This window comes from Mixophyes fleayi, chromosome 1 (assembly GCF_038048845.1).
Source record: "Mixophyes fleayi isolate aMixFle1 chromosome 1, aMixFle1.hap1, whole genome shotgun sequence".
NCBI classification, from domain to species: Eukaryota; Metazoa; Chordata; class Amphibia; order Anura; family Limnodynastidae; genus Mixophyes; species Mixophyes fleayi.
Window position 1 is genome coordinate 60,325,013 of NC_134402.1, and position 128,123 is coordinate 60,453,135.

At 40.1% G+C, this 128,123-nt stretch overlaps 2 protein-coding genes across 3 annotated transcripts; one reads left to right on the plus strand and one right to left on the minus strand.

The window, feature by feature from the left end:
- Window positions 1–6,766: 6,766 nt before the first annotated feature.
- On the minus strand, window positions 6,767–86,012 carry YIPF7 (Yip1 domain family member 7). 2 transcript variants are annotated; one of them, XM_075189160.1, is made up of 6 exons: window positions 85,942–86,012; window positions 80,625–80,763; window positions 78,494–78,639; window positions 74,642–74,787; window positions 62,080–62,261; window positions 7,050–7,298 (listed from the first exon to the last, which is right to left on the minus strand). In XM_075189160.1, exons 2-6 carry the CDS (start codon window positions 80,726–80,728, stop codon window positions 7,136–7,138), a joined length of 741 nt encoding a protein of 246 aa, XP_075045261.1. In that variant the 5' UTR covers window positions 80,729–80,763; window positions 85,942–86,012; the 3' UTR covers window positions 7,050–7,135. The 2 variants fall into 2 exon arrangements, with proteins under 2 accessions (XP_075045253.1, XP_075045261.1); XM_075189152.1 differs by lacking the exon at window positions 74,642–74,787 and having other exon boundaries at window positions 6,767–7,298.
- A 9,026-nt stretch (window positions 86,013–95,038) lies between these two features.
- On the plus strand, window positions 95,039–110,069 carry GNPDA2 (glucosamine-6-phosphate deaminase 2). The gene is made up of 7 exons (XM_075195159.1): window positions 95,039–95,145; window positions 101,309–101,478; window positions 102,846–102,947; window positions 105,485–105,667; window positions 106,076–106,260; window positions 107,669–107,843; window positions 109,450–110,069. Exons 2-7 carry the CDS (start codon window positions 101,355–101,357, stop codon window positions 109,506–109,508), a joined length of 828 nt encoding a protein of 275 aa, XP_075051260.1. The 5' UTR covers window positions 95,039–95,145; window positions 101,309–101,354; the 3' UTR covers window positions 109,509–110,069.
- The last annotated feature ends 18,054 nt before the right edge of the window (window positions 110,070–128,123 follow it).

Below are 128,123 nucleotides of genomic sequence, written 5' to 3' on the forward strand. Positions count from 1 at the left end.
GTATGATGGGACAAGTTGAATAGGGAGTAAAACACAGATTCAGACCAGTGAAAGTCAAGCCCTCTCAGGGCCAAGGTGTTCCAGTTGAATCCTGGCCAGGATCCAACTGGAACACCTTGCATTGGTTTCATCCCAATCGGAACACAGGTGTCCGAATGCATAACCGGACAGTCAAACAAACCAAATCCATCTAGTAAAAGTCCCAGAACAGGCTCCACAGATCCAAGCTCTGGCCAACATACACCAACGGGAGGTCCGACCAGTACCTCAGCTTGCTAGTATGTCTTCTGGGATCCAGTGTTACCAGTCTGTGAAGTCGTGGTCAAAATCTATCCAGTGGAAGGATCAGCACAGGCTCTCCGAGTCAAATTTCTGCCCAGCGTACACCAACAGGAGTTCAGACGGGACACTAACCACCCTAAAACCTGGACAGGATCCAACTGGACCACTTTGCATTGATTTTATCCCAAATGGTGAAGCGGTTTCCGAATGCATAACCAGACAGACAAGCAAACCGAATACATTCAGAGGAAGGCCTAGAACAGACTCCTCACATCAAATATCTTGTCAGAGTACACTAATGGGAGGTCCGACCAGAACCTCAACACCCTTGCATGTCCTCTGGGATCCAATGTTACCAGTCTGTGAAAGTTTTGTCCAAATCAATCCAGTGGAGGCTCAGAACAGGCTACCTGAGTCAAAGCTCAACGTACACCAACGGGAAATCCGAAATAGACTCTAACCCCCTTAATACCTGACCAGGATCCAACTGGACCACCTTGTGTTGGCTTCATCACAATCAGTGCATGGGTGTCAAAGATATTCACCTTACAAACAAACAAAGAAACAAACTTCTTATTATATAGATAGATATATATATATATATATATATATATATATATTCCAAATCCATTCAGTGAAAGGTAAAGAAAAGGCTCCTGGGTCAAGGTTCTGGCCAGTGTACACCAATGGAAGGGCTGACGGGGTCATTAAACCCCTTAATATCTGCCCGGGATCCAACTGGACCAGCTCACGTTGGTTTCATCCGAATCGAATGAACAAACAAACTTTTTCTTTTATATATATAGATACAGTAGGTGAACAAAGAGAAAAGAGCAGCCCAGGTCCAAGCTAGGATTGACGGTGTGCAACCATTCAGTCATATTCCCAAATATCTGTGGTTTTGGAGCGATTTGCACAGCAATCACTTGGCAATATAATCCATCTGCCTATCAAACCAAGGCCAAAGCATACCCTGAAAGGTCACGTATGGGGTGCTATCTCTTGAGCTGTACCCCTGTACCACACCATATGAACACCCAAAGAGATAAGGAAAGGAGGGAATGGTAAATCACAATTCACCACTCCACACTATAATTCAAACAGCACCCTGTTTTTGGCTGCTTACTAGTAATAATGTCACTGATACTGCCCCTCACACAATAGCATTTACATTGAAATACTTTGGATTTTAAAGACAAGAAAAGTATGTGTTTTTTGGGGGTATTCTGCTCAGAATCAAAGAGCACCATGTTTTTTCTCCAGTAAATATTACAGAAGTCACTGATATGGACCCTTGCACTACTGCCTTCAGATTGAAAGACTTTGATTTTTTAAAATGAAGAAATAATATTTTTGTCCACTCCTAATAAGTTTACTAATATACTATTACAACCAGTAACCACTGCTTGTCTACTCTTCACTCTCTCACACCCAATTTATGAGCACACATTTCCAGCAGGCTGATCTGTAAATAAATTTTTAAGATTTCTGCAGTAAATTCATATCTATATTAATATAAATTACCTTGTTCACTCTGTCTAACCCTCTACAAGCAATTTTCTGAGCACAGAATTGCAGAAAATGTCCTGCCCACATGCTATTACTTCCAAAATTGTAGGTGAGAATAGGGGGGAGGGCTATATATAGAAGATATTGGTCCAAAACTCATGGGATCCCACATTGGACCGGAAATTAAATTTTGCCTCATTTTCAGATCCACATTTTTGCAAGAAAACAAGTCATGACTCTGTTTAACTTGGTATCCCAAAATTCGGACCTGTCGGATTTCGAACAGCTCATCACCACTAATAACACATGACAGTTTGTGTGGAATGCCCGCTAATGTCAATACTAGCTGATAAGTTTTTGACTTTGAAATACATATTGAATATATTAAAACATCACCTCAACTTGGTCTTCGCATTCATAGGCCGAACATTAACTTGTATTTCTATCAATCTTCTTATTTATTCCCTTATGTTTTCTTGTCATAATGGTTGTTTAAATTTCTCCTTTGTAACATAAATGACTGCAGTTTGTGGTATCATTGAATAAACATTAACATACTTTACAATCTTACACACACATATCATGTTAATGGGTTATAGAGTAAAATCAAGGCTTCAGTAAGAATTTGATGGACTTGTGTCTTTTTAACACATAGGTTAATCACGGTATCTTGTGCCCTCATAGGTTACAGACAGAAAGGAAAGATCAAGACTGTCTACACTGCATCTTTATGTGTAAAAAAAATTACATATATTTCTGCTACTATTTAGTTCATATCCGATTTTACTTTCAATTTAGTTTCTTTCGATTGACCTTTTCAACTGACTGCATAAGATTTTTACTGTTTTTTTTAAAGGTTTTTGTGAGATCTGGTTGAAATTTTAATGGATTTATAACAATAAAACTAGATTTTACTAGTACTTATTACTTAGCACACAGTGTACTTTTTATGTAAAGAAAATCGACTCTTCCTCCGCTTTAGTCGTGGCTCGTACCTCTGTATATAAACTGTAAATTATGACTCAAATTTAACGCAGTCCTGAATTTTTTTACGTTTTTCTGACATAATAATTTGTGAATAAATCTGAACTCAATTTAGTATTAGAGGCTTTATAAGACATTGCAATGTCACAATATCACCTTATTCTTTTCAAGAGGGTACGTACTTTAATAGACTATGGACATACTCGCGGCAGGTCTGTGGTGACAAAAAACTTTCCAAAAGGAGATTGTAAGTTTGTTAAACATAAGGATTGACACCAAGTAGACTGTCTAGTGCACAGCACATGTATGTCAGATGCAAACAGGGTAAATGGGCAACAATTGCTTTAGTGCTAACGCTTTTGCCTGAAACATTGATGGCTAGGATTCAAGGCACAGAAGTCTATAACAACTGTAAATGTGATGTTAATTCTTTAGGGTCATGGGTCAGATTTGACTAAAAGATCTTCAAGTGTATGGATACCTTATACCTGCTATCCCTAGCTTCTAGTCCGTGATATGGTTGTGGGAACCAGATGTCGTGCCACTAAGGCTGCTACTCAAGACTTAGCTCATTATCTGACTAAGGACAGTAAGCACTTACAACAGTACTTGTTTCAGTCATATGCTTCTCTTAATATTGCCTGCCAAAGAGAAGAAAATCTCTCAGCCTCATTGGCCCTAAACCACCAATAAGATGCAAACCATTATGTCAACCTGCAGTTAGAGCCATGAGCACATTCATGATATCCAAAACATACTAGTAGGTTAATTGTCTGCTATCAAATTGACCGTAGTCTCTATCTGTGTTTATTTCTGTCTATGTGTGTATGTTAGGGAATTTAGACTGTAAGCTCCAATAGGGCAGGGACTGATGGGAGTGAGTTCTCTGTACAGCGCTGCGGAATTAGTGGCGCTATATAAATAGCTGCTGCTGCTGATGATGATATCAAAACCCAACCAGTAGGAATCGCACCACAGTTATCTAACTTAATACCATCATAAGATCATACCTGCAGCCTAAAGGTTAAATGATATAAAGCCTAGCAGCAGGATAGCTAATATAACAATGATATTATAAAAAAAGTTACAAAAGCAGACTGAAAAGAACACATCATGGTCCATTGCTGTCCAGCTTTTAGCCTTTATGAAGTGACGATCACCCGTTCACCTTTAGGAGTTTTTCATTGAAGACGCATTGCAGTATTTATTCTTTTTCCTCTCTGCAATATTTGTGCGCAAGGAACTTTGAAGTAGTTAAGGCTAGGACTAACCTGTAACCAGTAAGAGTATTAGAACTTTTAAAGAACTACCAAAAAGCAGTACAAGGTATCATCAGATATAATTATTGGCAAATAGACGCAAAACGTTATTGTATATGTGACAAAGTTTGCGTATCCAATTTGTTTATATTAAGATTATAATTGCACACATCAATAAGAAAGAATCACAAACATGTAAGCACACCCAAGAAGTAATGGAATAAAAGATACATGAACATAATCTTAAAAAATAGCATCACTAGTAGTTTAACAATACTGGGGGTAAATGTATCAAGCTGAGAGTTTTCTGATGGGTTTGAAAAACCAATCAGATTCTAGCTATCATTTATTTAGTACATTCTACAAAATGATAGCTAGAATCTGATTGGTTGCTATAGGCAACATCTCCACTTTTCAAGAACGCAGGAAAACTCTCAGCTTGATACATTTACCCCCTGGTCTTAAAACCACTTCCAGATATAATGGACAACAAATGACAAATATTATTTCATTAACGTCAAATAACGTCCAAATTTTATTCCGCTACATTTTTTTTATTGTACATCTACAACATACCTCAATAATAATCTATGTTATAAATACTAGAATTAACTCTATTATGAATGCTTCATGTGTGCAAAGCACACTATTGTAGTATTTGAATGCAAATATATACGGTCTTGACTTGAAAAACAATAAACAAAATATATACATAATATATAAATCAATAATTAATAATAATAATAATAATAATAATCATAGTGCAAATTGAAAGTTTTCAATGTTGCTTTGCATTATTTAACTATAATTTCAGTTTAAATATGTGTAGTCTAAATATTACTTACTGTTTGCATGTTGAAAATTGGAACTTTATCTTTCAAATGCAGACAAATGCCAAAAGTTATACGCATGCTCATACTCAAAACACATCTACGTCTGTGACAGTGTGACTTTCTTATCTGGATGTTACTAGTCAAAAGACAATGTCTGACAATGAAGTGATACTATTTTATGGATCATTTGTAAAAGGGGTGAAACGCCAATTTTCGCCAGTGATAAAGCTTATATTCGCTTTGCCCAATCCATCCAAGGTAAGATTTGTCAGTTTTCGTGCCTTAATTGTTCTGTTATTACTTTAGTCTTTAAAAAAATAAAATCGACTTATTGACGCTGCCCAGGGACATTTTGATAAATATGCACATAGGTGATGAAACAGGTATTGGAAAGAAAACTTGCACTTGCCACTTGTGTATAGTAAGTACGCTCTGTAATTAAATCTGTATACATTTTATGATTTTTTTTATTTCCTAAAGATTAGATCACCTTTGTGGACATTTCTTCTTTTATTTAAATGTGAATAATTAAAGCAGTAATCCTATTAAAAAAAAATCAGATGTTAGAAGAATGTTTGTATTTACCATATGCCCTCCTTTTTTTATTACTTCAGGCTGCAATTAATGATTTATGATTCTGGACTACCATGGCAACCACAGTCACATGGCACACAATGTAGTGAGCAAAGAGGCTTTGGAACGACCCTCTAAACTCTTTCTACATTGTGATATCCTCCTTCTCCCCCCTTTGCCATCACAAGATATGCTGATAACTGTGAGCCTGTGTCTCTGTAGCAGACTGGCTGTGTCTGGCAGCCATTTTTTGTTTGTGAAGAGAGAACTTTTGAAAAGATGTAATGATTATGATAGCATAATAATTTGCAATGATTTGAAGCAGGATAGTCTTTTACCTTTAGTCATTGATTAGATATATTCTCTAGAACAATCTAGCAGAGCATATGTAACTGGTTTATGTTAGTGGAGGGTCTTATCTTTGTGGACCTGGGTTAATGTAAATCCTTTGCATATATCCACCCCCTCATAGCTGGTGTCCCCCTGTGGCACTATATTTTCATATGCCATATACATTGTTGGCTACAATTGATAACATACATATGGAATATGTTTGTGAACATTTTTATTTTATCTGTGGCCAAATATGTGAACCATTAAAAATGGTAAATAATTTGTAATATCTGCCCAAGAAATGAGTTTTTCTCTTAACATTGTGAACCCAGAAATAACTTTTTTAGGAGCTTTTGTGAATATTAGTCACATTTTTAATGATTTCAAACTGTAGTCCTGGTGGGGCAATAGTGCCTGCCTTGACATCACAGCAGTGTGTGCAATAATTTTGGAAATTACTACAACTTCCATACATCCATTAGCAATATTTATTGCCCGCCTATAATATTATCATCAAGATGACTGTAGCATGGTTGAAATAACTGGTGTGTTTTAGATTTTGAAATGGAAGAGGCTGGGCTGGAAAGTCCTAAGGCTGCATTACAGTATCTGTTAGCCAGAGCAACTAAACCAAGCTGGAATATTCCAAAGGAGTCCAAGCATTGTTATTGTTATAAAGTAAAGCTCACATGTACCGTTTTGTACTGGCAAATATATATGTTTGGGCCTAAAATACTTAATGGAAGCTATCTGTTTAAAATATAAATGCCTTTAAAAAGAACAATTCCATCACACTAACAATTAAATAATTGTTGTAAAAACAACACAAAATCCAATCCAAATGAAAACTAAATGAGAAACACAAAATCAAGTTATTTATATCATACTTGCCTACTCCTGGAAACCTTTTTCCGGGAGAGGGGGCGTGACTGGAGGGTGGGAGGGGCGGGGCAAGGCTAATCGCATCAAAATGACGCTATTGGCCTTGCCCCGCCCCCTCCCACCCTCCAAAATGACGTTATTCACCGATTCTCGGTGAGTTCCGGGAGGCGGGAGAAATGCCAGCTCTCGCGGGAGTCCGGGAGACTGACCTGAATTTCAGGAGTCTCCCGCTTTCCGGGAGAGTTGGCAAGTATGATTTATATTATACATCTGTATCTTTATATATATTCCTATAAAATAGCCTATATATTGCCTTTAGACACACTTTTGCACGGCTATGGTAAAAGCATTTAATGCCAAAGACAGATGAAGATAAGCAAAAGGTTTAGCCTGTGTGTGTCTTGTAACATAGGATGACACTGTCAGACAGAAAGACAGAGACCGATGCTGACTTTTTGTGGTCTGTTGAACATAAACATTTCAAAACACAGTTAACAATGCAAAAAGTCCATAGAGCAATGCACAGGGATATGCTACAAGAAGCTGCTGTCCTTCCATTGCCAACGTAGTGATGAATATTTTTGAAGCTGAGAAACTGCACCATCCGATTACAGAAGCTGCTAAGATTGTCCCAACGATTCCCCTAAAAACAAAGAACACAGACTTTGATGTAAGATCAGCCTGAAAAACAAGTTTTTATGCTAAACAATAATTCTATGCAATAACAATTCCATATGATTATATATATATATATATATATATATATATACATATACATACATACATACACACACACACATATATATATATATATATATATATATATATATATACACAGTATACACATGTATATATATATCTATAATATAAATGCTTAGTGGCGTGTGTTAGTCTGTCTGTGTGTGTGTGTGTGTGTGGAAAAAATAAAACCAAGCTGCAGCGCCACCTGCTGGGCGGAGTTATACACTGACCTACTAAATTCTTAGTGTGTGTGGGAAAAAAAATTCAGAAAGGGCTGAAATTTGGTATACTAAGATGTTTTTAATTTGTTAATTTAATTTGTTAATTGTTAAAAGTGTTTATAAAGATTTTAAAAAAAAATATATATATATTTCTTGAAGGAGAAGTGACAGTTGGAAGTGGTTGGTGATTTCCGGGGGTGACAGTGGGGAGTGGTTGGTGGTTGCCGGGGGTGACAGAGTGAGAGGAGTGTGATACTCAGGACCGCTGAGAGAGATCCCTGTGTCTGGATAGACATCTGGATAGATGTGGCGATGAAAATGAAGGATGAGGTGATGGAGAAGAATGATGAGGTGGTGACATGTGGACAAAACCACGTTAAAAAAGGGCGCTTACGTCGGGAAGTAACGCTCTTCCTCTGAGGAGGCCTGGGCTAGGCCCAAATGCATGACAAGAACCTTTTCAACACCTTAAGTAGCTTGATCTGACTAGAATGCATGAGTATCATGCACGGGTTAACTTGTATGTATATATGTGTGTATATCTACATGTATATATATATATAGTCTGTATTTTTACATACAGTATTATGCTATGTGGCGCCCCCTCTCGCTTATTTTTGTTCTAGATTTTATCCAGTACACCATCTGGCCTTGTGAGGATTTGGCAGCCGCCTGAACATAGGACTTTCGTTTATCTAAAGAGACATTATCTCCATTCTCAATTGTCTACCTAGAGTTACGCGCTGTATTATCTATTGTATTTTGTTATTTGTATTGCGCTATTGGTGATCTAGATATTTAGCTGCATACTCTGTCTAGACAGTATTACACACCCAATATGTGGAAAACAGGAAACAGGGTGAACCAAAGATTTGAAAATTGTCAAAAAATTTTTGAGGATAATATTATTCCACAAGAGCCACAAAATGATATTGATAATCTTTTCTGGGACCTTGAAAAGGCCTTGATTAAAGAAACAAAAGCTTGGTGGGATGTAAATACCTTGGAAAACTATATCAAGGTTGATCGCATACCAAGAGGCTTGAGAATTAACAAATCACCCACTTTCTCTTCTGATGATTCTCATTTCAATAAGGAATGGGACTCAATTCTACATGATTGTTCTAGGAAACTCATAAAATTGATTATATGTGAAAAAAAGAAATTTCTTCACAATTTAGAAAATGAGATTACTGAAAAAGAAAAAATCTTAGAAACTCATAAAGAGAAAGTTTTTTTCTCTGAAAATGAGGCGGTTCTTAGCAAAAAACTAGAACGAGTAGAAACTGATGTTATTAAGATCAAACAAAGGAAATTTGCACGAGACAAACACGATTATGAGAATAACAACATAAAAACCTGGAATAGATCCCAGAATGAGGTATTAAGGAAATATCAATCCCGTGATAAAGCAGGTTGGAATACCGTCCCATATAAAAAATTTAAGGTCTCTCAAACTCCTAATTATGAGACTAGAAAATTTCCCAAATCTAAAGATGGTACTAATAGGTTCTCTGCCCTAGAAGGCGTTGATAGTGACAACGAGAGTTTTTTATCCCCAGACCTAACCCCAAGAGAAAGGTGGAAACGACCTCTCAGAGAAAATATAAAATTAGCATCCCCTCTAAAACGCAGATACAACGAAGGAGAGGCAAACGGGGAGGCCTCAAGACCTCAAAAGAGGAGATTTCTGTAACAAATCATGAAAGTCTTAAACGTGAAGGAATCTTTAATTTATCTAGCCATGTACTAAATAAATCTGAGATATCAGTACTAAGCAAAGGATTGTCCTTTGCTCCAATAAAAAGACCCAATAAATTCCAAATCTATATTGACATTAACAAATTTGTTAGAAAATTAACCTTGAAAAGGCATTTTGCTAAGAAAGATCAAGCTGTTATAACAAATTACAATACTCAGTCTAAATCTGGCCTTAAACCTTCCTCAAAATACTTTCCACTTGAATCGAAAAGTAGACATATAGAAATCTTCCAAGAATTAATCACATCAGATTTGTGTGACTCAGATATTAATTCTCATACTAATAACAATCTTAGTTTTCAAGAAAATAAAGCCTTAAAAAACCTCCAGAAAAACATGGACGTCATAATCAAACAGGCTGACAAAGGAGGAGGTATTGTCATACAAAATCGTTGTGACTACATTAATGAAGCTATGAGACTTTTAAATGACGAAGCTTCCTATACCCGTCTCACCAAAGACCCTACTAATGATTATGTTGATTCGCTCAGAGAATTACTCACTAAAGCTCTACATGATGACATTATTATTAAGGACGAGTTTCAATTCCTAATGATGAGCAACCCTATCATACCTATTTTTTATCATATGCCTAAAATTCACAAAAATCTAGTTGATCCACCTGGGAGACTGATTATAGCAGGAATCGAGTCTCTGACGTCAAAAATCTCAAAGTATGTGGACATATTTCTTAACAAATATGTTTTGAAATTAAAATCTTATATAAAAGATACTGCACATGTGCTACAAACATTTGAAAATTTCAAGTGGTGCAGTGATTATTTGTGGGTAACGATTGACGTACAGTCATTATATACGTCCATTGAGCACAAAAAAGGCATTGAAACAGCAAAACACTTTTTGGATTTAGATGTTTCTCTATCCAACTCACATAAGGCATTTATTTGCCATTTAATCGAATTTATCTTAACTCACAATTATTTTAAATTTCTTGAGCATTTTTATTTACAATTGTGCGGAACCGCAATGGGTACAACGTTTGCGCCTAGTTTCGCGAATTTATTAATGGGCGTTTGGGAAGAACAGTATATATATAGGGCCAATTCTTATTCGGATAATATCATTGTATTTAAAAGATATATAGACGATATTCTAATAGTTTGGCAAGGAGATATCGAATCTCTGAGTGAATTTTTTCAATATATTGGGGAGAACAATTTTAATTTGAAGTTTACAATGAAATACGATCCAATCAGTATTGAATACCTCGACCTGATACTTATAGCACAGGACGAGGGGGTTATTACTAAGAACTTTATCAAACCTGTCGATACTAACAGTTATTTACATTTTAAGAGTTGCCACGCTAAGAAGTGGAAGACTAACATTCCTTATTCTCAATTTTACCGTATTAAAAGGAACTGTAGTAACAACACACACTGCAAAGAACAACTCAATATCTATTCGGAAAGATTCTTAAAGAGAGGCTATCCCCAAAAACTACTGGATAACGCGATGGAGAAAACAGAACAACTTAATAGACAAGAAATCTTGTCCTATTCAAAAAAGACTGACAGTAAAAATGAGGATGTCTCATTTGTTACCACCTTTTGCAGTAACGATAACAGATTTAAATCAGTGTTATCTAAACATTGGAATGTCTTAAAAAAAGACCCTATCCTACATGATATTCTTCCGGATTCTCCAAAGATTATCTTCAAAAAGAATCTTAGTTTGAAAGATATGCTGACCCCCAGTCATTTGAAATGTATCACTTCTACTAAGAACCCCTCTACTTTTCTAGATATCAAAGGGAGCATTAGATGCAACCAATGTAATATTTGCAAATATACAGCTCCCATAAATAAAGAGTTTTTTAGTCATGACAAAAAGAAGAAGTTCATGGTCAAACAACTAATGAATTGTCTAACTACATCAGTTATATATTTTTTAGAATGCCCATGTGGCTATAAATATGTAGGTAAAACTAAAAGACAGCTAAAAATCCGAATACAGGAACATGTGAGAAACATAAAAAACCAAGTAACCAGCCACTTAGTTTCTCAACACTTCAAGGAGTTCCATCAATCGGATCCTAAATATCTTAAGTTTATGGCCATAGAGAATGTAAAATTAGGAGACAGAGGGGGAGATTTACAAAAACTGTTATCCCAGAGGGAGATGTTCTGGATTTATTCATTGGGCACCCTCACACCATCAGGGTTTAATGATAATTACGAAATAGCTCCCTTCTTGTAGGTTTATCTGAGTAATAGCCTATCATATGAGGGTGTTCCAATACTTATTTAGGTTAATTTGTTATGTATGTGTATACCTTGTTGTATGTACGCACATATATGTTTATATGATGCTCGAGAGAGGTATATTTATATAATTTTACATTTTTATATCCATTAGGGTTTTATATATACTTTAGGTCTGGTGATATTGGCACATACTGCAGGTGTTCATTTTTGGGGTTAATGCATACTGCAAGTGTCATCATTTCCTTTTAACATATAGCTGTAACTTATGCTATATCACTGTTAATTTGTATCAGATAGCTTTTTAATCTGTTTAAATTGATGTACCATTTATTGGGGCTTGATTGTCATTATACATCTAGATGGCTTACCTAATGTTATTCTTTATCTATACTTATAAATACTACTAACCAATAGTTTATATATTGGGCATCTAGTCTATAGCGCTATTGCCTCTTAGCAACTACAGTGTTCCTGCTTGCCATATCTATAGGGTGTTGATAAAGCTAGTTGATTGACATATATATAAAAAAACTGTCTAGTTTAGATGTCTGTGACGTCCCCACGCATAACGCTGGGAGACGTCGCTTGTGCGCATGCGCAGGATGGCGCTGCGCACACTACTTATACCTATAACATTAGTATGTCACATATGTATAAAGTTGGGTGACTGTTATACAACAAAAAAACTGTCCATTCTAGACGTTTTCGACGTCCCCACGCAAAGCGCCGGGAGACGCCGCTTGTGCGCATGCGCAAAATGGCGCGGCGCATACTATTTATATCTGTGACATTAGAGAGTCACATACTTGCATTTCCTCCTGATGAAGTCTTTATTACTTGAGACGAAACGCGTTGAGGACTATTTCTGATGTGATTACTGAGTCCAGCTGTACGTTGGTGAGCCTGAATCCAGGAATATGTTGGTGAGCCTTCATTGATGTTCTCAGTGTTTAGGCTGTATACAAAGATACCCAGATAAGATCTTTTTAAAGTGTTTTTATGTAAGTTTACACCTATATTGTTTTACAAAATAAATGTATGGATATACAATATCACACTATGTGAGTCTCCTCTATTTTATAATTGGTTACTGTGGACATATGAAGTGCCAGCTCTGTACCCCTATCGCTGTGTGAGACAACACCGACTTGTGAGAAAAATCTGAGCTCCTGATGACACAGGATACTAACAGATAAGCCTTAAAGATTTTATATCTGGTACGCATATTACATTTGTACGGTGCCGGTACCCCTGAGTGCACTTATTCGTTGATTCACCTCAACCTGTGTGTCTGTACCCACGTGGTGATCCTTATTTCTACTATTTGGTACATCAGTCTGTATTTTTACATACAGTATTATGCTATGTGGCGCCCCCTCTCGCTTATTTTTGTTCTAGATTTTATCCAGTACACCATCTGGCCTTGTGAGGATTTGGCAGCCGCCTGAACATAGGACTTTCGTTTATCTAAAGAGACATTATCTCCATTCTCAATTGTCTACCTAGAGTTACGCGCTGTATTATCTATTGTATTTTGTTATATATATATATATATATATATATATATATATATATATATATATATATATACCGTTACAGAAGCTCTGGGCAAGCGTTAATGTCAAGTACATAAGTCCTAGGTTCCTGCCATTTGTATTTTAAACACCAGGGAGATTGCTTGTTTCTGAGAAAAAGCTTCTCATTTGGGGGCTCTCAGCTTCAGGAGTAGCTGGTAATGGGTTCCTGGTGTTTTGTATGGAGAGAGTAGGGTGGGCTCCATACAAAAGGCCCCGTCCAGGTCTTTGTCTCTGCAGACTCCCAGCAGAGTAATAAGGACATATACCTGTGTGGGCGCTTAAAAAAGGCTCCAGCCTTGGTCTCTCAGACACACACTGTCTGGGGAGGAGGCCAGGGGTCTTCTGAGAGAAGCTGCAATGTATGCTGTAAGTTCCACTTGTTTGATTTAAAGAGAGGGACATTAGGCTCCTCACTCTAGAGAGTGTACTACACTGTGTTAACTAGTAGCCAGACGGGTAGGATTTTGTTTATGGTTTGTTATGTGTTGCAAGCTGGGGAATAAAACTAGCTGAGGCTATTAACCTGAAACGTTGGACCTATGTGATTTCTCTGGCTGAAGAGCAACCGTCCACCCCAGAGGACGGTGACCAAGATATAATTATACTATATGTGTATATATATATATATATATATATATATATATAATCATCTATTTATATGACGCCGCAAGGTTTCCAATGCGCGATACAAAATGTAATACAAACCGTAGACCGCAAAGGCTAAAACAGTACAGAACAAGACGAGTAAAACCAAGGCTCCAATAGCTCCAAATATAGCAAGTACAGTGATGTTGGAGAAGGAGAAATGGAATTGAGACAGAAGGAAAGACGGCCGTGCTCATAACAGCTTACATACTAAAGGGAGGGGAAACAGACAGCAGGCACAAGAGGAGTCAGTGGAGGTGATCAAGAACAAGAGGAGCGCAAACAGGAAAGAGGGAGGAGGAAAAGAAGGATGGAGAAGGTTAGGTGAATGACTGGTAGGCTTTGAGGATAGATGGGTTTTGAGTGCCAGTTTGAAGGTGCTCAGATTAGGGGACAGACGGATGGTGTGAGGGAGCTCGTTCCGGTGGAGGGAGACACCACAGGAGAAATCTTGGATTCTGGAGTGGGATGATGTGATCAGTGCGGAGGAGAGGCGACGGCCATTGGCCGAGCGCAGGGAACAGGCAGGAGTGTGAATGGAGAGAAGGTTAGAGATATAAGGGGCAGTGGAGTGGGAGAGGGCCTTATAGGTGAGGGTGAGGAGTTTAAAAAGGATTCTGTAGGTGATAAGGAGCCAGTGCAAGACAAGGCAGAGGAGAGAGTCAGGGGAAGAGTGGCATGAAAGGAAGATAAGTCTCACAGCCACGTTGAGCATAGAGCGAAGGGGGGAGAGGTGGGAGAGGGGGAGGCCGGTGAGGATAATGTTACAGTAATCAAGATGGGAAATGATGAGAGCATGGATAATGGTTTTAGTGGCATCCTGAGATAGGAAGGGCCGGATGCAGGCAATGTTACCTAGTTGGATATGCAGTATATGTGCCAACTGTCGTTTATATGTTGAATTGGACGTATCACAAGTCATGTCCAAATACAAGACAATAGTATTTACACCAGACATACATAAAGCGTATAAGTGTGAATACTTACACCTAAAAATAGCATAGAAAGAAAGTTTGACCCTGTTAGTAAATGCTAAAGTCACATTACTCTATTTGTACACAACAGAATCATGTAATTAAGTATGATGTACACAAGACAGAAAAGTGACTATTATTAAGTGCAAAAGTCTCATTTTCCATATGAAATGTAATTAAATACAAACACCTCCAGATGCATAATATCTGCTGTAGATCCCATGGAATCTACAAATAAGTAATGTAAATCGATGGCTATGGCTTGATATAATACAGGCACAATGCAAATGAATTAAGTGCTATCAGCTGAAAAGGTCAATACAATGTTAATCATAAGCAGCAAGCTAGTTTCTGCTGATGTTCACCATCAGCATCAGCAGCCATCCAGTGCCTGCATGAGATAACCAAAAACAGAAAGGAAATATCAGGAGCTCTATATAAATTAATACAAAAGTGAATATCAGATCCATGTGCTGCTGTACATAGAGAAATTTCAAGATCCCTATAAAATTGAAACATTCAAAGAAAAGAAAATGAACAGCACCGGAGATGAATTTTCAACCAATAATAAACAGTTCTTAATTCTTAAATATTCTTAATTATTATAGCAAAGTCTAAACAAGGAAAAGGTTCAGATTAATAAGTATCAATCACTTAAATCAAATAACAAAATGAATAAACAAATAAAGTATTTTCTCACTATTTTTCTTAAGTGAAGTAAATGCGTATGCTCATTCACTAACATTTATTTATATGAACCTAGTATCCAAATATCAGGCTGGACACAGTGAATATTGCATGAACAGGTAAAGTGAGTGGTGAGCAACACACACACACACACACACACACACATTCCACTACTGTAAAATATATTATAAACATTCCATTAATCCTCTCACTGTTAGTAAACGGGTAACCCTTTAACTGCCATCTGACCAAACACCAGGTACATACAGAAAGAAGAATTCACAGGATGGCACGCAGGTTACTAAAAACAGCCCTACCTCTATCTGAATATTGGAATAGCCTGTCACAGATTCCACGAGGAGCTATTTGTGAATCAATGATACAAGAAAACATCCAGATATGCAGATACATTTTAAGATGTATTATGATTCACAATGTTTTCATAAGGTCACCTAAGTTAAAATTAATTATTACATTATTATCATATCAGTAAAAGTATTTGCTAGTATGGAGGGATCTTAGTAGACATACTTTGTGTACTGTAGAGGCACTATGTTCTGTGCTTAAATGACCCAATCCCTTGTTACAAACGCATGCAGTACTGTCACAGGCTGTCTGGACATTTTGTGCTACTTCTATCAATGTCTGTGATTTCTTTATTTGGACTGAAGCAGACTTGTCCAGTTGAATCCCATATTGAACTATCATTCGTTATCTGTGTGAATTAGTAACCAATACACATCCTTTTATTTTATTCCAAACATGTGGTCTCTCTATGACCCTCGAGGCCTGAAGCATGACATTCTCATTAGTTAAGAATCAAGATGAATTATGTCTTAAAACAATGTTATTTATGGTAACTATACCGAACATTTATTATAATGAATACATCTATGGTAATGCCTTTTGGAATGCATTTTCAGTTTAATGACTGAACATTATATTCTCTGCAGCTAAAATTACCATATTAAAATGCTGTGTTTATATGTCTCATCAAAGTTCTTATTTCCATATTCCATATGATCATACTGCTAGGGAGATATTCAGGCAAATAAATTAGGTGACTGATATAGTGTAGCTCTACCACTTACTGCTGCTATATGGCTGACATTTATAGTTGTGTTGCTGCAATCATTGAATGAGTGCAAAGAGCTCTAGTAGGGCCCCAAATTAGATAATATATAATACTTATAAATATGTTTGTTTCTCACATCGACTCTATATCTAAATCATGTTATGTACATCTAGAAAACATTTGCAGAATACGCACATATCTTACACAAGACACTGCAAAAACCGTAATTCATGCACTTATCAAGTCCCGCATTGACTATTCAATTCCCTCCTTACTGGTCTTTCCCAAAACAGACTCAAACCCCTACAGTCTATTTTGCACGCAGCGGCAAGATTGATTTTCCATGCAAATTGTTATTCCTCTGCTGAATCGCTCTGTATGTCTCTACACTGGTTGCCTGTTTTCTATTGAATCCAATATAAAATACTTTTACTAACCTACAAGGCCATCAACAAAGCTGCACCAACATACATCTCCGCTCTTGTCTCAAAATATCTCCCAACTCGGCAACTCTGTTCTGCACAAGATCTGCGTCTCTCATCCACCCTCATTACATCCTCCCATTCACGGCTACAGGACTTTTTTCGGGCTGCACCTACTTTGTGGAATTCACTCCCTCGCACAATAAGACTCTCCACTGGTCTACAAACTTTCAAGCGTTCTCTGAAAACCCACCTCTTCAGACTAGCTTATAATATTCCTCAACCATCCTATTATCCTCACTAGATTACCCTATTACCACCCGTTACACAATTTCACACAAAAAAACCACCCCCTGACCAACATTGTTGTGTGACGGGATAATTTAGCTTACGAATCACTTTAACCTTTGCAGTCTGGCTGGACCACAATGCAAAATGTAGACTTAACCTCATGTATCAAACTCCCATTGTCCCCTTCTCACCTCTTTGTCTGTTTTACCCAGTTTGTTTCTTACTGTATTTGTCCCCAATTGTAAAGCACTGTGGAATATGTTGGTGCTATATAAATGATGATGATGTTATACATATAGGGCCTGAGTCATTAAGGCAAAAAAGGAGTAAATGTTCTCTAGGACAAACCATGTTACAATGCAAGGGGTGAACATTAGTTTATTATTTTGTACATAAGTTAAATACTGGCTGTTTTTTCATCTACCACACAAATACTTGATAGCTTTACTATTACACTGAAATTTAAAGTTGATCTAGGACACGCCCTACCCCAACTACAAATCTGTCCCCACATTGTAAATTTACCTCCCCTCCAATGCAACATGGTTTTGCCCAGGTATAAAGTTACTAATTTTTTTATGCTTTGCTCTGCTTAATGACACAGCCCCATAGTGGTTTCCCAGTATATACTATATACAGGAATATGTCAAAAAGATTGATCCGGGTTTATCATGCAGGTCTGAAGAATGGCCATACCTTTGGCCATTATATATTAAACTGACCACTCCTAATGCAAATATAGGAAACTAAGATCATAGGAATTTATTAAAAATAAAGACCATATATATAGTATGCAGCTGAGTTAATGAACACATTTTCACACTGCAGAAACTTTTAAATGTAGAAACAGTACAGAAAGAAAACAGCCGTGCCATTGGAAATCTAGAATATACTGTATATCTTTCCAGAAAACAAAGCACATCTGAAATAGTTTTATTAAAGAGACTATCAGTCATCCCTAATATTGCAAGTTGACATGAGTTATACTTTTTGCTAGTTCTTGTGTTTCTTTGGATTTGGGCTGCTTTAGGAGGATTTCAGAGCCAGCATGGGCTATATTATGATGTAAGTGGACCAATAGGAATAGGAATAGGAATGTAGGAAAAAATTACATGTTCACATATATTAAGAAATTATTGTTTCCCCCTAAAGAAATGCTCCTAATAATTCACTCCTCTACCAATGCTGCCATCTTTCTCTGTGTACATTAGCAGCAATTTATTTTGCACAGTGTGTTGGACCTTTGGCATTTAGTAGATAACCTTCAAGTATTTAATTTAAGCAGCATTTGGTACATAAGTCTAATCATTTCCAACACATTCACTTTTTTCAAATAAGTTGTTGTTCTTTTAGTTTGCCATTTCGAGAAAGTCTGCACGGTCAGAGAGGAGGTGACACAGACTGGGAATGAAAGTTTTAAATGGGAACGGTGACCATGGGCTGGCTGGGCACAGTTTTTGTCATATAACTAGAATATTCTCTGTAGTATACATTGTTTATATAAATACTCTCTGTTTTCAGTCACTAGAAATTTGTCTGCATGATTTAAAGGTCACAAAAATGCCCTTTGTACTGTATAGGGTTCACTATAGCCCTATCTTTATCGAATAGAGTTCACTAGCATGCTCTATGTATTATATATAGATCACTAGTATGATTTTGTAATGTATGCAGGTCATTAGAATGCTCTCTGTACTGCATATTGTTGATAAAGATGCTGTGTGTATTTTATATCGGTTATTAAGATTCTCTGTTTATTGTATATCGGTCATTAAGATGCTCTCTCTGTTGTGTATCAGTCACTAGGATGTTCTCTATATTGTAAACATGTAAATAGAATACTCTCTGTGTTGTATATTGATCAGTAAGATGCTCTATGTGTTGTGTATCGGTCATTAACTTGCTGTCTGTCTCGGTCTTTGTATGACAGATACTGATTGGTGGATTTCAAGCCCAGAGGTAGTCGTCCAAAAGCCAGAAGTCAAACACATGAAGGCAGCCAGGAAGGTACAAGATAAAGAGTGCTGGTGCAGAGAGGCAAGCTCAATAAACTGGCAATGTGCTGTTCACAATAAACTACTTACATAGCATGAAACTGTGGTAATAAGCCTCAAGTGCCATTCCCTGAAGTAGGTATGCACAGATGAAGTGATGATCAAAATAGTGAAGTTATTTGTTAACTGAGCCTGTGGCTCACTGTGCAGAGGCTGCAGTACTGCAACCCACAGTTCATTCTTCAAGTGCAGCAGCGACATTTTCCTCCTGGACATTAGTGGTATCAAGTGCCATGAAAAACTCTGTGCCTGCAGCAGTTGAGCAACCACACCATGACAGTAAAGAGGTGTGTCACTGTACTAGCACAGAACTAGAAACTCTCCGTATTGTATAGAGGTCACTACAATGTCCTCTGTTTTGTATAGAGGTCACTAGAATGCTCTTTGTATAGTATAAACATCACAAGAATCTTCTCTGTATAGTACATTGGTCAGTAAGAAGCTCACTGTTTACTAGATTGGTCATTAAAATAGCCTTGGCACTGAAAAATAGTCAGATGGGGTTGTGTTGTATTAGATTACAGCACTCAGATATAAACAACATTAATGTACATTATTTGGACATAAACATTATTCATATATTTTAGTGGCAATTTAAAACCACACCCACATTAGGCAAACCATGCCGTTGCAGGTTCTATCGCAACCATTATTCTGCTGCGGTGCACTGATAGAAGAGCCTGGGCTATATGCTTTTATTTGTCCCCAGGTCAAAAGTACCAGCCTCCCCTGACTGTGTTTAATTGGAGCCATCATTAGTAACAGTGATTTTATATCATTCTGCCATACTATTCCTAAAGCTCTCAATTTGACAGCAAAGGGGGTGATGGATTGCAAATGTTTGATCTAAGATTGAAAAGTGCATTTCTACAAAAGTGAGAACAATTCAAAGAACTGCCCACTATCATATTTTGGCTGCCCTCTTTATTAATGTAACATTTAATATTGGTATCAACTTATTTTAAAAATGGTACAGTAATAACAAATGCTCTACTATAAATTAAACTGTTCACTTCTCACATATGTAAAACCCCTTTCCCTAGCACTCTGAAAGGGGTGGTGAAATGTTGTCTCTGTCCACTTCAGTGCGTCCACCTGAGTCTTCTACACAGTATGGTGAGCTGTGGACTGTGTCACGACTAGTATAGCGTACCTGCTATCGTTGGCACTACTCGGAAGAAGGCGCGGAGTCTAACGTGCCCCTGGTGTTCACCAGGGACCCCCGCAAGGAGGTATGGGCTTAGCTGCAGGAAACACGCAGGTCGCGGTCCTTCCACGAGTCAGATAGCGAAGTACGGGAGAATTGTCAGACAGGCAGGTTCGGCAACGGTGCGAGCAATGTAGGTACACAAGGAGAATCCGAGCGGGGTGTGAATAAAGCCGGGTCAATAACGTTCTGACAGCGAGGTACAAACGGGAGATCCAAAAGGGGTAGTCAAGGCAATCCGGGTCACAATGGTCACAGGCAAACGGCAATAAACTAGAGGAAAGCAAGGGTCAGGAAACAGATAGACTCAGGAATACTGGAACGCTGGAGGACAGGAAAGGACCTGAAACTCTGGCACAGGAGGTGAGGTCAGAGGGCCTTAAATAGTGCTGCTAGCCAATGCCCTCAGTGCTGGTAGTGCTGTCATAGCAGTAGCGCCGTAGCGCTAGTCATACTGTAGCGCCGTAGCGCTTCCTTCAAGCAGCGTCCCGTTGCCTAGCAACGGGGACGCTTCTGGTTCTGAGCTGGCCGGCCGGGCGGAAGGGGAAGTGATGCGTCTGGTTGCTAGGCAACCAGACGTTCTGTGTGGAGGGGCGGGCGGCCGCCGAGCGGCGCCTGACAGACTGTAATTGAATCCACCAGGGGGTGACTCTAGAAGGCAATCAACTGGGTGTTTATTTTGGGGGAAGTAAATGGGTAAGGCAGATTTAAATAAGGGAAGACTCTGGATTGGGTAAGTGGGAAAAAGGGGAAGGTGAAAATCAAAGGTAACAGTATGGTGAACAGAAATGACAAACAAAGATGGCCACCACCACACATGCATTCACTGGCGCCCAAACTCTCCCACAACTCACTAACACACAGTGTGCAAACAATGATGGAGTAACATAGGTGTATCTTGCATTAGATCTCTGAAACATGGAATCAGGGAATGCTGGGCTGGCAGACAGGAGGGCATCTTGCCTCTGGGCCGGTCCCATAGTGGGCATCCTTGGGCTGGGTCACTGGGCCACCTGCATTTTTTTCCTTTAAAATGTTCCTAGCAACCAGACGTTCTGTGTGGAGGGGCGGGCGGCCGCCGAGCGGCGCCTGACAGTATGCCCTCCTCCTTCTCCCCTTGTTTGGAGGAATCTCTTGAGTAACTGAGGAGCGTGAAGGTCCGGTTTATTCACCCAAGATCTTTCTTCCGGGCCAAATCCCTTCCAGTGCACAAGGAACTGTTGTTGCCCGTAGCGAATGCGGACATCCAGAATCCGGCTGATCTCAAACTCTGTTCCAGAGGCGGTCTGAATAGGAGGAGGTCGAGATGGGGGTACAAAGAACCTGTTAAGCACCAATGGCCGGAGTAGGGACACATGAAAAGTATTATGACATCGTAAAGAAGCCGGTAGTTTTAGTTTCACACACACTGGATTAATAACTTGTGAGATGATGTAAGGACCAATAAAACGTGGAGCCATTTTCATAGATGGTACTTTGAGTTTTAAATCTTTAGTGGAAAGCCATACTTGATCCCCTACCTTCAATAGAGGAGTAGCTCTTCGGTGGCGATCTGCAAAGATCTTATGATGCTGTGATGCCTTTTGCAGAGCTGTTTTGGTTGTGGCCCAAATGCTAGAGAATTCTCGATAAAGAGAGTCCACCGCTGGAACAGAGGAGGAAGAATTGGGAAATGGCTCTGGGATAATAGGATGCATCCCGGTCACAATAAAGAATGGAGAAAACCCGGTAGATTCATGGACATGGTGATTGTGTGAGAATTCTGCCCAGGGAAGGAATTGTGACCATCTGCTTTGATTATCAGCGGTAAAGCAACGGAGAAAAGTCTCTAAATCCTGGTTGATCCGCTCGGTCTGACCATTGGTCTGGGGGTGATATCCCGATGAGAATTTTAACTCCGTACCCAGTTTTTTACAGAAAGTCCTCCAGAACCGGGAGATGAATTGCACTCCCCTGTCAGAGATAATTTCCTTAGGGCAACCATGAAGTCTGAAGATCTCCTTGATAAATGTGTTGGCTAAGTGACTGGCTGAAGGTAGACCTGAAAGAGGAATAAAATGCACCATTTTAGAAAATCGGTCAATGACAACCCAGATGGTATTGAATCCAGAACTGCAGGGAAGGTCAGTAATAAAATCCATGGCTATACTCTCCCAAGGAGCATCAGGCGTGGGTAGGGGCTGGAGCAACCCAGCAGGAACCTTCCTGGAAGTTTTGTGTTGGGCACAAATGGTACATGCTGCAATAAAGTCCCGTATATCAGCGCGTATGGTAGGCCACCAGAACCGACGGCAGAGAAGGAATGTGGTCTTCTTTATGCCGGCGTGACCCGCAATACAGGACGAATGGGCCCAACGCAATACCTTGAGTCGTAATTGTGGTTCCACAAATGATCGTCCTGTGGGCGGAGCATCCTTCACAGTATTGGTAATAGCAATGATGTTCGAAGGGTCAATAATGCAATGAGGAATCGATGGATTCAGGCGGTCTGTATCATCAAAAGAACGAGATAGAGCGTCTGCCCGCCCATTCTTAGCACCTGGACAGAAGGTAAGAATCATGTTAAAGCGAGCAAAGAATGATGCCCAGCGGGCCTGCCGAGGATTCAGACAGCAAGCTTCCCGAATGAATGTCAAATTTCGGTGATCTGTAAAGATGGTAACTGGATATAGGGCTCCCTCTAATAGGTGCCGCCATTCCTCCAACGCTGCTTTAATAGCGAGAAGCTCCTTGTCTCCGATTCCGTAATTAATCTCGTTGGAAAGAAATCGTCTGGAGAAGAACCCACATGGAGAATGGGTACCTGAAGGTGTCTTTTGGAATAACACGGCTCCAATGCCTATTGAAGAGGCGTCTACCTCCACAAAGAAAGGTCGCTGTTGATCCGGCTGAGAGAGAACAGCGGCTGAGGAAAAGGCTTTCTTCAGGGTAGTAAAGGCAGAAACAGCTTCTGGAGACCATATTTTAGGATTGGCAGATCTCCTAGTTAATGCTGTAATTGGGGCAATGATGGAAGAGAAATCTTGGATGAACTGTCGATAATAATTGGCGAATCCGATGAATCTTTGGATACTTTTAAGACCCTGCGGTTGAGGCCAATTCAAGATGGATGACACCTTGGTGGGATCCATCTGTAACCCGGAGCCGGACACAATGAACCCAAGGAAGGACACTTGGAGAACTTCAAAAACACATTTTTCCAATTTGCAATAAAGATGATATTTGCGCAGTCTTCGTAAGACCTCCCTCACTTGTTCTTGATGAGAACTCAAGTCTTTAGAAAACACTAGGATGTCGTCTAGATAAACGACTACGGAGGTGTACAACAGATCTTGAAAGATGTCATTAACGAAATTCTGGAAGATGGCAGGGGCATTGCAAAGACCGAAGGGCATTACCAGGTATTCAAAATGACCATCCCTCGTATTGAAGGCGGTCTTCCACTCGTCACCCTTCTTTATACGAATGAGGTTGTAGGCCCCTCGTAGGTCTAATTTAGTAAACACTTGAGCCCCGCTGATTCTGTCAAATAAATCGGAGATAAGAGGTAACGGGTACCGGTTCTTGATGGTAATACGATTCAGGGGTCTATAGTCAATGCATGGGCGCAGAGACCCATCTTTTTTCTTGACAAAGAAGAATCCAGCCCCAGCAGGAGAGGTAGACTTGCGAATAAAACCACGTTCCAGATTCTCCTTGATATATTGGGACATTGCCAGGGTCTCTGGGCGAGAAAGTGGATACGTTCGCCCCTTGGGTATAGGTTGATCGGGCAGCAAAGTGATGGAACAATCCCAGGGCCGATGGGGAGGTAATAACTCGGCCTCAGTTTTACTGAAAACATCTTGGAAGTCAGTGTATGCAGCTGGAAGGCTAACTTCCGTCACCGTGGACTGAGCAACCACTTGGGAACCAGGAGGCAGAACACTAGGTAAACATCTATGATGACATTCTGTACCCCAACGAGTAACCTGAGCTCGATCCCAATCCATCTGCGGAGAATGTCTTCGTAGCCATGGAAGCCCCAAGATAATGGGATTGATGGATTTTGGCAACACCAACAACTGAATCATTTCGCTATGGAGGGCTCCAACCATTAGCCGAATGGGTGAAGTGATGAAGGAGATGGAGCCACTGCTGACACGGTTCCCATCCACTGCTGTTAATGATAATGATTGAGGCAAGGGGAGGGTGGGAATTTGAAGCCCAGCAATGAGAGTGGCAGAAATGAAGTTCCCGGAGGAGCCGGAGTCCACAAAGGCCGTGGTGGAGAAGGGACCTCTAGGGGTGCTCAGGGTGACTGCCATAAGAAGCTCAGGGGTGTTTTTTGAGTAGGGAGCAACTGTGGATACTCCTAAACCGGCCTCCCTGCTACCGTTTAGGAGGACGGGTTTCCCGGTCTCTTAGGACAGACTTTAAGAACATGTCCGGAATCGCCGCAGTAAAGGCAGAGACGCTGCCTGAAGCGCCTCTCTCTTTCTTCTGGGGATAAACGGGACCGTCCTACTTGCATGGGTTCATCCATAGGCAAAACTGGGTTTTGAAATTGAGGAGCCAGACGAGGAACCACCCGCTTAGAGACCGGACGTTCCTGGGTGCGTTCCTGATAACGTAGGTCTACTTTGATACATAGCGCAATTAGAGTATCAAGATCAGAGGGAAGATCCCGAGAAATTAGTTCGTCCTTAATACGGTCGATTAGACCTTGCCAAAAAGTTGCGACCAGCGCCTCGTTGTTCCATTTCAGCTCTGATGCTAAGGTCCGGAACTGGATGGCATATTGCCCAACCGATAAGTTGCCTTGACGCAGGTTCAGCAAGCTGGTGGCAGCAGAGGCTACTCTCCCAGGGTCATCGAAGACTCTCCTGAAAGCTTCGATAAAGGAGCCGGTGTTATTAAGAAGAGGGTCTCCATTTTCCCACAAAGGCGAAGCCCAGGCTAGTGCTTGACCACTCAGGAGGGAGATCATAAACGCCACCTTCGTTCGCTCTGAAGGAAATGCTCCTGCATTGCACTCAAACTGGATGGAGCACTGGTTCAAGAAACCCCTGCATTTCTTGGGATCTCCATCGTATTTTTCAGGCGTGGGGATACGCATGCCAGAAGTTGCGGTGGATACAGTAACCACACTAGAGGGCGCCCCTGGAGCAGTGGTAATGGCAGGAGCAGCAGGCAGGGAGCCTTGTAAGGCGTCGAAGCGTGTAGCGATACCTTGAACACATTGTAGGAGGTGTGCTTGGGCTGCTTCTTGCTGTTCTACTCGCTGAGCCAAATGAATGAGAAGGTCCCGGGCTGAGGGTTCCCCCGTTCCTTCGGTAGTCATCGCCAGAGTTTACTGTCACGACTAGTATAGCGTACCTGCTATCGTTGGCACTACTCGGAAGAAGGCGCGGAGTCTAACGTGCCCCTGGTGTTCACCAGGGACCCCCGCAAGGAGGTATGGGCTTAGCTGCAGGAAACACGCAGGTCGCGGTCCTTCCACGAGTCAGATAGCGAAGTACGGGAGAATTGTCAGACAGGCAGGTTCGGCAACGGTGCGAGCAATGTAGGTACACAAGGAGAATCCGAGCGGGGTGTGAATAAAGCCGGGTCAATAACGTTCTGACAGCGAGGTACAAACGGGAGATCCAAAAGGGGTAGTCAAGGCAATCCGGGTCACAATGGTCACAGGCAAACGGCAATAAACTAGAGGAAAGCAAGGGTCAGGAAACAGATAGACTCAGGAATACTGGAACGCTGGAGGACAGGAAAGGACCTGAAACTCTGGCACAGGAGGTGAGGTCAGAGGGCCTTAAATAGTGCTGCTAGCCAATGCCCTCAGTGCTGGTAGTGCTGTCATAGCAGTAGCGCCGTAGCGCTAGTCATACTGTAGCGCCGTAGCGCTTCCTTCAAGCAGCGTCCCGTTGCCTAGCAACGGGGACGCTTCTGGTTCTGAGCTGGCCGGCCGGGCGGAAGGGGAAGTGATGCGTCTGGTTGCTAGGCAACCAGACGTTCTGTGTGGAGGGGCGGGCGGCCGCCGAGCGGCGCCTGACAGACTGTAATTGAATCCACCAGGGGGTGACTCTAGAAGGCAATCAACTGGGTGTTTATTTTGGGGGAAGTAAATGGGTAAGGCAGATTTAAATAAGGGAAGACTCTGGATTGGGTAAGTGGGAAAAAGGGGAAGGTGAAAATCAAAGGTAACAGTATGGTGAACAGAAATGACAAACAAAGATGGCCACCACCACACATGCATTCACTGGCGCCCAAACTCTCCCACAACTCACTAACACACAGTGTGCAAACAATGATAGAGTAACATAGGTGTATCTTGCATTAGATCTCTGAAACATGGAATCAGGGAATGCTGGGCTGGCAGACAGGAGGGCATCTTGCCTCTGGGCCGGTCCCATAGTGGGCATCCTTGGGCTGGGTCACTGGGCCACCTGCATTTTTTTCCTTTAAAATGTTCCTAATAGCTGCTAAGTCGAGTCTTGCTCCCTGGGCTAAAATTTGCCAGCCCTCCCATGCATGGAATGTCTCTATATCTCAGACAAGTAACACAGACTTTCCTCTGCAACTCTACACCCAGCATCTCTTCTGATAGCTCCCATGTCTCTTTGTTTGATGGCCCATTCTGTCTTGCCAGCAGACTCTTCTCTGAGACCTCTCTCCTTCCCCTGCTACTAACACATGTACATGTCACTGGCTCCCAGCACCTCTCACTGCCTGTTTGTCTCCTTCCTTCCTGTTTCTCCTCCCAGTTCTGATTCACTGCAGGGGCTGACCTTTTCTGCACCCTATGTTTCTATGGCAACATGCTGTCCTAGCTGTACAACACAATACAGCCTGGCTACACATAGATTAAAATGTTAATGTTGGTGGATAATCTATTTTAGGTTTCTGTAACCATTATTTAAATAGAAACTAAAGTAACAATTTGACATTAATACCATAATATACATGAATTAACTAAAAATGTTAACAAGCTCTTTCACTCCCCTGCATCAAGTTACCATTTTATGAAGCTAGTGCTTCTCTATTACAGTAGACACAGAGTGACTGAAAGCCTGGCAGATTTGTTTTGTAGCAACATGTCCTGAAAAAATTAAAAACTTCATGTACTAAATTATATCAAATAGAAAGCTTTGCGAAATCTTGCAGTTGCTAAAAATGTTTTGCTAATGTCTAACAGGAAACACAGTTTTTTTACTTTCAGAACTATTTATTTTGCTGCTGTAACCACTTTCAGCATCATAAACTGTGTGCCTAAATTTGCGGGGATGAGAAAACAAACACTTCTGCTGAAACTGATGACCACAAAAATGAAAATGACTTCAGAAATCCCATCGCTCCTGTCATCTTTATCTTCTTTTTTCAAAGAACTGGCTTATCACAGAGAGTGAAATTCTATATACAGCACTCTTCAAGCCTATCTATTTTGCTGCTTCATTAGACAGTCTGATACTATTGTATTTTGTCCCTAAAATCTTTAGAAGGGATTTACATTTGCTTTTTTTAAGAAAATAAATAAGCAAGCTCGCCCTGCTAGATAAGTTTACTACCTATTTTTTGATTTGCTTTTTTAATATGGGGAGCATTGCTAATTGAACTGATGGCTTGCAATTGCTAAGGACATTTTAGATCTAAAGCTGGCCAAAACCACACCATTTGTTTTTCTCTTTCAATTAGTGATTGCATCGCTGTATAATCAGATTAATATACAACTGAGGCATTCACATTACAATTGTATTTTTATTAATCTGAATGTTTTAAATCAAACAATCTAATAGTCATTATATCACATACATCACCATTTTGATTCAACAGCACAGACGATACGTTCAGTGAATACAGAATGTAGAGTAGTTTACAGCTTGTTGAGCTTTATTCGACAATTTACAATATACACATTTGAATCTATTTTAATTCAAACGCTTTTGAATTCCAATCCACCAAAAGTTGTTGAATTATGAATCAATATGGCTAGATCAGTTGTCTCCCACACACATATTGTTGTTGTTTTTTTAACAATCTAATATAAAATGATTGGACTGAATGATTAAGGAGTATATGGCAAACATGAATTATAGACAAATTGGGGCAAATCACCTAACATTTAATTCCACCTTGAGAGTGGAAATGTTTAAAAGTTTCCCCTCACCCTACCCCCTTATCTCTGCACTGTTGGGGTTGTGATGTGTGAGAATTCCCACATTCTGCTCTCAATATGCCCAGTACAGGCATCTGACATTCGCGGCTCCAGCATTGGGACTTTACAACTGTGACAGAATTAACATATACAAAAACGAACACTTTAAAATAAACACATTTATTATCTAAATTCCCAAATTGATTTCTGAATGGAAACATAAATAACCACATGTAAACATATAATCTAAAATCTCAAAAGACCTTTAATTCAATGACATTTCTTATGCTTTTACTGCAAGTATGAAATATTCAATGACATATTGGGCCTGATTCATTAAGGAAAGTAAGGCAAAGAAAAAGGTGTACATTTTCTCCTGGACAAACCATGTTACAATGCAGGGGGAGCAAATTAGTTAATTATTTTGCGAAGAGGTTAAATACCGGCTGTTTTTTCATCTAGCACACAAATATTTGACAGATTAAGGTTACATTAAAATTTAACGTTGATCTAGGACATGCTATCCCAACTATAAATCTATCCCGACATTTAAAATTTGCCTCCCCCTTGTCACTCACCGGACCGTGAGTGCCTCTTCCCGGACATTTAGGAACCGTGGCCGTCCTCCATCCTGAGGGTCTGCGCATGCGCAGCCCTTTCCCATACTTCAGTGTATGTCCCTTTAACTCAATTGGCAGATCAGGCAACCTCCCTATATTAAGCACCTGTGGTCAACACCACGTTGCCTGATCTTGGAGTCTCATTCCCTATGAGTCTCTGAAGGTGTTCCTGTATTCCTCGTGTTTTCAGCGCTGCTGATTCCTGTGGTTTCCTAACCACTTCTACTTCTGTGGTTTCCAAACCACTTCTACTACTGTGGTTCCCATACCACTTCTACCATCAACTATATCATCGTGACTGTTAGCTGATTCCTATCCGCTGCCTCCGTGCACTACAGTCTTCCAAACCACTTCAACGCTACTACTTATTATTGTGACTGTTTGCTGATTCCTATCCGCTGCCTCCGTGCACTTCAGTCCTCTAATCCACATCATCGCTATTATATTTCACTGTGACTGTTTGCTGGTTCCTACCCGCTGCCTCTGTGCACTCCAACCGTTACTTTACATCCACTCACCTGTTCCTCATCAAGTCAGTGAGCTGATTCCTATCCGCTGCCTCCGTGCACTACAAGCCTTCAGCCTGCAACTCGCCTGTGTTCATTATCGTGACTGTTAGCTGTTGTCTATCCGCTGCTTCCGTGCACTACAGCCTCCAGCCTACAACTCGCCTGTGTTCATCATCGGGATTGTTAGCTGATGTCTACCCGCTGCTTCCGTGCACTACAGCCTCCAGCCTACAACTCGCCTGTGTTCATCATCGTGACAAGTTAGCTGATTCCTATCCGCTGCTCCTGTGCACTGCAGTCTCTTCTCAGCTTTCCTGTGTTTCCTCGAGTCTGCTGCTCTCATTGCCATTTGCTACTCTCCGTGATCAACAGCTCCTGGTCTACTCTGCTATCCCGTGTTCCATCGCTACTGACAACTATTGGTTGCTACTGGTTACCTCCGTGTACCGCAGAGCCCTGCTGCTGCTGACCGCGCTATCATCCATCTACTGCTGATCCGCTCTCCACGCCTTCACGTGTCCCGCAGGTCTACCCTCCTGTCTGCATTGGATTTATATTTCATCTACTACTCCTCTGCTGGATCATCTCCACTCTCCTGGGTCCTGCGTGAGTCCAGTTCCACGTGTTATTGGTTCCTGTGGATTCGTGTCCCTGTTGGTCTACTTATCTGTGCGCTGCACCTACTGACCGCTGCCTCAGGTATCCTGGGCCTTCCCATCCAGCCGGCCTCCTGCCGCTCAGGTATCCCTGCACTCCTATCTGACTACCTGCTTCTGAACCACGGTATGCATACTTCTCATTGACTGTGCTGGTGTATTGCATATCTTGCTGGACTGTGTTGGTTCTCCTCTGGAGTCTGCTATCCACTGAGTTTATTGCCATCATTGACTGTGTTAACTTGTGCTGGACTACTTCAAGAGACTTCCTATATTTGCAGACCTGTTCAGTCATTTATATATATATTGTGCATGTTACTGTGGATCGTATATAAGGTGCCTGTGTATATCCTGTGTTGCAGTCTCTTCCCGTGCACCTCCTCACATATATATTCAGTGGTACAACTTGCTAGTAGCAGACCACTGATCCCTGTTTCCAGTATCACCTGTTCCAGTATCCTCTCACATAGCAGTGGTACAACTTGCTATCGCAGACCACTGACTCCCCGGATATCTCCACTTGGATTCCATTCCTTCACTCAGACAGCGGTACAACTTGCTATCCGCAGACCGCTGACTCTCATCACCTCCTCGTTTCTGTTGGACATTCCTCCTCACTATAGCAGTGGTACAACTTGCTATCGCAGACCACTGACTACCTTCACGTGTCCTTGTCCTACAGTTCCTTGTGTACTATTACCTCCATATTACCAGTGCTGCTAGTCATAGACTTTCCTGAGCATCTCATCATCTGCTGTTTCCTGTTCCGTGATCACCCAGCTACCAGAGTACCCTATTACCATCTACATTGCTCTGGTAAGCCTACCACCTGGTGATCCCTGGGTAAAGACTCCTAGTGCCCGTGACAGTAAGATCAGGCCATGACAGACCCAGATACGGAACCTACAGCCAAAGAGATGCTGCAGCATCTGGTCAGCCGGGTAGAGCAACAGGATGCCCGCCAACAGCTGTTACTTCAGTGTTATCAATCGTTAACCTCCCAAGGAACATCTGGACAGACAGTGACAGCTACTACTGAGGCTCCTGTGCTCTCCTCCGTTTCCCCAGTGCCATCCCAGGTGTCTACAGCTTCTACGCTTCACCTGCCTACTCCGTCAAAGTACGATGGGGACCCCAAAACTTGTAGGGGTTTCCTTAACCAATGTTCAGTCCATTTTGAGCTCCAACCTCAAAATTTTTCTACCCATCGTTCCAGAGTGGCCTATCTTATCTCTTTGTTTTCTGGACAAGCCCTGGCTTGGGCCTCCCCTCTGTGGGAAAGAAACGACCCAATATTGCAAGATAGTGCCAAATTCATTGCTACATTTCGAAGTGTGTTCGATGAACCAGGTCGTGTGACCTCCGCTGCTTCCAGCATCCTCCGTCTGCGACAAGGATCTCATACAGTAGGACAGTACGTCATTCAATTTAGGATCTTAGCCTCTGAACTTCAGTGGAACACTGAAGCTCTAGTTGCCGCCTTCTGGCAGGGGCTCTCCGATAAAATTAAAGATGCACTGACTACCCAGGAGCTTCCTTCGTCACTTGAAGATCTGATCTCTCTTTGCCATCGTGTTGATATGAGATTTCGTGAAAGAGAGGCTGAGAAAACAACTTCTGCTAAAGCACCTCTTCGTTCTAACCCTCAATTTCGTCCAGTTTCACCCTCTGTGATTCCCATGGAGATAGGACGTTCCAAATTATCTTCAGAGGAGAGGAAACGAAGAGTAAAGAATAGACTCTGTATCTATTGTGCTGATTCCACTCATATGCTCAGCTCTTGCCCTAAGAGATCGGGAAATGCCAGGCCCTAACTAGTTCTGGAGAGGTGAAGTTAGGGTCCCTGGAGTCCTCTCCATCTGCCATGAAATCCAAAGTCTGCGCCTTTGATGTTACAATTTCCTGTGCTACCAAAACCTTTGAGTCACAGGCATTGATTGATTCCGGAGCAGCAGGAAATTTTATTTCCAAATCATTAGTAAATCATTGGTCCCTACCAGTGATTACCTTAAAAACACCCATTACTGTGACGGCTATAGATGGATCACGTCTCATCAACGGTCTCATCACTCAGAGTACGTCTCCAGTAACCCTTCAGATTGGTGCCCTGCATCATGAAGAAATATCGTTTTTAATCCTTTCTGTTACGACAAGTCCAATTGTCTTAGGCCTTCCATGGCTTCAGTGTCACTCTCCCCAGATTGACTGGCGCACCCCTCAAGTCACGTCTTGGGGGTCTGAATGTCACCATCGTTGCCTTTCCCAAGTCATTCCTCTCAAAGTACAGCAATCTTCCATCTCATCTACCTCACCGGGACTCCCTCCTCAATATGCTTCATTTACTGATGTTTTTGATAAAGCTCAGTCTGAACGTCTTCCTCCTCATCGTTCTTGGGATTGTCCGATCGACCTTCTACCTGGCAAGACTCCCCCCAGGGGCCGGGTCTATCCACTCTCGTTACCTGAAACTCAAGCTACATCTGAGTATATACAGGAGAACCTCCAGCGTGGGTTTATTCGACCTTCCACCTCTCCCGCTGGAGCTGGGTTCTTCTTCGTTAAAAAGAAGGATGGATCTTTACGCCCTTGCATAGATTTTCGTGGACTCAATGCCATTACTATCAAGAATCGGTACCCCATTCCGCTGATCACTGAGCTATTCGATCGCATCAAGGGAGCCCGTATCTTTACTAAGTTGGATCTTCGGGGTGCCTACAATTTAATCAGAATCCGTTCCGGTGACGAATGGAAGACAGCGTTTAACACCAGAGACGGGCATTACGAATATCTGGTAATGCCTTTCGGGCTGTGTAATGCCCCCGCTGTTTTTCAAGGTTTCATTAATGAGATCTTCCGGGACTTATTATATGTATGTGTCGTCGTCAACCTGGACGACATATTGATTTTTTCACAGGACCTGCCTTCTCACCACCAACATGTGGCAGAAGTCCTTTCCAGGCTACGGAAAAATTCATTGTTCTGTAAATTAGAAAAATGTTCATTCGAATTACCCCAGATTCCATTCTTGGGGTATATAGTTTCCGGAGTTGGCCTGAAGATGGATCCCGACAAGGTGAATGCTGTACTACATTGGCCCCAGCCAACTACTCTTCGTGCTATCCAGCGTTTTTTAGGTTTTGCCAATTACTATAGACGCTTCATTCAAGACTTTTCTTCCATTGCATCTCCTATTGTGGCCCTGACTAGGAAGGGGGCTAATCCTAAGCAATGGTCACCTGAGGCTCTTCAAGCCTTTCAAACACTAAAAGAGTCCTTCTCTTCGGCTCCAATCCTTCGACAGCCTGATGTGACACTCCCCTTCTTCCTGGAAGTAGATGCCTCTAATGTGGGCTTAGGAGCTATTCTTTCCCAACGCTCGGAACAGCAAAAATTTCATCCTTGTGCCTTCTATTCTCGGGGTCTCCTGCCCGCAGAGAAGAATTATACTATCGGGGACAAGGAGTTACTGGCTATCAAAGCTGCATTAGAGGAATGGAGATACTTATTGGAGGGAGCTCGCCATCCGGTGACGATCTTCACAGATCATAAGAACTTGTCATATCTCCAGTCTGCCCAATGCTTGAACCCTCGTCAAGCAAGATGGTCTCTTTTCTTTTCCCGTTTTGAATTAATAATAACCTTCAAACCAGCTGCCAAGAACAAAAAAGCTGACGCTTTATCTAGAGCTTTTATGACGTCCTCTGATATAGAAGAGGTTTCCAACCATACCATTCTAGACCCCAAATGTATCTCACTGGCTGCTTCATCCACCAAAACGCTACCATTTGGGAAGACCCTCGTGCCTCCTACTCTAAGGAGGAAAATCCTTTCGTGGTTCCATGCCTCTCGTTTTTCTGGACACGCCGGTGAACACAAGACCTTTGAGATTCTCTCTCGAAGTTACTGGTGGCCTTCAATGAGGAGAGACGTCAAAGAGTTCATTGCTTCCTGTGAGCTATGTTCCCAGTTTAAATCCTCCCGCAGAACTCCAGCAGGGTTGCTGCGACCACTACCCATTCCGTCCAAACCGTGGACCCATATTAGTATGGATTTCGTTACTGACTTACCACCTAGTAAGAATCATAACACTATTTGGGTGGTGGTGGACAGATTTTCGAAGATGGCTCATTTCATTCCTCTGGCTGGTTTGCCTTCCTCGTCCATTCTGGCTGAACATTTCATTAAAGAGATCTTCCGTATCCATGGATGTCCGTCTGAGATTGTGTCGGATAGAGGAGTACAGTTCGTTTCCAGATTCTGGCGAGCCCTTTGTAAAACCTTGGGCATACGATTAGCACTCTCATCTTCTTACCATCCGCAATCTAACGGACAAACTGAACGTGTCAATCAAGATCTTGAGACTTTTATAAGGATGTTCTCATCAGCCAATCAAGACAACTGGGTAGAGTTGCTCCCTTGGGCTGAATTCGCCCATAACAACATGTATCACGAGTCATCATCCAAAACTCCATTTTTTGTGGTCTACGGTCACCATCCGTCTTTTCCGGAATTTCCTGCCCTCCCGCCCACCCAAGTTCCTGCGGTGGAGATTGCTTGTCAGACCTTTAAAAATATCTGGTCCCAGGTCAAAACCTGTTTAAAGAAGACATCTATCAAATATAAATCTTTCGCAGATAAGAAGAGGCGGGCTATTCCACCACTAAAAATTGGAGATCGTGTCTGGTTATCTACTAAAAACATTCGTTTGAAGGTTCCATCTATGAAATTCGCCCCTCGTTTTATTGGTCCATATAGGATCATTCAAGTAATCAATCCAGTATGTGTGAAACTTCTTCTTCCTAAGAATCTTCGGATTTCTAATGCCTTCCATGTGTCTTTACTCAAACCTCTTATTATCAACCGTTTCTCTAATCCTCCCTCAGCTCCGCAGCCAGTTCAAGTTCATCAGGAGGAGGATTTTGAGATTACTGAGGTACTAGACGCAAAAATTTCGCGAGGAGTCCTCCGTTTCCTCGTTCATTGGAAGGGCTTTGGTCCTGAGGAGCGCTCTTGGATCAAAGCTGAAGATCTTAATGCTCCTGCCCTTTTGAAGAAGTTCTACTCCAAAAATCCGGACAAGCCCGGTTCCAGGCGTTCTGTGCCCACCTTTAAAAGGGGGGGTACTGTCACTCACCGGACCGTGAGTGCCTCTTCCCGGACATTTAGGAACCGTGGCCGTCCTCCATCCTGAGGGTCTGCGCATGCGCAGCCCTTTCCCATACTTCAGTGTATGTCCCTTTAACTCAATTGGCAGATCAGGCAACCTCCCTATATTAAGCACCTGTGGTCAACACCACGTTGCCTGATCTTGGAGTCTCATTCCCTATGAGTCTCTGAAGGTGTTCCTGTATTCCTCGTGTTTTCAGCGCTGCTGATTCCTGTGGTTTCCTAACCACTTCTACTTCTGTGGTTTCCAAACCACTTCTACTACTGTGGTTCCCATACCACTTCTACCATCAACTATATCATCGTGACTGTTAGCTGATTCCTATCCGCTGCCTCCGTGCACTACAGTCTTCCAAACCACTTCAACGCTACTACTTATTATTGTGACTGCTGATTCCTATCCGCTGCCTCCGTGCACTTCAGTCCTCTAATCCACATCATCGCTATTATATTTCACTGTGACTGTTTGCTGGTTCCTACCCGCTGCCTCTGTGCACTCCAACCGTTACTTTACATCCACTCACCTGTTCCTCATCAAGTCAGTGAGCTGATTCCTATCCGCTGCCTCCGTGCACTACAAGCCTTCAGCCTGCAACTCGCCTGTGTTCATTATCGTGACTGTTAGCTGTTGTCTATCCGCTGCTTCCGTGCACTACAGCCTCCAGCCTACAACTCGCCTGTGTTCATCATCGGGATTGTTAGCTGATGTCTACCCGCTGCTTCCGTGCACTACAGCCTCCAGCCTACAACTCGCCTGTGTTCATCATCGTGACAAGTTAGCTGATTCCTATCCGCTGCTCCTGTGCACTGCAGTCTCTTCTCAGCTTTCCTGTGTTTCCTCGAGTCTGCTGCTCTCATTGCCATTTGCTACTCTCCGTGATCAACAGCTCCTGGTCTACTCTGCTATCCCGTGTTCCATCGCTACTGACAACTATTGGTTGCTACTGGTTACCTCCGTGTACCGCAGAGCCCTGCTGCTGCTGACCGCGCTATCATCCATCTACTGCTGATCCGCTCTCCACGCCTTCACGTGTCCCGCAGGTCTACCCTCCTGTCTGCATTGGATTTATATTTCATCTACTACTCCTCTGCTGGATCATCTCCACTCTCCTGGGTCCTGCGTGAGTCCAGTTCCACGTGTTATTGGTTCCTGTGGATTCGTGTCCCTGTTGGTCTACTTATCTGTGCGCTGCACCTACTGACCGCTGCCTCAGGTATCCTGGGCCTTCTCATCCAGCCGGCCTCCTGCCGCTCAGGTATCCCTGCACTCCTATCTGACTACCTGCTTCTGAACCACGGTATGCATACTTCTCATTGACTGTGCTGGTGTATTGCATATCTTGCTGGACTGTGTTGGTTCTCCTCTGGAGTCTGCTATCCACTGAGTTTATTGCCATCATTGACTGTGTTAACTTGTGCTGGACTACTTCAAGAGACTTCCTATATTTGCAGACCTGTTCAGTCATTTATATATATATTGTGCATGTTACTGTGGATCGTATATAAGGTGCCTGTGTATATGCTGTGTTGCAGTCTCTTCCCGTGCACCTCCTCACATATATATTCAGTGGTACAACTTGCTAGTAGCAGACCACTGATCCCTGTTTCCAGTATCACCTGTTCCAGTATCCTCTCACATAGCAGTGGTACAACTTGCTATCGCAGACCACTGACTCCCCGGATATCTCCACTTGGATTCCATTCCTTCACTCAGACAGCGGTACAACTTGCTATCCGCAGACCGCTGACTCTCATCACCTCCTCGTTTCTGTTGGACATTCCTCCTCACTATAGCAGTGGTACAACTTGCTATCGCAGACCACTGACTACCTTCACGTGTCCTTGTCCTACAGTTCCTCGTGTACTATTACCTCCATATTACCAGTGCTGCTAGTCATAGACTTTCCTGAGCATCTCATCATCTGCTGTTTCCTGTTCCGTGATCACCCAGCTACCAGAGTACCCTATTACCATCTACATTGCTCTGGTAAGCCTACCACCTGGTGATCCCTGGGTAAAGACTCCTAGTGCCCGTGACACCCCTTCAATGCAACTTGATTTTGCCAAGGTGCAAAGTTACTCCTTTTTTTGCTTTACTTTCCTCAATGAATCAGACCCCTTATGTATTAAATCACTGAGGTCTCCTCTTGCAGTTATGCTAGCCATAACTGTAAACAACAAGGGTAGTCCAGCATTTTTATACATGACCTGTTGGGATGTTATTTGCTTAAAAAACACATGAATCACACCTGTGTGAAAGCCTTTACTTTCAATAATCGTGGTGTCCCTAATTTACCTCTGTGTAACCATTTTTTTGTCCGCTGTTTGTGTATATACCTTCACAACTCTGAAGAAGGTCACTAGCTGACCAAAACATTGATGGACAATTTAACACTTTTGATTTAAGACGTCTGTTTTATTTACACCTTTGTTGAATGCTGCAGCTAGGCATGTATCTCCTTCATACATGAGCATTTCCTATTACGAATGATATAGATAGATTATACTATATAAAAGCATAATGCCACATGCTATGGAACTCGCAATGGGTATATTATTACTTATAAGTTTCAATTTGAAATAAAGCAAGTTACTTGTATTGGGTAACCCTCAAAATTAAATCTGCTTTACCTTAACTGACAGTTAAACATTCCATTATGGAACACTTTCACAATTAATAATTTGAGAGAATTGACATTACTACTCTCCAAATATAAAGTCTATTTGGGTGGTAATCATAATTTCTATGCAAATAATACTGACACAAAGAATACTGACACTAAAATGCCAACACTTAAAACACTGACAAGTAGGAAATACCTAACATTGGAAACACTGACATGCAAGAAATCCCGACAGACTAAATAGCTACATGTAAGAAATCCCAACACATATGAAATACTAACTGTCACGATCGGACTTGGAGATGCCGCTGACTGGTATTGACTCTACTAGGCAGGAAGGCGCGGAGTCTAACATACCCCCGGTATTCACCAGGGACCCCCCGCAAGGAGGTATGGGCTTGGCTGCGCACGCAGGTCGTGGTCCTTCAAGCTAGCTAACAGTGCAGCGGGAGATTGCAGGAGTAGTCGTATGATAGCATGGTCCACAAGGGTGATCCAGAGGAATGGTCAGAAGGAAAGCCAAAGGTCAGAATCCAATAAACGAAGAAGCACTGGATAAGGAAAGGAGGGGCTTATTATAGTAGGGCACTAGCCCTGATTGGACCTGTGGCGGTCATGTGCTCCTGACCGCCGATGTAACGGAGAAAAAGCGTCCCATTGCCTAGCAACGGGACTCGCACACTGCGCATGCGCGGCCACAAACCCGGAAGTATGTCCCGTTGCTAGGCAATGGGAGGGGGATCCGATGGAAGAGACAGGCGTCCGCTCCCGACACCTGGCATGGTGTGAGAGCGGCGCCTGACACTAACAGTGTGATTGGCAACAGTAAAAATACTGACAATCACACTGCCGACATTAAGCGAGTGAAAAGCAGTACAATAATGAGTGTCTGCATGCAACAAGCATGGTGAAGGTTCCTTTCAAGTTTGGGGCTTCATTTCAGCAGATGGCGTTGGAGATTTGGTCAGGATTAATGGTGTCCTCAATGCTGAGAAATACAGGCACTTATCCATCATGCAATACCATCAGGGAGGCGTATGATTGGCTTCAAATTTATTCTGCAGCAGGACAAACATACAGCCAATGTCATCAAGAACTATCTTCAGTGTAAAGAGCAACAAGGAGACCTGAAAGTGATGATATGGGGTGGTGTATGAAATATTTCCCTTTTTCTGGACAAATCACCACATTCATCAGAAAATTTCTCTTAATCCTTCTCCTTACATCAAGAGCTGATGTTTTCTTTGATATTTAATTTGACAAATAGTGTTTGGATTTTGAGGATGCTTTTGTCAATTTTCTTCCCGCATTACCTTTCTTATGAGTTTGTAACAGTAGTACTGCGGCCAGTACTGTTACTGGGCTGCTCCTGATCTGCACGGTGATTCATCGTTGCCAAGAGGATTAATGCTACAAAAACAGATTGGAGTTACTTGTAGATGTCTGCCACCACACCAGGGGAATGCCCAATGAGATAGGGAAAGGAAGGAATGATATCTTACAATTCATATGACACTGCTCCACAATATATTTCTAACAAACATGTTTTATATTTTATCGGGGGGCAACGACAAGAACACCCTGGGCCTGATTCATTAAGGAAAGTACTCATTTTTTTACTTAAGTTTTCTCTTGGACAAAACCATGTTACAATGTAAGGAGTGCAAATTATTTCTTTATTCTGCACATAAGCTACATACTGGCTTTTCTTTCATAGATCAACTTTAAATTATAGTCTACAAATAAGCTATCAAGTATTTGTGTGCATGAAAAAAACAGGCAGTATTTAACTGTGCAAAATAAATAAGAATAAGTTGCACCTCTTGCATTGCAACATGGTTTTGTCCAGGAAACTTAAGTAAGAAAACTTACTCAATTTCTTGTTTAACTTCCTTAATGAATCAGGCCCCCATTTTTATTATTTTGGGGTGTATAGATTTCACTGAATGACCATTTCATTATTGAAAAATAGAAAAAGTTAGAATATATAGCATTTTTTGGGGAGGGCAGCTACTGCTGGCCCTCACATGCAAACATGCTTTTTTAATATGGATGTCACTTAATAACCCTTTCAAAATTGGCAAGTATTGAAAAATAGAAGAAATTAGAATATATAGCGTTTTTTGGGGTGTGCAGCTGCATGTTTTATCCTCACAAACAGCCTTTATTAAATATAGATTTCACTGAATGACCCTTTCAAAATGGACAAGTATTGAAAAATAGAAGAGCTTAGAATACTTACCCTTTTTTTGGGGTGTGCAGCTGCTGATGAATGTCACCTGCAAACACCCTTTTTTTTTATCATGAATGCCAATAAATGAGCCTTTCAGAGAAGTCAAATATTAAAAAATAGAGAAGATTAGAATATAATAGTATATAGCCTTTTGCAGGGGGGAGGAGGTGTGACTGCTGCAGAATCTCACACACAAACAACCAATATTTAAAAGAATTATTTCATTATTTCAGTTGTCACTGCCCTACACAACATTACTTTCACTAGAAAAGCTTAAAATTTTTAGAAATCTGTTTGCTTTTTGAATTCTGTTGCTAATAGTCTGACAGTAAAAGCACACTGTTTTTCTCAAAGACATATGTATACAAGTTAGTTCAGAATGATATATATCTAACTCAGTCTGTATATACTGTCTACTACTATCATATATATGCAATACAATGTATTAACAACAACCAGTAGTCACTAGTCTGTGTAAAGTGTATTTAACATTGAAATTAAAAGCAATTGATCAGCAATCTATTGTAACTGACTATTCTCTACAGAACTGCTTTACAATAATGACAGGATTCTATTGCTTTCCTATGTCCCTGGTTCACCCTGAACGCTATTTTATAAGCAGAGCACCACAGCTAACCTACTGCCTGCATTCTGTCTGTTCTAAATTGGGACTTGAGATAATAAGGGAGGACTATATGTACAAAAGATGGCGATAGAGTTTTGAAAAACAAAAATAATTCCCGGAAATTACCTTTTGTCTCATTTTGAGATGAGAGTTTGGCAGGAGAAACCGAGTCACGAATCTATATGTATGCTATGTGTGTTTGGTGAAAGTGACATCAATGCCATCCACTTGCCATTCAGGAAGTGCTGGCTGACAGGAAATACCTGGCAGCCATCTTCTGTTCTCTGTATATACCTCACAGTAAAGACATGTTCTCACAGTTCCCCAGCCTCTTCTTTTGATTTAAACATAGACAGTTCTACAATGAAAACATCCTGATAATTGAATATTAGGGAGCAGCAAGGCGGAAGTACAATAGTTTTGATCCTATCGCTGCTTGACACTATTCGTTGGTGACCTATTTTCACCTGTACAAAAGGTAAATGGGAGATTATTAATTTATTTAAATGGTCACGCACACAGAGACATGCAAGAAAAATATATGTGTAGTGCCTTCTTTGCAATTACATGACATAAATGTTGCATAGTGTACACCTGCATAGTGAAAACTGCAGCTTGTAGATGAACTAATGGGAGTGAAACCATGCAACATGTATTTCAACTGTGTCTGCATTGTACATGACCCTACTGTAGAACTTAGTCAGGGTCAACTACACCACAACATAGTGATTCCTACTCTTAGACATCCACAGTTTTGTACTTTTTTCTAAACCTCTATGTTTATATTGTTCTAGAGCAGCAAAGCATAGTAAAATGTTATAGCCAAACACAACATAGTAATGTAAAGTCAAACACCTCATATATACATGCTGCTTTGTAACAAGCTCAAGTGATGTTATATGCCTGCATAATTGAAACTGTTGTCATTTAGTATGCATGTGTAATTTATGTGTGTCTGTTGTGGGTGGAAACTTGTCACACAGACATTATGTAAGTGTAATACATTGGCTGATCAAAAATAGGGAGTAACTTTCAATTATTCAAAATCAGTCCCCACCAGGAGCCTCAATCTAATTCTCCAGTGTGTCACACGTCGGGCCCGCATTGACTTTTTGCAAGCGCCACCTGCTGCCCAGGCAGTGAATCCTCTGGTATCCGTTGCAGCTTATGCCTCTACCTCTACCCTGCGAATTCCAATGCCTACTAAGTTTGACGGGACCCCAAATCCTGCTGTGGTTTCCCGAACCAGTGTTTTATATACAGTTTGAGCTGCAACCACAAAATTTCCCAACCCAGAAATCTAAGGTAGCGTACTTAATCTTCTTGTTATCTGGTCAAGCCTTAGCCTGGGCCTCGCCTCTCTGGAAACGAGATGATCCGCTCCTGGCAGATAGTGCCACCTTTTTTGCTGCCTTTTGTAGAATATTTGATGAGCCCAGAAGAGTCACCTCAGCAGCATCCAGTATTCTTCACCTCCGCCAAGGCTCCCATTCATTGGCCCAATATGTCATCCAATTCCAGACCCTTTCTTCTGAAATTCGCTGTAACAATGATGTGTTGGTGGCCACCTTTTGCGTACATCAGAGAAATTAGCTCCCCGTTTCTCTCATTCGGTACTGGAAGACGAGCCCATGCAAATTGGGCACTCCCGCCTAACCCCAGAAGAACGTGACAGGTGGCTCAAGAACTAATTATGTCTGTACTGTGCTGATCCTGGTCATCTTCTGAATGCCTGTTTCAAGAGGACGGGAAATGCCAGGCCCTAACCTGCTACGGAGAGGTCATATTAGGGCTCTCTGAAACCGCTCCCTCTCTTGAAGTTCCCAAAATCTGCTCCTTTCCTGTCACTCTCCACGGGTCCTTTGGTCCCATTCATACCTCTGCCCTCCTGGATTCTGAAGCAGCTGGGAATTTCATTTCTCTCTCTTTGATTTTGCAGGGTTCCTTACCAGTTGTGCCCCTGGAATTTCCCGTTTCTATTACAGCTATCGATGGTTCCCAAAAAGCTGTAGAGTCTTGTACCAAGCCAATCATCCTCCAGGTCGGGGAGCTACATCGTGAACAAATTAATCCATGTACTTCTGACTACTACTACTACTACTTCTATCATCTTGGGATTACCGTGGCTCCAACAGCACTCCACTCAGATGGATTGGTCTAAATCTCAGATTCTCTCTTGGAGTCCTGCTTGTTTTCAGAGTTGCTTTACTCAAGTTCAACTTCTCACAACCATCTCTGCCTCATCTGAGTCCAAATCCACGATTTTGCCGAAGCAATATCATTCGTTTTGGAACGTGTTTGATAAGGTCCATTCGGAGCATCTGCCTCCCCATCACCTGTGGGACTGCCCTACTGAACTCCAGCCAGGGAAGACTCCTCTAGGCCGAGAATACCCCCTATCATTAGCCGAGACCTCATCCATGTCTGAGTACATCAAGGAAAACCTTCAACGGGGTTTTATCAGATCTTCCTCCTCACCGGCCAGAGCAGGTTTTTTCTTTATAAACAAGAAAGATGGATCCCTGAGGCCGTGTATCGATTACCGAGGACTCAATGCCATAATCATCAAAAATCAATACCCCATTTCGCTCATAACTGAGCTTTTTGATCGTATTAAAGGGGCTCAGGTCTTTACCAAATTAAACTTACGAGTCGCTTATAATCTCATCAGGATCAAATCTGGAGACGAGTGGAAGACAACGGTCACTACGAATATCTTGTAATTGTTTGGTCTGTGCAATGCACCAGCTGTATTTCAGAGTTTAGTCAATGAAATATTCAGAGACCTTCTCTATGTATGTGTTGTTGTGTATTTAGATGACATCCTAATCTTCTCTCAAGATATCGCCTCTCACCGTCTCCACGTGGCAGAAGTCCTCTCCAGGTTACGCCGTAACCAACTGTTCTGTACGCTAGAGAAGTGCTCCTTCGAACTCCATGAAATGTCTTTTCTAGGTTACATTGTATCAGGATCCGGACTACAAATGGATCCAGACAAGGTAAAAGCAATCCTGGACTGGCCTCTTCCACTAGGTCTCAAGCCCATTTAGCGATTCTTCGGATTCGCCAATTATCACAGACGCTTCATCCAAGGTTACTCCACCATTGTGGCTCTCATTGTGACCCTCACACGAAAAGGCTCTAACCCCAAATCATGGCCCATAGCCACATTGTAGGCCTTTGAATTTCTTAAGGACGCCTTTGCCTCTGCACAAATCCTCAGACAACCTGACACCTCCTCTCCATTCTTTCTGAAGATCGATGCATCCAGCGTAGGCATAGGAGAAGTCCTTTCTCAGAAGTCTCTTCGAGCTCAGTTTCATCCTTGTGCCTTCTATTCTAGGAAGTTTCTCCCTGTGGAAAAAAACTATGCCATTGGGGATAAGGCGTTGCTGGCTATCAAGGCATCCCAAACTGAATGGCGCTATCTTCTAAAGGGGAACGACATCCGGTTACAATTTTTACCGACCATAAGAACCTTCTGTATCTCCAAACAGCACAGTGCCTGAATCCCAGACAAGCACGTTGGTCACTTTTCTTTTCCCGCTTTGATCTCCTCATTACTTTTAAGCCTGAGAACAAAAATAAGAGAGCTGACGCAATATCCGGTGCATTTCCTTCACATATGCTTTCGGAGGATAGCCCTTCTTGCCCTATCTTGGACCCCAAATGTCTTGTGTCTACCACTGGGCTCAAATCTCCTGTTCCTCCACCTGAGAAGACCTTTGTTTCCTCTGGTCTCCACCGCAAGCTCTTGAAACACTTCCATTCCACTCTCTTCTCCGATCACTCTAGGATTCACAAGACCACCAAATTGGTATACAGAAATTACTGGTGACCAAGTCTTCACTCCGATGTCAGGGACTTTGTTTCCTCCTGTAGCATTTGCACGCAACACAAGTCTACGCATCAGTCCCCCGCCGGTCAATTACTTCTGTTAGCCATACCACAGGGACCCTGGACCCATATCAGTATGGATTTTACTACTGATCTACCATCGAGCAAGAACTGTACCGTCATATGGGTCGTGGTGGATCGGTTTCCTAAAATGGTCCATTTCATCCCTCTACCTGGTCTGCTATCTTCTCCAGTGTTAGCATCTCACTCTGTCAAAGAGATATCTCGTCTGCATGGCTGTCCAGCCGAAATAGTCTTGGACCAGGGCGTCCAATTTGTTAGTTCTGGAGGTCTCTCTGCAAATTGTTGGGAATCAAAATGAATTTGTCCTCCGCTTACCACCCTCAATCCAACGGGCAGCCAAGCGGGTAAACCAGGACTTAGAGATTTACCTCAGGATGTTCTCTTCTGCCAATGAACACAATTGGGAAGATCTCCTACCATGGGCTGAATTCGCCCATAATAACGCTTTCACGAATCTACCTCTAATTCTCCCTTCGTGGTGGTCTATTGACATCATCCTCCTCTCCCAAAATTTGCATATGGTTCCTGCTGCCGACACTTTACACCACAACTTTCTCTCCATCTGGACTCAAGTAAGATCCTGCCTTAAAAAGTCCTCTAGTCGCCACAAACTATCTGCTGATTAAAAACGACGATTACTCCCTACCTTTAAAGTCGGAGATAGGGTATGGCTCTCCACCAAATACAAACGTCTCAAGGTTACTTGTATGAAACTGGCTTCAAGGTTAATTGGCCCATACAGTATTTCTTAAGTCATTAATCCTGTTTGTTTTAAGTTGCGGTTACCTGTTTCCCTTCGTATTGTTAATTCTTTCCATGTTTCCCTGTTGAAACCTTTGAAGATTAATCGGTTCTCATCTGTATCTTCCCCCACCATTCCTAGAGTTCATCAGGAGGAGGAGTTTGAACTCAAACAGATTCTGGATTCCAAGTATTATAAAGGTGGCCTGAAGTACCTGGTGGAATATAAGGGCTTTGGTCCTGAGGAGCACTCCTGGGTTCGTGCCTCTGACATTCACACCCCTTGTCTGTTGGAAAGAATTCATAAGAAGTTTCCCATGAAGCCCAGCAGTAGACGTGCAGTGCCCGCCTTTAAAGGGGGGGTACTGTCACACGCCGGGCGATCGGGCTGCAAACCCGATCCTCGGGAGACTTACCTTCCCCCGCCGGCTATCCGCTCCATCTTGGGCGCCGCCATCTTGGACTCAGATCCGCCCTATCTAAATCCTCTGCTGCTCTCCTATTGGCCGATCAAATTGGCTTCAAACTTTAAAAGGCACCTTCCCTGGATGTTTGGTGCCTGTTCTTTAAGTTACCTTCCGGTGCTAGACGTGGCTCCTTTCCTGTGTGGTTCCTGCTCGTCTGCAGAGCTGACTCTCTACACTCTATTCCAGTGTGATAACCTACTTGTCCACAGAGTTGACTTTCTACACTCAATTCCAGTGGGATAACTTACTTGTCTGCAGAGCTGACTCTCTACACTCCATTCCTGTGTGGCAATCGGCTTGAGCTGACACTCTACGTTTGTCGGCAGAGCCAACACTCTTTTCGCTTCATTCCAGCTGTACCTGCTGACTATAGGACACTTCCTTGTGTATCTGCCGCCATCCCAGTGGTAACCCGATTGTCTGCAGAGCTGACTATCCACTCTATGCTTCCTTGCTTACCAATCCGGCTGATCTCCCAAAGGGGTTTCGCTCGGTTCTCCTAGTAGGGGCCTCGGCCTGCAACACAGCTAAGGCCAAACCGCCTTGCGGAAGTCCCTGTTTAGACTCTGCACCCTACTTGAGTAGCACTAATCTGGGCAAACCTTAGGATTCGAATTCTGATACCCTGACACAGTGTAACATACTGCCAAAATCTACTGGTGAGAAATTCCCATCTATGTTGTTTGGATTTAGATGTCTGATCATCATCTAGTAATAGAAACATGCAACAAACATTGAGCCGATGGAAAAGAATGCTGTCAGAAATTTGTGCATCGGGTACTTCATATCTACTTAATTTCTTCACCTGATTCACTTCTATTACATCTACCATTTATGTACTGTTACTTAATAGAAACAAAGGAAATATGGAAACATTTATAGAGATATTGAGCTCAACAGATATTAAACATGTCACATATTGCTCAAATATAATCATGTTTTGTAATATTTTATATTTAATTATATTTGTTTCTATTTTGAAAGGCCTCGTCAGTCACATTCAATGAAAGAGTTAAACAAGTGTCAATTACTAAGTAACCAACATGTGTCAAGTTAATATCTTGCTGATACTAGCAGCACACAGCTTAATACCTCCATAATCTGTTTTTCCTTGGTATAAATTACATTTCTTTCCTTTAAAATGCAGGTTAATACTTTTATCAGGAACATGGATCTATAACTGCAATCCTCTGACATGAAATCTCATTAAATAATCTCTTTTGGTCCATTGCCTTTATTTAAAAACCTATGAAGCATCATGTGAACTCAGTCTATGATGTGAAAGTAGATCTTTATCCTCTAATTGAAACGGTGACACATAAGCACAGTGGGGGAAATGTATAATAGAGGGCAAAATAGTGTATTCAATCTGCCCATCTTATTTAGTTTCTAAAATGATAGCGTAATGCTGCTTTTATATGGAAACGCTTTAAGAAGAAATGTGAATCCAGAATTTTTGCACATACCTTTAAAAATGTGTTTGTATTATTTACCCTACAGTGTTTCGACCTAGTTAATTTTCTGCACCACAATAAGAGTCATTTATAAACATGGAAAAATATAGGTTCACAGGGAGAATATCATTACTCTTTCTTTAGGAAGTTGTGCACCTATTTTTGCATCCCCAAGAAATAATAGTAACAGCTCTTAATAGTTGCTTTGAAGTGATTAAAAATGTTACCCATAGATGTAATATAGAAAGAAATGTTTATTAAAATCTACATAAATCTCACATAAATATAAACATAAAACATTTTGCACAGCCATAAATAATTAGTCATGTTCAAACCGTTTATGCCAGCTAGTATAATTAATTTGTGCTCAATAGCTGTTTAGGTTTGTATTAATGTTTATATTTATGGAGAGATTTATGTGGATTTTAATGAACATTATTTATAATACATCCACAGGTATCATTTTTAATCACTTCAAAGCAACTATGAAGCTATGTTAGCTCTGTTTCTTTTAAAGGGAATATTTAGTGTTTTACTTATTTTTGCATGAAATAACCAGTTATTATAGGCATAAATTAGTATGTCAAGATGACAGCAAAACGTCAACCTGACTCATTTCATCTAGGAGACATTCTTCTCCTGAACCTATCACTGGTTTTCTAACTGAATTAACTTAATTTATGTAAAAGCGTGATTAACTGAATTCAGGTTAATTCTATCATAAAGTCAGTGCTAAGTTCAGGATCTTAAAAATACCTCCGGGATAAATTTAGTCAGGTTGACACCTCTGTATGATGGCAGGATCTAGTTGCAGTCTTTCCTGCTGAAAGGGTTACCTTAACTAATGCACCTGATCCTGTGGCTAAAGACATAATTAAGATTTTGCAGGGAGAGAGATTTCAATGAACTGCTAATTGTGGCGTATTTAGGGAGGTGTTCCCAGTTTCAAGTAGGGTCGCACAGCCTTTTTTTTCGAATGAGCAAAACAACTTGATGTTTGCGCATCCTCTCGGGGTAGCGGAACTTGGGTGTTGGTCATTATTTTCAATGTAATGTCTTTTGCTCCATCTAGGCCATTTTATAAATCACATCTAAATGCTCAACTGAGCAATAATTTAATAACAGTGTATTTAAAAAGTACAAAAGTGACAAAGGTAATTAAGAAATGCTATCTTATGGTGTGTTTTTTTAAATGCGCTTAATTTGGGAATGCGGACATCCATATTCAAAAAGGAGAGGATCTGAAGAAACATCTCTTGTTGAATATGGGTCTAGGCAGGCTCTGCTTTGACAGACAATGCACAACAGGATCCGTCCAATACATATGTAAAATATATTGAGTCCGAACAGAACGTACGTACAGAAGAAAAAAAAAAGTATTCAATTAATTTTACCTGTTACCTGTAATAACATAGTCATTAATAGCAAAATAAAGTTTTTTTTTCTTATTCTCCACTCGCCATAAAATACAATTATTAGAATGTGATTGTCTACTGTACATAAAATGCATTTTCACAGTTGCTGTAGCTTGCTAACACATGTTCTTGCATGTATACACGACCGCCATTACTATCACTCAGCACTTACACCTGACCTGTGGGTTGGTGCAAATGATACAACAGAGAAACACGTACCTTTGAGATTCCCATTACCATTCCCATTGAGATTGAATCGGGCACAGCTGCATGCGCACAAGCTTAGCACACCCTTACTGTACATTAACCTTGTGCATATGCCCATTCTCCTCCCTGTTCTGCACCTGAAATCATAGGTTGTTATAAGAGTCCTTTGTGCTCGAAGATGATTTGGCTGTTCTTGCGTTCGTCGGCATATGGTCCATTTCTGGGCATGCGCAGAGTGATTTTATGCAAAACAGAGCATGTATTGGCATTTATCTTCCCTAATGAATCAGGCCCTTAGTTTTAACAAGTGAGGTTAAACGTATATGTTTGTGCATGAGTCATTCACTTACATATTAGGGGTTAAATCTGCTGACATCTTCAAGCCAATGGTATCCACAGGGGAGGGGCCCTGACTGGCCCATATATTCTTCCCTCAGTTATTGCTAGACTTCTTTTTGCTGCACAAATTCCTGTGGAGCAGAGATACCAGCATCAGGCTCAATATTATTTCTAGTCTCATTGATTGATTTATTTCTCTGTAGCTGTCTTTTATTTTCCCTCTCTTGTACTTCCTACGATTTATTATTTGCTCCTGTTTCCTTTTATCTTTTTCACTCTCTCTTTTTCCCTACTCTTTCCCTGTCCTTTCCTTTCCCCACCGCCTCCTTTTTCATTCACACTTGTTCATTGCCAATATACCTGCCTCCCTGATATCCTCCCTGGTCCCAATGCCTCAACCAAAGTGTAAAGCTCCAGGTCTGCCCGGGAACTGATGCTCCATGGGTGTTCTGGTCACACAGACGGTGCATGCACACTCCGGAGCTCTTGTCCCTTCAGCTGGCAGACATCGGGCAGCGAGGAGAGGATGCCCTTCTCCTCCCCTCTCCCAGCCTGCTGTTCCCTCAGAGTTAGGGCCATTTGCCCCCCACCAGTGCGTTACAGGTGGTAACCCTCCCCCGGATGTACACCTAAGACCCCACCCCCTCCTCAGTGCATCCCCAGGGTCATGTTATTAGGGGAATGCACCCCCCATAGCAAGGACTGCTGTAGCACAGGGTGCCCCCTACCCCACAACATCCTCACCCTTAGCCTCTAGACCCCTTGGCCACCCTTACTCGGGCATTGCAACAAAGATTTCCACCCCATTCTTATCCCAAGATTCCAGGTGCTCCCCAGCCTGTTTGCCAGCCTATCTACCTGCCCCGCGGGATAAGTAGTCGTCACCCTGTGACGTCATCCCTCTCTATGACATGGAGCAGACAGTTACGCAGCCTGGTCCTTCCTGTATCCATCTTTAAGTCCTTCCGCTCACAACAGTCTTGGCATCAGGCTGGCCCACCAGCCACCCCACCCCCTACCCAGTATACCAGCCCCAGTGGTCTGCCCCATACCCACGCCTGATTTTCCTTCCTCCCACCCAGCGCCTGCTTATTCATCCTGGGTTCCATACCCGCCAGTGTTGGATCCCTATCCACTCCACACCTTGCCATCCCCTCTAGTATGCTCAGGGACCCCTCACCCTAGGTTTCATCCTGGGGACTCTTTTGCCTCCTCCATCCAGGTCCAACCACCTCAGGTCCCCCCAGCCCACACTATGTCAATTCATGATGCCAGTCACGGTTCCCAGTCAGTCCTCTGAGGACACTCGCACAGACAGATGTGCTGTGTAAGTGAGTTAGTAGTGCAGGCGTAACATGCTGCTTGCTTGGCCCATGATCATAAATGTTAACCAAATTTCTTGCAAAATTCTTAGGTCCAAGACTGACCAGTGGGGCAAAGGTCAGTGGATTTCCATAGCACAGGAGGATCAGAATGTTTGTCCAGTAGCAATGTCTTCCCGATTTGCGGGGGTCAGACTTCATGGTGATGAGCCCTGGATGATGCATGCCAATGAGGGTGCTCTCTCCAAATTAAGTTTTAGACCCAGCCCTTTACGGACCCACTGCTTTAGGATTGGGGTGGCTAAAGTCGTGACTGAGGAAGGCTCTTCTATTGCTACAATATGCCATGCCCAGTCCCCCCCCTACTCATTCCACCCTGATGTGGTAGATGCTGTGACAAGGTCCAGTCATGGATTTGACATGGAATTTATTTTGTTTTTGTTACAGGCTCCCCAGTTACGAAGAAATGAATATGGGTAGTGGGTAATTCTTACGCGTACTGAGCAGCCAGGCACCACTTCGCTCGTCACAGGGGCACCTTTTCCTATCCGGTGGACATTAAATAGTTAGGTAGGAGGGGACTTGGTTGGGTGTCCCTTATTCCTCTCTTGTCAGGGGAATGGAGTAGACACAGTGCACCTAATATACTGGTAATACATCCTTGGAATTGTTCATCTCCAATAGGGAGGTTCTGCATACCATACAGGTGCAGTGGCCGACAGTATGTTTATGCCGGTCTAATATTCTCTCGGACTTCCGGGAGAGCAGGGCAGCCTCCCGTATCCTGCCACTTCTTTAGTGAAGTGGGTGGGGGACAAGCCATAGTGATGCAATTCACAGCAAATCACATCATCCTGCCCCCACTCCCTGTTGCAATAGACCGAAAATATGTTCATTTAGCAGAGGTGGTTGGGCCTAATGATGCAATTCACCCAACCATGCCCTCAGGACACGGCAGTGAGATCTCCCCTCCCGCAAGGGACATCTCAAATGTAGGCTAGCATCTCCTCCTATCTATCCTGCCTATTCCCGGAATCACATTCTTATCGTAGGTCTGAAGGTACTTATACATATGTATCTGCTGCAGGCCACATATGTAGGGTTGTTCACCTTAAGGGTTGTTACCTGTAGGACTTAATAACCCACCCACTACCAGTGACAAGTCTGTGATCCTTCATCTTTTGTCCTGATTTGTGAGGAACTGCAGTTGCAGTGAACATTTATCTAGGAAAAAGTCTCTTAATAAGTAGTTCTGCAAGTTTTGTTTGTTCCTCATTCAGTCTTTAGTAGTTTCTTGTCGCAAACTGTGCAGTTCTTTGGCTTTGCTAGTGGGAATGATTCATGATGCTCATCGTCAGGTGTGGATTCAGCGGTAATTTCTGTGATCATCAGAGGTTCGGGATTTTCAGTGGTTCCCTTTTTGGAGAGACAACAGTCAAGTGTCAGTAACTTCTTCATCAATTATATCATTAGTTTCATTATCATATATATGATCAACAGGGGCTTCAAACCCCTTGCTACTAATGCCAATATTCCCGATATCCAACAAGAATCATTATTGACAGCTTTGCTGATGAGATTATGCATCTGCACAAAGGCATTTTCAGAGTTTACTCTCCTATGAGTGCAAATTGTTGAGCACTCCTTCTCATATGTTTCTCACAGTGGCATAGGCAATTTGTCACTTATCTGTCTGTTTCACGCTGAGTTAGGGAGGCCTTGACTTCAATCACTACTATTCTGGCAAGACATATCAATACCATAAGACAGTACATTTCTATTTGTCAGAACAAGACTCCCCTGATTTGACTTTGCAGTGTGATGCGTGAATCCAGGTGTCTTTTCTCTTGAGTCACTGATGTGGGAGTTGTCAGTAGGACTTGATATGGACCCTCGTATCGTAGTTCAAGACTGTTTTGGATATGTTTCCATGTGACCACCCAGTCTCCAGGTCTCAGGGAGTGCGTACCTGTATCAAAATTAGGGTCTGGAATGGAAAAGAACACTTGACCATGAATTTTAGTTAGTTGTTTCTGTAATAAGGCAACATAGTTCAACAAATCACCATGTACATGCTGTAGTTGCTGTTGAAAATAACAGCCTGTTTTGTGTGCTGTGCCAAACAGAATCTCATATGGTGAAACCTGTGTCTTTCCTAGGAGTGTTTCTTACTGACTGTAGGGCCATAGGGAAACATGAGATCCCTGGCAGGCCTGTTTCAGCCATTATTTTCTGCATTTTCAATTTTCAGAGTACCATTAAGGCGCTCCACAAACTCCGAATTTTGGGTTCTGTAGGGGGTGTAAAGGGCAGATATGATTCCCATGTCTTTTAACAGTTTCTGGAATCCTTGCCCCGTAAAGTGTGTCCCTCTGTCACTTTCAATGACCTCTGGTACCCCATATCTGCAGATTACCTCACCCATAATTTTCTTGGCTACTGTTTTAGCATTTGCTTTCCTACACACCCACGCCTCCAGCCAGTGACTAAAGAGGTCAACACAGACAAGCACATTCTCAAAGCCCGAGCATTTGGGAAGTTGTATAAAGTCTATCTGTATGCTCTCAAAGGGATACTGCGTCTGGGGTGTGCTTTTCTGTGGAGTTGGGACAGACTTACCCAGGTTATTCTGTGCACAGATTAGGCATCCTGCCACTAACGTCTGTGCTGCTTGGGCGAACGCTGGTGCTATTCATAACCTGTTAGTGAGTGCAACCATAACATTTTCCTCAGATGCACATTCCCATGTGCTATATTTCCCATAATGGGATAAAGTGCTTTTGGCAGACACAAACGCTGACCTTTACACCACTCTCCTTGTACTTCTAGCGATCAATGTTTTGCCCAAGCCTTTTTCTCATTCTCTGTTGCTTGTTTCTGCATAATTTGGAGTGTGGTATGGTCAAACTTGTGGTCAGGGGACACCATGTAAATAGACTCCCCTTTGGGTACTGGGACTATGGCGGCTTCTCATGCAGCCTGGTCTACCAGTCTAGGTCCCTCAGCTTCGTAATATCCTAAATCATTAAGGAACGTATCTCTGTTTTTTGTGTCGCATCGTACGCAAATCCCTTCTGCACATGCCCAGAACGAGGACACTCGGCCGGCATTTGTGCCAACACAAATGACAGTTACGACGGTCTACAATTTCGGAGAGTGAACGGGGTGGGGAAGGAGCGTGTGCCCGTACTCAATGCAAAATGTGGGCGTGCCAAACTCAAGCGAATGCAACCATGCTGCAATGACGCTCTGCGTCTATGAAAGTCTTTGGTTTTTCTGCCGTTTCTCTTGTACCAGCTATGGGGCTAGTCCTGAGTCAGTATCGTATGCATGCTATAACATGTGTCTGCAATCAGGAGCAGTTAAAAATGTATTTTATGTACAGTAGACATTAAGGACAGCCTAAGCCTAATGTTTTTCAATAAAAAAAAATTATATAACAATTTTTTTTTAGATAATTTCCATTTCTAATCATAAATGACAATATTATTGACAGGCAACATTAATTGATTTTTTTTCTTTTGTTGGTTCTTTTGAGATTTCATATTCCATGTATGTATTGTGCGCATCCGGCAGTGTCTGATCTAGTACAGCAGAGTGAACCTACACCCATAGTCAACACCACACGTATCTTGAAATCCGTTCCTTGCTGACTGGGGGTTTGCAGAGCCAATTTACGTGCCATTGAGAACAACTGCACGATGCGCTCAGTATGCTGCCTTAATACCCTGAGTGTATATACCTGTACCTTTAGAGTATAGAGGGTGATACCTTTACTAAAGCCATCCTGAAGAAAATAAAAAATATGTACAATAGCATCCAAACCTGGAACCACTTTAGACTCACGCCACATGATGAATTTTTGTCTAATTTTATAATAGACCAAGAATAGTTATTTTCTTTCTGCAGAAATGTGTCAATCACATTCTCTGAGATTAATTTATTTCTGAACAGTGACCGCTCAATTTCCATGGCATCAAAGAAAGACCTTCTAGATTTGGATGAAGAAATGAACCCTGATGTAAGGGGTCTGGCCAACTAGGAAGAAGCCACAATTTACTTGCAAAGCATCTTCCAAGCTACTGCAAACCAAGGTGGTGTGGTCAGAATGGAAGGATTGCTATGATTTCTGCCTTTTCTTTTTTGTTTTTTTTCAAGGTGTGCGCAATTAGAGGAAAGACATACCCTAGATAAAAGGTCCATGGGAATCTATCCCCTCTGATCATAGAACTTTGGGGTGAGAGACAAACTTAGGCACTTTGGTGTTTTAATTTGTCTCCATTATGTCAACTTGAGGGTGGCTGAATTTTCTTGTTAGCAACTGGAATATTTCCTAAGGCCAAGCCCACTCTCCTGGATGAACTTGAAATTGATATTTTGTATGCCTGCCACATGAAGTACCGATAATGACTACCAGGTTTCTCTCTGTCCTGACATGACTTTTGCTTCTTCTGCCATTATGGACTTGATCCTGGTACCTAGGACTACAGTCCTGTTGTGCAAGAATACAATGAGACACTTTCCATGTAAGAGAGTATGAAAGAACTGTTATCCATAGCACCCGCATTTCCAGAATATTTATGCACAATTTCTTTTCTATCTTTGTCCCTACACTCTGTACTTCTTTTGACTGGCCTGTGACACTGAAGTTTGCACAGGGTATTATCCAGTCTGGTTCTGAAAGAGATACTCCCTACTGGGGAGTATCTACTCTTAGTTTTGGACTCTGCCACAAGTTGGGAGCCTCCCAAATGGCACAATCTAGAGATATTTGTTTGTGATCCCATGGAGTAAGTCTAGCTAGAGGTTTTTCATGTACCACCTTGTCCAGGGGATAATTCCTATGGTGGAGGAAAGCATTCTTAGATGGTGCATGCCCCTTTGGATTGTAATCTGATGTTGAAGTTTTAGTTGACAAGCCAAGTTCTGGATCTTGCTGCATATCTCTTTGGTCAAGATACTTTATTTCGTACAGTGTATATATTTTAACCCCCAGAACTTTATGATGGTAGGAAAATGTCTTTTTCCCTTGTTTATAATCCATCCATGTTCCTTCAGAAATGCCAATACTTGAGCTATCATTTATAATGTGATCTGACCTCCCCATCACTAGAATTTCATTTAGATAGGGCCAAAGAGTGATCCCATTTCCATCATTTTGCCACCAGTGTAATTAATACCTTGATGAAAGTTCTTGGGGATGTTGCTAGACCAAAAGGAAGACAGGTGAACTTGAAATGTTGTTCAAGGGAACAGATCCTGAGGAATCTCTAGTGATTAACTGCAACTGGGAAATGGAAGTAAGCATCCTGAAGATTTATGGGTCAGAGAAAATCCCCTTAACTTATAGCAGTGGCAATTGAATTCACTGATACCATACAGAAATGTATTGTATTGTCAAAATGTTTGAGGCTCCTTTGAGTCCAGAACAGAACACGAAAAGCCCCTGAAGATTTTTTGACCAGAAATAGTTTGTAATAAAAGCTGGTGTTTATCTGGGCTGGAGGAACAAAAGAGATAACACAAGCTTCCTGCAATCAACTTTATATATCAGTAAGCAGACTGATATATAAAGTTTCAAACTCTGCTGATGATGAAGGGGTACCAGATCTGATAAAGACGTTTCTCCCGGGGACATGATAAAATTCTATCTGATAATCCCTTCTAACAATGTCTAGAACCAATTAATCTTGAATAGTATGTGTACAACTTTCTGCATACTCTTTGATCCTGCAGCCCACAGGTGTTAGTGGAGACTGAGATAGACGATAGTAATTGTGAGGTCCATTGACCTGATCTCCCCTCTGTGAGTCAGAACACCTATAAAGGTTGTTTAAATGCAATGGTACCACCTTGTCCTGTGTATTGTATCCCAGGCATGTAATTTCTTACATCTTTGAAGTGATGATAAATGAGAGGAAGAGAAATACTTCACCTTTCAAACCTGCGGCTATCGGTTAGATTTATCTGCTGAAAACTTACAATGGTGTCAAGTTCTGGATGAATAGGTAATGGTATCCAACAATGTCTCACAAAGAAAATCTATTTTGATCTGCAATACTTTGCTTTTCAGCAAATATTGCCTACCAATATTTTCATAGACATTTGTATGAAGAGTTTCACCCCATAGTCTAAGTCAGGCCTGTCCAACCTGCGGCCCTCCAGATGTTGTGAAACTACAAGCCCCAGCATGCTTTGCCAGTAGACAACCTATTGATAGCTGGAAGGGCATGCTGGGACTTGTAGTTTCACAACATCTGGAGGGCCGCAGGTTGGACAGGCCTGGTCTAAGTGTTCTAGCCACTAAAAACATAACTGCCCCTGATATCAAGATAGTTTCAGAACAAATATGAAACTTTTTAAAACGACTTTCTATCTACCTATCCATATGATCTCTTAAAGGACCAATGTCTTCTAAAAGAATAGTGGTCCTGGTTGATAAACTGGCTAATGCTACTATTACTAAAAGGTATACATGTGGTCTAATCTTTTCCAGTTAGAGTGAGATTTCTCCACTTGATCCCTTACTTAATGACTTAAATCCTTCATTACCTAATACATAGGAAAAAATCTATTTCTTTTACTATGATCCTCAAAGAAGAACTTCTGAACTGCAGTGGAGGTATGCTTTATTCATCCACATGACAGAGAAGAATTATCACACTATCCAAACTAAATAGTCTGGTGTCTTCTTACTGTCCCCAGATTCACTACCAGAGGATTCATTCATATCTTCCAACAAACCTATTTCAGCCTGGGAAAACCAAACTAGTCTGGGACCTTGCTCTTTTCACCCCCTGCATAGCATACACATCCTCCTTAGTCACAAATTGTACCATCATCCAGGCTATTAGCTCCTTTAATTGCTCAGGGGGCTGGGGATTACGCTCTTTATTTCCCTTCTCAAGCTCAACATAAGTACTGATAAGTTTTGCTATAGTGACTACCAAATTGTTTGTCTTCACATGGGAGAATTCAGTAAACAGTATTAAACACATATTCTGTTTTTTCTCTTTTCTTAAGTGACACAGCTAAAATATAATTCATCTTTATGTTGACTGGGTGGGAGAGCTTATACACAACAAGCAAAATGATAGGAGAATCATGAGGATATATTGAACACCTGAGGAGTCTATCATCTGAACCAGAACTCTGTAACTGTGTTCCATTATAGCATTTTACAATGGTACATTATATTAAGGGATAGAAACTTCATCACTATCACAATTGCTATATCAATATTAATACATCATTGCATATTATTATATTACTACAAAACCTTGATAGATATTCTATTAGGGTAATTTTAATCACTTTTTCTGAATACATTTTGACCTCCCAGTTTGTAATTTTTACAATGGACGATTGAGCAGTAAAATTACATAACGTCTTGTCTTGGAAATATTTTATCCACAAACATTGTTTAGCAGGACAGATGGTGCTCTCTGCTAAAGCTACTGCTTGTGATCTTTCCTGCACTTAAATAGATAATCTACCTCTGACTCCAGCTGTTGTCTATGATTGTACTACAACATCATGGCCACTGACCACATTTGTACTGATGTGAACTTTCAAACACTATGTAAAACTTCTACACATAGAAAACCACACACATACAAACACTGTTTTCACCTACAAAGGATACCTCTCACAATTTAGATTTACATTTTTCTGTCTTATCCACAAGATGTTTATCACCCAGGATACACATTTTATCTTTCCTTACCCCACATTTGTGGAAAGTACTACATCTAAGTATACTTGAATCACTTCACAGAGTTTAAGATTCATCCTATGAATGGCCACTCTGGAGATGGCTTTGAAACCTGTTTTACCACAATGAAGCCAGTGGTGGGCAAGATGCCCGACAGCCACATGCAGCCCTCAAAATGGACACATATGACCCTCCTAACCAGAGAAATATCCCTTCTCTGGTTCTCTTCCAAGTGATGTTAATGAGCATAGTGCAGGGTTTCCCAAACCCAGTCCTCAGGGCTCCCTAACAGTGCAGGTTTTCTGGATCACATGTGACATAATTAGGACCACCTGTGGATCTGTTACAATGTATCAGTCAGTAATGATTACACCTGTGCTCCAGCAAGGAGATAGGGAAAACCTGCACTGTTAGGGAGCCCTGAGGACTGGGTTTGGGAAACCTTGGATAGTCCATTCCCATAATCAGTCGCTGATGTCTTCTCACTGATTTGATTAGCCAGTCATAGATTAACCACATTTTTCAGCTGTGCAAACACCTCCTGCTGGTTCTATGCTCATTTAATACTTCTCCGCATAGGTAACACATGTCCCTTTGTGGGGCTGAGCACCATTTGAGAAGTTCCTGAAAAGTTATATGTAGTCTGCCACTTTCTTAAGCACATATTATACATAAATATTTTATTACATTTTCAGATTCAACAAGTATTCAATTAGTGCACCTGCCAAAAATTGTATGTTATATAAAGAAAACAAGTAGGTTATGAGCTTTTATGGTAAAAGTACCAATGATCACATATATCAAATGCTTATGATTGCACTTAAATTGTTTAAGATATGCAACATTTAAGATATGCATGCTATACATTATATGCTTCATTCTATTACATATTCCTATTATATTCCAACCATTAAGGAAAAACTAATAAAAGTGTTTTGTGGTTTTAAAAAAATATAATGCTCCAAGATACAAGCATAGTATTTGTAGTTGGCAGAAGGGGTACAGATATATAACTATGAAGCACTTTTAAGCCAGGTCAAGTAAAGATCTGCCTATATGGTACAAATGCACAGGCAGTAACGTTGGACTTGACCTTGAATTTCAGCATGTTCTAATTTCCCCCAGGACACCCTGGGTATTTAAACCTGAAACCATTTCTGATAATCTAAGTCTAGAAGACAAAGATAATACATGTACTGTGCTATAAGCAAATACGTCACTTGGGGGTATGCATGAAAACAGTTGCACAGGAAAAAACTACTATGACCCATGGCAACCAATCATCATCATCATCCTCATCATTTAATCAGACCTTTGCATTAATGTATTAAACTGTGACAGAATAGGACTGGTTGCTATGGGTTACAGCACTTTTACGTCCAGAATTGTATAAAATAAAAGTATAACTAATCTGTATTTTAATCTAGGACCACTCTACATATCATACATAACATTGCATTTTGTATTTATTGTTACACCTTACTGATACCAGGTTAATTGTTTATGGGAGTCAAAACATTTGAGAAATATTAGGGAATAACGTTATCAAAGGTTTTCCAACAAACATCTATCATCTTTATCAATTATTTTACTTTGTCAAATATTATATATGAAATCAATACTGGTGTTAAATAATCCTGTCCATTACTACATAATAGCCATTTCTGTAAATAGGGAGGAGTGTGTAATGTACTATTTTTCTGACTCTGTACTGCTGTGGTTTATAGTTGTAAGAGCTGATTAAAGAAAAACACATTTCTTTCAGCCATGGTCCTACCAATTCTCATTATTCAGCCCATTCAATTTCTCTATTGCTGTCATCTATTAGGCTGCCAGCTAAAAGAACATAAATCAGTCACATTTGTGTCGATCCCTATGAAAAGGTTACACCTGACAATGCTATCAGCTTCATGGGATGTGAAATTGGAACAAGCGATATTACCAACATTTCTGAGATCGATGTAACAGCTTTGTCATAAAAAATTTTTTTTGCTCAAGAACATATTCATGTCTAGATAAATAAATTAATTAATTTATGTATAAAATGACTTGATAATTGTATGTAAACATTTTCAACTATTTAGTTTTCCAATCATTTTTATTGAGTAGTAGCATAAGCAGAGGTGTTGCTAAGGGGTGAGAGTGGAGGGGATTTCCCATTCTCCAATGTTTGGAATAGAGTTCAGGAGTTGGGAGAATTGAGTTCATAGTTGAAAAAATCCATTTATTCATCTTATGCCAAAATGAGCTTGAAACAAAACACATTAATGAAACCCCGCAATTTCAAAGCTGGATTTAAAAACAGGAAATGTGTTGTTGACAGAGATGGTGCAATACTGTGGGAATTTATAGACATTTAGACAAAGCAGTGAGCATTTGTGCTTGCAGATTGTTTCAGAATTATAAGCGAGTGATGTTTTACACAGCGTTTCTTCATTCAATCAATGTCGCATTTGATGAAGGAGTTTATAGCATCTTTTGATACTGGCACTTTGTATTGTAAAGTTACGATCTTTTTTTTATCATTTATGAGGTAAGTTCTTAACTAGCTTTTCAATGGTATAAGTCATGTCAGTAGTGTGACGTTATTAGCCCCATGTCTTTTGAGTGATAAACTCAAGTAATCAGAGTTATAAAATTCCACAATCCCCCCCCCAAACACACACACACACACACACACACACACACACACCATGTATCTCTATTACACCCCAGAGCATAAGACTATAAAAGAGAACAGTCCTTTAAATATTTCTCACCTTTATTCAGCTGGACTGATAATGCATGACCAAGATAAAAGCAGGTCTTTGTACAGTATATTAATGGAAGCTTATGAGTTGTGTGATAATTGCATTGATAAGGGGCAATAGCAGGATTTCTAGAGGAGGGTTTTTTTTCGGAACAAGCATGGAGACAAATTACGCTAAACATTTTATGGGGTATTTCTGAGACCATTTATGAGTGAGGTTGCTTCTCAGTCAGGAGAGTGGGCTCACTCACAATTCTGCCTAAGAACACAGCCATGAATAAAGAATGGTACCAAAACATCTTCCAAGAGCAACTTCTCCCAACCATCCAAGATCGGTTTGGTGACGATCAGGGGCAGAAACCCGCCCAAGTTTAAAATTTGTTTCCAGGGCCACATTAAGATTCCAATCGGCCCTGATTATGTGCCATCTGTATAAAATAAGTAATTGTATACGACCAGTAATTAACATTTGTAGTGAACTTATAATAGCAGGTGTGTGTTCCCCACTCACAGTTGAAATACAAACAGACAATTTCTAGTTTTGAATATAATTAGAGATCACATATGACTTGAATAGTAAGCCAATTGCATATTATATACAATACATTAGCAGTATAATTAATATATATTAAGTATATCAGTACTTACTGTAAAGAAAACACAATGGCAAAGCAGGAAAGTATCACCATAGGCAGAAGGCAATAACCCAAGACACTGGCAACACATCCATGTGAGACACCTGTGACACTCATCAGATTTAATAAAGCATGAATTCCCAGGCAGCCAAGTATACTCATTGTATACACATAGCCAAAATGTATCTTTCCTGCCTGTAGACAAAAGAGAAACATCAGTGAATGACTATTGGGTTTTCTGTACCAAAATGCAAAAAGGAAGTTTTTCCTATATGACCCCGATCTGTCCTGTCCTGTTCTACCCTATTGCTTTTTGGTCTAAAAATTGTAGGTATCAAGTCTGTATTTCTTTAGTGTGTGCCTAATGTATAAATATGCATGTATGTAAATTCTGAATTTAATTAATAGTTTACAAAATGATCTCTCTAAAGCAGGGGTCAGGGAACTTTTTTACCTTTTACCCCCAAATATATTTAGATACGCCGACATTACCCCTGTTCCCTGACCACTGCTCTAAAGTACCAATACTAGAAAACAGAACTGAACATAAGAAATGTAATTAATGAAATTGTGGTGTCTGTGAAGGATGTTGGACATGGTACATTTCAGACAGTATAACCCCACTTTATAAGAACTGCTATGATGAACTCTCAATGCTACTCTAGTTAGGCTTAAAGGTAAAATATTTCCAAGACAACAGAATAGGTTTAATCTGATTGCGTTATTTTAAAATGGTATTTGTACATTGTACTATTGGCTGATATAACATACACCACCATTTAATAACTGAGAATTGTATATATTAGAGGTGTGCAAAGTTGTGGCAATATTTAGTGCAAATTAATTTCTCTAGCAGAATAGGGTGGGATGTTCCAATGAAACAATCTTCAAATTCCACTTCTTGTTTGCCATTCCACATGACCATTTTACACTGTATTTCTAAATAAACATTTCAACGAATTTATAGTCTATAAAGAGAGCTGGGATGACAACGGTTCATTCAATCTGCTCAATTGTATTATTGCAATAGGAGTAGGGGTTGGAATAGCACAGCAAAGCATGGCAAGAGTAATATATACCTAGGATACCTAGGCGCTATAATCTGTCAATCAACCCATAGTTTATATTACAATGTCCATATAATATGAAGTTTTGCTTCTGTTATTGGTTCCACATGAAGAGAAAACAATAGCCACATATAGTATGTATGAAGGTGAGTAAATTATTATATACACTACATGACGAAATAGAAAGTACATTCACAGATGCATATACCAAAATTGTCATGCAATATTGGTAATTCTCCTTCCACCCCTAATGGTAATATGCCTATATTAGCTTTTAGTTGTAAGATGAATTTTGATATATGGTTTTCATTGGGGCCCCATTTTTTCTCGTCCCACAGGCAGATCCCACTGGAGACAATTCATATAGACAGGAGGGTCAACTGTAAATTCCGGGACCTCCACTCTATACAATTCCTCCAGAAGATGCCACCCTTACTCCATAACCAACGTGCTCAATCCAAACAGAATCTTTTACAAGGTAGGGGACATGGTCAGCATTACCCTCTATTTATAGTGGTAATCATCCATTCAAATTAATCACTCCATTATAGAGCAAGAAAACATACAATTAAAACAGTATATTCATACAACATAATTTCAGCCCAACAGAAAATGACTCATTATATAAATCATGTAAAATACCATCAATATTAATAACTATACCAGACTTCCGTCCGGGTTACCCTTGTTCAAAGTCAAAAGGACATAATGTCATAAGCTAGTGTTCATGTTGATGTTGACATAACCTCAAAGGCGACAAAAACAGCAATGTTTGGCCAAAAACAAAGACATTGTTGTGCTGGTGTCCTTACAGCAGACAAGCTGTACATTTCAAAAATTAAACAGCATTGGCCACTAAAATGATATAACTACCCAATTCTCAAGAACTAAAACAAGGTACTGAATCTAAAAATAATTATAAAGATGATAGATACAGACAGAGCAAAAGGAACACATAGAGTATAACCTTTAGATAAACATACAGATGTTGAAAGTGGGGGTAATGGTGATAATAAAAGATCAGTTATTTTGCAATGTTCTCCCCAATCATTATTCCCAAGACTGACATTTTCCCCCTGTCCCCCCTCCATACAGTGTTTCTGTATCTGCCAACAGAATTCTGCTTAATGTTATGATGGTGATATTATTAGTGTTGCTGCACTGCCTACCAATGCCACCAGTGGTGATGATAATGATGAACCAGCTATGTAGGGATGAGTGAAATTGCAGCAAAATTTTGCACAAATCACATGGTGGAAAAGTCCATTTGTAATAGTGCTGGTTGCTCCTTGGAGAGAACCTCTTGGATCAGGTAGCTATAAGAGGAACACCATAACCAGGCAAGCTGCTTAAACCTGAGAGGACGGCTCATGAGGGACATAGCTGAAGTCGATAGGCTGGAGAATGTAGAATTGTGAGGGACAAATCCACAGTTGATAAACAGGCTCACAAAACAAGACTCTTTGAAGCACTGGCAGAGAAACAAAATTTACATGTGAATATTGGTAGGAGAGAGGGTCTTAAAAAGGCTGCATACAGGTAAAGTCTCTTAGTCCTAATTGACTTGACCTTTAGAAAGTGCTGATTGCAGTGTGAAAAAGTTTGTGCCATCGACAGTGTGCTACCACTTGTCGTCTATAGCTCGAATTTTGGTGGCTCCTCACATGTTGCAAATGTCAGTGTGGACGGTGCATTGCCATCTGTTGTCTGTGGCTGGTATTGCGACAGATCAACACAGTGCCCACCCCTTTAGGAGCACACTCTGGATGTGACTTTCTAGGCTTTGCAGGATGCAACCTGAAGATTTAGGCAAGCTGAGCAGGTGTCAATCGACTTAATCCAAGAGCAATCCTCAGGACTAAAGTCCATCCAGTGCACCAGGTACTACACATCTCTCAGGGATCTGCAGGAGACAATGATCAAATGGATGATATATTCCTGCCAGCCCTCTACCTCTACTGCAGGAGTAGGAACCATCTTTTAACCTAGAAAAGGGCTCTTCACCACTCATTTCAGAAGGCAGAATTAAACACTGGGTTGATCTGAAAGAAAGGTTGCAGCCGTAGCCTGTATACTACTAGATTTATCATCTTGCTGAACAGACTGGAATAGTTAGGACCCAGTTTGTTTGAGGGCATCTTCATGGCACACTTTATCACTCACTAAGAATACTGGCTGGCCCATCTCCTCTGGTTTACCATTTTTGGTTAGCTGCCACCATATTCAGACACTACCGCAGCTTCTTACACAGTACCAGGAGATCATGCACATGTTTATCTCCAGAAGGAACCCTAGAGAAAGCATGGAAAAACAAAATGACTACCAGGTGGAAACAGTGATTAAGGAAGAATAGGGATACCCTCGTGGAGTCCTGCACCAGGTTATTCCACTCCCAGAAGCAAGCTTGGAGGTATAATGACTTTGCCCTCCATGATAGATCTTTGGAGAGAACTGCACTGTGTCAGCCCTGCTGGATCCAGACTGGTGTGTTATTATGAAGTCAAACCTAGTTAGGAATAATGGCCACTGTGCCTGCTACAAATTCAAACTCTTCTTCCCTTGAATATACTGCGGATACTTGTTGTCAGTGAAGATAGAGATAGGGAATCTGTCCCCCTTCCAAAGACCCCTCCGCTCAGTGAGGCCCATGAAGCAACTCCTGGTTTCCCACATCATAATTGACCTCAGAGGAGGACAGCCTTCTTAAAAAGAAGCTGTAGGGGTGAAGGATGTCCTTGTTGTGAACTCCTGTTGAGCTTTGGGAGTTCATGTGTCCTTAGAAGTCCCATGTTCTCCTGTATTTAGGTGGTCATTGCCTTTGTCTCAGAATCAGAAATCGGTTATCTCCTGCCATTTGGTTGCTGGCCAATTGGGTCTTATAAATCATTGTGTGTTCCACTGAACAATTGAAAGAGGAGTCAAAGTAGGTTAAAAATAATAACGTTTATTATGTTCAACACACAGGTTAGCAGAGCCCTTAAAGGCTGGAGAGTAGAACACAGCAGACAATACTGCAGAGCATACAGTCCAGGATCTGGAGAAAGCCAAAGTCACAGAAGTACAGATAAACTCAAAACTTGAAGCAATAATGTAAAGTACCCAGGCTTATAGAATAATAACTTGGCAGACTTGCATGAAGATGCAGCAGTCTCTAATAATCAGGTTTGGATATAATTTCTTAAATATAGCTGGTGCTGTAGGGGTAACAGACCTGGGAAATCACAGACACCGAATAAAGCTGAAATCAAACAGGAAGCAACCAGGATCAGGAACCCAAAGGGATTGACGGTGCCAGAAAACAAATGGTGGGATACTGGAACAAAGACTTGATAAGGCTGGAGTTCAGAAAGCAGTTTGTACACAGAAATAAACAATGACCAGCAATGAGCAGTGCAATGGCAGGGATATAAAATCAGGGAAACAGGTACAGGTAATTAGGTAGGGAGAAGAGGAGAATACATTTCTCACAGGTAAAATGCACAAAGTTCTAAACAGCAGCAACTCTGGTGGAACAGAGGAACTACATTCCACAAAATGTTCAGGACACAGTCCTAACATTGGGCAGTACCATTCTCTGTGGAGTGATAGAGGGTTTGTATGTTTTTTGTCAAAGACCCTGCTGAAAACCTGTTACTGCAAGATCAGCTTCAAAGTAGGCAAACACATCTTGCTGCTATCCGTTTATGTATCATTCGTCTTGTAGAGTAGTGTGTCCCAGGCTAAAGCCAGTCAAGAAGCAGATGACATGTACCACATTGATCCGCACTGTGGGGAACAATGTAGAACTGCAGGCAAATCTGGGTAGCGATCCCTTGCCTCCTAAGGGGATGCTATCAAAATGCAATGGTCCAGCAATTTTAGGCTCCTGAACACCAATCTGGGATTCTGTCATCAGATGATTAAGTTGGTTGACCAAAAACTGATAACCGCAAGGAGTGCTTGCGTCAGGATGCTAATCTCTGCTTTGTGTATCTCTGAGATGTATTGTAAAGCATCAAATTGCAGTTCTATCTCAGTGTGGTCCCTGTTGAGGCATGAGCACAGTGCTGGTTGCTCCCAGGGGAGAGCTAGTGTAGCTATCAGAGAAGCACCATGACCTGCTTAACCCTGAGATGACGGGTCTTGAGGAGCAAAGTTGAAATCTATGGATAATGTAGAATCATGAGGGATGAAGGCAAACAAAATAAGACTCTTGTAAGCATCAGCAAAGAAGGAAAATTCAAACTTTTCTTGCACAAAGGTTGGTAGAACTGATGGCCTTATTATGGCTGCATACCTTGAGGTCTCTTAGTCTTAATTGACTGATTTTTTAGAAAAGTGTTCATTGCAGTAAGATAATAAGAATGTGCAGTTGTCAGTGTTGACAGTGCACTAACACTTCTCGTCTGGAACTGGTATTGTGTTGGATCCTTATATGCTGCACTTGTCAGTGTTGACAGTGTCCTGTCATCTGTATCTGGTAGTGTTGGTAGTGCTGCAGATCCTCAAACCGTTTCACAGATATGCAAGTTGTAGCTAAACAATCTCCAAGTTCTGCTTTGTTCTGCCATTCCACTCTCTATTTGTAAATTTGGTTAGGGTAGGACTGGGATCACTGAAGAACAATGCCATGAGCATGACCAATAAACAAAATACAGCGATGTATGAAATGTTTAGGAATAGTGCTGAAAGGAGGAAACTCCAATAGATCAAGTGTTAGGATAATTGCTTATAAACTTATGGGAGAATTGCTGTGGACCATGTGAGAAGATGACAGCTTGACTAAAGCTGGGTACAGTAAATTTCTTCCGATAAGATATCTGTAATGATTTTACCAAATATTGAAAATCCCAATGAGCATGTAGATTCATGTCTACACACTTTACCTTCAGATCTGTGCTCCTCATCTGTCATAGCCATCGGCTGAAAAGATTGTGACTCTGCACACTCTTTAAAGATCTGCATACACTGCTGGTCGTGAGCGCATAAATATTTCTGAATTTGGCCAACATCATTCCATCATTGATAGTGATTTTTAGTCAGTTTATAAAATTAAATCAAACGATACTATGTGCTTTGGTACGATAAAGCATGATCATGGGATCGTACACACTAATGCAATATCACCTAACAGTCGTTTATCCTGTGATTGACACAATAATTGGGTGAAAGACCTGTAGTGTGTACCCAGCTTTACAGTAGGGAGGTAGAATGTTTTCAAGGTAAATCAACATGAAGGTACAATCAGATGTTCAAAAGTAAGGAAATTAGACTGGCTAAAATATCCATCTCTTCTTTCCCTTTTTTCTTCTTTTCTTTCTCTATTTTTTTTTTGTATTGTAAATTGTACATTATAAATCTCCCTATTCTATAAAAGATACTATGCTCTCTCTATTGCATAGAGGTCACTTGAATGCTTTCTGTATAGCATAGATATCACCAGGGCCGCCGAGAGGGGGGGGAGCGGGTACTAATTACCCGGGCCAGGGCATGCCAGGGGGCCCGCGCCGATGTTTGTTTTTTTTTTATTGGTTTTTTTCAAAACTATTTTTTATTGGTTTTTTTTGTTCTTTTTGCGGGGGGGGGGGGCTCGGTCGTTGGTGAGGGGAGCAGGGTAGTAAAAAAAAAATATTCATACTCACGTGATCGCGGCGCCGGCATCCCTCCTCTCTGCTGCTCTGTGCTCCAATCAGACTGTCTGAATGCCGGGTGTGACATAGAGGGGTTAAAAAATGAGGGGGGACCTGTCATAGAGGGGTCATAGAGGGGTTAAAAAATTAGGGGGGGGTCTGTCATAGAGGGGTTAAAAAATTAGGGGGGCCTGTCATAGAGGGGTTAAAAATGAGGGGGGGGGGCTGTCATAGAGGGGTTAAAAAACGAGGGAGGGGCGTGTCATAGAGGGGTTAAAAAACGAGGGGGGCCTGTCATAGAGGGGTTAAAAAAGCGAGGGGGGGCCTGTCATAGAGGGGTTAAAAAAATTAAGGGGGGCCTGTCATAGAGGGGTTAAAAAAACAAGGGGGGGCCCTGTCATAGAGGGGTTAAAAAAACAAGGGGGGTCCTGTCATAGAGGGGTTAAAAAATGAGGGGGTGGTCTGTCATAGAGGGGTTAAAAAAGAGCCTATTGATTTTGATGTGTTAGCCAAGCCCCAATGGCGCATTTGCCATGCCCCCAAATGCATGATCACACGTCCGAAAAATTTGCGCCGCTTTTTGCCATACCCGACCATAAGAGGGGCCCCATTAATTTGTTGTACCGGGCCCTGAATTCCGCTTGGCAGCCCTGGGTGTCACTAGAATGCTCTCTGTATGTATAATAGGGTATGTATATAGTTTCTGCATTAAATACATGTCCAATAAGATTGTGCTGTCTTGATCATAGCTATTTGAAATAACAATTTTTCATAGATTTCATTGGTTCTAGAAAACCATTTCCACATTATCCAAACCACAAGATTTCGTTGAAAATCCTGGACCACTTGCTTGTGCAGGCCAAAGTTTCTAGGTAAACACCTCATATTGATATTTCATATGCAGACAGCACAGCATTATTTTGAACAGCTCCAAAACATAATTTTAAACACATACAGAACAGCCAGTTTATCTTGTGACGGGTAAAGCAGCTACTTAAACGGAATACTGGATTTCTATCAGTATTTAGACCCATTAATAATTGGTTTCATTGGGATATGTAAAAGCTTCACACTTCTATAATTTAATATTATTTCCACATCTCCAACTTACATTTACAGCATTACTTTTCTTAAAGTGTGAAAGTAGAATTTAACAGCTAAAGAAACCAGTTGAGTCTACTGGGTCTGCACCTTTTCTATTCCAAAACAGTCTTAATATTACCCTTTATTGGGTAATCCCATGTAAATTAGAGTAGACGTGATGGAAATAATGATTTTATGGGCTAAAAAGCTTGCTTTATAACACCAGAATGTACAGATGAGCAGTGCAAATGCTCAAATGTGGCTATATGCAGGACATGATTAAGGGTTCAGGCCGCCCTAGGCTAATACGCTTGACACATCCCCTTGTTTTCCTGTTTTCCACAGGTTAAATGTGAAAATGAACTTGTCCTTAATTTAATATTCAGCTTCCTTCACCCCCCCCCATCACCCACCAATGTTTACATTTGCGTATTTTTGAAACTCTGCTCCACTTGGCTTTTTAAAGTGGTGACAGCACTCTTTGTCACTCATTTTTTCATTAGAGTCAGAACTGTATAGCACAATGGATTCATAAAAGAGCGCTACTGAGTATTAAGGCATGGGGGGCGGATATTGCACCTGCCTGCATTGTGCAAGTTTGCACTTATTTCATGCCTCCCAATTGTCACATTTCTAAGGAACTGTTCCGCCGTGTCAAGAGACTTTTTCATCAAATGCCAGGAATTTTCAGAAATATATTCTGCTTAGCGCAATGCAAAGGTGTTTATTGTGAAAGGGGCTTAGTGATAACATCAGAGGAGCTAGGCACGCACCAGCAATGTGGCATCTGACAACACACCCTTTTCAGAGGCACTCTCTGGCGGAGTACTCTAACTGTCTCAACTACTAAAATAGAAATGCTGGGTGTTTTGTCTATATTAGTGACTAGTAACAATAGACTTCTTTTTAAAGGTCATTTGCATAAATGTGGGCAGACAGTGCAAGTAACATTAAGCACATATCTTAGTTGGTCAAGATGTCAACATTGGTGTAAAAACCTCTCCAAAAAGACTACACTTCTAACTCCCACCCTCACAGTGTCACGACCTGCATCCTGCAGCTCCTGTCTGCAGGTACTTTGTTGGACCTTTTGTATATATTTGTGTCATGCCTGTAGTACCACTGTCCACCAAAGGGGCCACTGTGGTACTTAGACTGCTCTTACCTGCCTTGTTTCTGCTGGAAGCTTAAACACCTGCTTCTGGCCAATTTAAGCCTGCCTGTCCCAAGCAACCTTTGCCAGATCATCTGTTGCAATTACCTGAGTTGCTGTATCTGTTCCCTGGCTCCTGTTAGCTACCTGTTCTCTGAGTCTCCAGCACATCTATCTGCAGATCATCACAGCCACTGTGTCTACTCCAGTATCCTGTGGTAACGCTTTGCATATTATTGCTACCTGTTCTCTGAAGTTCCCAGCACATCTATCCGCAGATAATCACAGCCACTGTGTCTACTCCAGTATCCTGTGGTAACGCTTTGCATATTATTGCTACCTGTTCTCTGAATGCCTTGGTCCTGCGGATCATCGCATTCTGCATCTGTTATTCACTGTGCTCCTTAGCTATTTCTGGCATACCCTACCATGCTTCAATTTGAAACCTGTGTAACCGGTGTTAATAAAAACCACTTCATTTCACTAGGCTCTCTCTGTGGTTTTTATTGGGAATCCCAACACACGGAACATATCCGCATATAGATAATTTCTTTATCTCCCAATACTTTTGCCTAAAATTGTCAATGCTTCCATTAAAGATATAATTATCTCGGACCACGCCCTGTGCACACTCACCCTAAAATTCCCTTACATTTCATCCATAATTGGAGATTCATAAACTATCATAGTCAATCAGAAACATTTCTACAACACCTAAAACACTACTGGTACAACTTTGTTAATGATAACCTAAAACATGTGGGCAACACCCATTTCTTTTGGAACATGTCTAAGGCAGTATTAAGGGGTCAAATCATTTCCTACATAACAAGGATTTCACGAATGAACTACTAGAGCTCAGCTCTGTTCTAACTATGACCTATAGACATTACAAATGCCACAACACTGCACTAAATAAAGTCAAGTACCTGCAAGCCAAACAGATTTATGACACAGAGAGATTTTCTCACAGAGAGAGCTCAAAAAATGATATCACTTTCAATCAAACAAATTTTACAGATAGGGGAATAAATCAGGCAAGTTACTGGTGAACCTAATCAGAGGCCCCAAAACCAAAACTTGGGTCCCACTCTTAGCTAAAACAAACAGCCCACAGCTCTCCGACCCCACAGCCATTTGCGACACATTCAGACAACACTACCAAACATTGTACACTGCTGACCAAGATAATAGTGAAGAGGGAGTACGTTTCTTACAAGAGGCGGGGCTTCACAGAGGAGCGACTGGCCTTGGATGAACCGATCAGAGAGCAGGAAGTGGGATGCCATTAAATCACTATCTAACAGCAAATCTCCAGGGCCGGCTTCGGAGCAGAATTTTATAAAGTTCTGAGAGAAGAACTTGTACCTACGTTAACAGCTTTATACAACAACATTCTCTCTTCTGATGAAACTCCTTAGCGCTTCAATGAGACCATGATCATTATTCTTCCCAAAACTGGTAGGGATCTGGTATTGACTAGCTGTTACAGTATAACATTCACTAGTACACCACAATGGCCGATTTTTGAACACCTGGCCGACCAACCAAACATCCCTGGGACTGATCAAAAGATATTGCTGCTTTTAGGGGCAGTGAGATGTATAGCCATCCTGCAGCAATGGATACATGATACACCATCAACATTAGAAATGGCAACTACCAGACTTTTATTTGTTTTTAACATGGATTGGCTTGAGACAACCTTCATCTAAGAGATCTCCATGCCAGCATTGCTCCAATGTTGGGGTAAATTCATTCAATCATTGCTGCTTATGACTAAACAGGCCATCCAAAAGAGCTTTCATCACACTATCTGGTACTCCCTCCAAATCTTATCTGGTCATACTCCCATAACTATCGAGCCTTCTTTCTGCTACGTTGTGTTAGCCTAGGATAGCTGGGACAACCTGTAATACCCTACCCTTTTATTTCACACACATTGCCTCCCTGCGCTATGGACGGTTAACTGACTCTTCTGGGCCCGGGTGAGTGAATGTTGACTCTATTGTACTTGTTATTTTTTTATTTTATTTTTTACATTATTGTTCATAGTTAGTTGAATTTATTATGGGACAAACTGCCGCTCGTCTCTCTTTCATCATAAACTATAGTCTTTACTCAATACCATATTCCAATCTATTCCATTTTATCTTATGGTATACTTTGTGTTTACAGTATTGTGTCTTCTTCATCTACTAAGATAACAATACAGTTGAGAAATTGTAACAAATTAGAAAAGAAAAAAAGAAATGGCTTGACATACCACTGCACTGCATCTTCTGCTGCATGTAAACTAGTACCACAAGCTAATACCTTTGATCCCTGATTAGGTAGCTGAAGATTTCATCTGCTATAATGTATATTTTTCCTGCATTTATCACCTTTGCTCATGCATATTTGTCATTGATTATGGCCATAATATTTATTTTTTTTAAAAAAAAAAACCAAAAAAGATCTCTGAAATAATTAAAAGAGATACAGGGGAAAGAAACATTATAGGGAGTTTCCTTGGTTAAAGGATGACCACCAGATGCTTTTTTTTCCTCTGCAAAAAAACGTTATGTTAACATTTGCTTGGAGGTGCTGTAGATCGGGTCAGATGGGACATCTTTATGGCTTTGCATTTTCCAGATGCGGTTTACAAAGGAAGCACAGCATAATACCAAATTACAACTGTATTTTATATAGCGACTCATGTAACAAAGACAGTTTCAATGTCTTGTTTCACTCATCATCAATCAATAGTAGTACTAGCTAGGACTTTGAAGTGATATTTTTACATTTTCCACTATGCATGTTTCCATCTGACCCACAGTCCTGCAAAATGTAAAGCAGATCGTTTTTTACGGTGACAATTCCCGAATTGGGTACCCATATATTTCCTGGTTCGACTATGTCTCATTATGTCTGTTGGCTACAAGTGGGATAACTTCTCATTTACTCTGTTGGCCACAAGAGGTAGTGCAGCAGCTGTTACTGACATCTGTAAACCCTCATCAAAATTGCATGTGAACTGATCCCCTCTGAATTTTATGTTAAGTATTTACATGAATCTCAAATGCTTAATTCTCTTATATGCAACATTTGCTAGAAAGTAATGGAGTGTTCATTCAGTTCTATACAGTTCTATGTTTCAGTGGATACGAAAAAAATCATGTACTGTGACATTTTGTAATTGTTATTTGAATATTTATTGTGGAACAGAGTTGAGCTAGATAAGAACCTGCATCATCAGTTGTATAATATTTTGTTATGCTAAAAAAAAGGTCTAGAATACACTGTGACTAATACCATCTATCACCTATAATTACCGTTCGCAATTCCTAATTAAAAAGTATTTATTTGCTTGAGAGCCTCAGAAATGTGCGTTTGAAAAATCATTGTAAAATAATTGGCTAATATTTTTTTCTCCCATTCGATGTGATTGTTTCATGAATTATTTCACACTTGACATGTTTTCCAAAGACACATCCTTAAGATATTCTAAAATTTCTAAACCTAAGTATATCCAAGGTGGCCAGACAGGCTCTTAGTTATCACCCTAACATTATTTTCAGCGATGCGTTAACATAATGTTACACATACGTGAACTAATTATCAATGATAAACTGCGTTAGTTGTTACATGAAGTAATTATCCATAATAAATGCAAGATTATACCAGCAATAGTGTGGAGCCAAGAGCAAAACTGAACATCATAGGTCCTGTCAGGTCAGTTTCATTCATAATACTGCCATCTGCTGGCTTCCAAGGGTTGAGTACTGTTAAAGTCTTCTGCCAAATGTTACTGAAATTAATGCCCAGTTTTGTAATAAAAAAAGGAAAAAAAAATTAGCAAAATATGTAGACACTTTATAGTTCATTAATTTCTAGGTTGTTTTTTTTTTTGCTAGTTTATAAATTGGAATTGTATGCTTTGTAGAGGAAAAGGGTGACTAAAAATAAAATAAAATGCAAGCCTGTTAAAGAGTAAAATTATCATTATTATACTAATGGAATTGCTATGTTATTTTAAAAAATAATTAATAAATAAAAATAATAGAATTTCACTATGTCTTTTTGTTTTTTTTAAAAAAAGCAAATGTTTTGGTGTAACGTCTGTAGTTTGGCAAGCTGAAATGTTGGACCTGAAACAGAAAGAAAAGAACCCAAAACTTGGAGTTGTATAATCATTTAATGCAGCTATTGGTTTGTACAGCTGCTACTAGTTTAAAGGTGTACCCCATTTCTGTATAATCAGAGACAATGTGACTCTATGTACATAGCTGCCAACAGATTAAAAGTATTTCCTGGGATACTTTGCTGTTGAAACATTGCCCTAAAGGATGTTGGATACCACATCAATCTTGGTGGATATCAGATCACTACATTCCTCGTCGTGTCACATTAAATTTGATTAAAATGCATGTTTGCACTGTAAATACACATATTCAGTAAGTATAAAGCCCAGAGGAGAAAAATAAATGCAACAATTGCATGTGCAAGAAAAGAAGGAATTTTATTGTGCCGTTGGTCAATAGTGAAAAATTTCAAGAGAAACCTGAAACTATCCCTGTAAATTAGGTACAGTTGGCAACTATGTATGTGCTGTTAATAAAAGTGCTTTAACCCTTTTATATATATTATTACTGCTGCTGTTTTGTCTCTTGTTTAAGGCCTCAAGTTTGCTTGTTTTTAATTTTTGAGCTTGGTTCTCCTTCAAAGGCCCAGATTGCAATTCTCGCTATTCCGCATATCTGCCGTGAGTTATACATGAGGACAGGATGAGAGTGAGAGCCTACATTCTATGTAGTATATCACCTAGCTGTGCATAGACAAAATCACATTGTTAGAAAAACAATGCCAGACAGTCTAGTCATTTCCAATGCACCACATTAAATCATAGAATGATTCAGACTCAATCAAATTAGACATCATCATTTCCACAGCCAGCTTTTTGGCCATTAAGTAACTGTGCTTTGGAATATTACCTGGCAGACTTTCTTTGTCTGTTTAATATTTTAGTGGTGGTTGGTTGATTATAGTGATGTAGGTATTGCTATTGCTACTTGGCAATAGCAATAATAAAAGTAAAGATGTTTCCTGACCTCAAAGAGTTTTCTGCCACCAAGATAAAAGACTGCCGGCTTGCACAGAGGGGGGTGTCTAATGCTGGTCTAATGCTGTCCATAGATTGTAAGCTTGCGGCCCTCTTACCTATCTGTATGTATTACCCAGTATTGCTTTATTACTGTTTGTTCCCAATTGTAAAGCGCTATGGAATTTGCTGGCGTTATATAAATAAATGTTGTTGATGATGATCCTAATCATAAGGAAATAAATGCTAATGCAAAAGAGGTGATGGATCAAGGGGAGGGGATACATGCAGAACTTCAGTTTGTGTCTAATGCAATATGGATTGTCAATTGTCAAGGTTACTCAAATACCCCATATAAAGATAGGAGGTTTGGGGCCAAGTGATATCTGCAATATGCTGTTCTACCACAAACACTCATCAGAGCCTTCAGTAGACTCAATAAGAGCCTTTTCAGATAATTTCCTGGTGTCCCAATTTAAACAATATAAAGGAGTTTGTAGCTATTTACAACATTTGAGTCAAGAGCAAAATACTTTGCTCTTTGCCCTGCGGTCTTCTACAGCACTTAGCCATCCCTCCTGATCCACACTGCAATGGATATCATTGAGGAGGTCCCTCCCTTCAAAAAGTATGACTAGCTTCCTGGTCATAATGGATTGCTTATCCTAGCAATATAATCTTGTTTCCCCTAAAAAATAAAATTGGATGTAGAGTTACATAAATTTTTTACTAAAGATATTTTAGGCCTCAATAGAGTACATTCCATTAATGAATCTTACAGATGCTCTAAATTTGTCTCTAAATTGTGGAAGCCACTATGTCTAAAGACGGGTACCTCCCACACAGCTTTACATAAAGGACTAACCAAACTCTGGAACAGTTTTTGAGATACCTTTCCTCTGACAACCAGGATGACAGGACATGTTTGCTGCCATTTACTGAATTTACCCTCAAATCCTCAAGGCATAAGTCTACCAGACAATTTCGTTATTCTGTATCTATGGACAGTATTCTCACCACATTTTTTTTGTCTTCCAAGTATCCACATACCTCAGTCACTGACCTAAGAGTTCAGAAAATATATATATAAAAGGCAACTTTCTGCCAGACTTCTACAAACATTGTAGGCTGAGAAACCATGCAAACTGTCCCAACTATTACTAGGTGACTAGTGCGTCCACAAGGAACCTCAAATTAAAGGTTCAAGCTCCCAAAACTGGTATCTGAATACATTGGTTGGTACACAGTCCTGTAGAGACGTTCACCTCTTACTGTACACTTGGGACTCACTCCAATTTTCAATATCCATGCCGTACTCATCATGACCGTCCTCAAGCCATATATTACCAATTATTTTGTATGCTCTACCACTCCCTGTCCTTCTCCTATTCTAGTGGATGATTGTATAGATTTCAGTCTAGTATATCCTGAATTTTTGAAAAAAATATCAATATTTGGTGCACAGCAAGGTTATTTACCCAAAGACAGGTCTTGGCTTGATGCCTCAATCTAGGATGACGAGAGCATTTCATCAAAAAAATATACAAGTCATCTAGATGAAATTTGAAGGTTATATGTGTATGGGTGGGGAGTAATTTAACAATACCTAACTTACTTGACCTGAGTCCCAGAATGCAAGTCTTGGAATTTTATTTCACATGCATGTAACATCAATTCCCGATGGGTCATGTGTTTGTCACAGTAACATTTGCACTGAGATTTTTTACATTTGCTACAAAATTATGACATAGATTTCAAAGAAAGGTCCACCCCAAAGACCTGTGTAAAACAAGGAGTGGAAGGGGATCAAGGCATCAGAGAACTTATTGAAGTAAGGCCACTGAAATAGATTGGGGCAATCGATAACTTGGGCAATTTCTTGTATGGTAATTTCAAAGCTATGATGAGGACTTACATTGAGGCCAAGACGCATCCCAACTGTTGGAGTAAATTATATAGTTTGTTACAGTAATTCAGGAATTTGTCACAGATAGCCTTGGGGTTATAGAAGGTTTTAAAGCCAGAAAGGAATGGTGAGAGTTCCTGGCCCTCAGTCTTGTGGCTAGGATTTTATCACCCTAATCCTTATTTACATAGAAACATTGCATGAGCCAACTAAGTTTAATGGCTGTTTTGGTGTTATTGCCCATCGCAAACAGCAAATAAAGTGATCCCTTCTGTTATATTTGCATTTTAGTGTAATCTTCATAATTTTTTACCCCAATATTCCTTTTTGATTTGAGAAATCTTCTGGCAACAATTGCACATGGATAAATGCATTCTACAAATAACATCAATCACACTGGCATACCTGGAGGCAATGGAAACAACAATTTTCAGATGTGTTCTCCATTCCATCCTTGACTTTAAAACAGATACATAGCTTTAGCTGTTTTATATAATACACAAGATTGCAGGTCAGCCACTATCATTACCTTCTAACAAAGGCAGTTCATCTTCAGAGCTGTCATTCTTCTGGAAGTTATATAATGTATTATATGATGGATCCTCATAAACATACCCTGTTTGGTCCAAAGGAGATGATATCATTCCTGGCTGCAGAAATTCTGTCTCTCTTGTCCTGTGCAGTCAAATAATAATTATCTGGATTATTAAATATCCTTTAAGCATCTATTTACATCAATGTAATTATCATCATAGTTTTCAGTAGCAATACACTCTTAAATTTGAATATGCTTCTGAGTGAACGTAGTAAAAGGGGAATGTGTAATTTAGCACACGTTGATTTCGGATATTATTATATGATCCTTGCTCTTGAATAACAAACATGTCTATGGGGTATATTTACTAAACTGCAAGTTGCTGTCATTTTGTAGAATGTACTAAACAAATTATAACTAGAATCTGATTAGTTGCTATAGGCTAGATTTTTTCAAACCCACAGTTTAGTAAATATACTCCTATGTCTTGAAAACCCTAATTTATAGATTTCTATTAAAGTGATTTTTTTTCATGTAATAAGGAAGTATTTTCACCTAGTTAGTCATTGTAATAAAAAAAAAGTATTTCCAATTTACTTCACTCCACAAAGATTATATAGGATTGGTAGGGGAGACAACTCAATCTGCCCTAAATGTGGGAATCGTATAGCTTAATTTTGGCATATGTTGTAGGAATGCCTTGCCTTTTTCTGTGGAAATGTATTCATAAAACAGGTGTTGAATGTGAATGTCTATGTGGGTTATGCTTGGAGTCTGGCTAAATATACATTTAAATTTAATTTAAATTCAAATTGAATTAAATTTAATTTAAATTGAATTTATCTAATTTAATGACTATGACCAAGGTCATCATAGCACGCATTTGGTTGGCAGGAAATCTCCATGTTTCCATGATTGGTTAACCCTGGTTAATAACATGGTGAGTTGTAAACATTTCACTCATGCGAGTAAGAAATATCTACAAAAATACCAAAAGATTAAATCACAGTGGTCTAAGTCACAATATGCGCTCCGGTCTCAGGAGAATGAGCCTCATTGAAAGGATTTGTGTCAAGTACCGCTTAAAATCTTTACAACATATGTAATATGTTTAATATATTGTCTACTTCTGTGGTATGTGCTTTAGAGTTTCTATTTAATCTCCATAGTCCTCATGCACATAGATTATTATTCATATATCATCTTAGCTCAGATGTTCAAAAGTTATCCTCTGCATGGTGATTGAATATTATCAATAAAGAAGTAGGTGCACTAGAACAATGGAGCCTTAATGTAACTGGTTAATTGGTCCAATAAGTAGTTTGTTTTCAAAAGTGGGATGTTTTCTTTTTTGTTTGTTTTGTATGTTTGTGTTTGTGGGCACATTCACATTGGGTGAGCCCCATAGCTGCTGCCCCCTCATTCCCAGCTTCTTAACTTGTGTGGAGTGGGGATGGGCTGGCATCTTTTCCTTTTGGCAGTGTGACTCTGGCCTGTGAAATCATAGCCCAGCACCTCACTCCCAGCCCATTATCAACATTTTGGAGCAGCAACCATCAGAGTCACACGTTGCCCCTCCATGTCAGCAGCCCGTGGATAGTGAGGGGGGAGCCGCGGAGGAAATAAAAACATTGAATGAGTGACATTAGGACACTCATTCAGTATTTTTGGCAGCCCCTAAACCCTGGTGTCCTAGGTGAATGCCTAAGTTCTCCTAGTGTAGCACCAATCCTGGACACACTTAAGCACACGATCAAGACTATCTCTACTATTTCATGTATTGACAAAGGTATTATAGTCAGTGCTTGGCATTTTTGTCTATCACAGAAGAATTTCACTTTTTATTAAGATGAGCTTGGTTCTTATTATTTCTTTACTGACAACAACCACTTTAATTATTCTACTGTTTCCACGAATTCTGTTCATAGGTCAATGTCATTTTAACAATAAAAATCACACATTTATTATCAAACTATCTCGATACTCAGCCTCATTTAAACCACACCACTATTTAGTACAGCCACACCCACATTTTATATAGCCACACCAACATTTGGTATGACATTTCTCACTATTTACTTAATTGATAATTAAATAACCCTGGTGTCTGGTTACAGCTACTCACCTGTTTCCATCATACATACTGCTCCTCCCAGTAATAGAAAGTCCTTGGTCAGTGTCATCAATAATATAATCTGACTGATAAAAATCTGAATCAAACTGATCCATTGCAGTGGCTTTGATTTGTATGATTCTTGATTTACCTGGCCAAAAACAAAGGAAAAAAATACTGAAAGTAGAACCTAACTATAATAGAACAATATCAATGTCAAGATTCTGATATCTAACAATGATTTTTCTTTAACATGTTGATGCAGTGATTTAAGGCAAGATACATTCAGGTGGGTGAGAGTCAGGAGGAGGCTGGGCTGGGGGGCAAGGGGGCGTTTGTTCCCTGAGCCGGTCCCCTATTGGGCTACCTTGTCCTGGGTCACTGGGTCACCTGCATATTTTTACTTTCAATTAGGCTGCTCGAGTCTTTCCCACTGGGCAGAAATTTGTCAGCCCTCCCTGGTGAGAGTCTTCATAAATTATTAATTATATTTGGTATTTCTTGCTGTTTGTCAGTCATTTTGTGTACATTATTAATCATAAACCTGTTAATAATTAGCTGCTGGGCCATACGATAATCCTTTCCAAGACACAAATTACTCCTTTGTCACAAAACAGAGTTTTTACTGTTACAAAATATTTGTGAATTCTAAAACAGATTTTTTTTTAACATATTTTGGGCCTGGTTTAAAGCTTGGCATACCTTAATTATTTTTACATAAAGATACGCATTTCCATACTGCTCATGCACATCAAACTACTTCTGTATCTAAATTTGAGCGTATCTTAGTCTTGTGGCCCCTTACTCCTTAGGCGGAACTGAGACAGATAAGTATTAATGGAGTACAGTAAGGCCGAGTTCACATAAGCGTAACACACTCCCTGGAAATGAAACCTAATTATATGTGGGAACATTCCCAGATATTCTTCTAACTAACCACATCTTACTGACTGTTTGCTTATTGACCCCTCCAGCTGATTGTACTTCATCAGTGTCCCAGCTATATCATATCAAGTCGCGGCCACTTATTCGGATTACTTATTACTTATCCTGTTTGGACTACTGAAGGAAAGCAAATTCAAATTGGATTTTTAAAGGGATAAACAATGGATGTGAGGGTGTTTGCATTTCATTACATTTTATATTGAAAACACGACCATCACATTTATTTATTGTCAAGACACTATTCTGTCTTGTGTATATGACACTTCATTACATTATTATATTGTATACAGATAGGGTAATGCGAATTTCCACATCTCTATGCTATAGTTAGGCGTAAGTATTAGAGATGTGCGCAGACCCCCCCTGTTTTGGTTTTGATTCTAAAACCATCTCTGTGTTTTGGTTTTGGATTTAGACAAAAATTGTCATGTGTTTTGGTTTTCTGTTTTGGCTCTGGAGTTCATTAAAAAATAATGTTGAGCTGTTTTGGTTCCTACATTAGTATTTATATCATTAACATTAATTTACAGTCATTTACAGTCTATTTTCGAATAACCTCTTCACAACTGGCAAAATTTTCACTAATATTGGCCAATGGTTGCAGCGAGCTGTCTGGCTAAAATTAGGGACAGAGCAGCGGCATAAATACTTGGCAATTTAATAAAAGACACAATTCCTGTGAAACAGTGACACAACAGTGGCAGATAGAATAGCAGTTTAATAAAGTAAACATGAAGGTAGAGCACTGGCTGATAGGATGGTAATTTTAGAAAAGAAAATATCCCAAGAGAGGCCCACACCAAATCTGAAGTGGTTTGAGAAAATTGTCCTATTTTATTCTCAATGTTATACAGCATGTACTGCATAACAGAGTGATGACATCTGCATAATAAAAGGTCCTTTTAGGAAAGAAGATAGACCAAGGTGGGCCTAATTCAGAAGTTAAATGGTTTTAGAAAGACATTGAGCGCATTTGTTATTGTCAAAGTTAGTCAGTGTAATAGAAATGATGGAATACTTTCCCCTCTCTAAACTGAATGGATTCTTTAATGTGCTATAGTAAGAAAATATGTCCCCCCTCTCTCTATCTCTCTTTATGTGTAAGTCTTGATGGCTTACACATAAGCCATCAAGACTTATGTGTTGATGGCTTAACACATCCTCCAGTCGCTGAAACATATAAAGTATGGAATCTGTCACTGTCAGGTGCCGTCCCCGCACTCCTAAGTGCAGGGGACGGTCTCCTGTTCTGTGCACTCACCACATCATGTTGCCTAGCAACAGGACGTGCCTCCTGGGCTTCATGTCTGCGGTCAGCTGTGTCCTGACTGCCTAATCAGCTTTATCTCCTCCTATATATGGATCACTCTGGCACCATTAGCATGCTAGAGTATTGGTTCAGTCCAGCACTTCCAGTTTTGTTCTCCATTCGTGTATGCTGACTTCTGGCTTGTTCCTTGGCTCATTCTCCTGGTTCTCGATTTGATACTGCACAGTCCATTTGGTTTAGACCTTCTGCTTGTTCCTGACACTTCTTCTGATTATCCCTGTCTGTGCTACTGTTTGGCTTGACTCGGATCGTTCGACCATTCCTGTCTACACTCCACTGCGCTGGAGACTGACTTGGAGAATCGCGACCTGTGTATCTCTCGCAGCGAAGACCATACCTCCTTTCGGGGGTCCCTGGTGAAGACCGGGGGTGCATCAAACTCTGCACCTTCCTGTTCAGTTACCTAAATACCAGCCAGTGGCTCCTTAGCCATGACAGTTACTACCTCTTGCTTCAGTTGCAGGCATGGCAGGTCATTTTCTTTTAAGATTCTGCAATGATCTAGATGAGGTCGCTGAACGCTGAAAATGGCCAGAAATTTTATGACCACAGACAACATCTAGTGCACCGACATCTCATTTTTTGGAATAACCAAGTTTATGGTGTGTACTGGGAGGTTAAATAAAAAGTAATTCAATCCCTAGTAAATGCCATTGTAAAAACTATCCACTGAACTCTGCATATGTGGACAAGCATTACTGGTCAAATAAAAGACAACATGACCATGAGAGCACAATGCATAGATGTATCACCTTCGGATTGAAGCACTTGGGGTTTTAAAAGCAAGAAATATATATTTTGAGGGGTGCTGGTCAGTGTCAAACAACACCCTGTTACTTGTCCACTAAATAGTTCAGATGTCAGTGATAATGACCCTTGCATAACTGCTTTTAGAATTAAACAGTCTTAATTATTTACTAATATACTATTACTACCAGTAGCTACTGATTGTCTACTCTTTACAAGCCACTCAATGAGCACCTAATTGCAGTAAATGTCCAACTATCAATGCTATCAATTCTAAAATGGCAGCTGAGAACGGAGGGAGGGCTATATATAGAGGGTATCGATCCAAAAGCCGCGAGATCCAGAATTTTCCCAGGAATGACATTTTGCCTTGTTTTCAGATCCGAATTTCAGTTAGTCATACATCTGTTCGACTCGGTACACCCTAATCTATTGAATTTCTCTGAATCATTCATCTCTAGTAAGTTTACATTTTTTATATCTGACTTAGTAATATTGCAGTTTTTGCAGTTGGACGTATCTTGATTACCTATATACCAACTTTATTAAATAACATAAAATCCAGGGGGGGGGGTGCATTTAAACTTTCTAAATGTCCACTAAGCGAATTCACTTCTTGATTGGCTTCTCAAATTGACTGACATGTCCCTCAAACAATATTCATGCTGATGAATATTTTATCTATTCTGTAAACTAAATCCTTTAAGAGCAAAATGATAATTAAACAGAAAAAATGGTATGTGGCATGTTCGGTAGAGAGTAGTGAACACAGATCTTGTATGCCATAGTTCTGTATTTCCCAAACAGTTTTTTGGGTAGAATACATTTGTTTATATAACTTATTTGTGAGATTGACAACATTGTGGGCTGTCATTTTTATAATATAACTGTTTCCTACAAATGATTTTTGTGCTTTCAATATTAATTCTGTCTTACAAAACTGATTTTGTGGCCCAACATCATCTGAACAACGGATATGACAATAAAACAATATAATAACACTGAAACAGACATAAGACACTGCACCTTCCCAACATGACCTGATCATATTACAATAATATACTACGCATAAACAACATGACTTAACTACTGGAAATACCCATAATACAGCACTATTGCACTGTACATAGATAGAGAATACAACAAATGCTCTGTAAACTGCGGAAGACATGCCATATCATGCAATTAACTTTGCCATCTCTCTAATTACAATGGGAAGTTTAGGAAGGGTTTGCGTTGAACAGCGTGATTCAAGCATTATACAACAGGTGCTTTATTACACCATTCAGCCCAAACAATCGTGCTCCATCTGTATGTGCATGATCCCGTTCCAATTTTTGAAAATGCCTCCATTCAAACACATTGCGCTTTGTGAGGTTTCAAGTTAAAAAAAGGTAATTTCAATGTCTGTCTACTATCACTTTTGTATCACATCCTTGGTAATAACAACTTTTACATTTCCCCCTAAAATATTGCCTGTTATGTGTCACTTTATACACTTTAATATTTTTCTAACAGAGAATGCTTTCCCCCCAAGAAATGCTCACTCTTGTTTTTGCATGTGGGTGCAATATGGTGAGTATTCTTGAACATAGCCCACATTCCCCAGGGAATGGCCATATCCGCCCAGCTTCATCTCATCAGAACGAGCAAAGTTTTTCAGCCTTGCAATCAACCATCCATCTTGGCATGTTACACCATGGAATTTCCCATAGAAACAGGTGCAATAGCCCAGAAAGTTGTGCATGACATCAGTCTGCCTGTAGGCTTATATTTTTGCAACTTTGTAAATGAATCATTAAAATTGCAAAACAGGAAATGAGATACACTATGCATATCTTACGACATTTCGCAGTACATTAAAACAATACATAGCAGCACATACAACAAGTTAGAAAGAAAACTAGAATGCAAGATATGATATCAATATTTATTGATTAGATAACAATGTAAGAAAGTGCAATGCTTGATGTTTTATGCATCAAGCAAAGGAGGTTGAAGACTTGCAAAACAGCTGTCAGGCAGAGTGTCTTCCAACTTTGATCACTGAGTTATGGAAAATAGTTAAAGAGTGCAATGTGGTACATATAAAAGCTGGTTGTATCGGTAAGGATGAATGTGCTGGTTCTTCTACAGATTCAATGACAAATACAGAAGCTGCAGTAGAATCTATTAGTACTGGGTATACAGAACAGAGTTTAGTATTCTGATAACATACAGGACAGATTCAGATTAAAACTGCAATATTTCTTACTCAACACTGTCATTAGCTTTTAACTCTTAAAAATACAGTTTGCCGGCACATACCTTAAATGAAGGTTAGAGTTTAGAAATACAACAGTTGTTTTGCAGCTCTTATAATGCAGATCAGTGTTCTATTTATACTGGTCTATATTTGGTTGAAGCACATGTGCTTAAGACAGAAAGATCCTCTAGTTGCAGAGTGTCCAATTTGGACACATGACCGATGCAATATAAAAACACACAGACACATGCAAGAGGAGCGTAATACAGGAGGGACAGTGCTACATACAGCTGCCTGAAGCTCCGTACAGACTAGACATACTGGGCCTGAGTCATTAAGGCAAAAAAGGAGTAAATGTTTTCTGGGACAAACCATGTTACAATGGAAGGGGTGCAAATTAGTTTATTATTTTGCAGATAAGTTAAATACTGGCTGTTTTTTCATCAAACACACAAATACTTAACAGCTTTATTATTACACTGAAATTTAAAGTTGATCTAGGACATGCCTTACCCCAACTATAAATCTGTTCCCACATTTGAAATTTACCTCCTACTCCAGTGCAACATGGTTTTGCCCAGGTGCAAATGTTACTCCTTTTTTATGCTTTGCTCTCCTTAATGACTCAGCCCCACTGTGTAAAGCATGAATAAAATAAGCTGTACTATAATTTCCAGCATTATACGAGCACTTACACTTCTTGGGAGGTAGCGTTACATAGAATTTTCAGGACATGTATATAATATTTGTGGTATACGCAGGATTTGTTAAATATGTGTATAAACAGAATAAAACATTTAGTAAAATATGAAGCTAGAATCCCCTATGAAAATCATACTGTTTTTAATATATGAGTAATATACAGAGGAAACATGTTTCTTAGACAAACTGCGTCTTGAGCACCAATCACATAGCGCATTGTTTGCTCCATTTCCAATTCCCGCAATCCAGTTTACCAGGAAATATAATGGAGGGGAAGTTATTGAAATATGATACATTGCACCCACTGCGCTTTGGGGTTCACCAGTTTTTGCCATTTGTCCCATTAAAATTTGCTGCATCTGTAATTGATGGAATCAACACACATGACATACATTGTGGAATAGAAATATTTTATAATTCCCTTAAAAGTTCAATCAAACGGTTTATTTACAGTGGCAATTAAAAACCTGAAAAAGTGTCAAATGTGTAAGTTCACAACATGTAAAAGCAAATAGTTTAAATTTCAGTTATAGGTATTTAGGACTAAAGTATGTCCAATCCCTGCTGCTACTAGGTTAGGATTGAAAATGAATACAGCCCAGGTGAATAATAATGGCAGAGGGATGATAGGCAGCTGGTTAGTGCTACCTCCTATATCATTATAACATTAGTTCTCGTGAGAGACGCCTGTGAGCAGACAGGATATTACTTACAAATGTATCTCATTCCCCTAGCTCTCAGTGTCCCTGCATTATAGTCTACCTAATAATCATTTATTTAATTAGCTGTTTATATGCTGATGATAGAGTTTTGTTAATAAAAACAGAGAAATGTTTCCCTATCAATACTATAGACTAGTGTAACAATGACACAGAGAAAAAGGAGGAGTTATTGAAATATGAGGTTGAGTAATTATTATATTATTTCTATTATCTTTCTCTTTCAGAAGTGATTTACAAAACATTTTCAGGTAACTCAACAGAATTCAACTCCTGCAATAACAGCCAACACAGACCAGCATCCACAACTGAAGGACTGGTACTCCCTAGTCACTGCTTATTGTGAGTTACTCTTTTTGTGCTGAAGGACTTAATGTACTTACGCTTGGATAAAAATATCTTCCTTTCTAGACTTTTTCACCTAAAGTTCAACAGACCAAATATAAAAGCTTTAAGCCTTGCTAGAAGTGCGTGGAGCTGTAGAAAGCCAATTGATGTCGTTGCAAAACTTGTGCATGCACTAAAACATTAAAACCATGTTAAAGTAGTAAAAAAGCAGAATTAAACAAAATATGTGGGAGGGATTTTAAAGCAGCATATCTCTAGTTGTTGTTTCCCGCACTTATTCATGTACTGTATTTCCACATTTAACAAGATCTTAAGTACAAAAATATCACTAATAGATAAAAATGCAGATGCTAATATAAAGGCAGATAGGTAATTATAGGGGCATATAAAAAGCAGTACTGTGAGTAAAACGCCAATGGAATGATAAAAGGGTCTGATGTTCGATTATGGGATGTTTGATTGCAAGGGATTATTTAGACAGATTTGTGTCTTTTAGCCAATTAAGCAAAATTCGAACAAAGTGAACGGGATTGATCTTATTCAAGTCAGTACAATCTTTCTGGCTAAATTGTATAGTGTTTTTAACAGTTTCCCATGTAGATAAAGATCTTCAACACCAGTAATATTCGCAATCAGAAGTTAAAACAAAATGTATACAAAATATTATAAGATCTACCCATTTAAGCTCAAGTAGGTAACATTTTATAGTTAATTTTAACAGGTCTGTCAAGGGGAATGGCATACACGAATTGCACAGGTGAACTTTGAACCCCAAATGCAAGATCGATGTTTGCCTTTTGAAGGCAGTGTGACAGGGCAGTCGAACCAGTAGATTGTCCTGGGGACAAGTTTGAGGCCTTTGAACCAGAAAAAAAAATGTGTCATGAAAGACAGATAAGATAGAGCAGGGGGTAAGCAGATCTGCTTTATAAAACAGATTTTCCAGAATATTGCACAGTATCAGTCAGATATTTATGAATGTAATTGGATTCTGCAGAAAAAGGCAAAGTGCATAAGTTCTTCATGTTAAATCATTTTAGATGGCAAAGGAGACAAACGGAATCCCCTCTAATATGAGACGGAATATACAGAATCTGTAAAACGTGCTGTACTCTGCTTTTATGTATTTTTTAAAAGCATTACCCTGATAACAATGGGTGAAGTACTCTATATTTCAACGGCAATTTTTAACAATAAATTTCTCTTCTATATTTTTTACTAGCATGCTCTTCATCCAGACAGAGCTGCATTTTACATGTCCCTGATGTGGCTGAGGCCTGTGCTTTAAACTGGTAACTTGACTGTTCATCCATTAGTAATTGAATGAGCTACTGCAGTTTTTTATGTGATTAAATATTTATAAAGCCTTGTGAAAGGTGATGTTTTATGAGGTAACAAAAATTGCTTTCCTTAAATAATATCCCATAATAATTCAGTCACCAGTCATGCCATGCCGAATCCTGCTGTAAGATGCCCTGATTTATTGTTTCTTCCTCTCCCCTGTGTGGTAAATATTTCACTGGCAGCCATCTTTGTTTATTTATAGCCTCACTGTGCATGATGTATTTTATACAAATATGATCTATGGCCTCCTGTTTGTATTTCATTTCAGTTCATTTTCAGACGAGCTTTGCAGAATCTGATCTTATTCCCTTGCTATTAAATAATCTAATAACTAATAAAAAAAAAGCTGCTGAAAACTTATAACAAATATATAAAACTGATAACAAAAGATTTATTTCATTAGTGTATGGATCGAAGTGTAATCACCCTCCTGTTTCATTTTCTTCTGAGGTGGGCAGGGCCTTGATGACCTTGATCAGGCCTCCCGCACTTGTCTCTCAGACCTCTACACTAGGATCTCCCAGTGGGAAGCTCCAAAAAGTAGGCAAGTATGGGTGCATTGGAAAGTGTCATCTACAGTCTCTGCCCTCATTGGAGGTCATTTACTTAGAGCAAAATATCAGATGCACAGAGCAAGGACAAATTTTTCACCAGCATGTACTTGATTTGCACAAATGAGAAGAGCATAGGTTTGAGGAGCAAAATAGTGGCATTTGCAGAGGATCAGAAGTTTGTACATGGTAAGGAAAGAAGTAGGTGAACCAAGTTTTGCAGAACAGTGAAGGAAACATATTTTATTTTGTGGAGCTGGATTATTTAAATGAGATAAAGTGTAGGAGCCGCCATCAGGGGTTACAGCCGGTACAAGCGTAAGAGGCCGGACTGCCGTGGAGACGAAGATATGTCAAGGTAAGGCTTTTTCTGTATTTTATTATTTCTTATTGCGCCCAAATCTTTTAGGGTTTTTTTTCCAAATTTTGTTCTACTGCATTAGAAGCTGCATGTTGCATAACTAACTAATGTTGTCTAAAATTCACTTGTAAAGAGGCATTGTTAGACACAGGACTCAAGAGGCATTGTGATGCCTACGTGCCACTATATAGTTTCTGAGTCCCTCATTGTCTCTGGATCCTGCCTTCTACTTCCTTGCCTAAGAGCTTCTCTCAGATCCCTCCTATCGCCCTCTTCAAGCTTGGGTATGCCTGCCACCATTATGTAGTTACATGGTCTCAAATAGTTATATTGGCTATCTAGTAGTATGTGAGGCTATCAGGGGGGGTATATATACTATATACAGTTCTAGTATATGAGGCTATATAAATGCCTTTTGCATAAATAGAGCACATCTGGTGACTTGTGTGGCTATATATAGTATATTGCTCAAAAATGCATAATAAATTTCCACTGCGTAAAAGGATTTGAATTCGTCACCAGTTTTGAGCTGAAGGTCTTCACCTCTCATCCTATACTTTTAAGGGGACTCATTTTGCACCTCCATGGTGCACATCACTGGAAAACATCTCTAAGCTCACGCTGAGCAAAGTAATAAAAAAGCTTCACACATAGAAATTGCCACGTTATAAAACCAGTGCCAATGTTCCCTCACGCTCTTAAATAATTTGAGTCATTAATGAGGCCAAACAGAACAATTTTATAGGAGAAAACTTTAATGAAAAGGGTGGTTCTGAAGTGGTATTGGCTGGACTTCGATGTGACGACACTTGTTGTGCACTGGGCGATCCATCCCGGGGCATCGCTGCAAAGCCCAGGCGTTTGGCAGTGCCCATCAAATTTAAATTAAAACCATTGTACGAAACTAAATGATGATGAGACAATTACCCCACCCACTTCATGATGTTAATTACATCATCAAGCCTGACTCACCTCCTGTTTTAGTACCGCAAATCTCGCAGATGTGAGACAGGAAAAGTAAGCAATTTTGCATAAAATTAATGTCTGTGGTAGACAACATTTAAGATAATGAATTTACTGTTGTGAACGAGAAAGTGTCAAAATATGTAACATGCGTTTGGATAATGAGTTGGTCTATATGCTTCTGATGTTCAAGTTTTCTTGTGCATGTAAATGTATGTAGATGGCAGACGGGTGCCATGGTCAGAGCTGTAACTAGATATTATAGTGCCCTGAGCCAGAGAGTCTTTTGCCTCTCCCTACTTGGTGAGAGCGATAATAGCATCATAGCGTAACCCCTTGAGGGAGTGTTATCTGAGCGGCAAGGCATGATGTGTCAGGGGCATGTAGTGAGGGTGTGATGTGGAACCTGAGGTGATAAATGGCCTCACTAGTGGTGAGAGTATTGCTGGACCCGAGAAAGGAGCAGGTTTCTAGTGGCCCATTGACCCTTCCCCCCCTCTCACCCAAGGAGATGCAGCCTGCAGCCATGAGACAGATAGGAAAGAGAGACAGAGTCTATGTGTGAGTGACAGTGTTAACAGCCCAAGAAAATGAGCCTGGAAGACTTGTTGAGCTGACGGAAGCGTATCCAAATGGAGTTATCCTGACCCTACAGAGTGAGGCAAGAGGGGGCCATGGGTGCCCGCTCAAAGAGGTACCTGGTGGGTGTTAATGATGTGAGTTAACTATTTACTGCCAATTAAGGACTGCAGTGGAAAGCAAAAAAGAGAAAATGGAAAGTTACTGAGTGAAGGGGATATAAATAAAGTTCCTGTTTGTGTAATCACAGAGACATGGCCCGGCGTCCATTCATTTGACAACTGTGATTTTCCTGCACTATGATTGTGTCTGCATAAAGCTGCAGGTGCAGGGATCTCTGTATAGTGTAACTACCCACTGCATCCTGGGAAGAAGGGGACTAAGTTAACCTAGGTGTTGAGTAAGAGACTCTCCAGAGGTACCAGGGAGTATGCACTTACACCTCCCCACAGACAGGTGGCTAGATGCTCTTTCTATTTATTTATTATTTTGTTACCCAATAACTGTGACTCAATCTATTTATTAAATGTGAGTGCCCCAAACCATTTCTGTTCTTTAACCTTTTCAAAATGTTACATCCATTACAATATTTTTCAGCTACAAGAGCCATCATCTGAGTGCAAGAAGAAAAGATATCCCTATGACTCAAGGGGGTGTATTTACTAAACTGTTGAAACATGAGGATGTTGCCTATAGCAACCAATCAGATTCTAGTTATCATTTATTTATTGCATTCTACAAAAGGACAGCTAGAATCTGATTGGTTGCTATAGGCAACATCTCCACTATTTCAAACCCGCAATTTAGTAAATATACCCCAAGGACACCAATTTATTACAACTAAGATATATAAAATGTATTTAGCAGATACATAGTGTAAGCTTGCTATTTATGCCCACGTTAATTATTTTAATTACATCCTAAATAAAATCTATTTGCACTTTCCGTTGGAGCTGAACTGCAAAATTAATTTTGTTATGTATTCCATACTTGTTGGAGCAAAATATAAAATAAAATAAAATAAAATAAACAAGTAATGATTATATCATGTTTAAGCCATACTTGAGTTTGTTTCAAGAATATTAAAACTTTTTTAGAATGTTTCACTATTATTTAATTTCCTAAATGGGACAGAACTAATTATTCCTAATTTGTTTTTAAATCCCACTAGCAGACTGGTTAATGAAAGTTGATAAAATAATGGCTACTTCTTCTCAAATAAAGTTCATGAATATCATCTACATTTCTTTGGAACATATATAGGTCATGAAATGTTACTATTCCCACAGTTTTATAAATTAAACGTTTTTGCAATGATAGAACCAACAATAAATTATTAGTATTGGAGCTTATCCTGCAATTACTGGTTTTAGAATCCTTTTACTAATCTCTGGAAAAGGGACGCAAATCTCTAAATCATTAATGGCTAAGATCAAGAATGGTTGTGGCCTACTTCAATGGGCATTATTACAAGGTAAATAGGTGTCACAATCAGTTAATTCTCAACCAGGCACACTGTGTTTGCTTGACACTAAAAACGAACAGTTCCCCCATGTCTATAAGGGCCCGCCGGCTGTATAATGTACAAGCCTTCCTTAAAAACATTATACAGCCGCCGGATCCTCACATTGCCCCTTTAATAGCAAGAATGTTACTGCCGCCCTTTGAAGTGACGTAAATCTCAGTTCCTTTTCCGGAATTCGTGTATATCACTTTTTTTATAAGTCTACATTTCCTCCATGTCTGGAATTACAGCAGTCGCTATTAACATGTCTAAACTGTTGTCGGAATTGTGTTAGTCACACACCCGTACCCCACCCTATAGGCATTTTTTAAGTGGGGGGGATTATTATTATTATTAATTTTTATTTGTAAGGTGACACAAAGTGTCTGCAGCGCCGTACAGGAACAAACAATAGGACAGTATTAGCTATGACATTACAGTAAAATAAACGAGCAGCACAATAACTCAGGAAGCTCAGAGCACAGCTAAAGGGTGAGGGAAAGTCATGACAGCAGGAAAGTCAGGACAGCGGGAAACCTGGTGTGCCCAGGAATGTGGGTGCAGCAACAGGTCAAGAGCTTTAGAAAAGGACCAGTGAAAAGCAGGAGTGGAGTCGGTGGGCAGGAGGCTAAAGAAGGAGATGGGAAGAGCAGCTGTAGAGTTGAAGAGGTGTTAAAAGGTGGACAAACTGAAGACATAGGGAAAGTGAAATGAGGACAGGGTCGAATGGAGCAAGATGGAGGAAGGGGAGGGAGAGGTAACCGATAGGTGGGTAGTTAGGCAGATAACTGAAAGGCTTTTAGGCAGATGTGGGTTTTTAATGCCCCTTTAAAACTGCTTAGATTGGGGGAGATTCTGATAGCACGAGGGAGTCCGTTCCAATGGAGGGGCAGCACACGAGAAGTCTTGAATACTTGAGTGGGAAGAGCTAATCAGAGGGGAGGAGAGGCGACGATCGTTGACCGATCGCAGAGGACGGGAAGGAGTGTGAATAGAGAGAAGGTTGGAGATGTAGGGAGCAGTGGAGTTGGCAAGGGCCTTGTATGTGAGGGTAAGGAGCTTGAAAAGGATTATGTAGGGAAAGGTGAGCCAGTGAAGGGCATTGTAGAGGGGGCCGACAGATGTGGAGCGCCAAGAAAGGAAGATGAGTCTGGTGGCGGCATTAAGTACAGAACAATGAGGAGCGAGATGAGAGTGTGGGAGGCTAGTGAGAATGTTACAGTAATCCAACCGAGAGATGATCAGGGAGTAGATGAGAGATTTGGTGATGTCCTGTTGCGTAACTGAAAGTGGCAGGATTTGGCAAGAAAATGAATGTGGGGGGCAAAGGATGAGTAAAGGTAGGTCAAGTGCATATGAAACACAATACACACATGGTCATGCCCAATCACCCTCTCTGTTTGAACAACCACAATGTTGGGAGGTGTGCTTACACCCATGGCTTAGAAGCTGGGTACTAGATATCCTAGACTAGTTTTTCAGGCTATGCAGGATAGTTATTACTGGAATCATATACTAAGCTCTACACAGTGGCACTAGATATTATGTTAAATAACCTTGGAACACTGCAGTATTTTCATATTTCCTGCATGTTAAACAATCCTCTTCAATAATTGCTTATAAAGCCTAGAGAAATTGCATCTAAAATGCAGAAATAATGAGGTTTATTGCAAACAGTATTAAACAATAGGGACACATGCAGTGACAAAGCTTTAAAACCTGGGACACTCTATGGCAATATGAACAGTTGACAAGTATGCATTGCTAGCACCTCCAAAATCGGTTGCCACTACGATTAAGTAATGCAATTATTATATATGTTGCATTCGAATAATACAAACTGGTAACTAGAAGAAGTTATTTTCTTATCCTGATGTAAAAAAAATGTACAACAATGTATGACAATTATGGACTAAAATATGACAAGTATTTAAATAGGATGTAAGGCTAAAAGAACGGCTGCTCTGCAGAATCCACAAGATGGCGCTATAATCAAGTGACAGATAATGAACCGCACGATGTAGCTTCCGCCACCCACAACATGGAAACCTCCAGCTGTCGGACGTTCTGACGTCATCGGATGACGCAAGGTGTGAGTGACAGACAGGCCTCTGAAATAGTCATGTGACAGCTGTCAGGTGACCCAGTGCTAGCGGCTGCTGGAGAAGCTGTGACTGCTGAGTCTGCAGAAGTTGGTGGGTGTCTGTTTTAGCCTTTCTCTTTTTTCCTGTAGATGGTACCGTGAGATAACCTATGGCTCGCCACTCAGTGGGAATGGTGGCACTTGATCTTCTCCAACAACTGGAGAGAGCCACATGTTTCCAAAGCCTGTCTTTAAATGTGACATGTGTTTTGTAAATGGGACATACATACATAAATACATGCATATTTCTGACCCTATGTCCATAAGGAATACTAATTGATTGCACACAAGTTGTAAAGCCAGTGTTATTGTTTGCAAGTGCTGACAGTTTTATATCGTAGTAATAAATAGAAGCTGCATAGTTACATATATACTGTATCATTATATTAAGGGGATGGAAGTTATTCACTGTGCCATGTTGTAGTCATAGCAGGGAAGTTTCTTATCAATCTTGCACATCATTATTTTAAATATTCCAATAGCAGTATCATATTGTTCTAAAATCACTGTATTCGATGTCTTTTAACTAGAAGTGATTTTTTTTCTTTAGTAGTTTATAGTACCAAATTAAGTTCAATTTTACTTTTTAATGTTTGCACGTTCTACCTTTTTCCAAGGTACAGTTTGTGTGCTGTATAAATTCTGTTGTACTTTTTCTGTCAGTACAATAGAGTTGGCCACATTCAGTACAGGGTTTCTGCAGAACTCCCGGAGGACAGAGTGCGTGGGACTGTCTGTGGGAACTGAAACTTGCTTTCTTAGTCCCAACACAGATACCAGTTGCAAGGTCACTGGGCATCCAAACAACAAAATATTGGGGCTTTCACTGATACTTACACTAGAGTTTTCATGACACAATGATTTTAAGATTTATCCTTGTACAATCTGTATTCATGTGTTGATGTGTACAAAATCTAAATCTATATATAATAAAGTTGATGTTTTCATCATGTGCAGAAAAGAGATTTCTTGATAGCAGTATTATTGTTCAGTCTGCCCGCACGCATAGTGATATAATTATTTTCAATGTATAGGCCATTAAAATAATGAAACTTTGATCATATGTTTGAAAACATTTGGATTACACTGCATTGTTTTGATCTTTTCTATGTCAGTCCCACCCATTCATCTAAAGATCCTGTACCTGTATTATCCTTATAGCAGTGTTTGCTTAAGTTTTGAGTACTGCTCATTTAATCAATGGTTAACTCATTTGAGTGATGAACAACACCCGTGCATAGCTTTATAGCATTCTGTTTTCAGAGCAGTGGTGGAAATGGGGGTGTATACGGTGGTATGTCATACTGACACTTCTCATACTGCCTTCATTGTAACACTATCACATTCCATTCACTTACATTATATATACAGTGGTAGAAGTGCGGTGTATACGGTGGTATGTCATACCGACACTTCTCCTACTGCCTTCATTGTAACACTATCACATTCCATTCACTTACATTATATATACAGTGGTAGAAGTGAGGTGTATATGGTGGTATGTCATACCACCACATCTCCTACTGCCTTCATTGTAACACTATCACATTCCATTCACTTACATTATATATACAGTGGTAGAAGTGGGGGGTATAAGGTGGTATGTCATACTGACACTTCTCATACTGTCTTCATTGTAACACTATCACATTCCATTCACTTACATTATATATACAGTGGTAGAAGTGGGGTGTATATGGTGGTATGTCATACTGACACTTCTCCTACTGCCTTCATTGTAACACTATCACATTCCATTCACTTACATTATATATACAGTGGTAGAAGTGGGGTGTATACGGTGGTATGTCATACTGACACTTCTCATACTGCCTTCATTGTAACACTATCACATTCCATTCACTTACATTATATATACAGTGGTAGAAGTGAGGTGTATATGGTGGTATGTCATACTGACACTTCTCATACTGCCTTCATTGTAACACTATCACATTCCATTCACTTACATTATATATACAGTGGTAGAAGTGCGGTGTATACGGTGGTATGTCATACCGACACTTCTCCTACTGCCTTCATTGTAACACTATCACATTCCATTCACTTACATTATATATACAGTGGTAGAAGTGCGGTGTATACGGTGGTATGTCATACCGACACTTCTCCTACTGCCTTCATTGTAACACTATCACATTCCATTCACTTACATTATATATACAGTGGTAGAAGTGAGGTGTATATGGTGGTATGTCATACTGACACTTCTCATACTGCCTTCATTGTAACACTATCACATTCCATTCACTTACATTATATATACAGTGGTAGAAGTGGGGGGTATAAGGTGGTATGTCATACTGACACTTCTCCTACTGCCTTCATTGTAACACTATCACATTCCATTCACTTACATTATATATACAGTGGTAGAAGTGGGGTGTATACGGTGGTATGTCATACTGACACTTCTCATACTGCCTTCATTGTAACACTATCACATTCCATTCACTTACATTATATATACAGTGGTAGAAGTGCGGTGTATACGGTGGTATGTCATACCGACACTTCTCCTACTGCCTTCATTGTAACACTATCACATTCCATTCACTTACATTATATATACAGTGGTAGAAGTGAGGTGTATATGGTGGTATGTCATACCACCACATCTCCTACTGCCTTCATTGTAACACTATCACATTCCATTCACTTACATTATATATACAGTGGTAGAAGTGGGGGGTATAAGGTGGTATGTCATACTGACACTTCTCCTACTGCCTTCATTGTAACACTATCACATTCCATTCACTTACATTATATATACAGTGGTAGAAGTGGGGTGTATACGGTGGTATGTCATACTGACACTTCTCATACTGCCTTCATTGTAACACTATCACATTCCATTCACTTACATTATATATACAGTGGTAGAAGTGGGGTGTATACAGTGGTATGTCATACCACCACATCTCCTACTGCCTTCATTGTAACACTATCACATTCCATTCACTTACATTATATATACAGTGGTAGAAGTGGGGGGTATAAGGTGGTATGTCATACTGACACTTCTCCTACTGCCTTCATTGTAACACTATCACATTCCATTCACTTACATTATATATACAGTGGTAGAAGTGGGGTGTATACGGTGGTATGTCATACTGACACTTCTCATACTGCCTTCATTGTAACACTATCACATTCCATTCACTTACATTATATATACAGTGGTAGAAGTGGGGTGTATACAGTTTTATGTCATATCACCACTTCTCCTACTGCCTTCATTGTAACACTATCACATTCCAGTCACTTACATTATATATACAGTGGTAGAAGTAGAGGTGTATACAGTGGTATGTCATACTGACACTTCTCCTACTGCCTTCATTGTAACACTATCACATTCCATTCACTTACATTATATATACAGTGGTAGAAGTGGGGTGTATACGGTGGTATGTCATACCGACACTTCTCATACTGCCTTCATTGTAACACTATCACATTCCATTCACTTACATTATATATACAGTGGTAGAAGTGAGGTGTATACGGTGGTATGTCATACTGACACTTCTCATACTGCCTTCATTGTAACACTATCACATTCCATTCACTTACATTATATATACAGTGGTAGAAGTGGAGGTGTATACGGTGGTATGTCATACTGACACTTCTCATACTGCCTTCATTGTAACACTATCACATTCCATTCACTTACATTATATATACAGTGGTAGAAGTGAGGTGTATACGGTGGTATGTCATACTGACACTTCTCATACTGCCTTCATTGTAACACTATCACATTCCATTCACTTACATTATATATACAGTGGTAGAAGTGGAGTGTATACGGTGGTATGTCATACCGACACTTCTCCTACTGCCTTCATTGTAACACTATCACATTCCATTCACTTACATTATATATACAGTGGTAGAAGTGGGGTGTATACAGTGGTATGCCATACCGACACTTCTCATACTGCCTTCATTGTAACACTATCGCATTCCATTCACTTACATTATATATACAGTGGTAGAAGTGAGGTGTATACAGGGGTATGCCATACTGACACTTCTCCTACTGCCTTCATTGTAACACTATCACATTCCATTCACTTACATTATATATACAGTGGTAGAAGTAGAGGTGTATACAGTGGTATGTCATACTGACACTTCTCCTACTGCCTTCATTGTAACACTATCACATTCCAGTCACTTACATTATATATACAGTGGTAGAAGTGGGGTGTATACGGTGGTATGTCATACTGACACTTCTCCTACTGCCTTCATTGTAATACTATCACATTCCATTCACTTACATTATATATACAGTGGTAGAAGTGGGGTGTATACGGTGGTATGTCATACTGACACTTCTCATACTGCCTTCATTGTAACACTATCAGATTCCATTCACTTACATTATATATACAGTGGTAGAAGTGAGGTGTATACGGTGGTATGTCATACCGACACTTCTCATACTGCCTTCATTGTAACACTATCACATTCCATTCACTTACATTATATATACAGTGGTAGAAGTGGGGTGTATACGGTGGTATGTCATACCGACACTTCTCATACTGCCTTCATTGTAACACTATCACATTCCAGTCACTTACATTATATATACAGTGGTAGAAGTGGAGGTGTATACGGTGGTATGTCATACCGACACTTCTCCTACTGCCTTCATTGTAACACTATCACATTCCATTCACTTACATTATATATACAGTGGTTGAAGTGGGGTGTATACGGTGGTATGTCATACCGACACTTCTCATACTGCCTTCATTGTAACACTATCACATTCCATTCACTTACATTATATATACAGTGGTAGAAGTGGGGGGTATACAGGGGTATGTCATACCGCCACTTCTCATACTGCCTTCATTGTAACACTATCACATTCCATTCACTTACATTATATATACAGTGGTAGAAGTGGGGTGTATACGGTGGTATGTCATACCACCACATCTCCTACTGCCTTCATAGTAAAATTACCAAATTCCATTCACTTACATTATAAATACCACCACTTTTAAATTTCCACTTTGACCACTGGTTCAGAGCCACATATAACCCACCCATAAGCAGGGTCTCTGGAGTGCAGCTCTGGAAAAAATAAGAACATTGCATATTATAATGCTATTCATGTAAGCTGTAATAGTCAGGAATGGCCCGTAGTGGGAGAGGAACCATATAGTAATGTTGATGGAGGCATATGCCGCCAATGTAAGTATAATGGGAGTACAGACTGGCGCTGTAAGTTTGATATTTAATATTTGTGGCAATTATAGGCTAGTCTTTATTACAGTATGTTGCTGGGATTCAATATGCATTACCGTAGAACTAAAAAATATATATATTGTGTTACAAACAGTTCATTCTTAAATTGCTGACTCCTAAGTAGTTTGTCAATGTCTGCATTATGTATATGAAATAGTACAATATTAAAATACACATTAAGTATAATTGTGCAACTTTGCTGTTTTTTTATAATGAGTTTGGCAATGGTCTGAGTACCATATTCTTGTGATCCCTCTTACAATGCCTGCTCATTCAAAAAGTCCTGAGTTTTCAAAGGGGTGGAGATGGAACAACCTGTAGGCAATCAGTGTTGAGTATGTTCATCTTATGGGAGGTAGTGACCTGTTAGTGAGGACAGGGCTGCAGGGGGATTGGTATAATGTGAGGACTGGAATGGAAACAAGTGGAAAGCCACAGACTGAGAGTTAGTATAAGGTGCAGGGACCCCCAACAGCAGAGTGTAGTGATGTGAGGCTCCTGGCAAACTGGTGCCACAAGATTGTCATACCAAACGCACCCCTATATGAGGCTAAGTTCATACATCCAAACTCTTTTGTTTTCTGTTTTTTGTTGGGGTTTTTTTATGCCTCAATTTAACGTTTAATATAAAATAAATAATAAAACACTTTTATAAATATATAAATAATATCTCTGAAATAATATCATTTGTTTATGCTTGATTAGGCATGTCCCTCCTTTCACAAAAGAATAGAAGAGACATTGGATCATTCTGGGAGAATGTTAATCATGGACCTGTAATACTGATGAATGTATCTTACTATTATGCTTTATATGTGAAACTTTCTAATTTGAATAGTGCAGAAAGGTTATATAGATTGTGTTCACTTATACTTTTCTAAAATGATTTCTGCTTCTGTTCTTTCTGTTTGTAGATGGTGATCCATATATGCTACCCAGGCAGAGCTATTCATTACAAACATGAGACTAGTAATTCTTGATGACTATGCCCTGGCTAGCGAGTGGGCAGCTAAGTACATATGTAATCGTATCATTCAGTTCAATCCTGGACCTGACAATTATTTCACGATTGGGTTACCCACAGGTAATGGATGTACTGTTCAAATTGTGTCAGTCTAACTCCTTTTCATGCTTTCTTTTCTCTTCTTCTTTTACTGTTTCGGACCATAAGAGTTTCATTGTGAAACAGATGTGAACTAATCTTTTGTTTGTTTTTTATTACTTTTGCTTTTTTTCACCCCAATGTTTTTTTTAATGTTATTAATAATAAAGTTGGTTTTGTTTTAACATTCCTTTTTACAATGTCTTTCGAAAGATTTTATTAATGAGAATTTGTGGTGTATTAAGATCTGTGGTTTTCTGAGCATAATGTAAATGAATTTATACCATATCATTATTAACCTTTATTTATAAAGCGCCAACATTTTATGCAGCACTCTAAGACATGGTGGGGTGTTTAATTTACGTACAGTTGAAATTGTATACATACACTAATATTAACCTACCAGTATGTTTTTGGCCTGTGAGAGGAAACTGACACACAGACAGAGGGTCTGATGTAATAAGGCACATAAATGGCAATACGTGCTGTATTTTGCGTAAAATTGCACTACTCGTGCCCACTAACAAAATATACGCCAGAAAACGCAACCACATCCAATTCATCTTTGAGCGCAATGGACCCTTACTACAGCCAACGGTTTAAGAGGCGGAATGGGGAGGGCACTGGGTTTATGTAGGTAGAGAATGTACAATAATGGCCTACCAAGCTCGAGCTCACAAAGCAGTGTCCGGCTTTGGGCATCTCAAGGGTACGTGATTTTCAGTCGTATCACTTACATCAGACCTGCAGCTGATGTAAGTGCCGATCACTTGTGATGACGGTCACATATGCAAGCTGTGTTGGCAATCAAGAGCAACTGTAAAAATGCATTATATGTACAATAGACATTCATGACATCCTAATGTATTTTATGGAAAAAAGATAAAAAACAAAACTTTTTTAATGTTTTGTTATAAATGACTAAATTAACTAATTTAGTTAATTAATAAAATTATTATTAGTGATATTAATTGAAAATATTTATTTTCTGTGCATTCTTTTGTGACTTTATATTTATTTTGTTGGTATGATACATCATATATATTGGACCTATCCTACAGTGTATTGTCTGTCAGAGCAGACCTACACCCATATTCATGAACAGACGTATCTTTACATTCCCTCCTTGTTGAATACAGACATGCGTTTGACTGATTTATGTGCGTTTTACATAAACCTGTAATAGAATCAATTGCCCCAGTGCTGTGTGTCACGAAAGCTAACCACTGTGCCAAAGGGTCACCCTCATCGTAGATAACTTTCTAAGGTACCCCATATGTCTGTTTTCTATAATGACTGATCTATTTTTATTTTATTTATTTTTTACATTTAAATTTGCTTTTGTACAGGCAGCACCCCATTAGGATGTTACAAAAAACTTATTGAGTATCACAAAAGTGGTGACCTTTCATTTAAATACGTGAAGACATTTAATATGGATGAATATGTAGGTGAGTTGTTGTAATTTTCATACATTACCAGAAGTTGTATATGATTTCTACATATTGTTATGCATAAAGATTTTTCCTGTAATACTTAACTATTATGATCTATACTTAAGTGCTCCATCATTGTGAAGATACCGGGTTTTCTGGCCCAATGCTCCCCACTTCACGCTGGCTGGCCACCCACGGGTGCCTTCCTATGTCAGGGAAGTCTACCCAGTACCTTCTAGGATTCGTATAGTCATTAAGGCAAATGGCAGTTACAAAAGTACAACAGAACATTTATTGTCATACAAACAACACTAGAATATTATGTACACAGAGTAAATAAATGCCAGGCAGGTTTACCACATCATCTGTCCCTTACCCCAATAGCTTAAGGAGTTGTAGTCACCTGGCTGTCCAGACTTCACGACCCATGGATCTTTCTCAGCTGCATATATAGACTCTAGTAGAGAACGACAACTCAAAACCCAGATCTTGCACCTTTCATGAATGAAATCCCAGAATGAACACCCCCCTCCCCCCTTGGAGTGGATCCTTATATCTCGGCTCTAATTTCCACAGTCTTTCCCCTCCCTCTGTAAACCCCTGGGTCTATTCTACTTAACCATTGGTCAGTGCTGGACTACGGGGAGTTGGAGAGGGAGTGAAGATGAGCTGACCTTCCACAGAACCTCCCCTGTTAGATGATCTGTCTGGACTAGCCTGGTGAGAATAATGGACACTAATTAGTTTTCCCACTCCAGCATCTTACAACCTGATCCCTACCCATAGTTCCCCTGGCTTTACTTTAAAGACAATGAATAACAACCTTGCTGCAAGTCATCAATATACAATACACAATATACATATTTACACTGAGCTACAATGTCCCCTTAGCCACATGTAATTAAACAATGCAGTTGTAGTCTGATGAGCTGGGGAACACAAGCAAAGGGCTATAAAAAGTACTTGCTATAATCTACATTATGTGAGAAGCGAGAAACAGAATGGTCACAGGGTTATCACACTCGTTTCGTCACAATCATTGATCCATGCTTTGAAATGACACTATCCAGGAAAGTAAACTTAGTTGAGCCTTTTTACTGTGATTGACATAAGAGACAACATGGAGGGATCAGAGCCATCAAAAATATGGTTGTGGTTATTGAATTATTTTATTTATTGGGTGATGTGGAGATTGAACTCTGTTCACCATCCTGTATTTATGTGATGATGACCTCTTGGTCCTAAATTGCCCAGATCGGCTCTCCCAAAGCTACTGCAATGTTGATGCATGTGTAATCTAATATTAGATTTGATGTCATTGACATTCAGGTTTGTTATTGCAATTGCTATTTCATTATTGAAAACTAGTTAATTGTCATTTCAATAAACTATAGGAGTCATTAAATAATTTTAAAGGTTTTTTTTTTTGGTTTTTTTTGGATTGCAAAGTTGTCTTTTTGACTCCATGTAATTTAGACTCTATAGTACTCCTAAAAGTACTCAATTTATGTGTGTGTTTTACTTGTAAAATGTGCTTTATAGATTGTTATGTGCGTATTGTCGCTAACCAATAACGATTGTCGAACCTCGATTTGTGTTTCCAACGCACAAAGATTTATTCGCAAATAGTAGAATAATATGTTCAAGCGAAGTGATAATAAATACAGCCATTACTCATCGCAGGCGCTCTGGATCCAGTGTGCAGTCATTCAATCCTGAAGTCTGGGGACAAGATGTCTGAACACTAGATGTGAAGCTGCTGCTTATATACACACAGAAATACAGTAATACAATGAAGATGGTATAGCTTGCATCTATTGGTCCAGGTCTCAGGAAGGTCCAAGGGGTTGTCAATCATTGGCTAGTTCATCCTAAGGAATCCAAAGGAGGGGGTCACCTCTCCAGGGGGTATGCTCGGATCTTCCCGCCAAGATTCCTTACTCTTAAGTAGTTCATTATCCCCTATCATTCATAACTTGTGTATGCACTCTGCGATTCCTTCGCAGAGTGAACCAAACAGTAGGAAATGTTAAGAGGTTTATTATGATACCACTCATGATATGATTCCTTCAACCTGTTCCGTGTATTTCACTAATATGCATGTAACTCTGATATAACATATAAATACTACTATATTTCGACATAACTGACTATGTGTTGCAACTACCATTAATGTGTAGTATTTTATAAGTATGCGTGTTAGTGCGAATGTATGGTAAAAGACCAATTACTGTTGCTGCCACGTGTAGTGGATGCGTACGCCCTTTCACACCGTAGCGTGCCCTTGTACGTCGATGCGTACCGTACGCATCTTTTCAGACAGACAACCAAGTTTGCTCGACTTTAATTGAAATGACTTTATCCAATTTGCCGACTTCGACAAGATCTTGTTTATAGTTACAGCTTTTATTACTGAACCATCTTGCTGTCCTTTAAGACAATAATATATGCAAGCAAAATTAAGAAATTTCCAATTCTTGCATGCCTTTCATAAAATAATCACAATTCTGCTGTATTTAGCATCTCTGCATGTCTTATTTGTTTGCCTTTAGGACTACCTAGGAACCACCCTGAGAGTTACCATTCATACATGTGGAACAATTTCTTCAAGCACATCGATATTGACCCAAATAACGCACACATCCTGGATGGGAATGCCACTGACCTGCAGGTGGAATGTGAGGAGTTTGAGAAGAAAATCAAGGAAGCTGGAGGCATTGAGCTGTTTGTTGGAGGTATATCATACGTCTGTGTCTTGTGTTCGAGAACTGTCATTGCCTCTTAATCATTATAATTACTATGGTTTTTTTAAAATGTTTTTTAACATTTCAATCTGCTTTGCCCACACCCAATAAAGATCTACTGTATCTGTCTGTCTAATCTGTTTCTAATCAGAAAATCTGAAAAAAGTAAAAAAATTACATGCCGGGTGGGGGAAAGAAAAGAAAAAAAACATTTAACAAGGAGTGGTCTCTGCATGTCTTAAGAGACACAATATAGGCCCTGTAATCTATGTGAACACAATCTAAAGGAGATTCCAGCCCACCCCACCAAGGGATTAATTTCTTGTTGTACAAGTCAGTGATTCATCTCTGAGATGTTAAAAACAGTTTTGTTTGTTGTTGTTTTTTTTCACTCTCCAGGTATTGGTCCAGATGGCCATATTGCCTTTAATGAGCCTGGTTCTAGTTTGGTATCCAGAACAAGACTAAAGACTTTAGCAATGGACACTATTTTAGCAAATGCTAAATATTTTGATGGCAGTCTTTCGAAGGTCCCAACAATGGCCCTGACAGTTGGTGTGGGGACAGTAATGGATGCCAAAGAGGTAGTTATACCTTTTGTCAGTATATTAGAATTTAGGTAAAGGTAAATACTCTGTAAAATCCTCCTAATGGTTTTCACCTTGGGAGAACACTCATCCAAAATGTATGCACGAAGTGATTAACCTTTTATCTCAAAGAATGACAAATCTTCATAGCCTGAGCATTGTTTTCTTATCAGTGATGCTCTTCCTATATAGCATGCTTCTTTTAAGCTTGCAATTATTTATTCGGTCATGCACCACTGTTGAATACCCTAATTTGTACAGAGTATGTTTGTAACATCAGCGTATGGCACACTGGTACTTCAGATCCATTATTATTATTATTATTATTATTAATTTTTATTTATAGGGCGCCACTAGGTATCCGTAGCGCCGTACAGGGACAGACAGAAACACGATACAGGGTGAGACAGCACAGTACAGTTAACAGAAAGCACAGTAACTCAGAAGCTCAATGAACAGCTAGATTAGAGGTGAGAGCCCCCAGCGGGGTAGAGAGAGGGGCCGGAGGACCTCACGGAGGAGGCTTTTACGTTTTAGGCTTTTATGTGTACTGTTCGGAAACTACTTCTGTGCTTTTGGCAAAGGGAGGGAACAAATAATATTAAGAACGTGTTCTTACTGTGATAAGCAACCTGATACACTTCAGGGGTCACATGGGCAGCCCTCTAGCCTTTAAAACACTGTATATTATCCATAATCTCCGTAAAACAGGAATGAGCTGGAGGCTCCTGGTGAAGGCTCAGAGGGAAGTTAGCGGCCTCAGTGCTCCCTGTTGCCCATCACTGTGTTAGTTTATTGTAAACACTTTTGTTTCAGAAGAGTCTTTTCAGTCCTGACTACACAACAAAGGCGTGCCATAAACAGTGTTCAGTTAAATATCTCGGTACTAATTTGTATCCATTATTAAATGGAAAAAAACATAGTACAGATGGATGGACTACATCATTTTCAGATCTAAGCTTCTGAAGTCTCCATGACTCGCCTATATCATCACTAATGTATTCAGTAGTATTACTACAGAAGATCTTAACCTTTTTTTGAAAGAGAGTTGGCTTTAGAACCCATCATTCTGTTTATATTTAATAACGTATTTCCTTTTTAACTACTTTTTTCTTTTGGGGTACAAGGTAAATGTGTTATTTTTGCATTAAATTACACGTGTCCAAAATGTATCTGTAGACCATAGCTCTGCTAAAGAGTATCATGGGTACATGGACTATATTTTTCAGTTAAGAATCCCTGTTGTACTGAATAATGCACCCATTTCATGTAACAGTAAGTTTGGATGTTTTATGTGAAGAGTTTTCCCCCATTTGTGGTGAAAAGGTTTCGGAGCTTATTTAAAGCCAGTGGATTTGTTAATTTTGCTCGTAGTGTTAATTTGTGTCACACTTTTATCTGGCAGGTGATGATCCTCATTACTGGCGCTCATAAAGCTTTTGCTCTGTACAAAGCCATAGAGGAGGGTGTGAACCACATGTGGACAGTGTCTGCTTTCCAGCAGCATCCCCGCACTATATTTGTCTGTGATGAAGATGCTACATTAGAGCTTCGAGTTAAAACTGTGAAATATTTTAAAGGTGAGTATTGTATAATAAAGGGAGATGGTTAGCTTTCATATTACAAGCAGTATAATTTTGAGAGATACTGTACATTTTGTTTTTCATGAGGTATGCTGGATATGTCATAATGCCCTCGATTTTAGAATATATTCAATATTATTGCATTCCAAGTGCTGTAACCATGTAACATTACAATGCCGCAGACTGCGCTCACTCTATTCAAGGAATATTTCAAATATCCCGAGCTGTAGTAGGAGGTAAATTTATTAATTAATGGGCAGAAGGTCCAATTAAATACAGAAGTGATCTCCTCTCCAAACAACATTTTAGATATTGGGGCATATTTAATAAAGCACGATAGTGCTTTTAACGGGTCATTAAGATCCCACAGTGTCCTCCGCAAATTTATTAAGGGGGCATCGCAGCAGACATCATGGATATCTGCTGCTTTGCATTCCTCTTCGTTTTTGGGAGCAGTCACCATTATTAGTTTTTCGGAACTGCTGTTTCTGTGCAGGGCTGTACATAAATGTGAGAAGTAGTTCAATCCTTATTGCGATAAGGATTGAAAACTATTTTTCACTTTATGTGAATATTCATAAATGTGCCCCTAAGCCCTTTGCTCAGATTCTGTCTATGTGTATCTAATTACACAAACCTATACACGAATATATATGTCCTACTTGTAGAAAAGCTTGCAAGAGTTCATTGGAGACCTGGATTAAGTCTCCTGACAAATATATACGCTGTAACCTGGATGTAATAGCTGCTTTTAGATATAGTCCACATTGAATCTCTTAGTACTGGAAATTTAGCAGATGTACTTTTAGTCTGAGTTTACTTACAGTGGTCTCTTCTGAATAAAACATGAAAAGTGATACCCTTATTTCTGCTGTATAGAGGGGTATTTTATTTTTTTTGTAATTATTTTATATTTTTTCTCTACACTTTTTTGCTGGGTTCTTCCTTTTATTATGTACTTCCAATGTGATGCGGTCATTTCAGACAATGGAAATGTTTGCAGTTATCCCGTCAACATGAAAATGTCTGCAGGTTAAATGTGGACAGAGTAATTGTCGACATTCACAATGCTGACATTAAAAGAGCAATGCCGGGGGGGGGGGGGGGGGGGTGGGGTGGATGGACCCACCGGTGCAAAACGGTCATAGAAAATAACAAAGTTTAAAAATACCCTCCCCCCCCGCCTCCCAAAACACTCGCAAATCTTTGCTGATTGTGTGTACCTTGGACCAGCCGGCATTGCTCTTGTAAGGTGGGCATTTCTGTGAATGTCGACAATCGCACTGTCCACATTTTCAGGCTGTCGCCAGAATGGAAGTATCGGCATTTAGCCTTCCGACATTTTCATGTCCACAGAATAACTGCCATGCTAATTGTGTACCCAACCCCTTCCAACATGCTGCCTAAAATAATTATTTTTAAATATAGTGAGAGAGTTGCTCAGAGGAAAATACAGTCATCAAATGTGAAATTGAAGCTTTGTACTGGGTTTATGGACCGTAATTGTGTTTTGTTTTTTTCCTGGAGTAGGGTTAAGTTCAGTCATGTAGAAAGATTGTGCGTGACAGCAGCCTGAGTAATACTGTTTTCCTTCTCATCCAAGGTTTAATGCATGTACATAATAAACTTGTGGAACCATTGCACAGCATGAAGAAGAACTGAATGGCCTGGACAGGAGCAGAGCTATGGGAATGCAGCTAAACGCTCTGCAAAACCTTTACACGTACTGTATTATTATTCGGGTCCAATCTCTGATTTGGCCATGTAACATTCCATATCTTGTTCATTCAGTATAAATAATGTTCTGAAGCTGTGTAGCAGACACACATGTTTATTAGAAGGAATAGTATATAGTCAAACCTGAAAGTCATGCTGTTTTTTTTTTATCATTATTGCATAATACAAATATACTGCTTTCTAATAACTGATCTGAAGCTTATGGAGGAAATACTTTCACTTTTGCTTTAACAAACATGTATGTATTCAGTAAATGTATCCAGACGTGTGAATGTGGCTAATCCCCTGGATATGCACTTACAACTCTGCAAGTAGATATGATTGCTTCTATCACACTGCCTGCTATCCTGTTTGGTTCGTCCATTAAGCACTGTAACTATTTTACTTATATGTTTTAAGGATACATCCAAACTGTTTTGTTTTCACAATGTACTTTTTCAAAAAAAATGTAAAAAAATAAAACAAAATAAAACCCCATTTACTGTAGTTTTTAGCAACCAAGGTGCAAAGTCATTTACATCTGCCACTTTATTTTAATTGCAACCACCCCCCCCCCCCCTCCACCATATTTTAGCATGGTAGTGGTATGATACCCTGAATTCTTGGAGATACCCACCTGGTGGCTTTCTGACCGTTCATGTTATTGGTCAGTGTTCTCAATGGCCTACAAGCCACTACGTGCTAAAAGTGCAAAATTTCCCTGCTAACATTCGCGGCAGAATCAACTATTACTATTTACACCAATAGGGAGAGGGCTTAAATATTTAATGGGACATCTTATTTTTTTTTTTCCCCCCCATCAATAATTTTTATTGAACAAAACATTGCAAGTTATTTGGGGTACAAAAAAAATTAAAAGGGAAATAAAAGACAGTGAAAGAGTTACTACAGTTAGCATGGTTGAACCAGTTACAATGAAAAATACCAGCATGGGATGTATTGGGCCTCTCGGGAGGATTCAAGTAGAGTTGATAGTTATGGAACCGGGGAGAAGGAGGTTAGACCCCCAGTTCCTCCCCCACCATCCGTAGTATATTCGTGTCACTTAAACCATAATGGGAGTTGAGGCTGAGGTGGAATACGGCATATCAATACTCTCCATATTGAAGCTGTGCTGAATTTTGGATATGATCCTAGATAGGGCGGTCAGGGGCTTTCCAGTTTTGGGCTATGGCTGCCCTATTTGCTATCAGAATGTGACCCAGGAGAGGTATCAATCTTGCTTGGGGATCGAAGTAGGATAGAGATGGAACAACGCCACCGCCGGGTCTGGGTCCATGGGCAGCCTCAATACCACAGATATAAAATCAGACATTTCTTGCCACAGAGGTCAGCAATGTAGGTGCATTGATGCCAGCAAAATTTGGATTGAGAGGGCCAAATTACATGAAGCCTGGCCGGGTGAGGTAAAGTATGTTAATTAGTTTACCGTGCACCTCGGTGTGATTAACACACCTAGACATACCATGGTAGGTGGTATATATAGTTTCCCATTGCTGCGGGGAGAGCGAGAGAATAAGGTCTGACTCGCAGCGTGACTGAGAGGATGCCTAGGGAGCAATAAGTAAGGATTGGAGGTGCTGGGTACCAGAAAGTTATACCACCTCTATTGAGGCCTTTTGTCAATCTAACAACAGGACTAAGAGTGAGGGGGGGATGGGGGGCTGGAGGCTGCTCCTGTGCGGTGGTGAATTTGTGCATATTTGAATATGTCTTTAGAGGGCATGTCAAAGCGTTCCTGGAGTAGGATGAAAGGGAGAAAAAGGTCTTGAGCATATAGGTCTTTTAGAGAGAACAATCCCCTAGAGCTCCAGGAAGCAATATTAAGGTTCGGGATAAGTTTAGAGAGGGCTTGTAGGGACACATTGCCCGTAGAAAGTGAAAAGTCCTTATGATGACTCGTAAGTCGATTCCATGTCAGCAGAGCATCCAAGATGGAGAGGAGTTGGTGAGTAGGTACTGGGCGAGCACCCTTAGGGGTCCACAACAGATCTGCTAGGAGATAGGTCGAGGAGGAGGCCTGTTCCAGGTGCACCCATGGCTTAGTGTTGGTGGGGAGGGACCAGTCCCTAAGGTGTGACAATAGACATGCCTCCTGATAGAGGGTCGCTTTGGAAGGGTCATACAATGGTAAGCCATAAGTGGGCGTTTCTACTTCCAAACATATCTTATCATTAGTTTGTATAATAGATCCATGTATTTTTTAGGATCAACATAGGGTATGGTGCGAAAAAGATGCATCCGTTTTGCAAGGAGCATCAACTTAAAAGTGGCAAATGCGACCCAATCAGGAGAACTCGTAGTTGATCCAACTCTTAGTCAATGTAGTAATGTGCGTAATTAGCCTGGTAAAATTAGTTTCTAATATTTCAGCAGTGGTAGCCGGAATATGAATGCCCAGGTAAGGCAGGGAGTTTTGTACCCATACAAAAAGGGAATGTCCAGCTTTAAAAAATCAATTTTGAAATATCTCATATCAGCCGCCAAAGCTGTGATACCGATCCACTGGAAGTCTTCTACACCACCATCCATCAAAGAATGGCTTCATAGAATAGAATTCTATAGAATAATGGATGAAATAACTTTTTCCTCAGCAGACAAGTTTGCAGATTCGAACGCCACGTGGTGTCTCTGGTTTGCATTTCAAGACGCAGGGAAACTATCACAATTAACGAGTTCAACCCCCATCTCTTCAGTTGATACTAACTCATGCTAATCGCGATCACTCTTACCATGCGGTTGCTCCAACTTTCTCTCCCCAATTTCCCCCCCCCCCCCTCTCTTTTTCTTCTCTACCTTCTTTTTCTTTTTCTTATTTTCTCTTCTCTAGTAAAATCTGTAAATCTGATATTTTTTGTTGTTGTTAATTATAACCACTCTAGTAGTTTATTCAATATAACTATGATGTTACAATCCATTGTTAACCATATTATATCTTAATAAAGAAATATTAAATATAAAAGCCCAGCTGAATGCCATGAATGTTCAGTGATTGCTGAGCTTATATATGTAGTGCATTTAATATGGCGGTCTAATATGAGCTGGAGGGCTGCCAATGAGGCCTCCAGACTGGTGACAAACAAGAACACATCTTCCGCGAACAGACATAATTTATGAGAGGATGAGTAAAGAGTGATCCCCAGGAAGTCGGGTGCTGATCTAATTGTTTTGGCCAAGGGTTCAACAGTCCGTGTGAACATCAGAGGGGATAACGGGCAGCCCTGTCTAGTGCAATTTGAGAGGGGAGAGATAAAAAGCCATTACTAAAAATTCTAGCTGGTGGTCCTGGGTGGACATGTCTTTTAAGGAGGAAGTGTAGGATTTATCTTGAGTGAGATAAATGAGCAGTTTTGTAAGAAATCTATAAAACGGACACATTGCTTTATAGAAAGAAACATATTAAAAAGTGCAAAGCTATATTATAGAGTATGTGCTATTTAAATGTACATGTAATAATACAACATTGTGCACCTTTTCCGTTATCAGAGAAAATAGATATTATATATTTCAGATAACAGGAAAGGTGCACAGCATTGTAGTATTACAATAATCTATAATACCTGGAGTTGTTGCTAGTGTCTTAAAGAACTTGTATAGAGAGAGAGAGATATTAGAGTTAGTTAGGACACTAGCAACAGCTCCAGGCTTTAATAAGATAAATGTAATATCATTTATGGCCTGATTTATCTAAGGACATAGATACCGATATGTAAGGCATTTACGTGCCTTAGTAAATCAGGCCATAAGAGAGTGGGCCCCCCTGTTAAAGTGAACGTAATCTCGAGGCTGGTCAGCATGCACCCCTCCTGGAGGCTTCCAGTCCTAGGACTCTTCCCTTGGGCTGTGGGGACCAGGGTAATAAACAAGAATGGGACCCCTGAAGTGACATCTTTGCATTACATCAAGGGTAAATATATGTACACATACACAATTTTTTAAATAAACTGTAATTGAATAAAAAACTGATCCAAATCCTTGCTTTTGTAATTAGATTATTTGCTGTTGTGCTCCAAGTGCCCCCCCCCCCCACTCCTTAAAACTCAAACTATGAGCCTTCCCTGCACCTGAAACCAATCACAAGCAGGCAGTGTTGAGAACTGTGAAAGGCAATATGGTAAAAAGTATATATTGATCAAACTTATAAAATGAAAGTTGCTTTTCTTTGTTTTCCTGAATATAATACTGACACAAGTGTTTTTTCTGTTTCTTTCTCATGTGAATATGCTGAGCTATATGTCAAACAATCCAGATATCAGAAAGGAATATCTGTTTTACAATATGCCCAGAGCCCGTGGTGAAAATGAAGACAATGAACTATCCTTGGAGATAAGCAGTTACAGGCCTTGACATCTTGAGCAGTGACTAAACAAAAAGATGTATAGACTCTTTTCTGCTGATACTATGTCCAATTTCACTGTGAACATGCAATAATTTCTAGATAACAAATGTGCCTGCGAGCACACTTTTCATGTATAAATAAAGCGGTCTGACTATAGGGCAGTCAGAATTGATTCTCATTCAGCCCTGCAAAAGACTGAGTGTGTCTCTTTCCTATCGATCGATAACCCATTTATTGCACAGGTACCAGAGCTGATAAGTTACACTATTGGGGTGTAACTCTGACAGTTTCAGTGGGGGCTCGTCTGCGATTTTCAATATATCCAGACCCTCCGGCACACGGGACCACCTCATCCCCAAGGACAGAGGACAAAATCCATATGGTGAGTAAAAAGCTTTATTTTTACTCTTAAGAGTTCTGTCCTTGTGGAAGTGGGGTAGGTAACAAGTCCGGGGGTAACTCGTCTGGATTGACGAAGATCCCAAGCTCTGGACCAGAATAACCCCTTTAGAGGTTATATAAAGTAGAAATTGTGTTGAAATTGCATGTTTAAAGTACTTGATAAGAAATGTAAGAGTTACTTGATAAGAAATGTAAGAGTCATGTCAAATGAAAATTGAATGTACAGAAGGGATAATAGTACTCTGTTGTATACTTGCAATATTATGCATTGCCCTGTTAATTAGAATAGTTCTAAATATTAAGAGAGGACGTAGTGCCACTGACCTGTTATCTCCTTGGTAGATAAAGCAGTTTAAGAACATACAGTTGTAAGACTCAAAAGCAGACGGTTCTGTAAAGAGACCATCCAGTCGCTCATTATGGGCAATAAAGGGTCTAGAACCGGGCATAAGGTAGAGTCTTACTGGGGTTACACTCCCCTGGAATATGCCAAAAAGAGAGGGGGTTCACCCCTCATAAGGGGCATAAAGTTTTTAAAGCAGCAGGTTTTTAGTGTCACTGACCTGTTATCTCCTTGGTAGATAAAGCAGTTTAAAAACATACAGTTGTAAGACTCAAAAGCAGACGGTTCTGTAAAAAGACCATCCAGTCGCTCATTATGGGCAATAAAGGGTCTAGAACCGGGCATAAGGTAGAGTCTTACTGGGGTTACACTCCCCTGGAATATGCCAAAAAGAGAGGAGGTTCACCCCTCATAAGGGGCATAAAGTTTTTAAAGCAGCAGGTTTTCCAGAAACAGGCACGCTAAGGTTAGACAGGTGGCAAAAGTTGTTAAAACACCACAAACAACTAAAGGCAAAAGGTTATTTAGAACAATGTGTAAAGTGGATATTTCCAGAGGGCTTGGATAATAGCAATATTATTCTTTGTACTTTGCATAAAGATAGTCTGCAACATAAGAAGGGGATTAAACCCTACAGATTTGTTGTCCCCCTGGCAATCCTGCCTTTATATAAACAATAAAGATAAAGATATAATTATCTGACGGTCCGCTAAGAGTAAAGACATAAGGTGTACCCAGACGTGGGTAATATAGAGTCTAGGACCGATAAGGATTCAGAAAATTATTGGGGGTATACCCCCTGGGAATATGCTTATAAGCATGGGGGTAGCTCCCTCACTACAGGCATGGAAAAAGTTTTTAAGGCGGCATGATTTCCTAAGCAAGGGACATTAAAAGCAGACAAATGGATAAAAATGAATTAAAGGACATCACAAGCTAAATGATATAATGACTAAAACAATGAATCAAGTAGGTTGTGTACTAAAAATGTATGTTTGATGTTGCGCAGCTTAAAGAGTGAGATGTGCCCCTCCCTTATTCTGTGTAAAATATTTCAGTGTTGAGATAAGAAGCACGCTGTTTTTGTTATCTGAAAATGTATGTAACATTGCTTCAATATTTTAAGAGGGAAAAATATGTCCGGAGTGCTGATTGATAGTAACATGTTGAAGCTAATGTGTATTTAGTCTAATGCTGGGACTTGTAGTTCCACAGCAGTAGGCTGGAAGATAGCAGTTAAGTTTTCTTTCTCTGTATGTGAGTTTTATCTCCGTCTTACTGCGTGTGAGGGAGATCCGTGTTTGTCTGTCTTGACCGTTTTAAGAGACATGTTTCAAGGTTGAAAAAGCTGTACAGTTGCAAATGTAATGCTTTTGAAGAGATGATGAGAAAGGAGTGGCTTTGAATGCCCAGGTCTCGTCACTTTGACATTCCCTGTTTGTGAGATTAGGGACTGCCCCTTTGAGGAAATCAGTTTTTCATTGCATGGAACGCATAGCGTCACAGTTAAGCTACAAAGAGAAACTTTTAAACAAGTGTTGTATTAGCAGCTGTTCAATGTGAATTAATAATAGTTACTGTTATTCCTAGTGAATAAATGTTAATCTCTATGCAAAAGTTTTTCTTCACAGATCTCCAGCAAAAAAGACCATTTAGGCAATGCAGATTGCATTGATCCATCTTCCAATGAATAGAAGTTTGCAATATATTTTGGTCAACAGCCACAACAAACATAAGTATAAACTAATGAAGGATTTAAAGAACGTAGATTCTGCTGAGTAATGATTACCTTGTTTTGGAAAGAGATATTAGAGTTTATGGGCTATTCGCATAGCAAATGCATGAACTAGGTGGTTTTTTCTGTATGTCGAAGAAGGTAAGAAGATGTTTTTTAAGGGAAAAGGAGAAATGGACTAACATTGAAGTTGAATATGAAATAGTGTTTAAGTTTATTTTTGGGTTTTTTTAACCAAATTTTATATCAGATGGTTTGAAAGACAGTAATGCAGCAATGGCAGCCACAGTAACCAGAGACAAGGTTGTTACAATATGTGGATGATTTGTTATTGTGTGCAACAAATGAACAACAATGTAAAACAGAAACAATAAAACTACTTATGTTTTTGCATAAGGTAGGATACAAAGTAAGCAAGGATAAATTGCATGTGGCACAATCCCAAGTAATCTTTTTGGGACACTGTATAGGAAAAGGAACAAAACACCTTACAGCAGACAAAATAAATGCTATAAAAGATGTTCCTATACCCACCACAGTACGGAAATTAAGAGCCTTTTTAGGCCTGGTGGGCTATTGCAGAGAATGGATACCCAACATCTCTGCATTATTAGACCCTCTGTATGAAACCACCAAGGGTAATAACAAGGGCCCATTGCAACTTACAGATAAACAGGTTGATGTTTTTCTCCAAATAAAGGCAATCATTTTACAAGCACCAGCCCTGGGGTTACCAAATTATGATAAACCCTTTGTATTATTCTGTCATGAGCAGAAGGGCTTTGCACATGGTGTATTAACTCAAGAACACGGTGGCAAACAACGACCTTTGGGGTATTACTCAGAAAATTAGATCCTGTGATCAGAGGATCAGCTTCATGTGTAAGAGCAGTGGCGGCGGCTGCTCTACTAAAAGACAAAGTGGGGGATATAGTGTTAGACCACTCCCTCACATTACAAGTACCGCATGCAGTAACAGAAATTTTAAATCAAGCTAAAACCAAACATTTGTCAACTGCCAGACTGACAAAATATGAGGTTGCATTATTAAGTCCGAGCAACCTAACCATTAAAAGATGTACAGTTTTAAATCCAGCCACCCTGTTACCACAGGATGAGGAAGAGGATTTAAAAGAGGGGAGTAGTAGTCTGGAAAGTAGCCATAAGCATGATGACTTCAGTGAGGAGTTTAATGCGCAGGGCTCAAATCACACTACAAATTTTTCTCATGACTGTTTAGCTTTGATGGATTCTGAGCATCAAGGGCTCCCCAATGTGTTTGAAGAGCCACTAACAAATCCTGATATGATCTTATTTGTAGATGGTTCCAGATACTACCACGAGGGGCAGCCCAAAACAGGGTATGCTGTAACTACTGAACAGCAAATACTCCTCCAAGAGGCCTTAGACCCAGGGCAATCAGCACAAGAAGCAGAACTTCAGGCCTTGATAGATGCCTGTATTATGGCTGAATGGCAGAGAGTTAATATATACACAGACTCCAGGTATGCTTTTGGGGTAGCACATGATTTTGGCCCCATATGGCGTAGCCGGAACTTCCTGGGGGCAAATGGTAAGCCAATAAAGTATGCAAGCCTCATAAAAGCATTATTTGAGGCCTTAGCAGCCCCTACAGAAGTGGCTATTTTAAAGGTAAAAGCACACACTAAGGAGCAAACATTTGAAGTAAAAGGTAATAGATTAGCAGATAAAGCAGCCAAGGATGCAGCTTTAAAATCAGTAGCCATATATGTTGAAACAATTACAGAAACAAGCAATGCCCACAGAAAAGGGAGAGTGGAAAAAAAGGGGAGCAACAGCACAGAATGAATGGGACACTAAAATTAAAAATACAGAAAGCTATGAGAGAAACTGGTAAATCCTGGGTAGAATGTCTGCCCTTAGCTCTCTATTCTGTAAGAATAACCCCAAATAAAAAAACTAAGTTGAGTCCTTATGAAATATTGTTTGGTGGGCCACCCAAAACAGGGTGCTATTTTCCACAACAGATGGAACATAACTATGGCAATATGGTGACTTATATGGGAGAGTTACAAAGACAATTAACTAAAGTGCATGGTCTAGTGTTCTCTTCCATTCCAGATCCAGATAACTTGTCTGGTACCCATTGTTTGAAGCCAGGAAATTACGTCTTTGTAAAAAGGCACGTCAGAAGGGCCTTGGAACCCAGATTTGAGGGTCCATATCAAGTGCTTCTAACTACAGCTACCTCAGTGAAATTGGAAGGAAGGGATTCCTGGATACACGCAAGCCACTGTAAGAAGGCTACCACAATGACACCTGATATGTGCAAAATGCAACACAAAGCCTACACATGTGTTTTGTTTTTCCATCACATGACTATAATACTGTCTGCTGCTCCAGGGCTATTGCAAGAAAATGTGACCGTTTGCACAGGTAAAGGTTACATACACCAAGAATAAGAAAACAAAGAACAATAATAAGGTGGAAGATTACTTTCCCGACAGATAGTCAGAAAAAGTGCAAGCGAGAGTGGTACGACACCTTGTTAGGAGCTACAGGGACAGGATTAGGCATAATGAATACAATAGACACTGAGGTCATAGACACGAAACTTAGCAAAACAGGAGCAGATCTCAGTAAAATAGTTCATATGCAAGCTGATTGGATGCCCACAGTCTTCAACCCTTTGACTAAAAACATACAGTGGGATAAAGAGTTTTTGCAGATATACAACAGAACCATACTCAGTAGCTGGAGTACACAAGTAAACATTACAAAATGTGTAAATTGGACCCAGTGTACGTTGCAATATTTGTATCAAAAGCAGCAGAAGGACACTGCACAAACAAAGCTTATGACTGGAAACATATTATTCTATAGGAAAATGTTCATGTATAATGATTTAACATTACCTCAACTGACCTTAGATATAGGGATGATAGTGAGGGTAATTAATGAAACCAAGTTACTAAACGATCATCTTAAACAGGTAAATTATACCAATAATCATGCTAAAATGGTAACTATTATTGAAGGAAATGAGCTAAAAGGTATGGCTACCAAATTGAAGGAGGATTTGGAAAAGCATTGGTGGGATGTATTTACAGGAGCGTCCCCCTCAGTATCTGCAATGGTAAATGTACTGATACATCCAGTACTGATACTATGCATAATTATTACACTGCTTAGTTTATGGAACTGTTTTATTGCTTATAAAATGTTTTGCGCCCCCAGACCTTTTCAGCTATATTGATACCTTATCCTTACCTTCCTATTCAAACTATGTAGCACAAAAGGTGATCCCCTTTTTGTGAAATAAGTGACTAAGACACTTGCCGGGCGCACTGCATATTTCTATACCTAATCTACCCCTGATTTATATTACAAGCCCCCCCAGATGCCTCCTTTCGTCATACCTTAATAAGATGAATGTATGTGGATTATAAGACTTTGACTGAATGTATCTTTACCAGCGTCTAGGGTCCAGAAGGGATTCCATTCATTGAAGTAGGCAAAGTGCAGGTGTAATCCACAGACATAAAGAGACAGGTAGCATTTTAAAAGTATGATAAAAAGGAGGATCTGTGAAAGGTAATATGGTAAAAAGTATATATTGATCAAACTTATAAAATTAAAGTTGCTTTTCTTTGTTTTCCTGAATATAATACTGACACAAGTGTTTTTTCTGTTTCTTTCTCATGTGAATATGCTGAGCTATATGTCAAACAATCCAGATATCAGAAAGGAATATCTGTTTTACAATACGCCCAGAGCCCGTGGTGAAAATGAAGACAATGAACTATCCTTGGAGATAAGCAGTTACAGGCCTTGACATCTTGAGCAGTGACTAAACAAAAAGATGTATAGACTCTTTTCTGCTGATACTATGTCCAATTTCACTGTGAACATGCAATAATTTCTAGATAACAAATGTGCCTGCGAGCACACTTTTCATGTATAAATAAAGCGGTCTGACTATAGGGCAGTCAGAATTGATTCTCATTCAGCCCTGCAAAAGACTGAGTGTGTCTCTTTCCTATCGATCGACAACCCATTTATTGCACAGGTACCAGAGCTGATAAGTTACACTATTGGGGTGTAACTCTGACAGAACGTTCTTGTGATTAGTTGCGGGTGGAGGAAGGAAGGGGAAAGGTGCCAATATCTACCACCATCATTTATTTATTTTTTATGAAATGGGATTTTTGGTAATTTTTCTCCCCTATTTGGACTATGACAGATCAGGAAATAAGAATTTAAGATTTCTTTATTTTCTTTTAAAATTGCATGTATGTGTTTTGTTTGTTTTTGTTTGGGATGGGGGGGGGGGGTTCTACTATATATATATTTTTTTTTATATAATATTCAGGTCCATTACACTTTGTTCACTGGGATTAACTAACCCAGCTCCCACACCCCAAGTCCTTGGGGAGAGCCTCCGTGTTTACAACGTCTAGTTGTTGCTTCTGGGAATGCACTGTGCATGGTACCTATTGTCTCATAAGAAGTATGGGAATAAGCCCTATCTACCTGTCTGTTTCATTACAATAATTTCACTCTGCAAAATAAAATCTTGTTGCTACACTGTTCTGCAAAAATTAGGCAAAGCTGTGCACCTTCTCTGTACTTCGCTAGGAACACAGTTATTCTGCCCTACATCTCTCCCCGCCTGTGCAGACTTCTACTCCAACGAATGTGTGGCCCCCCTTGCTGTAGGTGAACTCACAGCGTAGTGGGTCCCAAGCTTTGTAAATGATTTCGTGTTATAGTCGGAAAGCAGGCACATTTGTCCAAAGTTGCATCTAGTAAATGATAGTTTTCCAAAAGACTTCCGTGCTACGGTCTCAATGGTAATATTTATTGTGAAAGATTTTAGGTTGAGCAGTTTGTATCTGTATATTTTGTGATATGTACAACAATCACCCATCTCACAAAGGCAACTGTTCAACATTTCACTATATAACATTTAGCAGAATGTAATGTTAATTTTGTCATTAGGTGAAAGTATGTGCTTTCACTATGCTCTTACCTTGCTTTAGTCAAGTACTTAACTGTAAAATAAATACACACATGCAGCTTTAAATCTAAAATACCAGAGATGTCAGCTTGACCCAATCCATCTGGCTGATGTTTGTTGCCTTCTAAACTTAGCCCTCACTTCTTTTTTTAATTTTTTTAATTTCTTGAGTTTACCAGGGCCCATTTAATGAGTGGATATAAAGCAAGCCTTTTATACCAGAAGCGTCCAGGTTAATTAGGGAGCGTCAGTGTCATCATCCAGATGGAAGGGATCAGGTTGATGTCTTTGAAATATATACACTATAATATTTTTACATCTCATCTCACTCGGAGTAGATCCAGACTGCATAATTGTGTGGCCATAATTGCTGTAGGGCACCTGTTTCCATGGGTAAGAGTATTGACTTGCAGCTCAAGATGACGGCATCTGCTGCTGTGCAGAATTTTGCAACTTCCTACTTCTGAGAGTAGGAGCGCAGCAGATCAGGGGCGCATTCCGTGCTGACAGTGGGATAGCTCTGTGAATGTCTTTACTTTTGCACCTTCGTTCAAACAACAGGTGAGATTATTTTGATGTGGGGTGGATGAGACACATTGATGTGGGTGTCCTTATTCTCCAGGAGGACACACAGCATTTTCCTCAATATAGAAGGACTTTATTTTCCCACATGCTCTGAAGCAATTGGGATCAGGCCTTATCCTATACTTTCATAAGATGAAACTAATGCTGATAAATATATACAAATATATCAAGTGTCAATGTACAGATTTAAGTGGTAGCATACAGTGGATATAAAAAGTCTACTTATGCTTACTGAAAGTCCAGGTGTTTGTGATACAGCCTGAAATCAAGATAAATAATGTCAGACCTTTTCCCACCATTTTACATTGGAACTTAAAGACAAACAATCTGAGACCTTGATGGATACAATATAAAGATATTCTACGTCTGATTATTAAATTAATTTAATTAGAATGTATAAATTTATTTATCATTATAAATAAATTAGAGAAAAACAATGCATGGCATGTTACTTGTTATGTAATTCACACATTTAACATGACCAGGCCTATGCCTGTTTTACCTGCCCTGAAAGAGAAGGTCTCACTCCCCCTATTAGCATTTTGCGCTGGTTATATCTACCAGATATAGGGGTAAATGTATCAAGGTCCGATTTTGCCAGCATGTTAAAATCGTGGCAAATCGCGGGTGTTAACCCGCGATTTTAGTTCCAAACTCATCAAATGTATCAAGCTGCGATTTTTACCCTGAACTTCAAAATCACTGGTTATCTCCGGCGATTTGCAGCGATTTCAAACACTCCTGTGTTTGGCAAACTCTCCTGTGTTGTAGCAGCGTGTTATAAACACATCACTGTTACACTGCCCTGGCATACAGCTGCCGGAGCTCCGGCAGCTGTAAAAACTGTAAAGGATAGATTAAAGTAAAAAAAAAAAAGAGTGGGGTCCTCCCTCTATTCATGCTTAACCCTACTGCTTCTCGCGCTATATCCCACATTGTATATGGTACCAGCTGCTTGGCTAAGCTGACAACTTTCTTTCTGTTTTGTATACATATATGGGCATTTATATTGCCATGCAGCTGGTACCACATACAATATGGGTTATACTGAGCGCAGTCTTGTTGCCAAGCAGCTGCTACCATATATAATGTGGGATATACCGAGCGCGGGCTTATTTTTCTCTGGTTTTGTTTCAAAATATTGCCTTTTTGTCATAGCAGCTGTCCATCAAGCCTATTTAAGGCACATTTGGGTGTGGCTCACAAGCCAGCATTTGCTAGATGTAAACCCCTATACCTGGGAGATGAGTGCATCTGATTTTAACTGCATTTTAATAGTGTTTAAAGCATATAGGTCAGTGTAGGACCTGCATATAATGAGGTACCCTTGACGTGGGATGCAGGCTTAAGTCTTTTGATCAAAATTTGAACTAATACCTCATGTTTTCATTTTGCTAGATACACACAGATATGCAGTTTAAAGGATAAGCGCTGACAACTTTCTTTCTGTTTTGTTAACCCTACTGCTGTCTGACTACTGCTGGTTCCGTGAAAATCGGTGAAAAATGCTGGTGCTTGTAGTTATACAAGTAGCAGCATGGCCACAATATTTTGGGCAACCTGGCTGGCTGGGACTTGTAGTTCCACAAAACAAAAATGGCATCCATTTGTTTTTTTTTTAAACCATTTATCGCCATTACTACCTTACACCCAACGCTCAGCGGTGTAGGAAGAGCCCTACTGCTTTCAGCACTGGGCTGGGTGGTTCTAGAGGGGGGCGCTCGTTTTTTTGGCAGACACCACTCCTTAGGGAATCCAGCCCGGCGCTGAACAGCCTGGGGTTGGTTAGTCATTATGGCAGGGGGACCCCTGCCACGTGTCCCCCCTGCTATAGTGCCTCCAACCCCGGCTGGTTAAGTGAAAATCGGGGGGACCCCACGCAAAATTTTTCCCCGAATTTCACGGAACCAGCAGTGGTCAGACAGCACTAGGGTTAAGCATGAATAGAGACGTTTTTTTTTGACTTTCATCTATTCTTTACAATTTTTACACTGACAGGCAGTGTAACAGTGATGTGTTTATACAACACGCTGCTAGAATGTTGTATCTGGCGTGTTTCATACATGAGACTTGTATAGCTGCAGTGGCAAAAAGTCGGGAGTTTGATCTCTGGCGATTTTGGAAATAACGATTTTGACAGCACAACTCTGGCGATTTTGCATGAAATCGCTGCTTCATACATCTACGAGTTTCAACTCTCCCGAGAAAATCGCTGATTTCGCAAAATCGCACCTAGATACATTTACCCCATAGTGTCAACTTGTATTCCCTCTTGTTCGAATTATAGATGGAGAAAGCTTACTTGAGCCTTTTATTTGCTCTCTAGCATATGACAAACAGTTCTGTAATTTTTGCAATCATTGAGTTACTTTGAGGTATGTCAGGTTTGTCTTGATGCTAGCCGCATACACATTAGCAAATTGACCCGATATTGTGTGATCAGCGTACCAGAGAATGTTCCACATGAAATTGGTATTATTTTTGGCTTTGTTCAAAAATCCAGTAAGCAAGTGATTGCCGACAGCCTTTCTGAGTGGGTGGCTATCTGCCAATGGCTCTAATAGGCCCTCTCTTATCCAGCAAGTAACCACTCCAAATGCAAAACAGCCAGATTTGCCAAGTTTGGCCACTAACATGACCATAGAGGAAACTTATTGGGTCAAGCAGTGGGGTTGCATGTGTGTGGACAGCTCATGACCTGCTCTGCTTGGACAATTACAGGACCAGCTAATTGACCAGCAAAGCATTGTCTCTTAGGGTAGTAGGGTTTTATAGCAATTGTGTGATTCTTTTTCTGTGGGCTGCTCCACTTCTCAAATTCTTAGAATCTTTCCTTAGATGATATTTCCAGCATTATAAATGTTACAATTGTTGCGTCTTATACTTTTTTAATTTTTCCAACAACCAGCATAAATTAAAATGATATGGCTGAAATATATACATACACTGTATTACTTAATAAACAGATCATATTCAACCAGATACTTCCTTGACCAACAGACAATCAGATCTGATGACTCAAGGGTTAATTTATAATGAATGGCTTGAATCCTACTGGCAGGTTACTCATTGGAAACCATAGACTGCTCATATATAAAAGCATTGCAGACAGCTATAAATAAGTGGGTGACTGATGTTTCCATGGTTAGTGTGAAATATTGTTAACTAGGATATTGGTGATCCAGAAAAAGAGTGCACGCATTGACAAATGCAGAAAGTATTCAGAAATACTTGTTTCAGCCTGTTACGAAATCTCATGGCCATGTGTTACAAGACTACTTATGTGGAAATATGAAAGGCTCTCAATATGCCATTTTTGAAGTTAATAGACGTACCTTGTTGAATGATATATAATGATCTAGAATATTACTGACCCAGCAGTAGAGAGCCTCTTATAGGGAGCTTAGTTGCTTCCTCCAGAGGTGGGATTTTTTTTTTTTTTTACACTTACATTTATATATAGAGTATGCTATGGTTTGCTCCAGGTGTTTCTTCACCCCAGCAAGTGTGTCACACTGCCAGTTTGGTCATATTGACACAGTAGCATTTTTAGGGCAAAATTTACTTTTTTGACTTGGCAGCTGAAGCAATTCTTCCTCGGTTTCCACATCTGAGGTCCCACCCCAGTAGCAGGGCTCCGTGGTTCCATAGGTGGTGGTGACTTACTTGGGACTCAACAAGACATGTTCTATAGCAAATGATGGGAACAATTAATCGGTCACCATAATTGCTTTTCAGACAAGTTTCAAGTAAAATTTTCCAGGGACTGAACTGTATCTTTGCAGTTTCTGGTATTCCAGTGCAGGCTCTTTGTGATGTACTATAGATTTGGTGAATGTTAATGAAGACTATTTGCACACAGACATCTTCTTAATCTGTTTTTGTGTTTGATCAGATGAATATAGGCGAGAGAGCTACTCGTAAAGAGATCTTATAGCTGTAGTTGATGATGGAGTGTTAAAGTAAAGGGTACTCCTGTGCACAAGACCTTTTTAGTAGTAGGTTAACATGTTCCAATTGTGCAAAGCTATATTGTTCGCAAACTACACATGATATTTACACAATATATGCACTTCAAATGCTGTGCAGAAACTATGAGGAGAGAGAAGCCATTAGATAACACTCCAACAGAGTGACACTTGCAGCATAAGGGTTTTATAATTATTCTTCTTTCAAGTTGGAGTCACCCTTAATACCAGCGTAATATTTTCTTGGTAATCACTAACCAGATTATATAAAGATCCAGCTCTGTTTTGTCTGCTAGCTTTTCTATTAGGGTGTATAATATATACATATTAAAAAAATATTATGTCTATACGCATATTTATATAATGATTTCAGAAAAGCACCCACAGGTATATCTAGCTTGTTTCTTACACTATGGAGGAAACATTAAGATGAATGCAAACATAAGTCTTGAATAGGTGAAATAAGGATTATTATAATATTTTAAACTAGATGAATGAATCTGGTGGGGCACACGTTGATCATATAGCAAAATGTCTAAGTATAAGAGATCATACTTTATGCAGAATTTGGAACTCAAGAGAACGACGAGAACATTTATTAGATATCTATGTTTAGTTTGGATTAAGCACGGACCTTCTGGAGGTATCAGGTTACCCATCACTGTAGTAGAAGCACAGTAGTAGCCAACTGTCATTTATTTACAATGACCGTTCCAGATTTTTAAGAATCTGTCCCTGGAAACTATTTCCTTATAAACAAAGTTTTAGTGAACACATCATTGGGCAGCACGGTGGCCAAGTGGTTAGCACTTCTGCCTTACAGCACTGGGGTCATGAATTCAATTCCCGACCATGGCCTTATCTGTGTGGAGTTTGTATGTTCTCCCCGTGTTTGCATGGGTTTCCTCCGGGTGCTCCGGTTTCCTCCCACACTCCAAAAACATAGTGGTAGGTTAATTGGCTGCTATCAAAAATTGACCCTAGTCTCTCTCTCTGTCTGTGTGTGTTAGGGGATTTTAGACTGTAAGCTCCAAAGGGGCAGGGACTGATGTGAATGAGTTCTCTGTACAGCGCTGCGGAATTAGTGGCACTATATAAATAAATGATGATGATGACTCTGGAAATTCCACTCAGTATATATTTATCACCATTTATCTACTTTTTAACTTCATTTGCCATTTCCCTGCTTCACTGGCCATTTTTTCCAAATTTTACTGCTGTAATGACTGTTATGCTCTGCGAAACTTCACATAACTGAATATAACTCAATGTCACCTACAAGTATGGGCACCTTGGGCCCGAATCATCAAGGAATGCAAAGTTAATGCAAGTTGAGGGGTTTTTTTTTTTGGTTTGATTTTTTAAATGGACAGATAGTGCACCCACGTACTCCCATATTGAAGTACAAGTGGATCTGAAGAAAGGTTTCCATGTGAATACGGGTATAAAGTACGCTCCGGCTATACGGACAGACCACAATGCAGGATACACACAATACATATGTGCAATATAAAGTCCCATCAGGACGCAAAGAAATAACCCTCATATCTGGGAGATGCCCAAAGATTTAATCGGACAAGTGTGTGCGCCTGACCTTGTCAGACCCTTACTGTACATTGTCTATGCCTATATGCCCCTCCCCCCCCATTACGCCTTCTAGATTGCTGGAAGTGTCATTTGCGTTCGAACTTGAATTGCATGCACTTGTGTTCACAGGTGTATAATCACTTTTTGAGCATACGCAGAGCAATTTCACACAAAATACGCTATGCAACGGGACTTATATTCCTTAATGAATCAGGCCCCTTATATTCTAGACCAGCTGCATGGTCATTAATAATGGACGGGATGGCCATAATAAGCACTGACTAGGATACCCCAATCTGAATATTTTCCATTTATGTATGAACAGTTATGTGCTATATTGTGTAATACAAAATGATTCTGTCATCTCATGATACTGTGCTTCAATTTTGTCATCCACAATATTAGTAGTCATGGCCAAAAGCTTTTTGGGAATGACACAAGTATTGGTTTTCACACAGTTTGCTTCTTCAGTGATTTTAGACCTTTTTGTCAGATGTTGCTATAGTATACTGAAGTAAAATTACAAGTATTTCATAAGTGTCAATGTAATGGTTAATAAAAGCCTTTAAGTTTTTTTCA

What these genes read in the sequence shown, in the direction of transcription:
- YIPF7 (XM_075189160.1), bottom strand. Translation starts at nt 80,728, where the DNA reads ATGGATCAGTTTGATTCAGATTTTTATCAGTCAGATTATATTATTGAT. An exon ending in AGTATGTATGATGGAAACAG is followed by an intron (nt 78,640 to 80,624) that starts GTGAGTAGCTGT and finishes TTGACTGCACAG; the next exon opens with GACAAGAGAGACAGAATTTC. An exon ending in TGAACTGCCTTTGTTAGAAG is followed by an intron (nt 74,788 to 78,493) that starts GTAATGATAGTG and finishes TTTTTATTACAA; the next exon opens with AACTGGGCATTAATTTCAGT.
- GNPDA2 (XM_075195159.1), top strand. Translation starts at nt 101,355, where the DNA reads ATGAGACTAGTAATTCTTGATGACTATGCCCTGGCTAGCGAGTGGGCA. An exon ending in CACGATTGGGTTACCCACAG is followed by an intron (nt 101,479 to 102,845) that starts GTAATGGATGTA and finishes GCTTTTGTACAG; the next exon opens with GCAGCACCCCATTAGGATGT. An exon ending in AACTGTGAAATATTTTAAAG is followed by an intron (nt 107,844 to 109,449) that starts GTGAGTATTGTA and finishes TTCTCATCCAAG; the next exon opens with GTTTAATGCATGTACATAAT.